Here is a 112,500-nt window from a genome sequence, read left to right as displayed (position 1 = left end):
TGCGTTACTTTATTTAGCTGACAAGGTTCAAAAATAAGCTTAAAACTATATCTAATACTTTTTTTTACAGAATGGTTTTAAATACGGAAAGAATTCACAACTCTTTTGGAGCAAGTTTCTCTGCGAGAGCTTAACAAATTCCTTCAAAAGTTTTATTTGTTGGCAAGAAAAGGCGACAGCCGCCGGTTTGGTCATTGTGTACCAAAATATTATTGTTCATTCATTCTTTTTATTCTTTATTTGCCATATATACAAAATTTTACAATTTGAGGTTGGAATAATGAGATTAAAGAAAAAGTAAATGGCGAGGAGACCTGAAAGAAACCACGAGGCTTATAATGAGTCAGGTCTCCTCAACTTAGGGTCAACTAGTCTTGATAATATAATTACAATATGGGCTTATGATGGCTAACTTTGACCGCAAACTCACACACACACATACACACACACACACCCACACACATGTTAAATTAATTAATCTAATAATCTCCTTAGTGCCATACTGAAGCTAATACGTACTAAGAAGAAATTCTTTAAGCTTTCTTTTAAAAGAAGCAGAGGAGGACGAACCAGTTATAGTAGAATTTAGCAAATTATAAAACTTTGGACCTTGGAAGTAAATTGAGAACTGTCTGGTGTTCGTTCTTCATAGTGGTAAGCGAAATAAGGGGGCATTCCTAGTATTATAATTATGGATTTGACTGTTTATTAGAAAGATGTTATTGAATTTGGAAGGGAGTGCAGAGTTCTTGAGCAATGGTAGAGTTGTTCACTATTCTTAACGCACGTTTCTGTAAGATTACAATTCTTTGAAGGTTCGCTTTATAGGTGCCACCCCAAGCTAGGTTGCAATAGTACAAGTATGGAAGTATCATTGAATTGTACAAGATACGGAGAGATTGAGTTGAGAGAAAAAACCTAGATTTATGAATGATTCCTATGAATTTTGATAATTTACTGGCTAATAGAGATATGTGAGGTTTCCAGGTCAGATTATCATCTAAAAAGACACCCAAGAACATGGTTTCAGAAACACAAAGGATAGGCTGCTCGTTTATAGAAACTTGAAATTCAAACAATTGCCTTTTTTTGCCAAGGCTTAAATACCATTAAATTAGTCTTGGATAAATTCAAGGAAAGCCGGTTTGCGGCAAACCAGGTTGACAATTTGTTTAATTCTCTATTTAATGTATTAATTAGGTAAACAGGATCATTGTGAGAGATAAATAGGTTTGTATCATCAGCAAACAAAATTGCATCAAGTATGGAAGCGTTGTTCAAATTATTAACGTACAGGATAAAAAATAAAGGACCAAGAATAGAGCCTTGAGGCACCTCACGGAAAATCCTCTGTGAGGAAGACCTTACATTGTTAAATTCGACAAATTGTTTCCTCTCAGAGAAATAACTTTTTACCCATTCTAGTGCCAGACCAATGCTCCCATAATGCTCCAGTTTGTCAAAAAGGATGACATGATATACCGTGTCAAATGCTTTCGAAAGATCTAAAAATACTCCAATAGCATGTTCTCTTCTATCAAAAGCAGAAGAAATTTTATCACACAAATCAATAAGTGCGAAGCAAGGTGAACGATTTTTCCTAAAGCCATATTGATTATCACAGAGTACATGGAAGTCATTGAGATAATTTATGATACGGTTGTAAATTATTCGCTCCAAAAACTTTGAAAAGCAAGGTAGAACTGAAATAGGTCTGTAATTACTGAAGAGAGCTTTGTCACCTGATTTAAAAAATCGGAACCACACAAGCAATTTTCAATTCATCTTGAACGATACCGTGGATAATAGAGAGATTTATAATGTGAGTTTAGTGGAGAAGAAATGCTGCCAATAGATCGTTTTATAATAGACATGGGAATGTTGTCATACCCTGCTGATTTTCCTGCTGGAAAATTACATGCAATATCCACAATCTCCTCCTGAGTTGCTAAATTTAGGAACATAGACTGAGGGAAATCGCCAGAAAGAAAATTTTTATGCGAATTGGCAGATTGAATCCGTTTGGCAAGGTTTGGTCCAATATTACTGAAGTAACAACAAAATCGATTTGCAATCTCCATTGGGTAAGAAATTTCTTGGTCATCAACCTTGAAAACAGAGTTGGGTTTGGGTCTCAATTTCTTGTTATTTAGAACCTCATTAAGCAGATGCCAGGTGGCTCTCATATTAGATTTTGACTCGTTTAACTTCTAATCATAATATAAGCGTTTTGCAATTCGTAAGGAGTGATTTAATTTGTTCTTATATGTTTTATATATCAGTTCCTTCTGAGGAGAAGGATTTGAAAGATACTACTTGTATAATTTATTTTTCTGCTTGATAGATTTAAGAGGGCCCTGAGATATCCATGGCCTCCTCAGATGAAGGCGACGTTTTAGTTTCTTCGAAGGGAAATGTTTTTCATAAGTTTTAGTGTATCGCTCGAGAAATTTACTATAGCAGATTTTAGGATCATTATACTCGTCGAGGTTAGACCATTCAATACAATCTAACTCCTCTAAGAAGCTGGATATATTTTGCTCGCTTTTGTCACGAACAAATAAACTTTCTTGGCTTTGATGGGTACGCAATTATGATCAAGGGAAATGGAAAATATTGGCAAATGGTCCGAAATGTCAGTCATTAATAGTCCAGACCTCAAATAACTATGCTCAACATGATTGGAAAAAATATTGTCTATCAGAGTAGCAGTGTGAGAAGGAAAATTGTAATCGTTGGCAACAGTAAATGAGTTAAAAATCATCATTTTTGTGCTCAATTATCTCACTGTTGTAGTATATTATAAAACAATTATTCACCTCAGTGTCGGTGGCTAGTAGTGGACATCCACCACTAGCCACCTAGATCTAGTGATTTTGTTGCGGTTCTCATTGCGGTCATTGTTTAGCATTTTATTTTTTTGTTTATAAGTTAACAAGAGCCTCCCTTCACTTTCAGCCGTGGCTAATTTATCTATATATTAGGAGGGGTTTTCTTTAGTGTTGCTGGTCTTCATTGTAGCTTTTTCCTACTTGTCTTCCTTACACCTCAACAAAAACAGAAGCAAGGCTTAATTGTTAGATGCTACAATTTTACCTTTGAAATTTCCCAAAATTTGATCTTGTCAAACCTTCACATAAAATGCCATTCCGACCACGGCTTTTCGCCCCACCAGGCTCCACCCTCTATTCTCAGGACTCCATACCGCTGATTAAAATAGTGCAGGCTCGTAAATGTGGAAGTAGCCAACAATCGCAATAATAATGATAATAATAATTATTATAATAATAACATGTTTAAACAGGAGGACCATTCCAGGTTCTGTAACATGGCGAACTTCAGCACCCAGAGAGAAGCATTGAAGGAAATGATGGAACTGCTCCTGGGAAGTGGAGGAGAATTAGAACTCGAGAGTCTAGAACGGCAACTCAGTTCACACAACCGTCGTTTGGTGTCAGATTTGGGAGAGCTGGATTTCGTGAAAAGCTTTAAGTCCAAATCGAAAGAAATGGTTAAGTTGGATATCCCGCTCAAGTTTTGTACTCAAGTTGAAGAGGAGGGCGGATGTGTTTCAAAAGGATGCATTGCTCTTCATTTATGCCCTTACTTTATCAAGGAGAAATGCAGTTTCAACTTAAAGTGCAAAAGATCTCACGACTATGGTGACCAACATACAGTTGGTGTTCTAAATCACTTCCGCCTCGGTTTCTTAACTAAGGATCCTTTCTCTTCTCTCTTGCAAAAGATTTTGCAAATGATTGTGGATAAAAGCGAACTACAACGAACTGCTGCCAAACGATCTGTTCCAGACATCTGTAGATACTATAACAACAAAGCAACCTGCCAGAAAGAGGACATTTGTCCCTACTTGCACGTGTGTAAACATTTCATTGATGATCATTGCAGTTTTAACAATCGCTGTATAAGGGATCATAATTTCTCTGCCCCGCACAACAGAAAAGTGCTTGAAGGATATGGCATGGATGGGATCAGTGATCTGGAAGTGCTTCAGCACTTGAAAGGCAGAGAAAGAAAGCATGCTCTCAGTGGAAGTTCTGATGTTGAAAATCCTGATAAAGTATTTCCCAAAGCAGTAACTCCTGTTGTCCCGGTTCCTACTTCCAAAGCAAAGGATGAAAAGGAAAAGGACAATGAAATTTGTGGATTTAATCTGCGTGGCAAGTGTAACTATGGCGACAGCTGTATCCATCGTCACACAGAGCTACCTTACTTGTGGGAATTTTCTGTACATGGTGAAAAATGGGAGAGCTTTTCAAGTGATCTTAATACAATGCTAGAGCAAACCTACTGTGATGTTAAGGAAGGCAGCTGTAGAGTAACGATCAGAGGAATTCTTCATCGTGTTAAATTTGATGGTATGACTGCTGAACCAGTTTTACCAGATGATGGTAAGTATCTCCTATTTGAAAGTTACAAACAATATTAGGTTTGACAGCTGAGAGGTACTGCCCTATATGGGCTTTACTGGCATTTGCAGCTGTTTTGTGGGGTATAGTTTTCTTAAATTAGTTTAGTCTGGGATATAGCAGGGCTTTCATTAAGAGGTGGCAATCGGGATTTCCCCAGGCTACTATTAACATGGCCCCCAGCTAGTTTCAAAGGAAAAAGTAGAACCATAAGAAATCCCTAGCTGACTGATTCCCTGCCTACTTGTTGTATTTTCCTGGCAACTTGAAATCTTGGTGACAACCCTGATATAGGGTATAGAAATCAGAGAGTTTGGGTCTAGAAAAGCGTATCAATATTCTGGAAAACTGATTATAGCAATAGTCTAGACTAATAAGAAAACTACAAATTGGTACTAAAACCTAAATTTACCCACAACTCGGTAAGCTTTGTTTTTACTGAACTGGGCTGGTGTCCTTAGTAGTGTCTGGAAGATAGTGACTTATGAAAGTTTGGTTTAGTACAGGGAAGCAAAATTAGCTAAACTGTTCCTAAAGTACCCCACACGGGGTTTGAAACATGTACATAGTGTGTTATTAAGACAAAATCTGACATGCAAACTGTGTTCAAAGAGTTTACATGCACTGAGAAATAGGGAAGAGGGACTTTTTAAACTACAGTATAGAACTAGGTAGTAGCAGTAGCAGCAGTAGAAGTAGTAGGGTCCAAAACTAGTAGTAATACGCCGGGGGGGGGGGGGGGTACTTTAGGAATTTTTGGGTGGGGATGTGCCGCTGGGACCTTGGACCCCTCAGCCTATACCAGAGCTCGTTCAAATGAATTTTGCTACCCTATACTAGACTAAACTCCCAAAATCCCTCCCCCCCATCCTAGAGTAGCTGTTTTTCCTGAAACTACTGAGGTTGCAAAAAACACAGTCCAGCCAAAACAAATCCAATTTGATTTTTTCGTATTTTTGAGTGGCAATTCCCGGTACGGTTTCCCTATTTTAGACTAAAATCTTCAACCAATTGATCAGTTTCCTGGAAAATGATACCCTATTCTAGACCTAAACTCTCTGATTTATATACCCTGTCCCAGAGTAAACTGCTTGAAAACCATACCCTTCACAGCAGCACATACCTATATAGCTTATATATGGCAGTACCCCTCGGGTAGTAATATTAGTAGCTATTAGTGAAAAAATATGTTTAAGCAGCTGCAACTTAAAAGGGAACGCTTATAAGATCTCTGAGAGAACCGAGGGTCGCCCTATGTATGGGAATCCAGGACAGTCTTGGATTTTGGATTCCACGCAAGTGGCAAATCCAGGGGGGGGGGGTCCACAGGGTCCAGACCCTCCTATAAGAAGCAAAATTTAACAGGATTCAGGATTTCCTTACATGAGGTGAAGAGGGATTTACAGAACAATAAATAGTGAAGATATATTCCTTTCTCTATCAGCTGTGAATTGGACATCTCCTAAGATTCAACGACTGTCTACTGTATCATCGGTGGTTGCAGCAGCAGGCCATGTTTTTAGCACTAGGTGGCATTGGTACTGGCAGGATGAAAACAACAAGTGGCAGTCATATGACACACAAACTGATGGACACGCAGCCAGCACCACCAACAGCCAATGTCTTGAGAGAGAATACATGGCAGGTAAGAAATCTGCCTCTCCTGTAATTTTACCCTAATCAGTTGCTTGTATGTCATGTAATATATCAAACATGAGATGCAGTGTTTCATCACCAGATGAAACACCGAGAAGAGAGTTGAAAATACGACGCGCAGCGGAGTATTTTTGACGAACTTCGAGGTGTTTCATCTGGTGATGAAACACTGTGTCGAATGTTTGATATTTCTTCTCAAACAAAATCATTTTTGAAGGAGAAATTAAGGATGCAAATACTAAGCAGTGTTTCATCCGATTTCCAAACACTCATTAAACAATAATTTCCTTTGTATTTTCTTAATGAATTATTAATGAGTTTGAGAAATAAATTTCAAACTTTTTGTCCTTTGGGGAATAATTTCAGCAGACCATCCCATGCATAATGGATGAATGTTTGATTTCAGATCCTACTCAAACACATCCACAGCTGAGATATAATAAAAAATGTATACCTTACCAACATTGTTTTTAAAATGTATACCTTACCAACATTGTTTTATTGTGGAAGTTCTGCACTACAGTAAAACCTGCATTTAAGAACCTAGAGGTTCAAGACGTTACAGGCAGAAATTTGGCATTTTCATACTCAAGTTTATAAGAACATGTTCAGCCTGCCGAGGAAAAGAGGTTCTTATACAAAAGATCACCCCAATTTCAATTGTCAAAATTCTGAATTTTAACTGTATGTGAAACCTCTGACAATATGTAATCGTGTATATGCTTTCTTTAATTATTTCAATTAACATCATGTGCACAATTATATAAATGGCCTATTTAATGTTTTGTTCAGCAGGTTATTGTTTAGTCAGCAAGCATTCTGACTATTCTTATTTAGCTTGGCATATGCTTGTTTAAACTAGTTCTAAACCATTATGTACTAGTACTGTAATATTTCTGTGAATGACTATGCTACGACAAACTTTGAAAAATTAAGAACCTATTAAGAACCTAATCAGCCTGATTTGTCAAAAAGTACCCTGAAATATAAGAACCAGCTGTAATTCAGCCTGATAACGAAAATTCTATGTTCCTTATATGAGGGTTTTTACTATATTATATTATTTAGTTAGAGAAATTACCGGTAATATTATTTTTCCTTTGTACCTTGATCTTTTCCTTCTGATTTTTTTGTTTTTTTATTCTATTATTTGTCATCCAATAAAAAGAAATTCAGTCTACATCCTACAGCATGCTATCAAATTTGTTCAGTGAGAGGAAAGAGGTGGCCCATGGGGAGAGGCCTGGAAGGTCCACATCACCCCCCTTTGAAAACAAACCCAAGACCACAGGACCAAAAACAAAATTCCTGTCCAGCCCTCTCCTCTCTAGGCTTGGTTTCAGGAGATTCCTGGGAGCATTAGGACAGCCATGGCTAGAAACTGATGAGCCTATCTTCACCCTCCCAACCCTCATGTCATGGTCTAGAATAATAAAAGGGCCCCTAGTTTGCTGTCATCTCAGTAGCGGATCCAGCGGGCGGGTCCGGGGAGTCCAGATCCCCCTATCAGACCTGACGCTTGTTTGCAACTGAATTTCTTACATCGACGGGATGGTATATCACTTTTTAACTGGCTGATTTTTTTAAAATGAAATGCGCGTTGCATTGTGTCACTAAACTAAATTCCAGGGATATTAAAAAATGTAATTGGTTTTGGATACCCTCCTATGGTCTGTTCGTCTCTGCTCACAAAGCTGTATTTCCCGAGCCAACGGCAACCGGCGTTCACTGATTGAGTAAGATGTGGTCGTCTCTGAAAAATTCGTGGATCTGCCCCTGCATCCGGCTCTAATTGGCAACAAAAAACATTTTCTTTCTTTCTTTTGTAATCTGTAATTTATGTTTTTCGTTCAGAAATGAAAAGATCAAAAGAACAATTTAATTCATTTCAGCTTTTCTTCTTCTTAGAGAAGGATTGTCACTCCTTCAGTGCCTCTCATCACCGTTACACTCTGTACTTCAAAGGATGGTACCAACAAAATGATGTTCATAAAACCAAAAGGCCTGTTAGAAGGAGGCCTGCTGACTTCGTGACCAAAAAGAATATGAAAGATATTGCTCAGCGGTACTGTACATTAAAGCTGTTAAATTAAAACTGTTTATATAAGTACGATCCTGTTTTAAGCTTGCGTCTGTGCAAGGTAATCCAAGGAAGTTTTGGATTCTTGATTCCACTGATTCTTTGTCGATGGAACTTGGATTCCGGAATGCAATCGTTGTGCAATCCGGAGTATCCCCCTGGGGCTGAATTCCGGATTCCAAATCCCAGGGGCTCGGATTCCCCAAAGAAAAATTTTGGATTCCAGATTTCAATCGTTAATCGGATTCTTGAATCGTAGAGCTGAATTCCGGATTCCACCAGCCTGCGAGCAAGATCTCCTTGGGCGAGCAAAGCAAGCCGCGCGAGAAGGCGCGAGCGAGTGGCCAAGCCCTCTCGGGTGCCTCTCGCGCGTCAGCTTTTCATGATAACCTCCAAATGGAAAGCTTGCTCGCAGGCTAGATTCCACAAGCAAAACTTGTGCGAGGACCCGGTATCTTGATCACCTCAGTGGCCTTACATGAGGCGTTAAGCATTCAAAAATAAAAAGATGACACAACCAATTAGGGAAGATCTGTCGAAACCACTGGAAAGGGCGCTAATTATGCCAAGTTGGAAAGTGATACGTCTTAAGCGAGCGAAAACTCTTAAAGTTGCGAAAATTTACACAAGCCATCATCCAAAGGCCTGTAAATTTAATTTGCGGAGCTATATCTTCCCACGCTTAAGACGTATCACCCTCAAACTTGGCAAGCTTACTAATTTTACGGCGCTCTTTCTTGTAGTGTCGACAGATTTTCCCTAACATGTCCATATCAATCATAGCACTCAGAGATCGCCGATGAAACGCCGCTGCGGTCATGTGCGATCGTGATTGTAACGCCCGGGTCGCAACCCGGATACTGAGATGACGGATTTGACTTTTAATTACTAAATCGCGTTTGCGATCACCGCTCTTCGATAAATAAAATGTCATTGCGATCGCATCTTTTTGCGCCGAGGTCGTAATACCCTGGGAGCAGAGGTTTCTCTTTTCCTATTTCATCCCCTTTTAGCTTTTTTCCCCACTGCGGAGCCTAGTCTCAGGCTAGTTTCTCTCTTGTATGGCTTTTAGTGTTTACGAAGTCATTTGCATGGCTTGTCTGTAGCGTATACAAGCCACGCGAAGACTTCGTAAACGCTAAAAGCCATTCAAGAGAGAAACCTATGCTCGCAGGGTACGGTCGTACTGGCATTATGGAAGTGTAAGCAAAAGAGTAGAACGACTTTGTTTTCACGCTTCGAACGTTGCTTAACTTTAGTATTCCTCTTGTCATTTATTTAATCAGGCGAAGAGCAACTGCCTTGGCCCGTCCACAATCAAGTCCATCGTCATCAGAATTTGATGGTTTGCCATCTCACTGGCATCATATCTCTGTTGGTGAAGAATTTTCATGTGTAGAACTCGGAACCACATCTGATGAATACAAGCGGACACAAAAGAAATTTCAGGACACCATGGATGTACATCACACGATTTCCAAGATAGAGCGAGTGCAGAACCCAGATTTATGGACACGATACAATCAGTATGTGATTTATGTCATTCCTTCTACTGAAAAATTTATTCAACCTTCCCCCAGTAGAGAAGGGTAGGGATGACGTCACAAAAACTAAATTTGGAAAATTATGAGATTGGTTGTTGTGGCAGTTGCTAAAAATCAGCCTCTTGGTGGACATATTAGCAATGTTGTTATATAGCTGGAAATTTCTTCTCAACAGCGCGCGGTCTCATTAGTTACATGACATCTAACTATGAAACCGTTTGGAGCGGAGAATTTAAAGGACGTCTTCCATTAGTTGGTGGATACTCTTAGCCTAAAATAATTCAGATTACTGACATATCTTGTATTATGATTCTGTATACGCGATGCTGGAGTCAGGACATCAAGGAAAATATCTGGAATGCTATCAGTCTCATTTCTCATTCTATGTATAAAGCAACATATTTTTAATTTATATATATATTATCTAATTTAAGGATTGTTAGGAGTTTGAAATAGGGAGCACACTCTCTCTGGTATGTACAAAGAAGATGGTGCGGAGACATTTGTTATGCTTAATACGAAGACAATCTAATCTGGTTTTGCTGGCACATCCCCAAGCAAGAATACCGTAACTCAAATAGGGATATATTAAAGCATAATAAATTTGTTTTAGTATATTCAGATCTATGTAATATCTTAGTTTTGAAAGGATTCCTAAATTTTTAGCTAATTTATTATTTACATGTTGTATCTGTGGTTGCCAGTTGACATGTTTATCTGTATAAACTCCCAAGTACTTTATGTAATCTTTCTGTTCAATACCAGTGATATTTATCTTTGGGTGGCACCTAGATGATGAGACTAACATGTAACTGGTCTTTGCGATGTTAATAGATAACTTATTGAGAGCACAGTAGTTATAAATTCGTTTAAGCTCTTGATTCATTACGGATTCAAGCTGTTTTAAGTTGTCGCTAGAGTAAAATAAATTGGTGTCATCAGCAAAGCTCCGCACCGAAAGTTTGTCGACACAGTTTGATAAGTCGTTCACATAGAGCAAAAATAAAAGAGGACCTAAAGTCGAGCCTTGGGGTATACCGCAGGTAATATTTTCATAGCTAGATTTAATAGAGTCAATTTTAACATATTGTCTTCGATTGAGGAAATAACTTTCAAACCAATCGTGTGGTGTACCCCGAATTCCATACAGATATAGTTTAGAGAGCAGTATTTTATGATTTGCTGTGTCAAATGCCTTTGATAGGTCGAGAAATAAACCACATGTTATTTGACCTTTGTCAGTAGCTAGCTTCAGATTGTCAGTAATTTCAAGAATAGTTTGTTCAGTGGAATCTCCTTTCCTAAATCTAGACTGATATTTGTACAAGATTTGATGTTTATCTATGAACGAATATAATTGATTATAGACTAGACGCTCGAGCACTTTACTAAAAGGTGAGAGAGAGTTGCTATGGGCCGATAGTTGCTAGGGTCTGTAGCATCACCACCCTTATACACTGGAGAAATTTATGAGACTTTTAAAATATCAGGAACAATGGCTGGGCAGCTATTTTAATTAATTTATTAGCAATATCTAAGGATGACTTATGATCATTTAAACCTTTAAATAGTGAACATACTTGGGTTTCAGTGACGCAGGACATAACAAAGCTACAATGCTACTGGAGTCCAACTTATAAATTGGGTCGGACTTCCATCACAATTTTCAACTCTTTTGGCCAGGTTTTGACCCACATTGACAAAATGTTTATTAAATTGATCAGCGATCTCAGCCTTATTAGTGTAAGCTCTATTGTTACGTTTAATTTTCGAGATGGGGGTTTGTCCCTTTGAGTTGCGCTTGACTAGCATACTAATCAATTTCCAAGATGCCTTCAGGTTGTTTTTACATAGGTCAAAGTTTTGTGAAAAGTAGTTCTTTTTGCAAATGTTCTTAAGCCAATTCAGTTTGTTAGCATACTTTTTATATTCCGTCACCTTAATTGGATTGTTAGAAAGAAAATGTGTTTTGTATAATTTATGCTTAGTTTTGATTGATTTCAGAATACCATTAGTTATCCACGGCTTAGTACATAATTTCTGTTTCTTCTGGGACTCCATATTCCTCTTAAACAGGCCTGGCTTGTTAACGCAAAGATTCAAACCAAATTTTAGAAGGATTTGCACGAAGTCATCAGAACAAACCGGTGCTTATATCTCCTCATCAATTTGCTCTGACGGACTGATTTTCGGCAAAGGGGCCTTTTTCATGTCTTCCATAATTTCACAAATTTGAATTTTTGTGACGTCACACTCCTATTCTCTATATTTGCTGTAATAACAGAGGCTGTGACTCCTATTAAGGCCATGCTTTGGAAAGTCAGTTGAAAGCAGGGGAAGATAATATTGAATTCAAAGCATTTGTGATAGGCGAATGGTCGACTATCCGAGTTGTTAATCAAAAAGGGAGTATGCTTGGATTGTGAAAAGGCTACAATTCCGTGGATGTGCCTTTTAACAGTCCTTTAAGGAGGAAAGTGGACAAAACGTTACTGCAATGGCCACTGCTGAATTGATACACAAAAAATCTATGGTTTTAGCCTGCGTAGCAAGCGTTTCCAATCGAGTTATTGCGCGAAAGTTAGAACGAGAGCCAAAAGAAAAAGATGGAAGGGGGAGGGGGAGGGGAGAATAAATTGGCTTTCACTAGTCTCCACTGCTCGATCTCCAATTATACTTTGAAAGAACTCTGATCTCATAAACCGTCACACAAATAAGTATTTAACGCTACCAGTACCGCACCAATCAGAAGCTGCGTTCGTGGGCGAACGCAGTTTTTCAAAATCGTGGGGTTTGCGGGCAAATTGCCAACTTTGAAACTTTGGCTAAAAAATTGCCCAAACTAGCAGGTTGTCATTAACAGTTTGCCTATATGTTTTCCCAATGAATTTTACGGTTATTTCCTCGTGCGCATATCATGTAATCCTCGAACGGCAACTTTCTCATGCTATGACAAGTGCGTCGACCTATTCGAGGTCGTCGTCAGAGAGAATGGGTATGGTATTGAGAGGTACCTTCAATCGACGACAAAATTGTTTTGGCATTCTCCTCAAATGGGACAACTTCGAAGAACAAATCAGTCCAGTCCACACCCGTCCCTCTCCTGTCCATTCAAATTTGGGGCATTTGTTGTTTTTGTACATGTAGCTCGAACAGCGGCACAACATTGTATGGAAGGGCTTAGGGGTATGGGGGAATGAAAGCTTTATTTCCCCCTTTTTTAAGTCGGCGAAACGTCAGAGAGGCCCTTTAGGACAAAGTGTCTCAACTAATTTTGTCGCCGATTGTAGCTCAGATTGTGACCCGGCTGGGTTGGGAGAAAATGCCCTGATCTCAAACCTAAATTTCGCTTTATGCTAGTTCAACGTTGCCTAGTCCCTGTGCGGCGTCTTCCCATGCCTTCTCGGTCAATGCATTTCGGTGACGTATCCGAGACGAACCGACTACGTGATCCGAAACGCATCGGCCGCGTGCAGTTATGAGGCCTAGGGACTAGGCAAAGTCAAACGTAAGACAAAACCCTTGTTTTCCTTTTTAGGGAAAAAGGTCGCATGGCCAAAAAGGCTGGGAAAGAACCTGAAGAAAGGCAGCTGTTCCACGGAACCAAATCCAACACCGTCGACGCCATCTGCCAGCAGGGTTTTGACTGGCGAATGTGTGGCAAGCATGGCACAAAGTATGGAAAGGGAAGTTATTTCGCTTCTAAGGCCAACTACTCACACCGCTTCACTGACAGTCAGTTAAGGGGTAAAAAACAAATGTTTTTGGCTAGAGTATTGGTAGGTTCTTACACCATTGGTAACAGCTTACTGGCTCGTCCACCACCCAAAGACCCTTCTACCCCTCACGTTTTGTTTGACTCCTGCTGTGATAACAAAACCAACCCCTCCGTGTTTGTTATCTTTGACAATGGCCAGTCGTACCCAGAGTTTTTAATCACTTATATGTAAGTTGCCATTGATATTTCGAAATCCCCTGGCAATACCCCCCTCCCCCCCGTCCCCCAAGCCCGAATCTTTTTCACTATTTCCCCTGCAATATCTTGACTATGAAAGTAGCGTTGTACCGTATAAAACACTAATACGGATTCTGACCAATAGTTTCCCCAATAAGTTTTTCGGGCTGCGGGATTTCCCTTATTTGAGGCTCTGGATTCGGGATTTTAAAGCAAAACCGGGGCGAAATTCGGGATTGAAAGTATTCACGGGAGGTGGGATACCACAAATAATACAGAAGAACATCGATAACTCGAACTCCCCGGGGCTCGAACCAACTCCCATTTCCCTTGGATTTCACCCCACTTTTCAGACCTTTATACTCGGTTAACTAGTACTCCTCGCTAACTCGAACTAAATTTCCTTTACCTTTACCCTGAATTTTACCCCGATAACTCGAATTCTGGGTCTTGTAACTCCACTCGGATGCCATTTCATTAGCTTTTCTTGTTTTATAATCAGTAAAACCACTAATACTAACACTATAGCAATTTGATTTTGATTGGTGCAACGAACAGATCACGTTTGATCACAAAAAGGATAATGATGTCACTGGTTGTGATAAAATAAGTTAAATTTGCAATGTACTTTACACTAAAGTGCTGAAATATCAGTGACTATTCATTTGGCGGTTGTCGATCAATGTTGATTATAAGTTTGCTGAGAGAACTGTAACAATTGGCATTTTTATTTGCTTATAGGTATAGGAGAAATTTTATAATAGATGCAAACAACAGCGCGCATTTTTCAATTTTTCTTTATAATTGTAGAGTTTCAGGACCCTTTTTGGGTTAAAAAGTTTGATAGTGTTATAAAAGAGATAAGTTTTTAAAAGAGGTTGAAAACCTCTCTAAATAATTTATTTCTCTCATTTTTAACAATGTCTTGAATTTTTCACTCATCTGTTATTTACGAAAATAGCCAGTCTTCACAGACACACACACAAAAAAAACAAACAGAACTGGAAAGATCTCATTGCGCTGAAATAACAAATAGAAAATGGGCGTAACTGATTTTTAAGTACGATGGAATGACTTATCTCCTCAGATCGTTGATGAGGCAGTGCGGGTACGTTCCAATGATTGGATTCCAGAATCATAGCAATATCATGAACAGATTTTTGTGCAAATCTCTTCGATCCAAATTTTTGGGCCATTGGTGTGATACATCCATCATGATTTTTAAATTCCACCAGATTTCTGGATTTTACCATGCAATGAATGCGAAAACAAGTTATTTAAGAGTTTAAGCCATTTAATGTTATTCTGGAATATGGTCAATCGAACGTGCTCTTTGACCTGAAGTTTCATTTGGCATATCCTTGTTGCTAGCTCCGGACGCCACTTTCCGGTTCTTGTTCACTAACACGAATCTGTACGAGTTCTCGAAGTATAGTTACGTCGATAACTCTTCGTTCTTGTATGCTACTAGGAACACAGCAATCTTGCTACCTTACTAGTTCTTCGAAAAGTCCACTGCGAAAGTGTCTTCCGGAATGCTATTTTTTCTCGTAAAGGTATGCCATCCAATACTTTTGATTTTCGTCCAGACTAAAAGCAAATATTAGTAGTATAGGGCGCACCGAATTGTCCATTTTTTGGGTTGGTCCATTTTTTGGTTGCTAGTGTCCTTTTCTTATTGCATTTATTATCCACTGAAAATGCAACTTAGTGTGGGTTTAAGCAAGCTATGTAATAAACAATTTTGTGACATCCGGAATAGTCAAGGTCAAGATAAGTGTTATCAGCCAAACCGAAGGCCGAGGCTGATAACACTCACCGAGATCTTGATTATTTAGGATATCACAGGAACCGAATCTAATGATTGTTTTATTATACATTGTTTGGAAGAAAATAACGACATACATACCTTCGCAAGGAACCTGAACTGATACTGTTATTGGAAATCACTCTCTGCGCGCGCAACTTACAGATTAGTCAGTTGCAATTGTCTGCTAGCAGATAATTAACTTATCTGCAGGCTGCGCTGATTTTCAAAATTAGCTGTAGGCTGATAGCCAATGAGAAGACAGATAGTGATTACAATGTATAATAACAAAATATTCACTGCTTAAGACTCCTATTTCAGAAAGAGATTAATCGGTGCGTCCTAAACTGCTATTGTTCTTACAAACACATGGAATAAAGCATGTGTTAAAATCAAAATAAAGGTAATTATCAGCCTTTATAAAAACAAAAACAAAAAAAACAAAGAAAAGGAAAATACAAGAAACGAAACAAAACCACATCGACATGGTAAAGCCAAGTGTATAAAACAGTAACTTTCCATTACAGTGGTCAAAAAAAACCTTAAGGGCATATTAAAATAAGAGCGTCATACACCGTATTCACAAATGGCGGACGCGCGGGAAAAAACTGGTACCTAATCATGAAAACGAGGCGTTGGAGGATAACAAACACAAATTTCTCACTGATAGCACAGTTTTAGTCAACTTACAGAGCGGTGATTTCTTCTTTTTACAACGTTTCGGCGGACTTTTTTTACTGTAACAGGTTTCTTAGGATGTGGTCAAGTTCTAAAGTTTACTGTTGTGTTCCCCTTTGCAACCAAACGGGCCGCGTAGATCCGCAAGGAAACAGAGTGGGATTTTTTACTTTTCCGAAGGATCCAAACATTCGCCAGCAATGGCTACAGAAAATCCGAAGAGATGTTGGCCCTAACTTTTCATTAACGAAAGATACCAAGATCTGCTCGTTACATTTTCGTGAAGAAGAAATAAAAACAGGCATTTCCGGCAAAAAAATGGAATTGGTGAAGGGCACAATTCCTTCGAGGTTTGCGTGGCGTACTTCTCCACGGAAAAGACATTCGCCATTAGACAGAAGTCAAATACCTGAAAAAAGGAAGCAAATGGAGGATTTATCTACATGCAACGAGAATGGATGTGCGGCTGAAGACCTACACAGTGTACCGGTAGCTAGCACGAGCACAGTAGACAGCAGCAGTCTTTCAGAGGATGATATGGTTTCAAACAACCTCGAAACTTCTGACCATGAAATTCAAGAAGAATCACTCGAATCATTGAAAATGCAGCTGCTACATGCCCAGAAAGAGATTGCTTGTTTAAATGAAGATTTATCAAATTTGAAATCACGCTTAGCTAAAACTGAAGCTGAACTGGTGAATTCAGAAAAGGAACTCAAACGTCTATCGCAGGAAAACAATGACCTAAAATCACGTACGTTTTGCATAAACAATCTGTCAGACAACGATTCTATTTCATTTTACACTGGTTTCCCAAACTTAGAGACGTTCAAAGCAACGCTTTCATATCTGAATCCAGGGGAAAATGGTGAAAATATTCGATACTGGCGTTCAATTGATGTGAAAGTAGACGACGAAAGGAAAAGTCAACAAAGGGATTGTAACAAACCTGGGCGAAGAAGAACTCTTCAGCCAGAGGAAGAGTTTTTTCTGGTGTTGTGTCGATTGAGACAGGGATTTAACGAGAAACATTTAGCATTTTTATTTGGCATTTCTCAGCCGACAGTTAGCAGAATTTTTATTTCCTGGATTAACTTTATGTTTCTTCGTTTTGGCAATATAAACATTTGGCCTAGCCGGGAGGAAATTAACAAAACTATGCCTGAAGATTTCAAAGTTAAATATCCAAACACGCGTGTCATCCTAGACTGTACAGAAATAAAATGTCAAATGCCAAGCAGCCTGCTTCTTAACAGCAGATTATTTAGTTCCTACAAGAACCACACTACACTCAAAGGGCTTATTGGGATTGCCCCTTCAGGAGCAATAACATTTACAAGCCAGCTGTATACCGGCAGCATTTCAGACCGAGAAATTGTAGAAAGAAGTGGTATCCTGGACTTACCCTTCAGCGAGGGTGATGATATAATGGCAGACAAAGGTTTTACAATCGAGGACTTGCTTCCTCTGGGTGTTACATTAAATATACCTCCATTTCTTGGCCAAGCAGCTCAGATGTCGCCAGAGGATGTGGTTAAAACACAAGTAATTGCAGCATTACGTATCCATGTGGAGAGAGCTATTAATAAGATCAAAAATTTCCACATTTGGGACAGAGTAACCCCCCTATCTTTATTTCCTGTGATTAATCAAATGTGGGCAGTCTGCACCTTTTTGTGCAATGTCCAGGACCCCATTATAACTGAGTAATACGTACCAATGCCATACCTACCTATGGAAACTGAATTGCCAAAAACAAAAAGAGTGCAAGAGGCCTCATAATAATTGACTTATTTAAGAGTACTGTAATAGATAATGTGAGATCTGGAAAGTTTACTGACTTGATATATTGCTTTTGTTTTGTGAGTGCACATGTGAGTTACATTTGACATTGAAATTTAAATGGGACTTGCTGCCAGGGTGTAACAGATTAAAATTAACCTGCTTTTATTTTATGTTTACATGTAGGTGCTGCTCTTAGTTCTTTTAAACGTTAATCATGTCTGACTCACCTACACTTGGCACTTGAAATCCGAAAGTCAATTAACCCTATACAGGGAATACATAATCAGGCAAAAAAACTGACATGGAAGGAATGCTGTAAGTAGTCTATAAGGCCTCAACTATGGCAAACTTAATGAAATGTTCATAATAATAGTAAAGGAGTTTTCTCTCAAGCTCTTGCCAGTACAGCGGGTCAAAGAGGACTCTCTCGATTGATATTCCCTTTTTGGTAAAAATCACAAAATCGCACCATTCAGCACCAGTTATCCCCATTTGCCCTTGGATTTGTGCATAATAGGGATGTGTTACTTTCAATTTACAATTCCCATCAATGTTCTCACAACAAAAACTGGCATCTGAACAAGCATCCAAAGGAGTTACTAGAAACTTCGTTTCTGGACATTTAACTTCTAGTAAGCCAAATGGCTTGCTGCAACCTGCATCAAAAACTTTTCCGTCAGGTGAGCAAGCCAGTACTGGTTCCTTTTTGTACACAACCAGACCGCTTTTGAAAACCTCAACCGGGATTGATCTCTCATTCATATACTTCATATAGGCATGAACTGCTTCGGGCTCGTATTTAATTCCATGTCTCGTATGTCTTGATGTAAAGGGTTTTGGGTTCATAAGCGTGTTAGCGAAAGTCTCGTGATTTCTTTGTCTGTGAGAAATCAAGTGAAAATTCGACGCTGTAAATCTGTATTTACGTTCTGACCTCCACAACTCGCTATTCGCTTGGTCTCTCGTCGCAGCCTCTAATGCGTTGATTTCATCCTCATCGAGGTTAAACTTCTTTACAAATTCATTTTCCTCATCAGGAAGTTCACGTCGCTCACCTTCCCCTTGCTTTCGTAAGGGGAAGGAAGGAAATTGCTCTATTTGTTGATTACGAGGCATGTTACGGGGAACAGCGTCTATGTTAATAGAGACATCAAAATTTGATTCCGTAAATGATAACTGATAACTTGCATAGGAACCAACTGGGCTATTACCAAATTTAGTTTCGGTTAACACATTGTGATTGGCTGCTACGTTCGCTAGCCCCATTTTTGGATTGATACTTCTTAATGTATCTTTGAATTTTGTTTCTTCTGCTTCCTGTACTCTGTCATTTGTTCTCGCTTCATAGAGAAGACACTTTAATCCCTCTTTTTGGGTTTCATTATTGTTCGCCAGCTTTGTTTTTTTCACAACCAGATCCATAACTGGTTGGGGCACAATAGTATCTCCCCTCCCTTTTCGGTGCCATGTTTGTAGTTTTGAAGTGCAAGCTTCTTTACTATTTTGGTCCGCGTCATCATGCAAGTCGAGCGTGCTTTTGCTTTCGTACAGAGAATATTTGCACATTTTAAGCATCAGGGCTAAAGCATGGTTACAATAACCTGTTTTCCCCGCCACGCAAGAACATGTTGACTGAACAACTTCACCTTTTATAATACACAATGCCAGCTGAATGTTATGTGGGGCATCGTTTTTTCTGAAGGAATGGTGACACTTGCAGCGAAAATAGAAATGTTTATCGTCACTGGTACATTCAATGTTTTTAAGGTATTCGTCTTCCAAAAATGTCTTTCCCTTTCTCCAGCTTGTCGGGACGGAATGATTAGTGCTTCCCAAGCGCTTTCCGCTGTTAGAGATGAAACGATCCATCTCAGCTTTCGTAAAAAGTGGCATTTTTTCTAAATTAATTCCCCAGCCATGCTGAGGAAAACTAAAATTATTAGCAGTCGAAAACGTGATAACAGAGCTTGTGGTAGTGTTTGTGGCGGTGTTTGTTGCAGCCGATTCATTTTGCTTTGCGAGTTTTCGTTTCGTGTAAATTAAATCCGGGTCTGGGTCGACAAGAAAACCATCCTTACCCTGATTAATGTATTCTTCAACTCTAAAAATGTAAGAAACATATAATATAAAAAGATAAGCTTTAATTTAGAGTGAAAAAGCGACAATTCAACAATCGAAAATGATGATGGTGGTTTCATACCGCTTTACGAGTTGAGCTTTTGTGCGAAGTCCTTTTGCTGGATCGTTTCTACATTTAAGCCAAAACCGTAATTCTTCATTTTTCAGCTGTGCTGGATTTCTTCCAGCTAAAGATGACCCGGGAATATCTTCTTCGTTAAGGAAAACGGACATGTTTACCTATAACTTCTTCTATGATCTGTAAGTGTTATCCTCCAACGCCTCGTTTCCACGTTTGGCCGATCACTCGTCCCAGGACAGCCGCCATTTGTGAATACGGTGTATTTTTTAGATTTTTAAACGATACAATATAACCTTGATTTGTAATTACTAAGGGGCTTTCCAGGTGTCCCAAAAACGTGGCAGTTATTGTAGTTTACAGGCAAACTCAGGGCGTTACGATCCGACAACGGCGATGCCAATAACACGTCGCATCTTTAAAACGTTTTCGCGATTATTCCATGTCACCCAGTTACACAAGAAGGAAAATTGGTTAGGTTGGAGCTTGAATAGCGAACCGCGCGCTCGTCCGAGTGCGGACAGGGACAGCAATCACGCTTTTTTGTACATTTCTCTACTGTCGTTTCGCGACTACAACGTCAGTGCTTATTTTCACGTTTTTGTCGAGGACGAGAACACAAGATAAGACAACAACTTTCTTTTTCTTTTCCTGAACGTTGATACAGTCCTTTAGAATTCAACTCCAAAAAAATTTGCCAACATTTGACGAATTAAACGAGATGGAATAAGTGCGATAAAGTTTGAAGCAGCGCAAATTCACTTTTTAAGGGCCTGTTTACATGAACGTGGGGGACCCCAGGTAGGTGAAGTAACATTTGGCGGGTCACCCCACCTAACATGTAAACGTGATCACATTAAAATGAGAGATTATATGGACAGGCGGGTTACCCCACCTGAGCGGGTTACCTCGCCTACCTGGGGTCCCCCACCTTCATGTAAACATGCCCAAAGTGTCGTTTTCGTAGCCGCTGCTGTCGTTGTTGCTTAAGAATTTTCAGATCAATATAAGATTGTAGGGATCTTTCCACTAACCCTTTCCTTCACTCAGAATTTTTTCCTTAAGGAGAAGTTGACTTAGTCGAAGGGTAGGTGGGCTGTTTCTCAGAATGTTACATTGATCCTGATTTTGTTAACCGCTTGCCTTAACTGAGTACATCTTTAGTTTATGTTCTAACATTTATCCTTCAAAATTATATTTATTTTGAAGAATAAACATTAGAGCATAAACTAAGGATGTGCGCACTGTCAAAACGTTGTTTCCAAAACTTTTTACTATAACTCTTTTTATGACTATAAGATCCATAATAGTTTTAGCAGTAGTCAGTCAGTACTCAGCCATTTGGTTAATGCTTTAGGATTTTTAGCTGTAAGTTAAAAAATAGCGTGGAATGAAATAAAATAATGATTTAGTCGTAAGACGTGTACTTAGTGGTCCTTAGTGGTTCTGCGTTCCCCGTATGATATGAGTGTGGAAATGCTTGTTTCCAGGCAGAGAGGCCACAGCTGAAGAACTGACCTTCGAACAAAAAACTTACACTTGTAAAGCAAGGAAGAACCAACCACAAGCTGGTTAATCGTCTTTGCCGAAAATATCGTGGTTTTAGATTTGTGGCGTTTGAGTAATGCTTCATGAAAAACTTGATGGTTGCATAATATTTTTTCTTTTTAGGACTTGTCCAGGCAATGCATCTGAGCCCCGCGGGCTCTCTGCAAATGTGTGAAGAATCGGATTCTTGGCACATTTCCTGGCAAATGCTGTTGGGTTAGCATTGGACGGTTCATCCTTCAGTAACTGCCATTTTTGTTCAGGAGATGGCCTTCTACTCGCCATTTAAGAAGCAAAAAGTAGACTGGACCTTGTAATCTTTTGCAAAAACCTTTTGGCCTCACACCTTCCGGCTTCCTTCTCGTTTTCTTCTCGGCGTCCGCTATTTGTGGGCCTGCGAGAGTAGCCTGCATAGCAAGCGTTTTGAGGTTTCGGAGCAATGAAATCCCGCGAGAAAAATGAGGCAATCAAAAGAGGCGAAGGGGAAGGCTCAACAAAATAGATTAATGTAAGAAAGCGCAAGCTCGTTCCCAACTGCCCTAATCAAAAAGCAACAGCATGGCTAAAGATAAGCAAGAACGCAAAGCAATCTTATTCCGCCCTACAAGTCACTGCGATTCACAGTGAAAACTTGTGGTTAGGGTGGATTAGTGTAATATTCGCGCAAGCTCGTTCCCAAGTGCCCTAATCAAACAGCAACAGCATGACAAAGCAAGAAAGCAAAGAAAGCCCTTTCCGTTCTACAAGTCACTACGATTCACAGTGAAAACTTGTGAAAGTCCTTTTCACGCGAACAGACTAGTTGCGCGAGCTGTTACTTGTCTGTGACGTAATTTTTTTCTAATAAGCATTTGAAACGAAAACCAAATGAAGAGGCCCTTTTTTCCTCCCACCTTTAAACGAATTTTATAATATTTAGAAAAATGAAAATGAAGGAAAAGTTGCGAAAGTGAAAAAAAGTAAAACTGTAGTACCAGGTGACACGTGACAGGAAACGCGGTTGTCATGCAGTTTTTGGCGGGAAACTTTGATAAAGAAATGAGAAATGGCGGCCACCTCTCCATCATTTTGCGAGACTTCGGCGTTTAACAAGAGCTCAAAAGGTGAGAGACGCGAATTTCTGTTCAAATTATATCTTAAAAAGATAGATTTTAATTATTAAAAACATTTCTTGTAGTTGTCCTCATGTTCAGCTGTCAAAAGTCATAAAAAATTCAGGATTTTCATCAAATGCAGTTTCGGCGCCGGCGTCAAGCGACTTATAGCTTTTTCTACGAGATTTCTGCTTTGCATAAGCCTACGCTCTATTCATTTATCCTTGGGGCTGAATTCTCTGGAAACCAGTACAACTTAGCAGTGTTTCAACAGTGTTAGTACGTTGACTCTCACTTGTTGCTACATTCATATTATAACCTTACGCAATTTACAATGCGAATGCAACTCGCCATTAAACATTTGCTTTGAGAATATGCCGATTGAAAATTCGTGTTATTTATTTACGCGAAACCAACGGTGTACTGATTTTCTAGAAAACAAAGATATCCTCTCGAAACATTTTTAACGGCTTCTCTAATGTTTCTGCAAGTAGTTCAGACTGAGTTTATCTTTATAACGAAAGACTAGCCATCGATCAACGCTTTATTCTAGTTTAACTTAAGAGTTGTTTACAAGTATTTTTTTCATTTTTAACTGGCTCATATGGCTTCAGTTCATAGGTCTTGAGGCTCTTTTATTATTGCAATATTTGAAATTTCTCATAGCCCCTACAAATGTGATCAACTGCCTCATTAACCTTATTGTCAAGCAGCACCAAGTATCGACTGTTTAAAACTTCTATTAGGCCTATTTGTGTTTTCTGGTGCAGGTTTCATGCATTAAGTGTTTTTATCCACATTTTGGCTGCCTTTTTTTTTTCAGTAAAACGTACAAACAAAGGTTCCAAAGCCAAAGAAGAGATCTTGAAATCGAAGAGTAAATCAAAAAGCAAAGTTTTCAAGGTCTGCAAGGTAAGGAAAGATTGTTAAACATGGCTTTCTTTCTAAAGCCATCCAATAAAAGGGTTTCACATGAGGGAATACGTAGAAGGTGGACAACATTATGTTACTGAGTATTAGTTCCATGAATTTGTTTTTATTTTTTTGTTACAGCATTAAGTTAGTGTTAGGTGGTATTGAATATATTAATATATAACTTAATTGTAATTGGTTATTGTTACAATTTAACTAAATATGCTACATGAATATTTGGACCATTTTTGGCAGGAAAGCAGTTCTTCAGAGGCCTTGTGAATATTTTTCCTGTTTGTTTTGTGAAACAGTTGTACATATGCATTATTGACCAAGCTTGAAGTCATGATGGCATTTTATTAGCCAAATATTTTTTTTCTTTTTGGCCAATAAAGACACACAAAGGATCAAGGTCAATACACAACCACCTTGCTTCGTTATTAAAGGATTTGTTATTTAGCCAAAAAAAACTTTTTTCTTGTGTGATCAACACTGCCGTGCGGCTAAGGTGGGTAGCCAATCAGAATGCATGTTTCACTTCATTTTGCCTACTTGTGAATTTGGCCTTATCATAAATTGGCCTTACAGTACACAGTGAAAAATCAGTTATTGTCAATATTAACTTAACTGAATTTTCTAATTTTTGTACATCTTTTTTACATTTCATATGATAGAACAGTTCTACAGAGCTTCTTTTCTCCAAGGCCTTGGCAACCAGTACACAAGAGCCAGTGTGGGATACTGAGTACAGTGAGGAACTGAATGTACCAGTGCCAGATCTCTATCCTGAGTTGTCAGAATCCTTACAAAACATGCAAGAGAGTGATACAGAGCAAGTAGAGATTGCAAAAGGTGTAATTAATATGTTTTATTGTTCAATTATCTGTTCTTATATTTTTGACTATGTGCAGACATCTCCTATTTTTTAGGTTCATGTGGAAAAGGGGAAAAGAAGGGAAATAAAAGACATATGCGATAATAACAGACAATTTCATGCTTATAGTTTACTCAGATTGAAAAAAATTGAGTGATTTGTTTGTGTGTGCTTATTAGGTTGTTCATCATTTTGTTATTGAGATCTTTTTTGATTGTTTTTTTTTTTCCTGCAATTTTCTTCTTTCTTCCTTCCTTCTGTCCTTTCCTCATCCATTTGGCCATTCAATCATCCTGATTCATTTTTTTATTAATTTTATTCAGTTACCATTCAGTCATTTTAACTCTTTCCTCTTCAATAATTCATTGGGTTTTATTTTCTAACAGCTGTAGAAATGTTTGTTAGTGCAATCTAGCTTCAGTTTTTTCCCTGTTGCCTTGGTCTATTCACTCCTTTAAATTACCAGTGTGTTAATTTCAAGAAAACTAATTTTGCATGAAAAAGACAAGGCTCACTCTGCAATTCCTGTAATGTTCGTGTATTATTGCAGTATTGTACTGTTTTTTTTTTTTATCCTGACCTTGCCTTAAAAACTGGACTATCTGTAACCATCAACATAACAAGACAACTATTGATTAAGAGCATTCTCCTCTGTAAATTCAATTTTGGCTCCTTTGCAGTAAGGGAGCCTAGATGCGACAATGAGGATATGCAGTGTGTTCCAACTAGCTGTAATGACAGTCAGGATGACCCTGTGGTGAGTCAGGTAAAAACTCTAATTATATCATCATAGTCTATGAAAAGCGTGGCAAAGTTGAAAACTATAGAAAGTAAAATATGGAAATTGATTGGTTTCTTTTTAAATTTTATTTTCCTGTAAACCTTTAGAGTCAAGATGATTCTCAACTATCAAATACAGGAAGCCAAGCAAAGCAAAAGAGAAAGTTAGCAAAGCCCAGAAAGGTCAGAAAACGAAAAGGGACTGACCAAGGACAAAATACCATTACACTGAAAGAGGTAGGTTTGGTTTATGTTGTTCAACCTGTATATCGAAACCGGAATATCATTACTTTTGTTGAAAAATTATTAGAATGGAAGGGTGAAGGGAGCTATGCGAATGCAGGATATTGTGAAATCTTTACAAAACGTGAATAACCAATAGAGACTGCTTGGTTTGGTTACAGTTTGCTTGCGATAATGGCTTTGAATCCAGTGAGGTAGGGAAAATGTGGAAAGGAACTTGATAACAATGCTTAACTCAATTAAGATAAGCCTTAGAAATAAGACTTTTCGTAATATTTTTTTGTTAATATTACAGAACTCTGAACTCCTTACTGACCTCCAGGGTACAGACAAACAGGGAACTTGGGCTCAGTGCAGCATTCCAAGTTGTGGTAAATGGAGATTTCTTCAGAGCAATGTTGACCCAAACGAGCTGCCCGAAAGATGGGTGTGTGCGATGAACGAAAGTAGGTCACTCTTGGCTTGCTTATTTTTTGAAAGTACTTCTTGTTTGACTATTAAACTTGCTTCAAACCTTCTGTCGATGAACTATTTCCTGGCATAATTATTTTCTCTTAGAGGGAAGGCCTCTCCGACTTTTCTTGATAGTCTGCTGGTCAACTATGATTGTTAAAATTAATTCAAACTTGTTTTCTGATTGGGCGAGAGTTTCACGTGCTATACCATAGAGCATAACTCCCTAGAGCAAACAAAACTCACTTACATGTGATCAGGTCATGTACACTAAAGTTGTGAAAAATCTATGCACTTAGTCGTGTAAATGACATAATTTTTTGGCAGTCACGGCGAAAAAAAAGAATCTCTTATTTGGTTTAATTTGGATTTGGGAGTTATAACAACACATCTGATGACTGTTCTAAATCCTCTGTTTCCCTCTGCCTCACCTTAAGAACAATTGTTTAGAATATAGGGTCTGTTCTAAATCTAAAAAGCAACCGCGTGGTCTCAATTTCTTCCCTTTAGATGAAAAATATAATGAGTGTAGTGCATCGGAAGAAACATTCGACAGCCAAGAAGGCAACTTGGACGTGATGTACACACCTTACCCGAGTGGTGCAATCGTGTGGGCCAAGATGGTTGGTTATCCCTGGTAATACTGCTCTCCTTTTTCTCGTAATACACTATTCAGAAAGGCACCGTCTTAAATTAACAATTCAGACTTTTTACGTACAGATTTTGGCAACTACTTCAAAAATCAAATAGGACAGAAGAAGGCTTTTGTGTAGGATCAAACTTGTTTGTTTTTGCATTCAAAGAAATCTAGTCAATGAAAAAAGACAAATACTTTGTGGCTCAATGAAAAACCCATAAAAACGTCTCGTTACGTTCATCAGTCAGGGCACTCAGTCTTCAGACAAATTTATACTTACAGACAATCCAGAGGATGTTTACTTAATGAAACAGGGACAAGTTTTGCAAAACACTGAGATTTCTCCTCCCTCATACTCACCGTGCTTTTAACAAAGTGAGACCTCCCTGGGATTACTAAGAGTGGCCTTAATTTACAATTGGTCCCTCACTACAATCTATTATCGTAAGCGGCCACTCAAATACAATTGAACACTATATTCATCATAGGTAGACATATAAAAGGGATTACGTATTCCATTATGTATATGCTATGAGTTACATTATGTATAGTCGGCGTTTGCGGAAACGGGAACAAAACGAACGCTTTTGGGTAAGTGGGGCGTTTTCAAACCCTTCTGATTAGACTGCTGTTGGAAGAAGAGCAAGTCTGTAATAACCAATAAGTTGTCAGCAAACCTGAACTGATCTTCACCCGTACTTAGAAACAGGTAAAACAAAAAATTTACTTGGTAATTCCTAAGCATTTGTCTGTGGGAGATTTCTGTTGTGATTGCAAATTTAAATTAAGGGTGGCAATAACAGTCTCAATATAACAGTGATTGAAATTCTCTTTCATTGCCAGGTGGCCAGCAATGATGGAGGACGACCCTGATTATGGTTACTACTGTGAAACTGGTGAAGACAATGTCACACCGGTAAATGCCAAACGTCGGGAATTAATAGCAAGCAATATCTGTTACCCTAACTCAGTAGATATAGAAGAGCCCTTACTGAATTGAATAGCATTCACCTAAAATACATTATTATCATCCATCATAATTCTACTGACATTGTACTCACAATCCGCCTTCTCACTGGTTAAGAGCCCACACTTAATTTTGGAAATCAGCGCAACTTACAAACAACAAAATTTTGTCGCGAATAAGTGAATGATCTCTAGGTTGAGTTAAGTGCATGATTTCCAACAGCCATGTCAAGTTATATTATTTCTACTCTTTAATTTGTTTTGGAAGATATTAAACTCTGTTCCTTGTGACAGTACTACGTCATTATTTCCTTTAATAAAGATATATAATAAAACAGCTATCAGGCAACGTTTTTGAGATTTTCTAAATAATCCGGATACAGTGTATTTTGAAGACGTCATCTAATAATTGTGAATTATCTGATTTCAGGAGATGTACCACGTGGTATTTTTCGATAAAGAAGTTTCGAGAACTTGGGTGAATGCCGTTTGTATCCGAAACTTTTCCTGTGATGACGACCCAGAGGACATGGGGAAGGTCAGTTTAGCCACTACACTACGGGTGTTCTCTTGTAATGTTGTTTGATTAGTGTTTTGGAGAAATCCGCTCGTGAAATTGTATTATATGAGGGCTGAAATACCGTAAGTAGTGGACAGAAAATTGTGATATATGCAATTCTATAATGTGCCCTTCTCCATTCTAATTTTCTTCTTTTATTATGACTATTATGTACACGTAGTTTAAGCAACTTTGTATTAATTGGTAATGTACAGCTAATGTATTATCTATAGCATGGAGTAAAAATAAAATACAATACAATACAATATATGCAATTCTGTTGTCAAATTTATATTATGCTAGCAACATTTTTCAGCAAACAAAGCATTTTCTCAAAGACGCCGTAGAGGTCTGTAAGTTTCGCCCTGATTTGCAAGCTAGAACAAATTAATTATTAACATAGAAACATATTCCCCCCTCCACCGATTAGAAGGAAGTTAGGGGGTAGCTCTGAACTTAAATTAAGGCGCCCCAAAGCACCTCTTTCAGGTTGGTGTGGGATTCAGTTGCTCTCGCAAGGAATGTATCTTTGAGGAGGTCGGATTTGCGACTTATTTCGTACGTTCTCTAAATACTTTGAAATCCAGGTTACATTTAAAGGGAAGAATTACAGAAGGCAGCTCACTGCAGCTACCCTGGCAGCACGGAGGGCAGCACAGTTATCTATTCAGGTACCATGCTATTCAAATACCTAATTCTAATGAAGCTCGTGTGTCTCACCGAACAGTGACTTTGTCATAGATTGTTACCAGGTAATGCTGCATAGCTTTCATCAGGTGATGCAGAGTCACTGTATCAAAACTACTACTAGTGAGCAGGAGTTAATTTAACAGTGCTCGAAGCTGTGACCGTTTTGGACGAGTAGAAAAAAAAAATGGCGACTAAAATTGCAGTGAAAGTCGCCATTTTGGCGGCCTGTGTTCAGCGATCATGTGCCAAATTCCCGAGATTTTGCGAGACGCGTTTTTCTAGTAGTTAGTGTTTATGGTCTTTTTAAGTTAGAGTGAGATAGACATTTGAATTAAATATCATTTATGCTCTGTTTTCTTTATAATTTGCATAATTTCACCCTTGTTCTGTGGGTATTAAGCCTTGAGTTGCCGCGTGTACCTTTGCCCAAATTCGATTGCGATGGTTCGGCCGCCATTTTGATCCTTTAAAACTTCTATGTAGTGTTGCACAAAATATATTTTATGCCTGGCGACCATTTTATAATTTAAGGTTGCGAAGAGGCGACTCTGAAAAAAGCTGGGCTTGGAGCACTGTCATACATTTGCCAAATGGTGCATGTGCTTCTCAGTTGTTAAAAATTATTTTAGTATGTCCTTTTTAATAGCCACAACATGACGTAACTCCTAGAAGAGGTGCGTCAAAGAAAATTTCGTTCCCGGGCTTAGCAAAATTGATTCTTCTCATTATATATACCAACTCTTTGGTGCTGCCCTGATTGGCAGATACCACCCTGACATAAGGTCCCTAATTTTTATGGATAACTAACAAGTACTTCTTTTTTTCTCTTTAAATGAAAAAAGTTATTTTCATTTACAGCGTCGGCTTGCAGAATATGGCTTTGCAGCACGCTACAAAGGACCTATTGGTAGAAAAGCGGTTGAAGAGAGTAAACGATCGATCAGCCTAGAGACAGGAGAACTTAGTGATTCGGGTAGGAAAAGGAAATGGGTGGAATTAAATTTTAATTATTAAAAAAGTTTCCGTTGGTCTATGCATTCGAATTAAATGTTAGACATTTCCAATGATCTGATAGTACTTTCCTGGCGTTGTTCACCTCTTTCTAGAGACAGGAATAGGGCAGACAACATCGTGGGGCAGTAAAATTGGTTTCCACGCATTACCCTGAAAGATAAAGTTTGACACCTTATGCCTTTTGTTCATGTGGACTTGTTTTGTAAAGATTCTCATGATCACGAGAGGATAAAAGACCTCTATCTTCACTTGTGACTATAAATGCTAAGTAATAATGTTTCGTTTTTTAAGGGGTATAGAACAAAAAAACTACTACAAATGTTTGCAGAAAATTGTTTGAATTTTGGGTTTTCATGACTAACGAAGTTGAATGTTTTATTTTACAGTTACAGATTCATCAAGTCAGGACTTCAGTAGCAGCGGAAACAGTTTCATTAGTGAAAACAGTTATAGCAGTCCAGATGAACCTAAAAGATTGAAACCAAAAACCCCACTCAAGTCCAAAACACGCAAAGAAAAGACAGCTAAAACACCGATCAAGAGTGAGAAAAAGAAAATGCAACAAACTAAACAAGCCGATTCTGCTGGCAGAAAGGAAAAGGCAGGGAAGAAGGAAGCGAAGAAAGCCACCGCGGACGCCTCTAGAACAACTGATGGAAGTAAAGGTACATTAACTTTTATTTACGAATTTAAGGAAATTGTTGGAAATTATGGTTAGATCGTGTCACATGTAATAAAAAAAACCAAGAAACGATTTAACAATTAAAATACCCTCGACCGACAATGCTGGACTGCAAGGCTTCTTTACACCATGAAAATTATATCTAGTAACTTGATTTCTACGAAGATAAGGTATGTGTAACACTGTAATGCTGAAAGTATGTGCTCTTTCAGAACTGAATTTTTATTTAAGGAATTTTGACCCTGTCACGAGTTCTCAGTTATTCTAGGATTCCCCCTGCCCACCAACACAGAAAAACATAGGCACGTTAAACGTGCATGAGCTATTTTGAATGCTTCAGTGTAACTATAATACTTCGGTGTAACCTTACCAAGAGTGATGAATCTACCTTTTTCATCCTAAATGTAGATTTGGTTTTTGTGCGAAATTGGGTATTGCGCTACATAAATGAAAACGCGAAACGCTCAGTTGAGTCGATCCTCAACCTATATATTCACTTTCCTCTGTCTTTCCCTGTTACATCTGGTGCAAGTTAAACAAATTGTTGAAGTAAAATAAATTTCTACCCACCAAACGTTGATTAGAAGGAAAACTCTAAGGTTTCCTCGGAGTTTCTTAAGCCAAAATGTGACTCATCGAATACTGAATAGTTACGAAATACCAGGATTTTTATCATTGAGGTAGATGGTTACAACATAATAATTCACGAGGTTTTCACGTGCGATTCTACTCAGTGAAAGAGTCTCCGACAACTTATTTCTTCATGTTTTAAAAGCTATTGCTTCTTAAAAGACAAGAGCCTTTTTTAAGGCATTGGTTACAAAACGAAACAGGTCTTCATACGTCCAAGTTACTATTTATCATTGTGAAAAGCCAATCTGCATGAGATGTACAGTCACACAGCTGGCACGTGAAAGTGTTGGACCTTGCCCCCTTTCGTGGTTCGTACGTGAGGGAATTCGAGTTATCACGCAGTAAGCTAGTAAACAGAATTATAAAAATAACTCTTGCACACAATTTGCACGTGAAGATGTTGGTCTTTGGCCCTTTTACAATTCGTTCGTAAAAAAAAAAGGCAAATTGTTTACTACAAAATTTTCTCAATCGATTTAAAGAAATCACCTCGGCTTCATTATACAACATCTGCAATTAAATTATGTTTTATGCAACGTCAAGGTTGATAACCTTACATTTCTTAACATTTGTGAGACAGTCTTTAACTCCGACAACTTATGTCTTCATGTTTAAAAAGCTATTACTTCTGAAAAGACAAGAGCCTTTTTTAGGGCATTGGTTACTAAACAAAACAGGTCTTCATACGTCCAAGTTACTATTATTAATGTGAAAAGCCAATCTGCATGAGATGTACAGTCACACAGCTGGCACGTGAAAGTGCTGGACTTTGCCCCCGTTCGTGGTTCGTACGTGAGGGAATTCGAGTTATCACACAGTAATCAGGTAGGTACAAAAGTCGGACCGGATCAACTCGGATCGACTCGGACCAACTCGGATCGAATGAAAAAATAAAAATAAAATAAAATTGGACTCGGATCAACTCGGATCATAAAAAAAAACATCTCGGATTATAAAAAGAAAAATAAAATCAGTCGGTGTCACTTAAGTTTCACCCGCCATTTTGTTTTTTTCTCACGAACTCGTGGTTGCGTAAATTAATTTTATTTTTATTTTTATTAATTTTAATGATAAACTAGTGAGCAGCACACATACACTTCCAGTGAACATTTTCAACTTGGAAGAAGGAGAAATCATACTCGGACAACGAAAATTCTCGTACCCGAGGCGAGAATTGAACTCACGACCCTACGAATACTACATGTTTATCGGACGTTCCAACCACTGAACCGGAGGGTCGCGAGTTCGGTTCTTGCCTTGGGCATGGAAATTTCCTTTGTCCTGGGCGAGCATGGTTTCTCCTCCTTCCATGTTGAAAATGTTCACTGGAAATGTATGTGTGCTGCTCACTAGTGTATCATTAAAATTAAGTTTGAGAAGTCCTGCAGAAGCAAAAAAACAAACAGGAACAAACAAACAAACACTCTTCGGTAACTACCTAAATGCGATCAACAGACCAGGCTTTTGACGCTTTTCTCATAAATAATTCAGTAGTCTAATAAATAAGCAAATATATACATTCTAGGCGACTGAAACTACCATTTCTTTACTGTTCAACCACAACCACGAGTTTATAACATGATCGGAGAGGAACTGGCACTAGTAAAACAAAATGGCGCCTGAAAGCCAGGGAGAAAAAAAGGATGATCTGGCCTTTTTTACCCTCCAAATGGGTTAAACTTTCAGTTTTGCTGATTTAATTTAATTTTTTTGATTGCTCCGAGTTGATCCGAGTCCAATTTTATTTTATTTTTATTTTTTTATTCGATCCGAGTTGGTCCGAGTCGATCCGAGCTGATCCGACCCGGACTGGCGGTCCGAGTTGATCCGGTCCGACTTTTGTACCTGCCTCACAGTAATGTAGTAAACAGAATTATAAAAGTAACTCACGCACACAATTTGCATGTGAAGATGTTGGTCTTTGGCCCTTTTACAATTCGTAGGTAAAAAAAAAGGCGAACTGTTTTACTACAAAATTTTCTCAAGCGATTTTAAGAAATCACCTCGGCTTTATTACAACATCTGCAATTAAATTATGTTTCATGCAACGTCAAGGTTAATAGCCTAACATTTATTAACTTCCAAGAAAATTATCAAACTGCCGAAATATATTTCTACTTGTGTCATGTTACTCAATACAAAAGTACCTAATTATTGTGTCAACTAGCTTCTTCCAATTTTATTCCCTAACGCTACTGTTTCTACTTAAGTTACGCATCTTTACTAAATAGAATACGTTTCAGAAACTATAATACTTAGTATGCAGGAAGGATGTATCATGTTGTTCACTTTTTATTCTTTTTTGTTTTGTTTTGCCAGAACGAAAAAGGTCTGTTGAACTTTGTAAGCAAGAGAATAATATTTTTAAAGCTTGTTTACAGGATTAACAATACTCGGTACAGCTTTCACAAAAATAAGCTGCCTTTTTAAACTTCTAAAACCACATTTTATAGGGCGCATACTTTCGAATTAAAGTCTTTATCTAAATATCAATTATTACTTCATTGGAAGAGCTTTGAAAATATATGATCTTTTATACTCTACCCAGTTGTAGCAGGTGAAACAGAACTCATACTGACGTGCGTTGTACCGATAGCCGAATTAGTTCAGAAATGCCTTGAAGCAGCATCCATACTAAAATATGAACCCTTAAACAGCTGCATCACTGTACACAGCGTTTGAATAATGAAGATATTTAATGTAATTCTTCCAAACACCTGTAGCCGTAATAAAAGACGAAAAAATTGTGAAGAATCAAGATGGCGGTCTCAAAGTGCCCTTGTTCGACCTTTACCAATGTCATGTTTAAGTAGATGCTAAGATCTCATTGGTTCCTAAGCATCAGCTAATAGTACCTTCAACCTTATTGGCTCTTGCAACAAACATCCGAACAAACAAAGTTAGAAAGCCACAAAGATACATACGCTCACACCACTGACATATGAGCTATTTTTTCAAAATAGCTCAAAAAACAAAGTGTGACCTAGCCTTACATTCACTTGAAAAGTCAGAGTTAGTAACTTCTCCAGCACTGTACTAAAGAGTAGCATAGATACACGTTAGTACGTTCACTAATATTTGCGTCGCTTATTTTTTATTTCTCGAAGAATTAGCACCTCAAAGTAGTAGTACAAGTACGAATATCGAGATGCAAACGGATATTGAACAACCTACGGAGGGAGATGAAGGCAAGAATAAAAACACAGAAATGGTGCTCAGTAATCACTGTGAGGCCCCTGTTCCCAACACTTTGAACAGTAAGATATATTCTGAGGACACCATATCTGAGAATGAAAGGAGTACGACTACATCAAGTGCCAAGAAGTTGGTTGAATCAGACAGCTTAGAAGTAAAACTTGTTAAAAAGAGGAAGAAGTCTGATGAAGTGCGAGGTAGAAAGAATGCTAAGAAAAGCAAGGAGGATAACTCTAATATCAGCCTTTTGGAAAATTCTGCTAAAATCAAACAACATGAAAAGGCAGATGCCAACGTCATGACTTTAAACACTTTACTGAAAACACAAAAGAAGCGAACAGCGTGCGAGGAAAGTAATCAGAAGAAGAAAAAAGTTGCTGCGAAGATAAAAAAAGATCGTCCTGACACTGCTGTGCGGGAGGAGGTGAAATGGGATAATTCCGTGTCACCTAGCACGTCTAATCTTGCCGATTCCATAGAAAACCAACGAGAGGGAGTCGTTAGTAAAACCAAAGAACGGGATAGGCCTACTGGAGGTAGCACCAAAGCTGAAGGTCCATGTCCTGAAAGCGGGGGAAATAAAGTAGATAAGGAAAAAGATTCTGGAAGTCACAAGAATAGGACAAATAAAAATGAAAAGAAGAAAACAGCGGGAAGTTCCAAAAAAGGGAACGAAGGACTGGAGTCAGGAAAAGGTAGTGAAGAATTAACCTCGAGTTCAGAAGGGTCTGGTCAAAAAGAACCATCTGGAGACGGTTTGCACCCAGAAAGCCATCCACAACCCCAGAAATCAGGCTTTACTCTTAAAAGATCTTCTGCCAATACAGATGTGCGAGTATCCTTGACGGAAAAAGTTACTCAAAAGAAGTCTTTACCGAAGTTAGTTAAAGCTTTTAAGCCTCCTATAGCGAAGGAAGGCAAAGGACTTAAAATGCCTAAACTTTTGAAACCCCAGTTTGTTAGCCCAGCGCTTGCCATAAAGAAAGGAGATAAAAAAGATCCTCGTAAGGAGGAAAGTGAAACAAAAGCAGAGTCAAACGCTGAAACGAAACCACTTGGAACCACAAAAGGAATGAAATTAAAGAGCAATTCCCCACAAACAATGGTTCATTCTCAGAGTGAAAAGTCAAAGGAATCTGAACGTCATCAAGCTACAGACATCTTACCAGGTTAGAATGTCATTTTCCGACCATAGCTCTTAGATTTCTCCAAAATGAACCCTTTGGTAGCATGTAAATATATACCTAGTGTCCTACTTTATTTTTTTATTTCTCTTTCTTGAAAGTACTTGTAAAGACAGAACATACACTGAAAATTAAAATGTCTGTTTCAGCCCCAAAGTACCAATTCAGCGCCGCAGGTTAAAGTCTGATTCAGTCCCTCCTGGCCATTTGAGCACCATTTAAGACAAGAAAGCCCCATCAAAAGGCCCTTTTAGTCCTCGCTGGGTCCCCTTCAGCCCCTGGGTCGAAATCAGCATCAGCCCTAGGTAATTGGGTTGTATTGGCCCTGATCAGGATGCCCTGATTTAAAGGAGCCAAATTAGACTCAAAAACAGGACTGCATTTTACTTTCCAACACGGCCCCATTTTTCAGGCTAAAACGGATCTTTCTGATTTACAGAGTATAATTTGAAGAAAATAACCCATCGTTTCACTGTTGAAATAGAACTTGAGAACGGTATGCTCTACGTCGAGCGATGAACGTACTTCGACCAAACTGTAAGTGATGGGCGGTTAGGGTGAAAATAAATGTAACTTGATTATTTTATAATTTTCCTTTTGTTTTAGAGGACCTCGAGGCCGAAATAGAGGAAATTGACAATGATATCGCAAGCATGCAGAAAGAGCTCAGGCTATCTGACATCAGTGACACAAGTATCTCCGAGGAGAAGGTGGTCTCTCCAACTGCCAGCCCGCATCAATTCTTGTCTGATTCGCCGGAATTTTAAAACCCTTGTTATCATAGTCTAAACTCTAGTATGCAAGACAGCCTACATTATGCTCTAACCTGTTTGCTTAAGAAAACTTTCAGAATGACTAGATAAACTTTGGCACAAGATAACTTAATATCATGAAACGCTTGATGTCAGTTCTCATTCTGGTAAAGGATATACCAGAAGGGTAAAGTATGTTAAAAGGCTGTGGGCTTTAAAGGAGCTGCTTGAAAAGTATACCGGATTTTTAGGGAGTTTACCATAAAGAGGTAAGGCTTTAAGATAAGATGCCAAATTTAGATCTCGTTGTAGCTCTCTTACAGTGAGCCCTACTTATTTTTATCGCTTAAATTAAACATGTTGAGAGATATTACGCTGGTCGGAAATATTTTAAACGCTTTTAAGATCTATCTAAGGCCATGGGACAGTAAAAGTGGTTGGAATATTACTGCAAGATATAAAGTTTCATTTAGCTTTTTCATTTAGTTTAAAGAATCAGTGGTGTTTGGAAACATTCTAGACAAATCTTTGCCAAATTCTGGTGGTTTGAATAACTTCATATGCAAACCACCACACAGCAACATGTTGTCTTATTTTGATCTTCATCAGTGGCCATTTGAGGTTGTTTGTGAGACTGGGTCAGTTTTGTGTCGAATTGCACAGTGAGATTGTTTTTGGGGAAGTAACGGCGCTTTTTTATTGGCTATTTCGAGACTTTGCTGGAAACTGTGTCATAATTCGTCCTCCTAAACAATTGCGTAGAGCAACTGTCTTATAAATAAATAAATGTATGTATCATCAAGTCATTATTGTTTGAGAAAAAAAAAAGACTTATTACCCTATCTTATTGCGAGAATTAAGAGTTATTATTTTTTTTTAAATCAAACTTTTTAACAGATTTAATTGCATTTTCCCCATAATTTTTCCGCTCATTGGGAATTTACAAATAAAAATTTGCACAAAAAGGATGTGTATGGAAAGTATTTCAAATAAAGTGTTTGATGAATGCTGTTGTCCTTATCCGCTTGACGTAGTGAAAAATAACCACAATCATAGTTAGTAGATTGAAATGGTTATGACACCCAACAGACTCCTTTGTGATATGATTTTTGTGGACCTGACGGTGCACAACGTTCAATAGCATTCCCGTCATTTTGATCTTGCTGACCCATACTGACCAATAAAATTCATCCCGTCGCAATTTGCCAACACAGAAAACAAAGGATTGTGCACCTTCAGGGAGCTTCTAACATAAACTGCAGTAATGTGGTTTTTATATTTGATGTTTTTTCGCTTAAGGTGGTTCGTACCAAAAAAGCAAGCCAAAGCCATAACAGTCATTTGTAGAGTTGGATTTTACAATGAGTATTTGAACCAAAATAGTTGTTATCTGTCCGTTTTACTTTGGTTATCGTGGCAACACATTCCTTTTGAATGCCTAAAATGGTACTTGTTATTTCAACTTGGCGTTTGTCATATTTCAATACTTGTACTTTCCTAATATATACCTCCACAGGAACCCATATAACAGATATATACCTCCTCAGGACCAACCCATAATATATGCGTTGCTCTAGCTCTCAGTTATGTGTTCCTACTTTAGCCAGACGTTCGGGAGAATCCCCGTTAAGTCCATCATAGCAGCTCCTGATCATAGTCATCGCAGGGAGTACCTGTGCAGGTCTGGAAATTTAGTAGCCTGTTCCAGGCGCTCAGATAGTGGGGAGCGGGGCGAAGTAAAAAGGAGCGCGAAGAAATAAAAGCGAGGGAGGAGGAGAGGTGAGAGAGTTTCCGCACCTCTCTCCCCAGTCCCCCTCTACTTTTCATTGCTTTCTTTACTTCGCACCGCTCTCCACTATCTGAACGCTCGGAACATGCTAGAAATTTAGAAGCTATTTTCTCGTCGCGTTTACAGCAAACGTGAGTTTGTACCACGTGACCAAGTTTCCCATCTACTTTATATCGTTTACTGTTAATTTCATTACTTTTCACAGTAAGACTACACGAAAATCGGTAGATTCACGCCAATTCTATCCATAACAATTGTTTTAAGCTGTTTTTATCTCCTCATTTTTCGTTTTTAAAATTTCTCGACTTGAATCTCACGTTTGCCGTTTGCCGTAAGCGCGATGCTTAATCTCTCTAACATCACAAAGCGCCTACACCATATGTACCATACCATATACCCTGGGTGCCAGGGACTTTTCATGCGCGGTGTCCGTCTTCGGCCAAGTCTTTGTGATCCGCCTTTGGCCGAAGATCTGTCAGCCATTTAAACGCGAGAAAAAAAAGACGACCGATCGATACATACCCGGGGTGGTGCACTCACAAAAAACGTGCTTAGCTACCCCCAATAATCAATTTTAGGCGGGAAACGATTGCGGTGCATTATGGGGTGCAATCTGTATATCGTCCCCAGTCTTTTTTGCGCTTTTACCGCATCTTGTCTCCCGTGATGTTGAATGTGCACTCAGTTGTGCATTTGTTGACATTTGTTACAAAGTTTTATGTTCACTATAGAGTAGAATCCAGTGATATAGCGTCCCTTTAATGGATAGATCTCGAGACTGGCTATCTGAGTTTGAAGTGGCAATGTAGGATAACAATCGATAGCATCCCGCGGCTAATATGTCAAGCCTCATAATATTGGAGTCGGTAAGCTAATGAACTGCTCTTATAAGCTTCACATTCCTTTCTCGTTTGTTATTTTTGTTCATGCTGTGTAAGACATAGTAACTCATCATTTTTAAAGGTAAACTGTTAATACCTTGAATTATCGACAGTTGTACAGGTTCTTTGCAGCCACTTAGTAGTTTATTAAATACTGAATAATTTAAAACGCCGCGACGCTTTGGAAGCCTTCTGGCTGTCGTGGAGTGATGAAGGAAGCTCATAAAAAGTGACGTATCGCGAGTATGATGCGGTTACATTTCTCGCCGGGTCGCCAATATTCAGATGTTTTACCTTCAAATAAAGTGGTGGATATTGATATTATCGCTTGATTGTGCGAGTGTAGTGTTGCAACTGAATGTCGAAAACAAACAAACAGATTAATAAACGTCAATTCAACTAGTGAATTAAAATACATAACTTTATATTTTCAGCTCCGTAGTTCTTTTTTCATCAAATGCTACATTTCTCATAAAAATTCTCATTTCCTGTCAACTCGCCTCATGAAAAGGATCTAACTGTTCAGCTGTAATATTCTTCTCCAGATGTGTTTTCCACTGTAGGCTTGTGTCTTAATTTTCTCATAATCTGATTGTCACATCAGGAGAATAAAGAGATTATTCAAATATAGCGACTGCAACTTTCAAGAATAGACAGAATAATAAATATACGTAAATCGTTCCCACTAAACAGTCAGCAGTAAAGTGGTGATGGTAAAAAAGACAACTACGAACAAGGACATGGCTTCCCCCAAACATTTTGTGATTGGTTTTGAATTTCAGAATAGTCAGAAATATATATATACATTTACCAACTTGCCTTTCCGAAAGAAAATTAAAGAGAGAATTGGTAATCCAGAAGTTTACATTGTACACTGTACCTCACAAATGAGAACAGAAAGGAATAGTTGAAATAAACTGAACAAGTAGGAATCCCAACTGGTCAAGGGCACTAAATTGTTTATTTACACTTCCGTTGCTGTTGAGTTGAACTTTTGTACTACCAAAAACTAATCCAGCAAGTTAGAGAGGGGCTAAAAGGTCTTATTAAATATCATTTGGTTGTGCAAAAAGCAGAGGAATTAATTTCTTTTCCCAGTGTAAGCAGTTGCCAATGGTGGGATAGACAGCTATGACCTGGAAAGAGACCATTATCAATCTTAGGGAAAGTTCATTTAATATGACAAGGGGGGGGGGGGGGGGGATGAAGATATTGAAACTCAAAGCTTGAAATTTTAGCAGCCCCCCTCGCTAGCGGTTCAATTTTTTAGGAGCCCCCTCCTTGGTAGTCGAAAAAATTTCAGAGCCCCCCCCCTCCTCCTTCATTTCTTAACATTTCTTGTTACAGAGTCATCGTTTTTATAGTTCCTGTTAGCAGATTTTGAAATCTTGTTGAATCAGTGTGGTTTTATTATAAAAAGTTTGAGCATTTCTAATTTTTGAAATTTTCTAAAGCATTTTTGGGATGAACTAGAGTGTAATAATTACTGAGACTACATTTGTTATATCTGTAAACCACTTGATATAGCTGAGTTGCACAGGTCATTAAATTGTTGAGTTGAAAACCATCCAATCTGTATGATGATGTCATGTGTTGGTTTTGAAGTATACAAATTTTCGGAGCCCCCCCTCCTAGCGCAACAATTTTTTCAGAGCCCCCCCTTCGGGTGTCTAAAAATTTTCGGAGCCCCCCCTCAATATCTTCATCCCCCCCCCTTGTCATATTAAATGAACTTTCCCTTAGAAACAAAAGTTTTAATAAGTGGTAAGAGGTCCTCTATGGGTTGTGGTTGACCCGTGGTAACTGGTTCTTTTGAAACCCTTGAAAAAGGTCTTGAAAATCATGAAAACAGTCCTTTCAAAATTGTATTATTTGAAAATAATATGTGAGGCCATGTTAGAATAAGAATGAAGAAGGGGTAGTGTAACATTAGAGTATGACATGTTACATGTATGTTATGAGTAGACCTAGGAGCACAGACATACACACTCTGCTTCAGGACACTGGGTTCACCACTGTCAGAGAACTCAGAATGGTAATGCCAGACTAAAGTGACTTGGGCGAGAGAATCCATGTTGTCCTAGTAAGCACTTGACCAAACTAAACTAACCTACTATGACATGTTCAATTTTTTCCCATTTTTAGGATGCAGGGGAACTTGAAGACATTGATGACAGGCTTCAAAAAGATGGTTATAGAACTAACATCCCAGTTGAACACAAACTTCGTTACTTTTGGAGGCAGTTTACGAGATCCGAAGCCAGTCTCAAGTCCTCTCTTGAGAGTGTTGAACAGCTCCGCAAGCAACATGGTGAGGAAATGATTGAAGTGGAAAACTATGTTGCACACATCCGGCAGCTTTCAGATGAGAGAGAGGCTTTAACACAAGACTTGGAGGCTGAAAATGAACAGCTGAAAGCAGAGCTTGAACAAATGAAGGTGGAGAAAGAAGCTGGAGCTTATATTTCAGAAGACATCTGTGACATGCTCATAGAGTCTGGTTTGACACAAATTGGAAGAGATACCAACCCTGTAAAGGAACAAGTGAATTATTTGATTAAAGAAAGAACATCTCTCTCGGAAAAAGTACGTAGACTAGAAATTGACAATGAAAATCTCAAAAAGAATTCAGATACTGAACAGTCCAACCAGCGGATGATGAAAATTATGGAAGAGGAGAGGAAAGACATGGAAGATGAGATGAACAGGATGCGTGAAATGATGAAGCAAGTTAAACAGGAGGAGCGGAAGATTCATGAACAGGAAATGAAGAAGGTTACAGAGGAAAATGATGGTCTGAGATCAGAGCTGGAGAAAGCACAGAAACAACATAATGCAGATATGACAGAACTTATTAACAGACACCAAGGTATGTTTTTATTTATATTTTGTAAGGGCTACTCAACAAAGTTAAATAGAAGCTAGGGGAGGCTTCCGGTTGTAGCTCCAAGGTCTAACCCCTTACCTGTTGCTGTACTACTTTTGATGGAGAATGTTCCCTTTCTGTGTACCTTAATTTAAAAGTGGTACCCCTTCCCCCATACCTTAAGCAAGAAGTCTCCTTGACAATGTACAGTGTTAAACAAATTAATAATTATAAATGATGCACCAATAAAGTGCATCTGTTTAAAATATTTTGGTGAAAAGTCCTTATGATTTTACATGCCAGTACTTCAGCTCATGAAACCCCCACCCTTTAATATCCCTGAGTTCCCTTTGAGTGGAGCTCTGGAATGAACACTGTACTTACATGTATGTGGGATCATTTATTGAGTGCAGAGCAAAATAATATTACTTTCCACTTCTTTAATTTACTGCACTTTTCAAAAACATGCGAACTCTGAAGTTCAAAGGCCAAGTGACAATATTCAAAAGGTCATGGTAACTTTGTGATCTGTGATTGGTGGATTTCTATCTGTTTTGTGTGTTTCCATGTTTCAAGGTTCGTTGCTTGTGAATGTAAATATGATTGAGGGCAGTGAGAAACGCAATTGGGAAGGGTACTTTTAAATTTTAAAGTTTGCGTATTTGTGAAAAGCACAGTAATGTAAAAAAAAAATGCATGACTCACCTTTTACCCTCTCCACAGGAGAAAAACTTAAGTTGCTAGAAGAGAGAGAACAAGAGAAAGAAAAATCTGCTGTCCATGGAAGTAAAGCTGACAAGGTTATGGCTGAAGTGGAGGAGTTAAAGAGCAAAATGAGATCTATTGAATTGGAAAAAACATCTTTACAGACCACTGTAAGTTCTTTTTGCAACATTGTCATTATTTTTCATTCCTGTACTAAAGAGTCTTTTTAATGGATCATGCATTGAAATTACATTTGGACAATTCACAAGACACAAGGAAGTTTGTCCTCGTTTTTTTCCCCAGTGCAGGCTAAAATTCAGTCTGCGTGTCAAAATACCAGTTTGCATAGAGTGTACATGTATGTTTACAGTGTTAACGTCTGTTGTCCCTTGATGTACAGGTGCAGTCACTAGAGGAAGAAATTGAGAAAGAAAAAGAAGAGTTAAATAAGAGTAAAATCAGCCAAGAAGCATCCATCAGGAAGTTCAAAACTGAACTATCAGGAACAAAGCAAAAGCTTCAAGAGACAGAGGTTAGTTGCTGCATATGCTCACAGTAGCTGATAATATTGTGCATTACAATAATGCATCTCCCAATAATAATTAATTGTTGCCCATTTGCAAAAATGTTGTTTTGTGTGTTTTGCTCTGCACATGCATCATCATTAGGTTACACTGAAAACCCAAGAAGAAGAGAGGAAGACCATTGAAAGCCGGCTTCAAATAGCACAGAAGGATCTTACTACAATAAGGGATAGAGAAGCTCAACTTACTTCTGAAAAGGTGCTTTGTAATTTCCATATTCCTCTTGACTATAAACATTTGGGTTTTTTGGAAGGGTTAATTTTTTCTTGTGTACTATAAACATGGCCTGCGTCACAGACGTAATTTAACCCCGGTTAGTAATATCTGCAAAGCAGCACCAAAACTATTAACTTGTGGGCCCCCAGCGGACTCAATGAATTACTGGAAGTGCATTTCGAATTTCCTTGCATCCTGATTGGCAAATCGACAGTGGCTTTTTTAACAGGCCAATCATGGCGCGTACTCAAATTCTGGTACCCAGGTGGAGTCCTAGAACAAGAATTTTGGGGCTCTTTTGCAGACTGACTTTAAGCCAGGGTTTAGTTTCGTCTGTGGCACAGGCTATATAAACATTGTTATTTATCACTTTGTTTGTCTCAAATGATAATGACATACCGTAAAATCCTGAATATAAGCCCCTCCATGTGAAAGCCCCTCCAAATATAAGCCCCTGGGGGGCTTGTACTTGGAAAATTACCCTCAAATACAAAGTAAAACAAAGCAAAAATGGTAAATTTAATTCCAACTATAATAAGGCTAGCCCAATTGGTTTTTAGATGCAAATTTCCCTCCGTAGATAAGCCCCTCCGAATATTAGCCCCTCCAAAAATAAGCCTCTCAAAAAGGGCCTTTGAAAAATATAAGACCAGGGGCTTATTTTTGGAATTTTACGGTATCTTTCCCATGACTCAGAAATTATTATTAATGAAGGTCATACATGTATCTGCCATGCATGTTTACCAGGTTGAGATCACTTTACATTTTCTTCCGTGTTGGCCCCCCTTGAACGGATCTTTGATAAACGGGCAAAGCTAATGCAGTTTTTGGTCTAATATTGCACTAAACCTGTTTTAATCTCATACACACAGAACAGTGTTTTGAGTGAAGCCAAATCATCAACTCAGAAGTAAGTTACAGATAAATTAATTTGCGTTATGTACTTCTACAATAATTCATTATAACAAGTTACTAACAACAATAATTGTTGAAAAACAACAATTAATAACTTAGTAGTTGTTTTTTTTAGTGAATTTTTTGTGGTTAGTGATCAGAGATTTTGATTATCTATGCACATTTAAGTACTGTTTAAGTAGTCAATTGCATGTATCTCTGAGAATATTGTAAATCTACTAGACAGGAAATAAGGATACAACAGCTAACTGATGAAAAAAACAGTCTCCAAGAACGTCTCAAAACAGCAGATGATACAGTTGAACGGCACATTAAGCAGATTGAGAATTTAACGTTACAGCTAGGAGAGGCAGAGAGAACACTCGCAGAGAAAGAAGAGGATATGGAATTAAAGGACAAGTCTTCGAAAGATGAGGTTAGCAGTCATTCTAAATTCTAACTGAAAAATTTAAAACAGGCACGCAATATTTTTTTAAAAAGAACATCGTCTGTCCAGATCACCATATTAACTGGACAAAGCAAATAATTTGTTGAACATAGGGGGGTACATTGTACTTCTAGGCAGAGCGTGAGGTATACAATGATAAGCATAAGAAGCAAACAAACAAAGAAACACAATTGTTTATGCAAGAGAGATTTTGGGTTAAAACCTTATAAGTTTATGCTAATGGTATGCAGGTTTCCAAGTAATTATATTTTAAGTTTTGGATTAATTTTTCCCAGATCTGTACTGACTTTTTCTTATATGATAATTTTACGAAAATAATAGTAAAAAACTGGATATTCATCTTTTTTTGCTTCCTTATCTTCATGTTTTGGAGTTCATAAACTAAAACTGATAGAACACTTTGTACTTTTAAGTCCAGCAACCCCTTTGGCTGCAATGACAGGAAGTTGAAAGTTGCTATACTTGATCCAACTTATGTTAATATTGTGTTGCTCTTTACCAGCTTAATACACTGAAGGCAAAGTTTGCAAGGGCCACAGATGAAGCAACAAAATTAAGAGAAGAGCTGTCAGAAACAAAACTCAAACTTAATAAGGTGAGATATAGGTAGAAAACCCCTTCAAATAACAGTGCATTGCCTCCCCCATCCCCCTCCCCTGGCGGGGTGTGTAATGTAGTTTTGTATGGACAGCAGAGTATTGGCCTTAACTAATATCAGTAATTGTTCACTTGATTATTCCTGTATCCTTGAGCTCTGTGATTATTTATTGAAAGCTATAGCCTTTTTTGTACGTGTAGTACTTAACTGATTTTTGTTGAAATGCAATACCTTTATTAGGTGATGTATGCCAAAATGGCCTGAAAAAACTACTTGTGGATATTGAGAACAAGTTTGTATACAATATTTGCACTCAACTCATTTTTGGCAACAGAAATGCTTTTTTAAAACTGAAATTTGAGGCAACACTTCTCTATCATCTAAAAAAAACTGTAAAGCAAAGCTAAGTTAAAAGATTTCCTCCTGTTATTAGATTTAAGACTGCTAATTCATACTGAATGTTGAAAGGAGCAGGAGAGAATGAAGAATCAATAATTGTCCCGTTTAATTCCATTCATCTACCTTAGCTTGTGATATTGTCAAGTCTGATCAATATTATTTGAAATATTTGAATGGGATTATGCAAAATCAATTGCACAGACCGTGTCCATGTCCCTCTTGTCAATTTTGTACTTTGAAAAGTTACGAAACTTGATTCCTATCATTTTACAAACTGTTTATAGGCTATGTCTGATCACCAAGCTAATGAGACAAATTATCAGGAAAAGTTGAATGCTCAGTTTGGCCGCAGCAAGAGTGCAGAGGAAGAGAAAGAACTGCTACGGGAACAGATTGTCGACTTGAGAAAGGTTAATTTACAACTTAATGTTCAACAACCTTTAGAAAACTCATTTGTACTGAATTTCAGCCAATTTTCAGAACTAACATGAGCATTACTTTTATGTATTTATTTTGTTAGCCTTGTGTGTGTTAATGACACATTAAACCCATGAAATTAAAATACAGTGTACAGTGTATGTAGTATAATTTGCCTCAGTTTTCATTGCTGCTTTCATTTCTCTTGGTTTATTTTGGTATGAAATCTTTTGTTAAAAAGTCTCAGATATCTAGATATGTAATTTAATATGAAGTAAAAAAAGAATTTCCATGTATGCTAAACATATTAATCACTGAAACTAACATGATGCCATCTATCAAAAGTAATATTAATTTTATCATCTCTTTTGAAGCTGATCACTTACTGTGTGCAAATTAATTTGGGTGATCTGATTGTAACATACAAAACTATTTTATCTTATAGCCTGTAGTTTGTAGGGTTCTTTGAACTCTTTGTGGTATAAAATTAATTAACAAAATTTTATTGCCATGCATTGACCCACAGTTGTAAATGTTGTGACCAAAAAAGCATGTTATCAGTCTCAAAAATGCAAATATATTTTAAATAAATTCTTGATATTGGTTCTTAAGCTATTAATTTTGTTTTAACGGCTTTGATCATCATGAATAACACTAAAAGTGATTGAGATTTATGCAAATAACCTAGAGTTTGTTTTGTAAAGCCAGTATAAGGTTAACTATAGATTTTGCTATTTAGTTAATTTGCAATGGCTTAACATTAACTGACATTTAGATACTTGAATTAGCAAAATTACAGGATTTTGTAGTGGGCCTTTTGTTGATAATGAAATGACTGCACTGAATTCTAAAGCTTAGCTCGATTCCTATTTCAATAAGCTTTGTTTACCCTTGTTTGAGGCAAAGTGGATCACAAAATGACAACAGTCCATTAAAGCCATTACTTTGTCAACAAAACAAAAAATTCTTAAAGAGTTTTTCACCTCATTATCACTGATACCCCCTGCTGAGCTTAAGCATAATTTGGGGAGATTGTGTGGAGCCATTTTATATCACAATGTTACAAGCTAGAAGATGCAAAAGTTGAAGAAACATCTAAGAAAAAAACTCAGGTACTTGCTCTCTAATTTACTTAAGGATTTTGGTATCAGCTTAGTGAAACAGGAATTTATTAAATCAAGATCTGTTTATATTGGATGTTGAGCACTGTTGTAGGGAATCCATTTAACTATATACAGTATAATTGCTGCAGTTGTTTGACTTTTATGCTTATTTGACTTCTTGTCCTTTGTCGATCAAAAAGTGTGGTATATAAACTTGTCATAGTTAAAAAGGCATTCACCCATCAAACCTCTTTAGCCACAAATGACTGTAAGCTGACCACAAGTGTTATAGACTGAGTTATTTATTCAAGCTCATAAAATGTCCTTTTCCTCAAGTAAAGAAAGCTCATAAACTTCATTAAAACAGAGCTGACTATCATAAAATGACCTAGTGTATTTTAGCATATTTTTTCTTTAACAGCTACAATTTATAGAAAACTTAAAATTTAAGCCAACTTTTTGCATGTAAATAAACTTCACTAGACAATGCCACGGCATTCCTAAGAGCTTCCATGTGGTTGCGGATAATCAAGAGCCATTGACAAAACCGGATCAATGAGTTCATCTGATCCCATTTAATTCAGGTCTTGCTGATGCTTCTTAGTCATGTGTTGTTCAGTAGCTAAGCTTCAGTGTTAATCTCTGGAGAAAGCCACTTTGTAGAGATCATACTTGAGCTCAAGCGTTGGAGCTACCTAATATAATGCTATGGACAAATTAATACCGGCCTGTAGCAGTTTATATCCACATACTCGTGCAATTAACAGTTTGTAGAATGGATGAGCATGTATGTTGTTACATTTGAGTGTGAACTGAGCAATGATTCTGTAAAAAGGTTTTTGCAAATAATTTTTAACATGATAGTTGTTTGTGTCAATCATGTGTGATAGGATCTTGAAGCATCACTGGCGGCAAGTATGAGCAGAGAGAAGGAGACAATGGAGCAGACAGCTACTTTAGAGAAAGAAAAGGAGAATCTGGCCAGGGAGCTTGCTTCATATATTAATAAAGAGAAAGACAAGGTTTGTTATGATCACACTTTCTTGGCAAGGGTGGGATGGGTAGGTGGTAATTTCTCAGGGGTAGTCCCACAGGTAATGATGCCATCTGATCAGTGCATGTGTTGACTTTCTCTGGCCAGAGAGCTTGCTTCATATATCAACAAACCACAAAGAAAAAGAGAAGGGTTGTTATGATCACAATTTCCTGGCAAGGGTGGGATGGGTAGGTGGTAATTTCTCAGGTGAGTACCACAGGTAATTATGCCAGCCTCTCATAAGTTCTCAGTCAAGAACAGTCTTTTTAAAAGTAAACAGCTTTAATGATTTTTCACAGGGACCAATCAAGTCGCAAGGTTGTCCTTTAAAATGGCCCAACCAAATCAGAAAAAATTAATTTTAATCTCCCGTGAGCGAACACCCAGAATGCAAAGGCTTGGTGATCGCTTTCGAGAGGTTCCAGTGAAAGGCTTTGACTGAGAACATTTTAGGTGTTTTGGAAAGGTGGTCACTTATGGCCAGTGGTCACTAACAGGAGGTGGTCACATGTGGAGGTTCGACTACAGGAAGTCAACAGTGTGCACCTGGTACCTGTTCTGGTGTCCATGTCCTTTTTGGTTCTCCTTTTACATCGTTCTGCCATAATATGTTAGACTGAGTGTAACAAGAACACCTTATTTTCCAACATTACAGAGAGTTCACTTTCTTCTATGAAGAAAAACAACAACAGGCTTACATGCACCTTTTTCGTTTTATTCTTCAATCATTTTATTTTGTTTCATTGATTTTTTAATTGTTGTTGTTGTATTTTAGTCAAAAAAGAGTGAAGAACTTACCCTGCAGCTTCAGTCCGTAGAGAATGAAAAAACCTCGCTTCATGCCATTGTATCAACTCAAGAAAGACAGATCAGTGATCTTAACACCAAGGTAAATAATTGTTCATGAACTTTAAGAGGGTGTCAATGTGAATTGAAAGTTACCGGGGGAACCAATATTTGGGTAAAGGTCAGCCACTGAGGGTTTGGAACCCTAACCCTCTTAAGGACAAAAAATGTCTAAAATACGTATCTTGTTTAGGTCAACTGCCTCAATTTTATTACCCTGTTCAGGGCAAAGGACAAAATGCACACAGTCTCGTTTTAAAGCCATTTATTGGCAATTGCAATAGAGCCAATTCAAGTTATAGTTATTGCTTTTGTATACTTGGAGTAAATCAAATCTGAATCGTGCAGGCAATATTCTGTTGACGGGCTCGCACAAAATATATACCCTGTTAAGGACAGGGAGGCCAAAAACCATACCCTGTCCAGTGGCACATCCTGTAATAGGCCATGAAAGGGAGTCCTGGGTGTAACTTATGGTAACCTGAGATCAGGTTCAATTTTCCTTTCGCTTTGTAAATAACATTCCGTGGGTAAGCGGTGGCCATTAGAGAGAATGTATGAGAACCGCTAACATTGGGCCTGATCTCAGGTTAAACTTATGGTTCCTTAGTAACTTGTCATATGTATTTGTTCTTCCTAGCTAGGGAAGTTAGATGAGAAGTGTGCTGAACTTGAAGACCAACTACAAAGAGAGCAAAGCAGGAGTTTAGGTTGGTAAAATCCAACAGAGTTAGTGAGTAACGTTTGAATTGTGCCTATGGGAGAGTGCCCACATACCTATGATAAACCACTTGAAAGCGCTTTTCTTGGCGTAATGAGTACAAAACGAACCTCATTGTGATCTTCATATTATGATGGTACTGTAGCATCGACACTAAAGTTAATAGCCTAAGTTTAGGCTCTCAGATAGTAGGGACATTGTGAAAATATGATGCGCGCAAGATAGGAAAGGAGGTGGTGGTCGGCGGGAGAGAGCGCCTCCTCTTTCCTCAGCCCCCGGCAAGTTTTTTACATCAGTTTTCACTACTATCTTGGAGCCTGGAAAAGGATAGGACACAAAGTCTGGTTTTCTTATCAATTTCTTTCCTGAGAGTCTCGGGATGTTAAAAGCTCTTAGTTAGAAAATAACGATGAGCTTCCGAATGTTCGTGATCCGAGTACTGGGCCCAGCTGTTAAGTCTTCAAGTAGAGTGAGACAATTTTCTCCTTGTTTTCTGACGTCATCTGACGTGGAGGGCTTATTATTCTAAGAAGCTGTCCAGTATATCAAAGAGCCAGGGTGGAGTGCTTGTTTAATTTCTTTAAAACAGCAGTCACTTCATGAACATAGGGGCGTCTACCATTTACACAAACCAACCAGGTGGAAATCTCGTGCATAAACATAAAACAAAAAATTGGACGTGGTGAGACTGCAAAACAGTCGTTTTTTTCTCAAAATCAGTAAAGAAATCGGTGAAACGTGGCGTAAGAGTCTTACGCGCGCGAAGCGCGCGAGCCTCACACGCCCGTAGGGTCTGTGAGGCGAGAGAAAAAAATCGTCTCTTGCTCTCTGTTTTCAGCCTCGTTCCAGACCTTTTGTTTGACTGCTCGCTCGTACTTGAATACGCAAGAATACGGACTGTTTTGCAGTCTAGACGTGGTGGGCGAACGACCCGTTACAAAGTATATCCAAACCAGCTGAACAAACCAAAAAGAGAAGAAAATTTCGCCACCTCAAAACGCAACCCTCATTTTCTGAAGCTTTCATTGCGGGACGGCGCAAACCATTTGATTTTCCAACCGGAATGTCCGGTTTTCCCATGTAAATGGTAAGTACCCCTGGACACTAACCTTGTACTGTTTCCTATGTTTTTATTGTGAACAGAGCTGAGTACAAGATATGAATTTACTCAAGAGAGTAGTAGCTCTGCTAAGCAGGAAGTGGATCAGCTAAAGGAAGAAGTTAAAGTCATGTCTGCACAGCTTATGAGACAGCATAATGCTTCAGTTGATAGTCAGGTGAGTGTTCAATGTGGTCTTGTCGTCTTGCATTCACCAACTTCAGTGATTTTGTTACAAATAGTTATGGTGTGTCCTGGGACTCATTTTGTGAAAAATCATGGGTCCCAATCTAGAACCGATGATGTTGCGCGTTTTCCCGGCCTAAGGCAAACTTTGTTCTAGCATGTGACGTAATCCCCGTTTATGGCGTGAATCCTGCGTAATTTTATCCAATCAGAAATCAGTATACCGAAAACTGCAACAACCTGATTTAATACAATACGTTCTTCAACTCCTTTTGCAGCAACTTGCAAGGTAACTGTCAGGTTTTTGTCGCCCTTGGCGTTTTACCGTAGCGTTAAAGGATGATCTACAATTCATTAACTTGGATATGCCTAGCTTCGTTTGCGCTTATGTCAAGTTTGCGCGGCAGCGTCCAGTGAATAAATGCCATATACCTCAAGTGTCACTCAACTTTACTCCGCGCTTAATTACTGCTTGTTTGTTTGGATACTCTAAACGGAACGGTGACAACAAAGAGCTAATTTATTCCATTCTAGGCTAAATATGAAAGGCTGATTGTTGACATGCGTAATGAGATAGAAAGAGAAAGAGAGAAATCGTCTGCTGAGCGCCACTCCCTGGCGAGTCAGATGGAACAGGCTATGAGAGAAAGCAAAGATTTAAGCTCCCTTCTAAGAGAAAGAGATGAGGTAATGTTCTCCTTGTTTTAATGTTCTGCCAACTTGCATTTAGCAAGCTTCACATCGGAAACACACCCCTTCATACAACGAGAGTGGTAGCCTGCATCGCAGACGCAAAAGGCCATTTGCAATGACATCATTTTACCACTACGACCAGAATCCTTCAGCGTTTTTGCTTTCTTGTGCAAATTAAGGCTTTTGTTATTCAAACCTCGCTGGGATTACAAAATTTAAATGTGAAAGAAAAAACGAAAAGGATTCTGGTCGTAGTAGTAAAATGACGCCATTGTGCACATGGCCTATTTAACCTCGGTTAGTAACGTCTGCGAAGTAGCGCCGAGATCCTTGTTCTGGGCACCCAATGGACTCAACAAAAAACAGGAAGTGCGTTTTGTATTTCCCTTCAACCTGATTGGCAAATCGACAATGGTATTTTTAACAGACCAATCATGTTAAATCTTGGTACACAGGTGGGGACCCAGAACAAGGATTTCGGCGCTGTTTTGCAGACGGACTTAACTAGAGTTTAGTTTCGTTAGTAGAACAGCCTACCAGGAGGGCGAGGGGAGAAAGAGTACCATCGACACACAAAGCATGCTAACTATGGTAACCTTACAGCAGCTGACAGAAAAAAAGAACAAAAGCTAACGGAATGACTTTAACCCTATTTTCTATCCCGTTAACCTGTATTAAGATGTAGGCCATTCTTACACATTCAAAAGAAGCTTGCGTTTTCCCTCACCGGTTTGTCTGACCAGCTGATTCAGGGTTCGTACAGGTCATGGAAAACCTGGAAAGTCATGGGATTTAAAAAATTCAATTTCCAGGCCTGAAAAGTTATGAAGTTTAATTGTCCATCTTTGAAAGTCATGGAAAATGAAAGTTTTGTTTGGTAGATTAATTACTGCAGATAACAAAGCAAGGACAATGTAAGATAAAGAGGAGTAATTAGACAGCGCGAATAGGACGCGTTAGGACACCAGAGTTGGTGTCTGTAAAATACCTTAGAACACGGACGATTTTGAAAATTCTCGAAAGTAACAGCTAAACCTAAGGTCATGGAAGACTTGAAAAGGTCATCGCAAGTCATGGAATTCAAGAACTTAAAAGAGTAGGAACTCTGGAAATGAACCTCAGCGTACTGCATAGGAGGCTATATTGAAGGCCGAGTAAAAATATTTCTGTATTTTAAGAGGGAAAGAGCCTTTCCACAGAAAAATTGTACTTAACATGCATAGCCCCTTTGCACAACATTTTTTCTGAATAACTTGCATGCTGTCCTTTTGCAGGAATTAATTGCCCTACGCGCAGAGCTCACCAATGCCAGTCACACTGGAACCAAAGCCTCAACAGCTCTTGAGTTTGAGAGCAAAATGCGAGGGAGCCTGGAGAACAGGACAGCGCAGCTTGAGTCTGAGCTGAGTAGAGCCTGGGAACAAATTAAGGATTTGTCTGAGAAAGCATCCATGCTCGAGACGACAAAGAGACATTTGGAAATCGAACTGGATAAGGTACATAAATCTTATTGTGCAGCTTTGGCTCAGGGAAGGGGTTGACGGAGGATTTTGTGTTACAGGGAGCCTAGAGATGTAGTATACAGTGGCAATATGGGCGCGATAGCGCCCATCAGGACTGCGAACGGCGCACTTTTCAAGGGAGATTCGGGCACATGCACCTCCGGAAAAATTTTTGAGATTGAAGTTTTCTGAGATGCAATCTGGTGCATTCTGGACGCTGAAATTTAGCAAATGCCTGGATTTCCTATTGAACATGTAATGCTGAAATGTTTAAGAAAAAAATTCCTGGACAAAAGGGGGGGCCGGGGCCTTCTGGGCCCACCCCTGAATCCGCCCTTGCAATGTTGTTTCGGAGAATGTGTATGGCAACGGATTGGGTTCATGTGATCTAGCTTGCGAGCAAACGCTTGGGAGGGACTTTTTCTACAGCTAAAGGTGATTGAGTCGTTCTTTCCTGGCGGTTTCCTGGCTAACTCCTCGGCATTCAGTTGTAGTTGGGAATTAGAGTGAAATGCGATATTTTTTTATCAACTTAGCCGTCAATGAAGCCTTTCTGGCGGCCATTTCGAATAAAGTTGTCGGATTTTAAGGCCTCAAGCCTTAAAAACCAGTATTGCTATGGTCTCTTCGCCTCGGCTTTCCATCGACGTTAATTGCCAGATAGCTGTATAGCAGAAAACATTCATGAGTGATCTGCGTTTTGAAAGCATAAATCTACTTGGTGTTGAAGCTAAAAGGGTATAAGAGAGATTTGGAGTCTCGTTTACGGCAATTTGTACCACGTGACCAAGTTAAAAATAAATAAAATAAAAACGCAGAAATTAAGTAGTTTCACGTAATTTTTATCCATAAGAACTATGTTAGAGTGTTTTTATGTGGATATTTTCTATTTTGAGATATTCTTAACTTGGATTTGCCGTTTGCCTAAACGGGACTCTAAATCTCTCCATCCTTGATTGTCTGCGGTAGAAAATCCAACAGCTGCGTCAAACAGAGAGTACACTGCACAGAAGACAAGCAGAACATACAGCGGTTATGGTTGCTAAGGATACCGCCCAACAACAGGCCGAGGAGGCTGAAGCCAAGGTATGCATGTCTGAAATGCTTAATACCTTCATACCCCTCCCTCTAACCCAACATTTCCCCCCTCTTTTACTGAGCCGTTAGTGTTAGCGTTAGGTTAGGAGAGGACAGGGCGGTGGAAAGAGGGTAAGATTCTCTTAAACATTCCTGTTACCTCTCCCCTAACCCAACATTTTGCCCCTCTTCTACTTAATCGTTAGTGTTAGTGTTGGGTTAGGGGAGGACAGGGCGGTGGACAGAGGGTAAGATTCTCTTAAACAGCCCTCTTACGCCTCCCCTAACCGAACATTTCCCCCTCTTTTACTGAGCCGTTAGTGTTAGCGTTGGGCTAGGGGAGGACTAGGCTGTGGACAGACGGTAAGATTCTCTTAAACAGCCCTCTTACCCCTCCCCTAACCCAACGTTTCCCCCCTCTTTTACTGAGCCGTTAGTGTTTGTGTTGTGCTGGGGAGGACAGGACGGTGGGCAGTTTTTTTGAAACACCAAAGGCCATAAAGGCATAAAATACAAACTAGATATAAAAAGGGGGCTAAACATTGGTCAGAGTAAGAATTCAGATTTCTGAAATGCCTTTGATAGTCGCAGTTCTCTCCCTGCTATCCTTATATTCTTGAACACTGAAGTAAGAAACGGGAAATTTCGATTTTCTTCCACCTCACCTGGAAAATCGTTTATACTCCAACATTTACCCTTCAAAAATGTTGGAGACCAACGGTCCCCACAAAACGTCTTAAGTGTGAAAAAGTGTGGAAGCTCTCAATTAGCCTGGGGGTTTAGTCGATTAGAGCGCTGAAATATCTATCCTAGAGGTTGTGTGTTTAATACTGGTTCTTCTCACTTTCCTTTATAAAACTTGCAGTTCAAAAGGATTTGTAGAGTTTCTCTCCACTTCTCAACATTCAAAATTAAGTTCATTTTACATTTAAAGGTTTTCTTTGTTGAATTAGTTGGCAGGATTAAGAAAGGAGTTTGAAGGAGTAAGCGAACAACTGGAGCTCACACAAATGGAACTAAAAAATGCTAATGAACAGCTGGCTGAAATGAAGCTGACATGTGAAGAAAATGACACTCTGAGAGTTCACCTACAAGAGGAGGAAGTCAACAAGTGAGTTTAGTTGATTTACAAAGCTGATTTCACCAGTATGTCACTCCGAAGTTCTTTTTGACCTCATGATAGGTTTTTTGACTTAGAGACTTGCCTAAGTTGACTACCTATAAGGGGTCCCTAAGCCAACATTTTTCGCTAGTTAGTGTTGGCTTAGGGGAGGGGTAGGTGGGCAGTTTCCCAGAAACGTATTATGATCCATCCTGGATCTTTTAGGCCAAGGTGATCCCCAGATTAGGTGGTTGGTCCTTTAGCTCCACGTTTTTTCGTTATTGAGTTATAGTCAACATAAATCGTTCTTCTGGGACTACCGATCTTTCAAGCCCCTAAAGTCATGTTTAGATTCTTATTCTTCTTGTTTAGCAGAAACTCTTACCAGTAAACTGAGGGCTAGAGGCTTTGCATTTAGTTTTCAGTTTCACTTTCGCTAAGCAAAGTTTCTTTCCTACATTGAGACTAGTTATAGTGGCCACTACGCTCAGTTAACCTCCTTTTAGCATTGCCTAGTCCCCGGACCTCATTATTTCGCGGTCAATGCGTTTCGGGTCACGTGGTCCGAGCGAAGAAGTGCCGCGGATACGTCACCGAAGTGGATTGACTGAGAAGGGCTGGGAAAACGCCGAACAGGGACTAGCTAACTTTTAGCATTGATTACACTCTAAAGGTTATTACTGGTCGCTTAGAAATATTTTTCTGAAACTAATCAACAGTTACTTGTTATAAGATGATACAGTGAGTGGTTTTTTTTTCTTCAAGCTTATTCTTGCTTTTTTTTTACAATAATGACAACAGATGTGTTTACAATATACTGTGCGTTTATTCACTGCATGCAGATATTAATTTTGTCATTTTGTGGGATTTGTGTGTCTTCTTTGTATGTTCGTTTATCATCCCATCTTTATAACCAATAAAAAAACCTAAACTTATATTTTTCGTGAAAAATATATTCTTATTTACGTTATAAGCAGCTTGAATTAATGGAAATGACGTTAAACCTGAAAAGGAAGATAAATAAATAAAGACGTTAAGGACTTAATTTTCTCCGTTATAAAAACTATTTATAAATCTTTCAGCACCTATTTTTTTAATGCTTCTTGAATAAACTTAAATGAAATTGAACATGTTAAATCTCTCTGATAAACTACCTTTCAATTGGTTATAAGCTTGAATTAATGGAAATGACGTTAAACCTGAAAAGGAAGATAAATACATAAAGACGTTAAGGACTTAATTTTCTCGGTTATAAAAACTATTTATAAATCTTTCAGCACCGTTTTTTTTTTATGCTTCTTGAATAAACTTAAATGACATTGAACATGTTAAATCGCTCTGATAAACTACCTTTCAATTGGTAAACTAAATTTTTGTTGCAACCTCTGATGTCTTAATCATAAAATAACAATTAAACCGTGTTAATAATCTAATATTAAAACATCAACTCATCAATGATAAACCAACTAATACTTGAAAAGAGCCAGGACTGCAAACAATTTTGTTACTAACTAATGTACCTAAATCTTATCAGACTTGCTTGTGATGTTATTGAAATCGAGGAGATACTGAGGTAAATATAACTAAGTTTTAATTTTTAATACTTAATAAACTGACGCATGATACTGATTTTCCATTTCTTATAACTTGTTTCTAAAGTTTTTTACTTTTAACGAAATGGTTTTGCCCTTTTAACTATGTGAAAAATGAAATCGCAGCAGAGGTTGAATTTTGCCGGTTCATAAATGAAAATCTAAAAGATAATCTAAACGATAAACTGATGAAAGACTCCCTTTTTTTGTCAACATAAAATTTAGAAGAAAAAATATTTTAATAAGATAGAATGGCTCTTTGCGCTTTTGAATGAAGCGAAGGCAAATCAAGCAATGTCGCTGAATATTGTTAAGCTCATTGTTTAGCACTTTTCAGGCCGCACACGGCAGGACAGGATGTAACTAATTTGAAGCGCGCAAAAGGACGCTTAGCTCTAAATGAGTTCATCGTGATTTTTGCGTCTTTGTTGCAATCGTTTCCGTTGAGCATCGTTTTTCATTTGCCTCACCCTGCAGAATATAGGCGTAACTCTTTCCCGTTTATCAAATGAGCGAAGGCAAGCGCGGAGCGGGCGTGGAGCGTGAGACACGCGCGACGGGGACCTTCCCCCGTCATGCGTCTCGCCTTCTACGCACGCCTCTCGCTTGGCTTAGCACGCTTGATAAACGCAAAAAAGAAACTTCTGTTCCGCAGGCTATATTGGCCTTTTCTCTAAAGAGAGTTAGCCTTCATAAAAGCTTCACGAATACAAATAACGTCAAATTCAAGGTGAAAATTTCTCAAAATAGAAAACGAGCAGATAAAGTTGGTTCAAAACAATTATTATAGATTAAAAATTGCTTGAAACTACTAATTTATGCGAAGAAACAATGGACAGTAAGCGACAAGTTAAAGGGAAACTTGGTCACGTGGTACAAATTCGCGTTTGCCGTTTGACGTAAGCGTGAAGCTTAAATTCTCTTTAACTCTGTTAACTCTTAATCCGTGTGGTTGTTCGCAGGGGTATTCAACATCAAACAGTGCAAGAACTGGAGAGGCAGGTGGGACTGCTTCGTGAGCGAGATGGCCAGCTACAGTACACAGTTAAGGAACAAGAAGCTAAGATAGAAGCCTTGAAACTCAAGCTAAAAAACACTGGAGATAAGGTGACACTAAACCTCAACTTATAGCTATTTCTCATTATTCACTATTTTCTATAATGCACTTTATTGTCTTCGATTTCTCATGGGACGACCGTTATACTCAGGAGAAATTGGAAACAATGGTTATGCAAATTTTTTTTTGTTTCTTTTTTGGGGGGCGGGGGGGGGGGGTTAAACAAGGTGCATTATGGTCTGTGCGAGAATGGTGAATTGCCTTTAATGACTTTGCAGGCGAAGGGTTCAACCATTTGATAACGAAAAGCAACGCTTGGCAACAATGTTGACCAATCAGAGCGCCCCATTCACACAAGCGCGATTTCAAAACAAAAACAAACGACCGCGTTGCATCAAGGTTGGCAATGGGCCTTTGAGCCTTTTCAGTACAGTGGACAAATTTACTCAAGGGAGTAGTCTCTAGCTCTTTTCGAAAGTACACATATTCGTGTTTGCGTACACTATTTATTTACACCACGGACAAAGGGGATATTCAGTCAACAATTCTTCCATGAGCCCGTCTTGGATACGAGGAGGTAAATAGTCAATGAGGTGCGGAGTATAGAACTGGCTGTAACCAGTTAATTTCGTATCCAACGATTCCCATGCACTCTTAGTCTGCTACACAGCCACGCTCCTCGTTGCGTGACGACACTACAAACGGCTGTGTAGCAGACTAATGCACTCTTCGCTTTGGCCATTTTTTTTGTCAATTTTAGGGAATTAAATAATGTGGGGCCTTAAAATCAAAGTGAAGATTTCCTTTCTATTGTCATACAGTGGGGCAAATGAAAAAGAATTCTTACTTCTAGGGTAATATAGGGTAACATACGAACCTCCCGTAAACGACCACCCAAAATAAAAAGACTTAGTGGTCGCACATGGAGGTTCCACTGCACGAGTGTACGTCACAGTCAAGTAAAAACATATCATTTCAACTTTCCGAAAGAAAGCCGTTATTGTACCCCCGGTATACAGTTCAAGCAATTCAGTGCATTTTAACATTGTGATGGTAACAGGGTCATAAATAGTGCACTGCCTTTCTTTTGTAACAGCATAAACGAAAGGAGGACGATGCAAAGTCTCTGACAGAGAGAGTCAATGAGCTGCAACAGGAGGTAGAGTACCTACAAGGAGAACTAGTTAATGCCGCGGAGAGAATTGATCAACTACAGAGAAAAAATGATGAAAGGAAAACCAAGGCTCACGTTACCATCAGAACTCTCAAGTAAGTGTAATTATAAATCGGAATTTCGACCCTGCTCCCAATAGAACCTCTAGTAGCTCAGTGGTTAAATCGTCCGATTTGGGATTCGAAAGGTCGTAATTTCGAATCTAATCTGGAACTCGGAAATTTTTCTGACCTTTCCAATGTTAGCTTTCTCTTTTCAGCTTATGAGCGTGCCGCAACCCTTCTTTCTATTGCCTGGCTGCACACAGCCTTGACTGTTTCTGAAACAAATGAAAACTGAACAACGTACGACTCAAAACAAGAAATCATAATCCTATTATGATGCTGCCACTTAAAAGCTGTTGCGGCACAGCTTTGTGGAAAATAAGAATTAACTTTTGAGTCTGAGGGCAAAATCCTATGATGTGGCTATTCAAAGTAACCTTTTAGTACATTATTGAGCGTCATTTTAGTTCATTATAGAAGAAAAACGCAACTGAAAATACAACACCTAGGAAATCGTTTTTGTAGAGGGATATGACAATGTCTTTAATCAGTTCTTATCTGTTCGTTTATCAATTTCAGAGACAGATTTGCACGTGAAAAGAGAAACCTGGAGTCGACAGTACTGTCCCTTCAGAGCAGCCTGGAACTGACACAAGAGAGAGTGAACAAAGAAGAGGAATACAAGGGTACAACTCAAGCCGCACAAAAACAACTCATGGGAGAAAAACGAGAACTGCTTGCCAAGTGAGTTGAGTTGCTCAAAGGACTAAGCAGTTTCAGCTAGTGTACACGCTAATTCGGTCCTGTTCGGTCTAAAGGTGGATAACGCTATTCGTCCGTCATTGAAATTAACTCAACTGATTATCCTTATTATATTTATCAACTGGATAGCTCTATCCTACTTTTAAACAGCCTGTACTTGGCTTGAAATAGGGACCTTACGACCGAACCACAATGTCAACGGGAGTAGAGTTAATAAGCAAAACAACAGTTCTGCACGTGCATCACGCTTTTTTGTCAAGTGTTTTGCCCTCCCTGCACGACTACGACGCGAAATGGCCGATTTTATTTTTACTTGAGGAAGGAACGGCAAAGCGATCAATTTTATTTTCTTTGTGTGAACTCCGACGTGGTTCCCTCTCTTCAGCTCCAACCTAATTTCCCTTCTTAAGGAGCTGGTTGACTTGCAAGAATGGCGAAAAAGTTTCAAAGGATGAAAAGGCTATATTTCAGCAGCGATGTTTTCATTGGCGTCGCCGTTGTCGGATCCCGAGGTCCCTACTAAGGGCCTGTTTACATGGAGGTGGGTGACCCCGGGCAGGTGAGGTATCATGTGGCTGGACACCCCAGTTATCATGTTAACGTGATCAGATTAAAGTGAGAGATTATATGGACAGGTGGGTTACCCCACCTAAGCGGGTTACCTCACCTACCTGGGGTCCCCCACCTCCATCTAAACAGGCCCTAAGACTTCGGACGTTCATGTGTTAGGTTCTTTCAATAAACAGATTGGAGTATCGAGCGGGTACTTTAGATCCCCACCATAAAAACTCGTCTGGTTAATGATTGGTTAATCGTTTAATGTATTCAGATTAACAGACAGCGAAGAGGTCATCCGGGAACATCTGAGAAGTTTACGTCAGAGAGAGGCTGCCCTAAATGCAATGGAGAAAGAGAACACAGAACTTCACGACAAAGTTAACTTGCTTGTACAAGAAAAGGCTACCATTACAAGAGAGCTTGAGAAAGCTAAGGTCAGTATAACTTCCGAAATATGTTATGGGCCAATCAGGTGAATAACCAACGGTTGATACCATCACCTCAGTATAAGCAACTCATTTTGACGGTGAAGATGACTACCGCACAGGTTGTCGAAACGCCACTGAATTTCAATGTGTCAGTACAGTATATTAATATAGCCAAATTTTAAAGAAGTGCGCTCTTATTAGGTCTGGAATTTACAAAATCTTAATTTAAATCATAAACATTAGCATGTCGATGATGATGGTATAATCCCTATTAGACTTGCTACAAGTCGACCTCTTGGCGAGCGGAGCGAGCCTTTTTTGGCCGCAAAGCGGCCGACGAAGGACTTTTTTGCCCATATGAAATCCGACGAAGGACTTTTTTGAAAGTCTAAATCCCTATTTGCGATTGTAAACTCTTAAAACTCATTTGGAGTGGATACAAAAATCTTACATCAAGCTAACAATATTTTTGATAATTTTACTACTGTCGAACCACTGCTGGCGGCCACCTGTATCAGTACAACGGCCACCCCTCTATAACGGCCACTTTTATTTGTCCCGGCGGACAAAAAATCCATACATTGACTCTTGTTTAAAAACTCTCTACAACGGCCACTTTCTTCTGTCCTCACGGTGGCCGTTGTAGAGAGTTTCAACCGTACACCTGAATATAACCCTAGGGTACAATTTACCCAAACCAGTTACTGTATTTTATTCTAGGCTCTCCTGTCAAGCCCCTACACGAGCCCTAAAGCATCAGGACCCATCGACTCTCAAGTTCTAAAGAACGCTCTTGCGCGATTGAATCAAATGGATTCGCTAGAGAGGTCCTTCTCATCACCCTCTCCTGATCTGTATTCTCCAGAATACAGGTCCCCTGAAAGGACTCTGGCCAGTAATGCACTGAATGGTTCACTAAATGGAACATATCGGCCTGGGCTAATGAGCAGTACGGTACACTAATTGCATGGTCCTTATCACTAAAGTACAGTACAATTACAGTAATACAGTGAAACCAGCATTGAGAGAACGCCCACTTAACATGAAATCAGAGTCAGAGACGAGGACGAGATTTAACTATCAGTTTTTTTTTTCGCTTGTTCTGAAAAAATAAACACTCCGGAAAGTTTCAGAAATGTTACGGTTATGTTTTTTGAAGGAGGTACGCCCTCTCCCGGTCGCAAAGTGATAAAACTTCTAAACTTCACTACGACATTTTGCTAGAAGTCTTGGTACAATGACATTTGCGTACACCTTATTATTGAGAACATCACGTTCTCGTAGTCACGTTCTCTTCACGTAACGCTTCTTCGTGAACACACAAAAAACACGTAATAATGGAGACTATTAATGTGAGTTCTCTTAATACAGGTTTCACTGTAGTATTTATCGATGAATTCTTATTTAACTGCAGAAAACTATAAAACTTAGCGGGCCGTACAATAGAAAACGGCCCGCAAATTGACCAATCGCAGCGCGCGTACCTTCTACAAATGAAATGGTAGTTTTGTCAACTACCCAGAGTACATGATGACCGTCGACAACGTTTCTAACAAATGACATAGCTGTTCTTAGCGACAATGAAAACAGTTACAAATCATTCCTTGTATAATATTTTACTTGACCTAAAAACTATCAGAGAAATCAATACGCCATTTATACTTTCAGAAGACCAATTTAATATATGATGTACAGTCTAGAGCTATTTTTAGGTGAATTAAAAAAATAAACTTATTTGAACAATCTGCTTTTTAGAATGACATTCGAACCGGTTTCTGGTGTGTGGATTTTTAAGGCAGGAATCCATTTGTGTGTGTATTTGCTCTCTTTTCTTGCTTACTCGTTCAAGGCCAATTTAATATATTATGTATAGACTAAAGCTATTTTTAGGTGAATTCAAAGCATAAACTTAAATGAACAGTCTACTTCTCAGAATTACATTGGAATCAGTTTCTGTTGTGTGAATTTTTAAGGCAGGAATCCATTTGTGTGTATATTTGCTCCCTTTTGTTGCTTACTCGCTCGAACATATCGTTTTCGGCCTGCAGAGAAATTTGGCACTGTTGATGACTTTAGAGATGCTTTCTTGTTTGCGGTTGGTGTAAGGCAAGTTTGTTGAACGGAAAGCATGATAAATTGCTGAATAAATTGCTTAAACTGGTAGAAAAAAAATACTTCTTAAAGTGACTTGTAAACCTTTACTCGCTTTTTGCGCAGTTTTTTGAAGTTAAAAAAATCTTTTGAGCGCCAAACCTGGGAGCTGTTTAGTACGTTTTTGTAATCTTTTTTGGTATTTAGGACGGTGTTTTTATAGTGAATTTCATCATCACTTAGCAATCGAACGGACTTTTCCAGTTTAAATTCATCGCTCGAGCCCTTTTATCGCTTGACTTTTATTGAAATGTCTCGGAGGTTCTTTTGGAATGGACAATCAAAAATGTAATGCTTTGCCTGAACGTTTCTGCCAATTTATTATATTTACCGCTCTGTTATGGTTTCGTTTTAATTTAACAGAAACCTAGTCGAAGTATTTTCTTTGAAAACGCTTAATATACTGCTCTAGATTCCAGTCATAAACTGAACGAGAGTCCACTGGAGTTACCTGAAGTCAATCGGGAAATACTTCACCCTTTAACCCCCTACAAGACATGATCGATATTTTTTTCAAGTCTCCCGCGAATAGAATTGAAGAAATCCAGTGGAATCTATTTCTGTTTCCAATAAAATCTAGTTGTGTGTCTTGAACAACCGTCATTATCTTTAGTTTCTTTTGAAGAGTAAAAAAATACCCAAAGTGGTGTAAGCTTATGAGGGTTTTAACAAGACGCGGCAAAGCGTTTTTTAACTTTATTTAACAAGAGTGGCGAGAAGTTTGTACATGTAAGACCAAACGTAACATTATTAATATATATTTCTAATGAAAGGTTGTATCTATTTATTAGTGAATGTATCTTTTTTACTTTGGTATTATCGCCAAATAAAACAAAGATTTCATAACTTTTGCGTCTGTAATATTGCGCACTTGGAGAAATAAATGGATAAATTTAATGACAAACTGCAAGTTAAGCTACTTTTCCAGACTTGTCACTAGTGGATAAAGGCTGGGCTACGTATTTAATACAGGCGATAAAATATCGTCAATTCATGTTCTTTGTTTCATTCTCTCACCAGTAAGGGCACATTAGGATGGAATTTCCTACAAGTGACAGTCTTTAAAAAAGCGACATGTAAAGCCGGGTGAAATAGCGACAAACGACACAAAAATGGATTGTAACGGGGACAGTGAGGAAGAAAAGCGCAAATACGACAGTAAAATGCCGACAGGCACATGGCGAGTCAAGGATTATGACATTCATATTAGGGATATACGTAACCCAGACCCACCTAGCCTGCGTGGCAGGCGCAAATAGGGAAGGAGAGATGGAGAAAAGCGGGAAAAGGAAAAAAAAAGGCAAATAAAAAATAAGATCGACCTGAGGGAGGTTTGTGAGCCCGCGAGACTGAGCAACCCCCACAAACCTTTCTTTTCACTAAAACCGCCGGACACAAAACTTCCCCCTGGGTCGATATGTTACATTGTCATAACCCCCCTTTCTTTTTTCTTTCTCCTAATCCCCTTCCCTCTATGACGCGTGCTAGGCTAGACCCAACCAACCCCTCCCCTCCCTTCCCCCAACGAGAGCCTCACCGATGCAGCACCTCTGTTCCATCAGAATGTACGGGCCTTTTTCACCAGAAAACGTTATTGCTCACCAAGACAGAATTTGAGTGACTTGCGTGTTTTCAAGTTCAACCGCACCGGTTAAACCGCTGAGGAGAAAAATTTTGCTTCCTGGATGGAAGAAGTCGCGCGGCAATCAAGACAAATAAATATCAAGGCACCCTGAAGAGGAAACGTAGTGCCCCTCGAATGGGCAGTTATATTCCTCGCTGTAAAATCAGCCTTGCTTCCTTTTCGTTGTGTCAAGTCTAAAACGTTTTCGTTTTTGCTTCCCGCTTGCGTGAAAGCTCTCTCTCGCTCTCTTTCGGCCCTTATCCCTTCCACGTCCCTGGCCTCCCTTGACTAGCCTCAGGCCAAGATGTCACCAAGAGATCTTTCGCGGGCTATTGTCGCTATTGCTTCAGTCTACAAAATTTTTCTTTCGCCTGTTTTAATAGTTAAAACTCATTAGAAGGAAACAATGCTTCTGCAGCAATGTTTTAGGTGTGTAGAATAATGCTCCTGTAACCTGATTAGATAGAACGGACGTGCTCCTTTTCCTTGGTGTATGCAGCCTCGGAAAAAAAAAAGCCTTATGTTAGAAGAATATATATGAATGGATTTACCTTCCGACCTATTTCCAGCTATTTCGGGGTAAGCCGTCATTTTCTTTTTTGTCCATGAACGTGAAAGCCATCTGAGACGCACTAAAGAACTTTGCTTTGCACAAAACAAAGTGAAAAGCCGTTATTTTGTCGTAACCGAGCAACCTTTGTTTACGTCAGTTGGCAGATTCCTACCCGCGCGCATGGAATCTTTTCAGTTGGCAGTTAGTTGGGTTATAACAACTCCGTAGAACTTTGCCACGCAAGTAACTTGGGTGGCTTTTGGTATTTTTGTAGTAGTTTTTTACGCAGATTCACTGCCTTCGCTCGCTCTGCGTTCTCGCTTGACGTTTGTCTTTGTCTTTGTCTATTTGTTTTGTCTTTTTTTTTACAGACTTTACAAACTTACTCACTAGGGAAACAAAATATTTCTGAATTAAAGAAAAACTGAAAAACAAAGAAAAACCTAAACTCCCGTCAGTGACTTTAACTAAAAGCCAAAGCCGGGGGCTTACACGGCCTGTGGTCAGAAAGACAGAAATTATTTTATATAGAAATGAAGACTGTAGGCCAAATAACAAAACTAAAACAAGATACAAAACTGACTGAAATTAAGTAAGTTTACATGCATGCAGCCCTATAACAGAGACAAAACTAGTGACAAATAAACTAACAATAAACTATGAGAATCTTGCCCTAATTCAATTCAGGCTTAAAAATCTTAAAAAGTAAAGTTTTGGTTTCTTGTCAAAGTAAGTGCTAGTATTAAAGGCTGTTACGGATAGTCAAGGGGATATCGTTCCAAATAATCGGGGCTTGAGAACTAATAGAAAATTGATACCTGAGAGACATTTTATGCAAGTTGAAACGAGAACGAGTTAGATAATCGTGAAAATCACGATTAAAGTGGAGGAGCGAGGAAAGAGAGGCAACCGTCGGGCATCCAGCCGTTCGAGGACTTTGAGACTTGTCTGCTAGTCACGCAACGCTCCTCCCTTTTTGGAGGAGCTTTGCGTGACGACACAAAAAACGGCGCTGTAGCAGACTTAAGAAAATTTTACCCTATGAACTCAGGCCCTGGACAATTCACTGATATAAAACCAATAAATTAATATCAACATTTTCTCCTTGAGGTTGGCTTATATTTCGCCCTCGTTTCCCCGCGCAATCGGGGCTGGAGTACTCAGGGGGACCTAGTAAGTCTTACTCTTGTCCTTCTCATTGACGTCAATCGAGACAAACATGGCGACCGAAAATTCCTTTCTCTCCACGATTTGATTTTCATTTCAAGGTTGTGAACTTTTAACTGGCAGCCATGTTGATTTACGTTGAAAGCAAAGCTTTTCCGGTAAGTGGAATGTATGAAATGCTTACGCAGCTCAAGAAGGAGATATCTGCATGGAAAAAAAATCCATGTTTTGGTTTGTGACCTGTTCAGCTGTTTGTACGTTTCTTAGTGACAGGGGAGCGTGCGAAGTGATCTTTGCTTCAATCTTACATTTAATATATCTAAGTGGTTAACTTAAGCTTACTTTTGGATAAATATCATAGCCGGTTGCAGAGGTCAGACTTTTTCTGGCATGAAATAGTTCCTGCAATCTTGCTTGAAACCTGAAAACGTCCTCGTATAAAAACATATGACATGAATTGCTAGATGCTCGCAAAAGCATTGTTTGATGCACAAAATATGCGTGGAGATTTTGTAGTTATAAGCATAATAAAACGGAGGAGTAGGCACATTATGGAAGAGGGAAAATATTGAATGGTGTTGCACGGGAAGGTACATGGTCACCTCGCCACCAAACATCTCTCCACCAACGAAATCGCCACCAATAATAGAACTTAGCTTTATTGTATTTATAAGTCCTTAGCATGGGCAACAAAATAATGAAAAAACTTTCATGAACAGAAATTTTCTCTTAACCGTTACTGTATTATTATTATTATTGTAATCATTATTTCAAAGAAATTTGGTGATTATAAAACTTCTCTATTTCTCAAATGTCAAAGTTTACATTCACTGAACCTGCATGTATTACCCAGTATCAGGAGTATTAGTAATGGTAACAGGACTGAGTGGAGTCCAATTCGGTCTGTAATCATACGAGTGATTAACAAAATTGGACGACCGAAGTTCAACGCAAAGAACTTCAATAAGGATCGATAGGTTTGTAACTGAATCGACTTCAAATTAGAATAAGCTTGACAATAAAGTAATTCTTAGGTAAGTAATCCTAGGCATTAAACTGTGTCAATTATATTTCCAAGTTATTCATTCTTGGCAAGTTGACTTCTTGGTGGCAATTTTGTTAGTGGCGAGATAACCGTAAACTGTCGTTACGCGAAGAAAGACGTCACCAGTTTGGCACCAAGAAAAATTCTACAGTTCCCAAACGATTACTAGTATTTATAAAGCATGTGGCCTATCATGCAGTTCTTTTTAGGTCTGGTACATGTACACTGTACCTTCCAGACAAGTTCAAGGGGGAAGAGTGCCTGAATCATGAATATGACAATGGGGTTGTTTTATGAATAAGTTTTAGTATCCAAATCCCTCCCTCCTTTCCCAAACAAACAAAAAGGCCACCATTAACCCCTTGCCTACCAGAGCCAAATACAACCAGCAACTGGTAACCTTTTTCAATGACTGGAGTTCGTTTATTCAAGGCAACTTGAATTACCAGACTTTTGGTGATTTCATTAATTTTGTCTGAGGACGTACATATACGTCCTGGGTTGCTGCTTGACCTCACACAGGACGTATATATACATCCTTGGTGGCCAAGGGATTAAATCTCAGGAAAATAACAAATTCTTCCCACCTGCTAAAAGAGCATTCCTACACTATAATAAATTATTTGTCTCCTCAGAAAATGTGTCCAATACAAGTACATTTACGGTAATGTCTAATAAGTCTTCAGAAAATGGTTATTGCATTTCTCATTCATCCTCAATCTCATGACCTCATTCCAATTTTCTTTGTTATACCTCCTCAGAAAAACCTGGGCACCAGGGCTGGACTTTAATAAATTATTGGAATGGCACTTTGATTATTTTTTTTTTGAACAGTTCCAATAAGCCATTTATAAGGGTTGTCACTAAGATTTCAAGTTGCCAGGTAAATACAACAAGTAGCTAGGTTGAAAATCAAACAGCAAGGGATTTCTTTTGCTTTCTATGAAAGTAGCCGGGGGCCATGTTCATAGTAGCGGGGATTCCCTGACCCTTTGCTCTTAATGACAGCCCTGCATTCGTCAGATCTTTCTTTGACTCTCTATAAGGGAGACATCGATCTCCTTAAGAATGGATGTCCCAAAGATGTCCACCTACAGACAGACTTGACTGTACATACCAGCAAAAGCTTTCAACTATGTTATGTTTCTTTTTGTGCAGAGTAAGACCTTTACTCTGGTGTGTAACCCACATGAGACCATCGCAAGAGCAAGAGCACAGATGCTGCACATTTTGTATGAACTGGGAAGAGCTGAGCATCAGTTTCGCTTCCGATTCAAGGGAGAATATCTCAGAGATGGTTACACTTTTGAAGTAAGTAATCAGGAATAATAAGTAATTGGATGAGGCTGAGTATGATCAAGGTTGTGAAGAAAGTTATTTACAAAAGTTTGACAGTTCTTCAGTAGACTGCAATAGCAGATGCCTTTTTTGGCTCTTGTTTCACCTGGCGAGAAAAGAGCCAAAAAAGGTATCTGCTCTTGAAGGATAGCCCTTTAGGCAAGCTGTAGCTCATAATCATGTTCTAGCCCAAGAATCATTTTTACTAGGTCGCAAAAAAAATTTGATGGGCGGACATGATTGCGGTTCTTCTGTAATATTTGAATACCCCCAAAACCCTCACTTGTTGGTCGGACAAATGGAAATCAAAGAGGGTGAATAACAACACCACATGAGATCTTCATAATTCTTCAGATCATATGAAAGCCGAATCCATTGTTATTCTCTAGAACGTTACTTTTACAGTACATGTGTTGTATTGAAAGGTTTTATTGACTTGTTTGAAATTCACAACAGTGAGGTTCTGAGAGACTAGCTATAGTGTTGTTCTCTTGAATATTGCAAATAAGTTAATTTTATCAACAATAGAAATCTGAATGTGGTGATCTTATTAAAAATTATTACCCACGTATATCATCCATTTTTCAAAAATGCAAGTGGCTTTCTCTGTCAAGAAAGATTGTTAAGATCAGAAATTTTGCTACCATGGTAACGTGCATTCACACAACTGACTTCTTCTCTATATTATTCTCTTTGTCCTAATTTCAGGATTATAGGATTCTGGATAATTCTGTTATCAAAATGGTTCCAATGAGTAAGAGAAAAAGAGGGGTAAGCTATGTTGTAGTATTTTTCTTATTTTTTTATGTATTGGTTTCAGATGCATGTTGTGGTTAATGTGAAATTCTGAAAAAAATGGTTTCAACCGACAATATCTAGTCAATTTTTAATTTCCTAACTCTTATCATGTCATTCATAGTTACAAATGGTTATTAGGAGATAAAGGAAATTGAAAATGCCATGGAAATATGATTCATTTGGTGTGTTTAATCACCTCTTTTGTTACATAATAGTGAACTTAAGAAACAGGACGGGAGAGGAAAGAAGATGGCAAATCTTGTGTGACAAGCATGACAATAATTTTGTTTGAAGTAACTTTACTTGCCTTTAAACAGATATTTTTTATCAAAGACCAGAAAACATTAATGTTAAGTGAAGATCAAGACTTGATCTTCACTACTTAGTAGTAGCCCTGTCACGTTTGTCACACACAAGCGTTTTTCCATCCTTTTCTTCCTGTCGTCCTGTTGCATAAACTCACCAATGTATGATTACAACTTTGCAACTTTCCAAACAGTTACCACGACAATGTCTTTCAAAAAATACAGACATCTGAATCCTTGGGGTCTGTTTCCCCATTATTTTGTTAAACTAAACTCATCTTTAGAATTATTGTGACTGGTGAAATTGTTTGGTGTGAAATATCATCCATTCTCTCTTACAGTCCTACAGTACTGTTTATGGTAATGAAGCACTTTATCAAGACGGAGCTGCTTCAGATGTACATGACTTCAGTTCAAGAGCTCATCTCTTGGGTCAAGAAGAGCTAGATGATGTTCAAAAGGCTTTGAGGAAGGAAGTTTCTATTTTTGAACGGAGAGAATCTTTGCTAGGCTCATTCAAGGTATAAAAATGAATCTTTTTCTGCCTAAAGTGCCTGAGGTAGTGATGCGGCAAAATTTTGTGACTTAAATGTTCCATTACCTGATCGAAATGTCTTTGTTGTGGTATATAACAAATCACTTTATCAGTTACATGTATGCTTGTCCCTCATGGAACCAGTCGATATGTCTTTCAAGTCTTAAATTATTTTTTGGATTGCTTAACTTGTTAAAGAAAGAGTAACTGCTCCCCAGAAGAACTACTCGTGTGTTACATGTTGCTTTATTACTAAAACTTGACACTGCCACAAAAAAATGTGTTTACTGTGATACATACCACCTTGTGGTGTGCCTTATTCTACTCCTAAAAGTTTAAACTCTAAATATTAAACATTGTCATTGTAATTACTATCTGTCTTTACATTGGCTAAGAGGCTACAGTTAATTTTGGAAATCAGTATAACCTACAGATTAGCTTTTTGTTGCTGGTCATTCACATGGTACAAAACTAATCTGGTAATTTCCTTTGCGGTTTGTCTTGTCCAAGTGCTTTATTTGCTCTCCAACATGAGATTTTTGTCCCATATGACTGACCAACTGAAAATGTTCCTTTAGTGTGTTAGGAGACTGTGATAATTTTTTTTCCCTTTTTTATAAGGTTCATTTTTTATGTGTTTATAGGTTTTGTTATGGATCCATTTCTTGGCTACGGTTTTATCATTCACTACTATTTACTGGTTCTCTGCATTGTGGACAGGTGAAAAATAGTCTTTAGCATATTATAACATTTTTTTTAAAGATTTGATCTTTAATTAAGCATTTATGACAATCTAAAAAGTATAATTACCTATTAATGAACTCAGCTTTCGTAGGATATGAAGAATTAAAATGTAGATCGAGGGGGGTGTTATCCACCGAGGCTGAAAACACCCTCATCTGCACAATTCTTCACATCCTACAAAAGCCGAATTCATTAATTGCTTTATTATTCATTCAAAATAATTCCTGGTTTAAAAACAAGCTAAAACATGCTTACGTTTGTCCATGTTTAAAGTTCATCTTGATAGTGCATGTTTAGAAGTTAAAGGGCTTTTCAGGTCTGCAAATATGCTCCAAAAAGCAGATGTTTTCAAGCGAGTTGTCTTCTTGCTATGTTTTTAGACAACAGTTCATCGTGAAACGAGTAAAATGTTCCGCTGACTGTTCGGCCATTTTCTTTTCACAACAATTACATTAATTTTGATTCATTTTGTCTACAAATTATTTGATGATTGGACACTATTTAAAAAATGCAGAAAATTATCCTGCAAAATGCTTTTGAACAAAAGAAAAAACAAATGCGGATTAAAATCTCACCCCTTCAAACAACTGGGCACTGGGACTTGGGGGCTTATTAGAGCATGGGAACTTAATTATTCAGGGAAATATGGTACATTTAAGTTTAAGATGTAATCTCTGATGTTTTTTTTAAACTGTGTATTGGTTTGCTAAAATTTGTGCAGGAGCTCTGATGTTATTTGGTTTCTTGTACTGTCCTAACTATACCAGACTTGGAGGATTTGTGGGAAAATATGGAATGAAGTAAGTTCATTGTCATTATTTCACTTACTCTGTTTGTTTTTTTTATTTTTAGAATGTCACAGTACAGTACAGCTGTAACAATCATGTAGGGGTACATAAGGTCATAGCCATGTGCTTTTACATTAACGATATTGTTAAGATAGGGTGGTTACCAGTAAGACAGCAAAGAGATTTCCACGTTTCTCAAACTCGTTCACCAGGCTTTGTACTCTCCCAGCTGGCCGTCTCACGTACCACTAGGTACAGTTAAACCTCTGTGATCTTTGCGGTCAGGAGCAGCAACAAGATTAACTATACCAATGGAGAGGGGCACTTTTCAAGACTCTGCTGCCAAGTTATTTAATGTCCTTCTGGCAAATATTAGAAACTGTAGCGATTTCAAAGTGTACTGTAGGGAAGTTAATACCTATCTATTAAATAAAACATTTGTAAATAGTTTGTAAATTGCATATAGGGTTGTATTACTATTACTAATCTTTATAACATTTTTATTTTTTATACAATATCTTTTTATAGTCCGATATTTTTGCTTTTTATATTGTAGATTTCAATTCAATTTTTTTTGTAGTATATTATAGTTTTTCATTTTTTATATAATTTGTAGTTTTTAACAGGTGAAGAGCCACTAGGTGGATGCACTGTTAATAAACCATTATTATTATTATTATGATTATTATTATTATTATGATTATTATTATTATGATTATTATGATTATTATGATTATGATTATGATTATTATGATTATGATTATTATTATTATGTGCTCAATAGTCTAGGCAAGTATTATGGTAGGCATCCTTAAGCATCTGTCCTCGTATTTGATTTGTGTTGCAGCAAAAACACCTTCGTGATTGCATTTTCTGTTGGAGCCGTTATGAATGTCACTGCTTCACTGCTGATGGGAATTTATGTTTTATTGGAATTACTGGTGAGTACAGGATGTAGCATTAATTAGCCACACTTTCTTTAGCAAATTACAAGTTAAACATTAAATCAAAACATTAAAGATAAAGCATATGATCGTAACATTTTACTGGCCCAAACCAAATGTCTATTGATCCAAGACTTGGGAACTTATACTTGAGTTAACTGTTTCTGGACCTGAAGTAAAGAATGGATTAGCTAATCAACTTCTTTTACAGGCTTATGAGTGTGACACCGAAGAACAAACCTGCTTGCGACAGAAGGAACTGATGTACTGGTCAAGTAAGTTGGTCTACTTCAATAAAATACCACAAAATGTCGCTTATACGTTATTTTTTGTAACGCACTTTAGGAGGGCTTTTAACAGAGGGGCTTACATGTGTATATCCAAAGGGGTAGATAACCAAAATAGAAAAAGCACTTTGAAAGGAGCTTTGCATCGCTAATCAAAACACCCCTCTCACACACAACTCGGAGCCATGCCAAGCCGACAATGCCGCTTGACCTTTATTATATCAACAGACAAATCATTAGCGTTACAGTACAAAGAGAGCCATTAACAAAACGACTGATACTGAGCCTAGATACAAGGCTAACATACAAGAAAAACCAGATTTAAGGCACTACTTGAAATCCCACAACAACCCGAAAAAAAATCAAGGGAGGGTCGGCGGGGCATGTCAGGGAATGGGGGAAGACATGAAACAAATACAACTGAAATTTGAAATGCCATGTGACCTGAACCCCCCGCCCCTGTCACTGCTATCTAATTTTCATTTGTAAATCACTCTAGGTTGTCCACTTCAGTTTTAAAAAAAATATGCCTAGCAAAAGACCCAAAGAGAATGTAGTTGCAATTTATTGTATTTCTTATTTGCAGTTGTCTTGTATTGTGGACAAACTGTTTGTTTGGTCATCAGTGTGTTGATTTGTGCCATTCTTTACCACAACTTCAAGACAGAGGTTAGAGTTGTGAATGTGTTGTATTTTGTCTGTTCAAGTTTAAGTTCTCACACACTGAATGCCATATGTCTGCCACACAACAATACAACAGCACTTCAATCATTTTATTTTATTTTCACTTATTCAAAAGTACATGAATACAACAGAAATAGGAACAAAAAGAAAAGAAAATCAGAGCTGGTTTACCATGTTATTATATGTATTACTATGGAAAAGTCATAGTGGCCAAAGAAGCAAAGCTTTTGAGTTTGCCACTACCACAACTTACAGTTTCTAATGGGAGATGGTTTCATTTGCAGTTATTTTGTTAGCTCTGTGTCCTGCCTCCCTAATGCCTCCCTAAATTAATTTCTGTGGGAGTTATTATGGCTGTTTTTGAATGATGCATACATGTATTTCTTTTAGCCATTGTTTTGCTTCAAAATAGAAGGACTATATTTTAATTTCAGTGTACTGTAATACAGAGTTTTGGAGTTTGTCTTTAGATTAACTGTCTGGTTACATAAAGGTCAAAGCATTAACAATTGCAGACTATTTTTTTTTTTTAACTGGAACTCATTGGTTCTGAACTTATAAAGGACTCATGATTTTTCACAAGATGAGTCCCAGGACTTGACATAACTATTTGTAACAAAATCACTGATTTGCAAAACTAGTTACAGAGCTCATACAATTTACTAATCTATTATCAAAGGTGGAGAGGATACAAAGATATTAATTAATTGAGTAATTAACAAAGCTAGATGGTAGATGGATGGTATTCACTGACTGTCAAGTAGTGAGAGTTTATTATGTCAGGTGAACTGTTTTAGACTGGCATTCTTAGAAGCAATATTAATGGAAATGTACTTTGTCTGTGTGGCCTACCAACAGGTTGGCGACTTGATTGAGACGTACCTGGTCCAGATCAGAGACATTGACAAAGTGATGAAGAGCGCCAAAACTGGAAGTGTAAAGGAAAGAAGAAATGCTGCATTTGAATTGGCCAGCTTAGCTGCCACAGGAGATGATACAAAATTTAGAATTGTACAGGAAGGAGGGTAGGCTAGCTATTAACATTTTTATTTAAATTGCAAAAGCGAGTTTCTAAACTAATTGCACACAAAGTGCATAGACTATGCATGGTCTTAGCGGAGTGCAAACCGTAGTAACAAATTATGTATATGTTTTTAGCCTTTCTATCCCAGTTCTTCAAAACACTTGCATTATTAATATACTGTTACTAAAATAATGATAATTATTTTTATTATTTTCCCTGGTTTTAATTTTATTTTCCTTTGTTTTTGGGTATGTTAATGATGATAATGAGTTTTTAACACAGTAACAGTTACAATAATAAATATTTAGTTAGTATTTATAATTCATAATGCATAGTAATTTATTTATGCACAATGCATAGCATTTCTTTGGACTGATTAATATACTGTGCTCAACCCTCCATGTATATTAATTATGACTGTGGTAGGAAAAGGGACAAACGGGGACAATTTGTGATCAAGGACATGGTATTTTAATATTTGTAAACATATGAAGTCAATATACCATCGTATTGAGACCTTAAGAGTAATTATTATCCAGAATGTCTTAATATGTTGGCACATTGAATGCTCTTAACCACTGATCACTTAGATCTCAAAAAATAATCTAACAAAAAAGGTTCCTGGTAATGAATATTCTAAAAATGTGGAGCTACTGTTGTTAAATACTGTAAAATTCCGAAAATAAGCCCCGGGGCTTATATTTTCCAAAGACCTTTTTTGAGGGGCTTATTTTTGGAGGGGCTCATATTCGGGGGGGCTTATCTATGGAGGAAATTTTGCATTTTAAAATCGATTGAGCTAGTTTGTGGTGGGAAGGAAATTTACCATTTTTGCTTTGTTTTACTTTGTATTTGAAGGCAAATTCCAATTACAAGCCCCTGGGGGGGCTTATATTCGGAGGGGCGATTTAACGGAGGGTTTTTTGTGTTACGATTTTGAGGGGCTTATATTTGGAGGGGCTTATTTTCAGAATTTTACGGTAGTTTCATTTTATCCTGTTCTCATAGTTACAAATTAAAGCATTAAGACATTTTCTTTCTCTTCCTCTGCCTAGGATTGAAGCTTTGATGAATTTATGTTTGTCACAAGACCAGGTACTGGTTATATCAGATCGTTATTTTCTTTGTTCTTTAAACAAGTTAATTTTAAAATGACTATTTTTCCAGACACCTATTCAGTTGTCCTGCAGGTTAATATTTTAATATTAAAATTAAAATTTTCTGATGAAGGTGGAGTATGATCTTCTGGGTGAGTGTAGTCCTGAATAGGACTATTGTTTACGGTCACTGATCTTTCAAATATCTGTGCAGTAGTCATTTTCAGAGTATACTATGAGTAGTGCCCATTTTTCCTTTAGGATAGCAGAGTGAACCAAACGCAAGCGTGCATGAAAATCACCCCCACGTCTCGCCTTTCTCGTGTGGGGTCATTTTCACGCGCGCTTGCGTTTCACTCGCGCTGCTGCCCCTGAGGAAAAATTGGTACTGCTCATAGTCTATCTTCAGAGTTAAAGTCTGCACCGCTCTCTAGGTTGTTGCAACCTGTCACTATCAGAAACAGTGCTATTCAAGATCTACACTCACATATAGGCAATCATTTAATTATTCCACTTACTTTCTGCCTTTCCCTTAAAATATTCTCCCTTTTAATTATTTTCTCATCATTTTTCAAATTAGATGAGTCCGTATCATAAAAAAATATTTTTTGTAGTGAGCCAACGATTAAAAATCTGAATTTAAGCCCCTTTATATATAATATATGGATTTAGCCAGGGCTAAAACCGAAGCTCTCGATAATATTTATAGTTTGTTGAAACAAAATATAAAATCGTGTAATGCTAAGCGGCGAAGGCAACGCCGGAGATCGGTGAAAAACAAAAATAGGTCTAATCAGCAAAAAAAGCAGCTTTGCACGTGCAGCACACTTTTTTTGTACATTTCTTTGCCGTTGTTTTGCAAGACTACAACGTGAAACTTCCAGAAACTTCTTAGGGGCTGTTTACACTGAGTGAGTGAAGGGAGGAAGATTCTAGAAGGTGGAATAACTTTACGTTGGGTTTACGTGGAGAACACGGATACAGAAACAATTTCCGCTTTGAGGTTGTTGTTGTTTTTTTCTTTGCCAATTGGCGATTTTAAAAAGAGCATCATTGAAATGATTTTCTTTTCTTCTTCCAGGCTACTCAAGAATATGCCATCGAGGCCATATCAGAGCTGTTAACTGTCCCTGTTATTCAGGTTGGTGTTTATTTTCTTAATTCGAACTGAAAACTTACTCTGTTGCTCTAGACTGTATAGGAACAGCAGCCAATGTTTAATCTTTAAATGTTGGATTACATGTCAATGTTCCCAGCTTTGCTTGCACTCATACAGGCAATGGGGGGCTGCTTACTTAAATATTTTTTTTTATTGTGGCAATACCCCTCCTCCCCTTTGGGTACTCCATATATACGGAAGGGTCCGCTTAAAGACGGTATCTTTTTCAGGCTTCAGGTGGATAAAAGGGTAAGGATTTCATGAATTGATACAGGAGCCCATAACTGGAAGTGAAAAATTCTATACTAGGCCTATGTCACGGCGTTTTTAATGAACTGGCTTATTTTTAGATAAGTTATAGAAGACTTATAATTTCTCACGAAAATGGGAGCTCCGCTCCGTTCATGAGCGCATTATAAATAAAAGATATGACAAAAGAAAGCTAAACATCATTAAAAGGTCAAAATGCCACTTTCAGGGGTTTTGGTTTGCTGAGTGGTTTGTGGGACCTGTAAGATATTCTAAATTCGCGCCAAAATCGTTGTAAAAATAAACTGGTCAGTAAAAAAGCCGTGCCACGAGGTGATGGAAGTTGCTATTTCCGAGTTATGGGCTCCTGGTATATAAAAGGACAGAAAAATCTTTCATTTAGGTACTTGAAAGAACCTTTAATAGAATTATCTCTGATGCAGACGTACCTTTATATTCTACGTATAATGAAATGAAGACTTACTGTTTCTAGGTTTGTGAAAGCGGCACTATTTTTTCTGAGTCATAGAAGTTATATGCGAGGGGTACCTATGTAGTCAGAAGTGGTCTATAAAAGGACATCACGGTGGAGCCTTACTGTATAAAATGTTGTTGATTAACCCTCCATGCAATGGCCACTTCTTAAACCATTGTCCTTCAGAGGGTATTGGCATTGTGTTGTGATGTGGTTATTATTCAAAATATTTCCCCAATTCTGATTGGCTAAAAACACACGCATAATTCACCATAACCAGTTACTGATGACCAAATTTAACGAGGAAATGATGTCAAAATTCTTCATAAGATATTCAGCGTCATTCATTAATTGTTAACTATCTTTTCAATCTTTTGTATTATCTCATCTGGTGACTGCCTTGTGATGCCAAGAAAGTAGTAGTACCCTTCAGATCATCAGAAAAATCCTTGTAATACTAAGATATTTGATATTTACAGGTCATCATTGTGACATGTTGTGTTGTATGTGTTTATTATCAGGATCAGTTTGTAGAGTTAGGTGGGGTTCGTACCATGTGTGCTCTGCTACACTCCAAGGAGAATCGTGTGGTCAATGAAGCTGTTACAGCTCTCTCTTACATTGTGTCTGACAGTGAAGAAAACAGAGAAGTGGTCATTGCAGAAAATGGGTAAAAACTTGTAGTCTGATAATCCATCCTCTAGTTTTTTGTTCTTCTTTTTCATGCATTGATATCGTGAACTAAATAATAAAAGTTAGCGACTTGATTTGGTAAGTGACTTGTGAACATAACATACATACGCAGGTGCCAGGGAAGTTAGTTACTTGCAATTCGGGTAAGCTGTAGCTAGCATGAAGTAGCCCAAAAGTCATTTTAAATAGCTACAATCATGGACAAAAGTCTTGGGACAATTTTAAATTTCTGGGGCGTTTTCTGATTCACATAGGTCCAACCCCTCCCCTCACCCCACAAACAATGTTGGACGCGTGTATCCAGAATTTTTTCCGAGTTTCAACTTTGTATAGGGTGGGGGGAGAAAGAACTGCAAGAAAATTTCGAAAAGGATGCACTGTTTTAATACGGAACCGAGAAATGACCGAATGAATATGAATATTGCAGTACTGTCCCAAGGACTTTTGTCCAGGATTGCAGCTCTAAAAGTGTTTTGATGAACAGTGTCGATTACAGTTCTTCTGTTATTTGAATTCCCCCAAAACATCACTTGCACGTGAGACAAGTTAAAAGAGAATTCAACAGCCTGATAGCAGCTAGTCCCGGGCTATCGGACATGACTTTCTTTACATACTGGCGTTATAAAAATAGATCTCCCTAGTTCGTATGTTTTGTTTTCCTAGTGTAGGTCATGTGATATTCTCAAGGGAATTCCCCCTTCGTCCTATGTCTGCCTATAACATTCAAATAACTAAATAAATAAATTGCAATGGTGTGCCATATCCCTCAACAAACCATGAGCAGAAGTGATATTTCATTGTAAAAACTTTTCTATTGATTTGCAGACTGGATGACCTCTGTTATGTAGCGGAACGAGGTAAGATATAATATTGTTATCAATGAAATCAGCTACAGCAGAGTGTACAAACAATCGGATTGATCAAGTTATCTTTTTCCTTTTCCAGTGCAAATTCCAGCTTCTCGTATTGTTGCTGCAATTTTCCTTGAACTTGCATTCACTGCGGAGATAAGAGTTATGCTGTCGCGCCAAAGTGCTCCAGGTAAAAGAGCCCATTACTTTTGCGTTACTAGTCTACAGTGAGAGTATAGTTGCTTTGAACCCTGTAGCTCATGGCAGTTACATCTCGATAGAAGTTTTTCCAGTAATTACGTCTTCCCTGCGTTTTACTAACAGTGAAAGTAAATCCTGTATTCACTCCTGCCGCTTGCTTAACGTTGAAATTTGGCGAGCTACAGTGACGTACTCTCCCCAGGTCTCTGCATCCACGACCGCGAAGTAGAGGACGCCGCAGCGATTTGCTTAAGGTCCCCAATATGAACGTGACTCTGATTGTGTGTAGCCCTTAATAGGATCATCGGTGACCTAGGTCATTCCCAGTTACTTTCTCTCTGTGTGTAAATTTTGGCTCAAAGGACGTTGGGACGGCCCGCCTTTCGCTTTGCTTGTTTCCAGTCATTTTGCCTTGTCTTGCGCGATCTCTCAGTGCGCCTGTGTACATGTAAGCCACTGGTTGGTGACACTGACTTAACAGGGAAGCAAAAACACCACGCTCTGTCCAATGGCACATCCCCGTATGCATGCCATGTAATTGTATGGAAGTGTCCTCCATCCCCAGGGCTGTGGTCTTTCTCTAAAAGGTTTTGTTTTATCTTTAGCCACGTCACTTGTACATTTGTGCAGACTTCGAGATCCAGAAACACAGCGACTGTCACTTCAAACACTGGAGCTGTTGGCGATCGAGAATTCAGATGTCATCATACAGCATGTATGTTGTTATGTTTGTTTATGTTTGTTTGCATTATGTATTTATTAGAGCTTTACATCTGAGGACGAGAACAAGCTAGTACGGGTACGAGATTTAACTTAAACTTTTCGCGAGTGTTCCGAAAAAGAAAACACCCCCCCAAAAGCTTCATTTTACTTTTTTTTTCACCAAAGAAGTTAGCACGGTTATTTATACTGAAGGAGGTTAACCCCTCTCCTGATGGCAAAATGATGAAACTTCATACATTTGATAACTTGTTCCCGCAACCAACAAACGACATTCGCGCTAAAACTCGTAGTAGAATGACGGCGGCTATCACGTTTTCCCGCCAAAATGACGCTGGTTCACGCGTGAGCAATACTCAGTATTGAGAAAATTTCGTACTCGTAGTCGTCCTCGTCTCAGTATCTTAAAACTCTCTATTCACTGTAAAGGTCAAACACTAGGATTGTTGCATGGTTTTGTGTATATCTCTTTAGACTCTCTCTCTGCGTTTTTACATGTGGGATGGTTGTTGCTCAGGTGTTGGGTGGGTGTATTCGTACTTGCATGTGGCTGTTGGGTGGGTGTGTTCGTGTGCGTGCGTGCGTGTTTGAGGGGAACGTTGTTTGGTGAAGATGACACAATAATTTTCCATGTTTTTACAGGAATCCCTTCTTGAATTGCTGTTGACTCTTCCTAAACTGACTGATGATGAACAGTTGTTCCTGCTGGCAGGGAAAATTATCTTATATTACGCTGAAAATGAACAGGTTGGTAAAAGGTTAAAATCTGTTTGGGAAGGTGGATGAGGACGCTCTAACGTGATGGAAAGTTGCCATCAAACAAATTAGGCGACAAGTCTGGGAGCAAGAGACTGGGATATGCGGTGTCATCTAACATCACCGCTCATTTGCCATTTCTCGTCGTCGTCATCTGTTAGCTGATTTAGCAACAGAACAGGAACGTCAGCTGACGACGGCGCGCGCAAATCAAGCAACTGGCTTGACCAATGGCAGAGCCCAAATTGGGCACCGGAAGTAGCGTTTAGTCCTTTCCGCGCGCTTTCCCGTCGTCAACTGACGTTCCCGTTCTGTTGTTAAATCAGCCTCCAAGTTTCAGTAATGAGCTTTTTGGTACCAAATTTATAGCCTAGGTATCAAGTTAAGCTTAAACCTTTATGTGAGATCACCCGTCACAAGCAACCCCTTATCCAAAGCACCATGGTTTCATAGTTTCATAGTTGAAACCTTTTTAAGACGACGTTGTATTATTGACATGAGCTGTATACTAAGAGTTCCTCTGTGTTAAGAGACACCACGATGTTCTCGAAAAAGGGAACATAGAGATCAGAGAATGCGTCAAGTGGTCGCTTACAACAATTTAAAAACAATGGAAAATCATTAAACTTTCAGGCCCAAAAAGTGGTCGCGGTCGCTTAGGTGAGGTGGTCGTTTACTAGAAGTTCCAACTGTAAGGCTTTGACTGGGAAAATTTTGGTGTTTTGGATGAGTGGTCGCTTGTGTGAGGTGGTCGCTTACGAGAGGTGGTCGCACATGGAGTTTTGACTGTATTTCAAATGAAATGTAATAAAAGTCGCGGGGAATGCTGGGAAGGACATAACTGCACTTTCTTCGTCTGGAGTTCCCTTGATGCCATGCGTTCGGGAAAACACGCGCGGGACTAGTCAGCGCAATGAGCCTGTCCACGAATCAAGTGCGCTGCGCCCTTTCATGCTTTGCAGACGGGGTTCAGACATCCATACAAGCGGTAAGGAAACTACCTTAATGAACTCTATATTTTTTGTTTTAGGCTTGTCAGAAGTTGGTCGAGTCTGAGGAATTAAAGCCCTGTTTGATGGAGTTTTCTTACAGCTTAGATCCGTTGCTGCAGAATGTTGTAGCGAAGATTGTTTTGGCGATGATTGAGTCTCATGAAAACAAGTAAGTGAATGAATTCATCAGAGCTGGTTTGAATCGAGCGTTGAACGCTTAAATCCAAAATTAAGGGTGTCTTAAAAGGTTATGTTGTTGCTATAGTAACCTATACATTATGGAGAATAAACGAGAAATTCAAATACTGCAGAAGCCGTAGCCTAGTCCAGTATGAAAAATTCAACAATCAATTTGTTCAACAATAACGTTAAACGTTTTCCAAAACGCGTTATCATATCACGTAATATAGCTATTGACCAATGAGCAAATTTCCGCAGTTATTGTCAGTAGTGGTAATTGCGAGTGACAAGAGGTGCCCCCGATCCTAATCTTCAGGTTGCTATTACGCATGCTCCGCAAGTATGTAGCCAGTTTGGACTTTCACTAAGAATGAATGGAATCACGTGAAACTTCAAGTTTTACGTGAAAGATGGTCGAAATGCGAAGGCTTTGGTTATTATTTTTTTAATGATTATTTTTGTTCTTTACCCTCAGGGATGAAATCGTCGAGCTTGGTCTGGATGAGGTGTTGATACAAATCAAGAACGAATCATCGGACAGAGATGCGTGGCGCATGGCAGATCACGGCCTCATGAAGTTACATAACGTTAAACCTGTGGGAAAACAATCTTCCCTATCAAGTAACAAGTCCAAAACTAGCTCCGGTGGAGTGGTCGCAAGTCTACCTGTCAAGAAAGCTCTTTGAGAGCTTTGTTTGCTTGGAGTGGCGTTATCTCGTCTCAATTTTCCCTTGAGATTTTAGGTTTACAGAACCATATTTTTGGTGTTTGACTCCCACATCTATACAATACAGTTTCTCGTACTGTTCCCTCCGGTGTTTTGTCGTACCCTTCAAATCAAAGTATAAAAACAAATTGTCATTTTTCTGCCATGACCACTTCGACTAGAGCTTAGTTTTCCCGCGTTTTCAAGGTACACGACCCGATCACGTGAGTTGTTCCCACTACCAGATAAGGGAGTTTTTTTAGGTTTTGACACATGGCACGTGACAGTTTCTCCTCCAATCGCCAAACGAGCTTAATCTGATTTAAGAGGTATAGGAGTTTCTAATATTCTTTTGATGCGCAATCACTTTCCACAACTGTAAATATTTTGTACTAACATCATTGTGTATGATACTTGAAGTCTAATTTTTTTAAGAAAGGAAAGCGTAGCTGCATTTGATTACCTTGATTTGTTTACAGTGTTTGTTTTTAAGACGATTTGAGACAAATTACTACTAAAACTGACGTATAGGAACCGTCAACAGAAAGATTATTTCTAAAGAAACCGTTTAAATCCTTGAACCAAAAAAGGAAACATTAGCAACTTTTATGTCAGTTTTTTTTTTTGTAACAAAGAACAGTCAGAACAGTTTAGTTATTTATCTTTTATCTCTCAGTATTATTTATTTATCTCTTCAACATTTTGCCGGCTCTGACTGTTAATTAACGGACTGTAAGTTTAGTTACAACTGGGTTGTCTTATAGTGTTGTCGAATACTTGACGCATCGCCTTGTAGTATAAAGCCTCACTATACAGTAATGTATTTTACGGCATTGCAATGACCTATTTTTGCTAATAAAATAATAGTTCTTGTTGGCATGTTGCACTTTGTTGAAATGCGTATTCCAAATATCCGCAACGTTGAGGCAAGAAGAACAAATTTCTTTCACAAAATTCATACATCAATGTTTCTTTGGTTTAAGTTAACTGAGCGAAAAAACGAAGCTTCGAGAAACGAGCTTCGCAGCACGACGGGATATAAAAATAGACAAATTTCAGCGAATATTAGATTTCTAGGTCCTCGCGTGAATCATATATGGGCCAATATCCATTAATGGTTCCATACATTTGTTGCCAAGGTAAGTGTTTGCCACCTTTTTGGTTTCCAAGTTGTGCGTGGTTGGGTTTTTGAGGGGGGCTGTTCTTTTTTTTTTGTTTGGTTGGTTTTATGCATCAGTCAATTCCACCTGCGCCCAGCCCTCCCCCCCCCCCCCGGGCGTTAGCACTTTTTTTTTTTGCCTTGGATGGCAAATTCCCGGGGGTGGGGACTCTTGAGCTGTCAAATCCCCCGGGGTGGGGGCGAAAAAAGAAGGGCAAATGCCCCGTCCTCCGTCAACACTGCAACATTTTTCATTGATCGCACAGTCAGATAGTGCCATAGCATTTTAATGGGCCATTTTTTGTTTCAATTAACGTCTTCCTTTGTAATTAAGATTTCACGCCGCGACGACATGCACTAGTTTATGGTGTTAGTATTGGTATGAAATTATAGACATAAAAATTAATAGAGTGCTGTAAAGTTATATGTCATAAATAGTTTTATAGATATGAAAGGATGTTCTTCAAATAATATCAACAGAAATTTGATTCAATAACCAGAAAACGTTGATTCACATCGATAGCTCCAATTTCGCTACGTAATTCTGGCTTAATATTAGCAATGAAGAAATGCGTACATACATGTGAAATCGAGAACATGCCTTTACAACCCTCTTCAATTTATTCCTGTCCTTGACAGATGAGTCAATCTGCTTTTTTCCAGTGCAACCTTCTGTGTAGTTATATTTTGAAACCGCGTGCGTGTCAAAAGCTCGGGAATGACCCGGGGTTGGCAAATGCCCTGCCCCCGGACAGTGCAAAATTTGCAAATTCCCCACCCCCGGGACTGACAAGGCGGGCAAATGCCCCGCAGTAGCCCGGGGGGGGAGCTGGGCGCATGTGGAATTGAATGATGCATTAGACAGGCGTTTCAGTATAGTGCTCAATTTCGATTTCAGAATGAGCTAAAGACAAAACGAAATGATCGCCAATATATGACTGATAGCTGTCTATTTAACATCAGATCAGCCGTTACTTTTATTTATTTTTTGCTTCTTTAATTTACTTCTTAGGGTCGAGAAGGAAAAAAAGCAGATTACGGAGATAAAGGGAGAGTGCATGATAGCAGGTCACTACGTCTATTTAACGTTAAGTTCATGTGACGTGTAATCAGGCTTTTGTCTTCATCTGGAATTGAAGGTTCGAAGAGTTTTAACATTAACATTCTTATTTTGAGAGCGTTCTCCCTCCCAACGCACTTCAAAGTAATGTTTCCGCCACCGAATATAATGAAAATCAGAAATAATGAAAATGTTTTTTTTAAAACTTTCTCAAGTCATATGCTTTGTCGATCTGTGTAAGAGGAAGAGGCGAGTTTGGGTGTGTTTGTTGATCGCAAATGGTCCAAGTTTAAAAAATGAAAAGATTGTATCAGTAGGGGCTTGCCTTCAATAAACACACCCACGCTGAAATTCCATATCAGCCCTTTGGCTGACTTCATTTCAGAGTAGGAGGATGGCGGTGATTTCTCAGCAAGTCCTTTGCCCTGGTACAAATCTACTGACTTTTAAAAATTGAAGCTGAACTCGGACATACTGACATGTTTTTGGAATCAGATGTATCGAATGAAACTAAGCATCTAGCCATGTGTCAGGGGTGCCAGGAGGTACTTGACTTCTTATTATGGAATTATCGTCGTTTTCTAAGGAGCTCTAATGCTACCACGTGTCGGTAGAGGCCGCAGTACTCCTCGTCAATAGACAGTTCCACTTTTTTGCTGGGACTAGTTAGCGCCGAAAATCCGTCAACACTTACGGCCAAAAAGAATGTCTCAAAATTGTAGGGATGTCAAGTTTGAACGTGATTTGTTAAAAACTAACGAAGATATAGTCCCGCAAAGCCGCTTTATTTTAGAGAGGTTTGCATGGTGCATAGAAACGTCTGTAAATTTAGCGATTATTTGCTTTGCTCCCCGGGGGGGTACTATAGGAATTTCTGGGTGGGGATGTGCCGCTGGGACCCTGGAACCCTTAACCTATACCAGAGCTAGTTCAGCTGAATTTTGCTACCCTATACTAGAGTAAACTCCCCAAATCCCCACTATCCTAGAGTAGCTGTTTCCCTTGTCTAGATAAAATCTTCAACCAACTGATCAGTTTCCTGAAAAATGATACCCTATTCTAGACCCAAACTCTCTGATTTATATACCCTATCCTGGAGTAAACTGCTTGAAAACCATACCCTAGTACCCTTCACAGCGGCACATACCTATATAGCCCATATATGGCAGTACCCCCCCGGGCTTTGCTCGCTTTTAGCCTATCACCTTGAAACATGCTACTAACTAGTTCGGTAATTTTAAGGCGCTCTCAGTTCCAGCAGCGTCAATGAAACTGGTCTTTATGAAGTGGGTGTCCAAGCAAGACATAGTGGCCACATGAATAAACGTTTTTGAAAAGTCTTTACACTGAGTGTCGAGATTTCTTCATGGTAGAAAACGATGATGGGGTCAGAGCCCCCCCTGGATGGGGTACATCTTTAAAGCATCCATGAGGTCAAAATAACGCGTCACACGGTCGAACAGTTTATTTATTTTTTGTCCGTAATCCGTAAAGCATTTCCCTAGCCTCACTTTAAATAAATCGCCCACACCACTGTTCCACTTCATGTTCTCTTCTCCTCATACGTGACCCTCCACACCCAGGGAACATCCGAATTCCAAAAATTCCTACGTCATCTGTCTGCGACAAACAAGGCAAGGTAACAAAGCGATCCACTGTCCACTTTGCATTACAGCTCAATCGAAGCACAATACCGAATTTAGCGCTTCATTGATCCTCTGTTGGTTGTAAACAATGGCTGCTCGCACTGCTGTACGCTTAGATCCAGTAACAGGCAAAAAAATTCCACCGCCTGTTTCACCGAAGCCCGTGAGAATGACAGCGACTAGGCTAACCAAGTCCGACATTAAACCACCTCCTGCCCCACCACCTTCCTCAGGCACAAAAAGCACTGAAGAGGAACTCGATGCCCTAACTGATCTTCTGGTAAAGAATTTGGAGAACACAGGTGATCCAGATTTTTTCGGTAAGTTGACATGTATTAAAGCTCTCTGTTGATGCTTCCCCGCTGTTTATGCTGTTTACGTGTTGATTGAGCGTGTAAAACTTCAAAGTCGACTTTCGCTTTTGTAGCACGTCGTGGGGGAATTTGGCACACAGCTGTTGTTAGAACTTCTCTTGTCGCGATATTTTGTCTTAAAAGTTAAACAATTTTTGGTTCTAATACGCCTGCAGAACAAACAGATTTTGGTTAATTTTGTGTACCATTACTGTTCGTGCATGCAAGCATATCGCAAGACTGCCAGACAAGCTTCAACCTTTTTAAGCTGAATTTCATAAAGTGTGTTCTTTAGAAAATCTGTTGAAATTTCAACTTGAAAAACGGCGAACGTAAGTTTAACAGTCTCGGTATACACGCAGAAATCTATAATGACTATAATGGAAGACCACATACAAAAAGTTTGACATTAAACTTACATGCCGTGTGTGCATTGATTGGCTTAATTTCTCTAACTTGTTAATTGCATCTCAAGCTTCACTCATGCTTCATGTTTTACTGCTATTAAAAAGAGTTATAAATAAGGTAATTTAAATTTCAGCTGTTGGCAAAATTTAAAAGTAATTTAAAGATTACTTGTGATTGATTTATAAATAACCTTGAGAAAGAATTAGAATGTTAAATATCTCTAAATGGATTCCTTTGACGGGTGTTGGATCCGGACAGTTCCCCTTGGCAACTTAAAATTCCCTCAAGTCTCTCTTAAGTACTTCATTGAGAAGTCTCAGGCTTAGCTTTGCTTTTATTTTATTCTGTGAATTGCAAGATTTTTAGAAAGAGTACATCTTTCTATACGTGATGTGGTTAAGTGTACTGTTATCACTGGGTTTATTAAATCCCATTTTATAATTTTACTATAATAAATTATATACTCATTACTTACTAAACAATCATTAAATTATTGGAACCACAACATTATGATATTTACTTTCTCTCATTTTTTATGAATTACTTTTTACTAAATTATTATTGTCTATGTTGGTCTTTTTCGGCTGTCAACCCCCCACGTCTTCAAATATTGAGAATTGATGGGGAGTGGGTGATAGATGACATCATAATGCAGGGCACCTGACGTCATTTTTGGGGAAAAAAACATGCAGAAAAGATGTTGTTTTAATTGTAACATTTGACCTAATTGGTTTACTTCCTACCAATCACATTATTGCTTATATTACAATGGTACACTGCAGTTTGTGAGGAAACGTTCAATATTAACAGAAAAATAGCTCAAACAACACAAAATATATGAAATTTCATTGTCAGAGAGTAGAATATACAAAAAATGGCAACTTCACCAATTATCCGATAGATTTCAGACTCTAATTTGGAGACCGGGAGAAACAGTCTAAAATCTGGAGTCTCCCGGATTATCCGGGAGCTAGAGTTGACAGTCCTGCTATCCATCCTATGTTTAACAATTTTTCCACAAGTGTGCATTGGATATAACATTGTAGATAGCTAACGAGGAGTGTAGCACCGAGTTGGCTATGATCAGCGCATATCCAACAAGCCTGAGTGGAATAACTGTTTGATTCAAAACACCCTCAAAATATTCAGAATTCTTCCTGCCTTCGTTAATGTAAAAAAAAAAAAATTCAGCTTGTTTTTCATTTTGAGCCGACGTGTACAGTTACCATATTAAATTTTGGTGAGCATGGTGTAATGGCTCATATTACCTTGATGGCTAAGCCAATCAGATCTCTAGAATTGCATTATCCAATGATTCAGTTTTTAATTGTTACTGTCAAACTCGGAAAACCGTGAACACCTGAAAAATTTCAGTAATGTTGATTCTGTACTGGCCAATCAGAATAAAGTTCATGATACGCAAGCATACCTCAAAACTGCAAACTAATTACCATTGCTGTTTGCGGTTAAGGTATCTTGCACCTTATTGGCTTATTTCTCGCAACACAATAACATTCCGCTGCCAATTTTTACACATTTGCAGTAATGATAATGATTATTATTTTTTACAGGAATGTGCAGCAAATGTGGTCAGAAGGTTTCTGGTGAAGGAACTGGTTGTAATGCAATGGATAAACTTTTCCATATCAAATGTTTCGTTTGTAATATATGTGGTGAGTAACATGTCAGTACTAATACTGGTAAGTCATCCATTGGGTTCGTCGATCTCTTGCCAATCTTCCAACCTTTTAGTTGTGCAGCATGTTTGGTCGACATTAACTGTCTCTGTAGGGTGTGTTTGTACTATGGATTATATGCGTCAGATTGAATTTTTAAGCAGTTGTTTTGTATGACTTTTCTGGTTGCCGTGGTAACAAGACACAACTGTGTGTGGCTATGGTGTAGCAAGATCATGTGTCCACATGACTCAGGCAGCCAAGACCCTGTGCCACATCGCACTGGTTCCTGAAGCCTGACTGGCTGCCGATGTCATTCACCTTCCCTTTCTTCTGGGATAGCTGGTCCTTTCAAGTACTCAGTGCAGTGCTAACTGCAGGCTATGATAGGAATCAGTGGATTCCTTGAAAGAGGTCCGAATGTGAGTTTGAGTTAGAGCTGACAGAATGTAGACATGTACTGAAGAGACAACTGAAACTTATTCTCTGATGATGTAACAGTCTACCCACAGGTCTGTTGTATAGTCAACTGGCCTGGGTGCATAATATTAGATTTTTAGCCACCCTGCAAGCTATAGAGGGCAGATGTCATTAAACATGTAGACAACTACTGAAGGGACTATTCCATATGATCCTCTGATGATGTAACACTGTCTACATGATAATGTAGAGTCATCTGAGTACTTGAAATTCTTAGCCACCCCAAGAGCTAGGGTGGGCGCATGCCATCAGATATCCATTCAGATGCCTCTTTGACTAATGCGATGATCATGAAGGTCCCGGCACCCGATCCAAGTGTCCACTTTGTCTTGCTTGGACACCCGCTTCATTTGTGGGGGATTGCAATCTTTAGCTTGGAATCCAGTGCTCTCACGCCCGTCATGCAGTTCTTGTCAGCCATTTTGTTGTGTCTCCTGAAGGACTTGGTTGATCGCATAAGACTTCAGATCCTCTGGATTTCTTTCTTTGTGGGTCTTTCATTTTCTCACTCAGCTCTTGGAGCTGAGTTTGTTTTGTTTTGGTGTTTTTAAGGTTGTCAGTTAACTGGAAAAGTGTTTTACAAGGTGGAAGACCAAGCTCTGTGTGAAGCTGATTATATGGTAAGAAGGTTAACTGAGAGGAGGAAGGATTGGGACAGTTGGTTAGCAAGGCTGTACTCTAGCAACACCCTGGGAACCCCTGGCCTGTAACTTTTGCTCCATTTTGGAATTCTGCTTATATATTTGTGTCGCCCATAAAATCATGGGCCCCATGACTTTTTGTGCGCTCGCAAAGGATGCGGACGCATGCCACGTCCTTTGACTCAAGACTGAAGTTCTAGCGTATTGTTTTTTTTTATTTTGACTATCAAAATATTTTTAAGCTGACCCTCAGACTTTTCATTTCTACGTTTTTATGTGGGAAAGTTATGAGAAATGCTGTAACTGATTAAAGTCACGCAACAGGCTTTAAGACCGCATAACTTGATCTTTCTGATATCTTTTGTTTTTCTACTGTCTCCAAGACAATCAAGATGTTTCACCAATTTCCACCTACAAATAATAAGAGACATTTGATTGACAGAAAAAATTTGCATTTACTAGTACTGGCGACATGTCTCTATAGGCACGATTCCATAAATCTTAGTTTCTTCATAGAAATCATAATGCACCCTGGTTAAGAGCACTAGGGTGGGGTCCCTTCAATAATTCTTCTTAGAGCACATTCAGCCTGGGTTAGTATGCGACCTTCCATGAGTCTGGTCCCAAGTTCAATAATATTAATTGTCAGTTTTGACCTCAAATCCTTGTTTCAACTTTTTTCTTTCTGTGTAGCTTTAAGAAGCATTACATGTAATTAAAATGCACTTGAATCAGGGCACTGGTGGAGGGATGAGGGTCAAGTGAGTGCATCATGTGAACCTCAGGCCATGGGTTGTGTAAGAGCTGGGTGGTGCTATCCACTGTATAAATCACTATCCAGTGGATAAGTAATTGGGAAACCAATTGCATTATCCACTGAAAAAAGATCGCTTTCCACTTTTTGAACAACTAGGCAAGGGCCAGGTTTGTTAGTCTAAAGACAACTGCACATGTTTTTCGAACTACAGATGTAAAATAAGGGCTCTTTACCATTGCCATTTGCATTATAACAAACCATGCACACAGGGCAGGAGTTGTGACTGATACAGCCAAAGTTGAACTTGAAATCCCTAACTAACATCACAAATTTTATTTCTTCACACCTCTTAGAAGCCCTTATAATTTCAGGCGTCAAGAAGTCAGTCCGCAATCGTAATCTCCAGGTTGTTATTACACATGCGTCGCGTGTATGTAGCCAGCATTCATTTGGACTTCACTGAGAATGTATGAAGTGCATTGAACGCACTTTGATCATGCATGCTTTGACCATCTGTCATCTGTCACTGCAAAGCACAGCATTGGAGCAAAAATGTTTTGACCTCAAATCGTTGTTGCCCGTGCTCCCCAACCTTTGGTTATTACTAGTTTTAATGTTAATTAAGGTAATGGATGCTGTAGAAATATAGTAGAATCAGTTATCTGTATGTGTTCTGTTTATATTCACATTTATTTAATTTATTGTAGGCAACCCTGGAGAAATGTTGGGTTTGTGTTAAGGTTATTACTGACCGGGTAAGTGCTTTGTGTATGTTAACATTTTAAGTTATTTGATTAAAGGGACAGGTTCACGGTTCAGCGCATGCTCATCTATCAAAATGCTGTTTTTCTGTCGGGACATGCCGTATCATCTATGCAAGCAATATGATCACGTCATAACGTTGTTAAAGAACCAATCGGCACACTCCCCTGGCAGTCACTTGCACTTGATCAACTTAAATATTTGAAATAGCTGTAAATTAATCAACCATGGAATAAAACCGTTGGGTCGATCAATAACAAATTCAATGTTTGTAGTGTTGGCATATATAATTCACTATTTTTTTCTGCGATTTTAGTACTCCTCCATCCTACTTCAGGTTACTCTGAAGTACACTTCTACTTTGAAATAACACTGAGATCACTGAGATACATGTAAGTGGGATTATTAACGGATAGAATTAATAATAAAATGAAAGAAAGTAATTTAATTAATGAACATGCACTTAACCGTGAACCTGTCCCTTTAATAAGTGAAAGGAGCAGATGTGAGCATCCTAGATCTAGATCCAAGCATGAGTGCTGAAGACATAAACCTTTTAGTAGGGGAGGGAATGAGGTCTAAAGAACTTTCCCCTTCTGGAAAGTTGTTAAAATTGGACTCTCTGAACTGCTTGTGTCCATCCCAGTGAACCACTTAGTTGTTAACCCTTTAAGCCCCAGTATCCACATACAAATTCTCCAAATTGGTCTCCATACATTTCCTAAAGAATTAGTTGAGAGAATTTGATTATAGATCAGTGCATGTCCTCTTGCGTGATCATTTTATTAATTCTCATAACCTAATATCTTGACAGTGTATGGATATTATTAGGAGAAAATTGATGTTGGTCACTATTGGGACTCAAAGGGTTAACTGGAAAGGACTTTTGAGGCATTTAAGTCAAAGTCAAAACCTAGGGCCAGTTTTTATTGCTCAAAAGTTTGGGGGAGAAAAATGATGAATGATTATTTCATATTTGTTATGAAAGATCATTTATTTCTAATTGTATGAGTTACATTACATGTATTATGCGAGAAAAAAAAGGCTCTTAACTCATAGTTACAAACACTTTTATTGAGTAACACTTCAGAATTTAAAAAGTAATATATAATAATAACAAGACACCTAGAGTTGTTCCGAGCCTTTTTTACTCCTTTTAGTTGACTCTCAATAAGACAGACATACATATTGCCTGTCCTAAAGGTGTCGTCTCTCTTAGAGAGCATATATTGTCTGTAATGTTGTTGAAAACGTCAACGTCACACTGTATGTCAACATTAAGTCTATCCCAGCAATTTTGTTACCTCTGCTTCCTGCGTCCCTGACAGATAAAAATCCCCACAGGTGGAAAATAATAATAATGGCATGCGTCCCGTATTTAGGTTAAAAAAACTATCAATTGATGTGAAGATTTTTTGGTAGAATGTGTAGTCCAAAAAGGACACGAAGGGCATTTTGCTTTAGACCCCCACCCCCCTGGAATTTCCATTCCAGGGGGGGGGGAGAGTAGGGATATTTTGTGGAACTACACAATATCCTGTTTGTGTGATTTATTTTGTTTTTTTTTTTGTGCTTTAAATATATAGAACGACTATATTTTAATTTCAGTAAATTGTAATAAAGAGTTCTGATGTCTGTATCAAGATTAACTGTCTGGTTACATAAAGGCCAAAGCATTTTCAATTTGGGACTCCTTGGTTTTATTTTAACTGGGACTCACTGGTTCTGGACAGGGACTCATGATTTTTCACAAGATGAGTTCCACGATGCACCATAACTATTTGTAGTTCAAAATCACTGTTATTCAGGAATACAATCACCCAGAAGGTCATGCTCCACCTACTTATGTAATGTTACTATTTTTTGCGAGAGTACTGGGCTTAACATTTCAAACTTAAACCTCAATGTTATATGCAGTCTTCAGTCCTCGATCAAAACCCATATTACTCTTAGTTTTCTTTTTTGACTTTAAAAAAAGATATCATATTTGCTGCACCATCGTGTAGTACGAAACTGTATAGTAATAAAATGCCGAGTCAAACCTTCAGTTGATAAAACATTGTCCTTTTGGTAAAAAAGTAACGTATGTATAAATATCAATTTTTATTTAGATTTTGAGAGCAACAGGAAAATGTTTCCACCCCGACTGTTTTCAGTGTGAAGTTTGTCACAAGAAGCTTGATGGAGTGCAGTTTACTGTGGACAATTTTAATAAAATTCACTGCATTGAGGACTACTATAGGTATTTGGTCATTTTTTTTTTTATTACAGTGGAGCCCCACCTTACGGCCACTTCAGTAATCAGCCACTTAGTTATTACGGCCACTTTTTTTGGCCGCCCGGCAAACAACCATACATTTACTTGTTAAAACCCTCGATAATACGGTCATGACTGTATTATCGAGTGCACTTATCAATACGGCCAATTTTTTTTGGCCAATTGGTGACCATATTAATGGGGTTCCTCTGTGATGAGTTAACTTTTTCTAGCCACTCAGGGCTCAAAGGGCTCAAATAACAGCCAGTCAATGGACAATGTTCGGCCAAGATGACCATTTGTCCGGACAAACTTTCAGTTGGCCTGCAGTCATTTTGACTCAGGTCAAGTGTATGGTTTTCAAATAAATGACTGGGAAAAAAGATCTATTCAAAAAATGACAGGTAAATCATAAAACATGTTAGCCACTTGCAGTTATAAATTTGGAACCGTCTGATGGACTTGTTCTGTGGGGTTGTGAATTTGACCCGTCAGAAAAGAGCCAATGGCCGAGCTAAAACCTGTTATGATAGTCAATATGACCGGCCACTGTCAAAAATTATTGTGAGCCCTGGTTGTAACAGAATTTTTGTAAAGCATTTATTGTGTAGTTCCAGAAAATATACAGACCCTAGCTACCACAGAAGGAATTTCACTTTGGACCCCCCCCCCCACCTCCCTGGATTTTCCATTTTTGCCGGGAACTGATGACCCCCCCATCCCTCTGGAATTACCACAAGTGACTGGCAATTAAGACCCCCCAACTCCTCTGGAAAAGTTCATTTTCACGAAGAAAGACTATTAAAGTAAAAGAATTAAGCCATTTGTGGTCAGTACCCAACGGTTTCCATTTATTAAGCAATCTCGCAACATTAAAACACACTACACTACCACAAAGTAACCTAATCTGCAAATTTTTCTCATCCCTTACTTTAAATGAAACAGATCAAGTTAAAAAGTCGGTTGTATTTGTGAATTTACCATTATGTACAAGCTTACGATTTGTTTTTCGTCTTTATGGGCATATTAATGTTACAATGAATAGCTTGTGCTTCCTTGAGGCAAAATTGCCACAAAACCGTTCTTCCATCGACTGACGCACCATGTTGGGTAGTTGAAAATGATCATATTTTTAAATGTTGGTGGAATTTTGTAGTGCCAATGCGATCGCAAACATGTTATGCTTTCAAACAGAAGTCGGAGAAAAATAACTCTAGATTATGAGATCGTCATATTTCACCTCCTGCTTTTTGAAGCGAAACTTTCTCGGTTTTTCAATTGACTGGCGCAATGTGATTTGTTGCAAAATGCGTTGATGTCTTAGGGAGACTGGTAGCAAGTAATGGTGGCCGAATCTATGAGCATGTGATAAAACAAAAACATAGTCGGTCTAATTCCTTTGAAATTGTGTCCAAAATGCTTTTGGAACAAAGAAAACCTGGTTAAAATAAAAAAGAACAATCGATCAATGATTTAATTCAAGTTATTTATGTCTTAAGTATGATCTACCAGGTCGGTAAGAAGCAATGTTTGAACTCAAGTCGAAAATGAATTGATATTAACCCCCAGGGAAATGATTTAATTGTCCAACCCCGCTTCCCTCTGGAATTTCCTGGGCCTCTGACCCCCCCCCCCCCACCCCCCTGGAATTTCCAATTCCCTCCGTGGTGGGGGTCTGGATATTTTCTGGAACCAAACATTCTTCAAACTTGTTGGACACCTCACTGTTGACTTTAAAAAAAGAAAATTAAAGTCTAAGGACTCTTAAGGGTGTTTGTCATGATTCCTTTATAATGTCATTTTATTATTGTACTATCTGATTCCTTTGTTAGCTGTAATTATGTTATGTATGTTTTCCTTTTGGAATTTAATTTACCATTGCAGAGTTGTTGTCTTAATCAGACGTAAAAGGCATGCATCGTAATCTGTCTGCAGGTTATAAATTTGTTGTGTTTTCCAGGAAATATTCCCCAAGATGTGCTGCTTGTAGCCAACTGATAGTTCCAGATGAGGTAGTGATAACTTGTTCCATATAGGATTTGTTAAAATCTACTGGAGGGCCATCATTAAGAGCTGGGGGACGGGGATCTCCCTGGCTACTAATGTGGCTCCCAGCTATTTCCATTGGAAAATAGAAGAGACATATAACTTAAATAAATCCATAGCTGTTTGAATCCCCACCTACTTGTTATATTTACCCATCAACGTGAAATCTTAGTAACAACCCTATCTACAGGGAGCCAGCATTAATATAGAGCCAGAAGCCCCATAACCCAGAGCATAGTTGTAAAAAAAAAATTGTAAAAAAATTGTAAAAAATTGTAAATTGTAATTTGTTTACCCACGGATCACTAAGGAGTTCATAAGAACTCGTTGAAACGTGTCCATGCGTTCCAGATCGAATTGGAATTTGAAAGTGTTGGTTTTTAAGGAGAGGGGAAAACCGGAGTACCTGGAGAAAAACCTCTCGGAGCAAGGGAGAGATCCAACAACAAACTCAACCCACATATGGCGTCAACACCAGGATTCGAACCCGAGCCACATTGGTGGGAGGAAAGCGCTCTCACCACTGCGCCACCCTTGCTCCCCCAAGTAGAGGGGACTAGCTATGAAAGCTGGCCAATATCAAAGGATGAAAACAGCGGTGCTGTAGTTTATGTTGGAAGCTCACTGACCATGCACAATTCTTTGTTTTTTGTTCACAAATTGTGACTGAATAAATTAATGCAATGTCTCTATTGGTCAGTAAGTTCAAAATGATAGGAATGCTATTGAACGTTGTGCACGGTCAGGTCCAAAAAGCTAACAAAAACATATAATGAAAGAATCTAATGGGTTTCATAATCATTCCACTTTAGTAACTATGCCCAGAGTGAGCAACTTGAAACTAGAGCTGTGTCATAGTGTTTTTTTTATGGGCAGGTTTACTGTAAATCCTCTATTAATCCCCCCTTTTCAGGGGAAGAAAGTTAATAAGCCCCCCCTCTCCATTAAGCACTCCTCCCCTCTCCTAAGTATTCTTCACTATGATAGACTGAATATTAATCAATCACGACTGTAAACTTCATGTGGACTGATCTGGGATGGTTTATGAAGTTCGGATTTGATTCTGATCCTCAGCTGCATGACCTCCAACCTTCTTGTACTTGAGCTTTTCCACTTTGTATTCCAGTTCTTTATGGAGAACTGATACCATCGTCTTTTCTAAATTAAATAAGCTCCCTGTCTCTATAAAGCCCTCCCCGCTCCCCCTCAAAAGGGCTTGAAATAAATAAGCCTCCTGGGGGCGTAATAGAGGATTTATGGTATTTTTGCAATCATTTTAGAGCACCTTTTCATGCCCAATGGAAACTCTGCTCCATCTATTAATTTGCACAGTCAATACCATTTTTTTAATCTCATACTCGAATCTCTTGTTGAGGAAGTTGAAGGCAAGGTCTGGTCATAAATATTGTGTATTCATCGGAATTTGTTCTTATTGTTAGGGTCAGGAGGAAACCATTCGTATAGTTTCCATGAACAAGGATTTCCATGTCAAGTGTTACATTTGCGAGGTAAACAATGGTAAAGAATAGGTTAATAAACTCAGCCAAATTATTAAAAATACATTAATCATTACATTAATCTCAAAGGAAATATCAAACTTGCTTTCAGATTGTCAAGTGCCTAACTGGCCATATGTACACACTTTCCCCTTAACTTCTCACACAATTTCCACAGTTATGACAACAAATGACTGGTCCTGAGGGAAACAGTTCATTTTGTTTTCCAAGAATCTCAGTGTTTCCTGAGGTGGAAATTTTGAAGCTGGAAATTCATTAAACCTCACTGTAACGGCAGTTGTTGGTCAACATTTGTGGGTAACACTGCACTGTTACCCTCTGACATCATAGATTTTGCCATATTGCCCGCTCAGAGATTTTGGTGGGAACAGTTTCATTGTTAGATATCATGTGACCGTGAAATAACCAATGAAAGCATGTGCTGTTGGGAAAGAATTTCCAGCTAAAAAAAGGACGGAATTAAGATCCTCTTTGTCTAGCCATTGCAGCCAGTGCTTAATATCAAAGTTTGTCTTGTAACAGGACAAGCAGGGCTAAGGTTAGGAATGAATTACCTATAACATCCCTGAAATTTACAAATGGTTGTTTCTGGCAAGGCCGCCTTTAGCCAGTAAAATGTATTTTAGTGACCAGTACAAGGTGAATGTTATTAATGAATTTAGTAATCTAAACATTAATTTCTTAATATTTTAATTAGTAATAATTATAGATTCAAGCATACAGTCTGCTATTTTAACAAACCAGCATAAGCTAAATTGGATTTGCTTGAATAAGCATAATTATTGCTCTTAATAACAGAAATGATTAAAGTAATTTTAAACACATAATTTGATAAATTTATTCAATACAGACAGAGCAAGAATGCCATAATTTGCCAAACATGTATAGACGGATACTGGGTTACAGACTAATAAATAGTACCCTTTAAAAACCTTAACTACTTTAATCAAAAATCCTGCATGCCCTTTATGTTAAAATGAGTAGTGAAAGTTAAAATATAATTCATAATATATAATAGATAAAATTGCACTAATGCATGTACATAAACGGTGGCTTCACTTTCAGTCTTTCATAATTAAATTATTTTCAAAACCCAGTATCCAAGACATATGCTTTGTATGCATTGCATGCCTATGTCATGTGATTTATTTACCGTCAAATCAGAGTTCTGTTCAACATGGAATCCAGTTGATGGCACAGAACCTTTAGTCATGACCTGATGAAAAGGTAATATTAAATAACGGAGAGTGCTAGCATGAAAGGGGCAGTGTCATCACCCAGAACATTTAATGTTAATCCTTCATCTGCTTGGAATCTAGCACAGGTGTTTATGTCACTGAGGATATATCAGCAGTTCCGTGGTAGTACAAAAAGTTTTCATGATACAGTTGAAGCTCCTAGCTGCTAGACTATGAGAAGTCCCTCATTTTCCCTCAGATCAGGGATAGTAGAGCGAGCGAAATGCTCTCTCTCCCCGCTGTGTCTCGCCTTTCTTGAGTGGGGTGATTTTCATGGGCACTCATATTTCAAAGGTGTAGTAACAGTGTGGTTGTTGTTTGTTATGCTGCCCACCTCTTATGTCGTTATAAACAGACCTGAAACTGTGTCAAAGTCAATTCACTGAGTAAGGCACTGGTGTACGTAAAATAATCCAATTTAATTGGATTTCATATCATGTTATGTTTCATTTCAAAAGGCTCAGAATTATTGTCTAGTAGAATACTTCTTAAATAAAAACTGCAAGATAGGACTAGTTTAAGAAATTAAGCTTTGATTTACAGTCAAACCTACAATAATGTAAACACCAGAAATATTTCTGAGAAGTTGATTGCAAGGAAAAAGCCATTCAGGCATGAGAAAACTAAACTACAAGCACCAACATCAATTAGTTTGTGGTTTTGTGGCTAGTTCATGTGTCCTGATCTTTGCTGTGATTGGTTGAAACACCATAAATATTCCCTTAGCTGATCTTTCAAGTGTTGACGGATTTGTCAGTTTTAGTGTAAGTTCACAATAAAATTTATATTTTGCTAGATCAGTGATTATAAGTCACTATATTTTAATAATTATAGAAAAACTAAGTTATGAAGTATCTGCGAAGAGGTTGTTTAAAAGAATTGTTTTACTGAATGTGTTCTCAAGGTGAACATGTTAAGCAGAGCTAAGTAATTATATTTGAGACTCAATTCATGTAAACAGGGTACTGGTATATTTTGGATAAATAGTGGTGCATAAATTATTATACAAGTGGTATGGTATGCTTTGCTATATTAGTCCTTCATGGATACAAGACTGTGCAATCTATTAACATCAGGTAGACAAGTACTTAGTCAGCTAGATGTTAGTTATGATTGAGCTTTCTTCTGGAAAAAAACTAGTGCGGGTAGTCTGAATCTACCTTTGGTAAACCTCAGTGAAATAGTTATTTGTGTATGTGTAATAAGCATGTGATCAATAATCAATGATGTAGGAACTGCTCGTAAGGAGTTTTGATCCGTATTGGTTGCAAAAAACAATAACACATCATTGTTTATCATTATTTCCCATTGTGTCACGGTTAGGGTATTGAACCAATCGGCTTTTAGGGTTAGAAGAGCTGCTACGTGACCACTAAAGAATTCTCGAGCCTGATAAGAGAATTATGATCATGTTATCGGAAATTTATTTTGTCACAATTTACATTGTCTCCATTGAAATATTGAATAGTAGTAACAACTGGCTTTAATTTTTGGATTAGGATAACTTAGAATTCTTTTGAAACCTTTTAATTTCATTAGACAAAAGGTTCGCTGTCTTGTTCCAAAGCATCCATATTTCCCCTTTAGGGGTTATTGGTTTGTACCTTACTCCCCCCCCCCCCCCCCCCCACTCCCCCTGGAAATTCCATTTGAGTTTGTCAATTTCCTAGCCCCCTCCCCCTGAGGAATTTCCAATGACTGTCTGTTGGGTGAGTATGGATATTTCCTGGAGTCACACTGTTCCAGGTACAGGGTCTATTGCAGGTGACAAGAGAAACCTGCAATCCTAATCTCCACACATGCGTCGCATATATGTACCCAGCGTTCGTTTGGACTTCCACTAAGAATGAATGGATGCTCAGAAAGCAATTTGATGTTGCGTGTTTGGACCTTCTATCATTCATTATGTGATGACGCATGTTTTGACCATCTGTCACTTGAAACTAACACAAAGCACAGCGTTACAGTAAAAGCATTTTGACTTTTGATTGTGTCGCCCGCACTCTGTAACCTTTGGTTATAACTAGTTTGCATGCCGGTATTTTTAAGCTTTTCCACACAAGAAACATACTTTGTGGCTTTTTTGGTGGTCCACTACTTTACTCTGTATGTTTTCAGTCATTTTTTTTTCTGAGTATCTAATGAGGAGACACTTACTGTTTGCTTTCCTTTTTGTCTTACTTTTAGGACTGTGAAGCCCCATTGTCTTCGGAAAAAGGTGGATCTGGGTGCTACCCACTTGATGGACACCTTCTGTGTCAAGATTGTAATACCAAAAGGGTTCAGAAGATGACAGCAGAGTTAGATGCTAAACCAGCCCGCCCCTTGACTACTGAATTATAAAATGTCAAAACCTGGCACTAGACATTATTGTATAGAGGAGCAATGTGACGTAGCAAATTAATTCAAGTTTCATACAGTAGTTGTATTGCTACAGGACACCTTTAGAATATTAGTTTATTATGATCCTTATTTTTTAGAAACTAGTAACAAAATAAATATTTCATATTAAACTTCTCTCAAGCAGCGACAAATACAATTGTTGTTTTGATGGTGTGTTGTTTTTTGTGTTATTTTCTGCTGTAATTGTCAACACAGACAACTAGCAGTTACAGCTGCATCAAGAATATTAAGATTTGATTGTTAATTTTAGATTCATAGTTTGTTATATTAGAAGCTGCAAGTCTGATTTTTCTCAACATAATTTCTCTGGCAGCAAGAGATGTAAATGTGGTGATTTTTATAATGTTGTTCTTTGTAAATTGTTTTGTTTTCCTTTTTTTTTGCTAGCCATCTGACATTTTGCAGTTCAAAATGAAACAGTTAATCAAATAGTTATAGGTCAAGTTGTTTTTGGTGGTGAAAAGTCTTTGCTCTAATTGATTTCTGTATCCTCTTGCTTTTCCAACCCTTCCGATCCCCCACTCCCCTAGAATGTGTAACCTCAAATTGCCAAGTTAATTGTGCAAAATATCTTTAAAAAAACAATACAATGTGCAGGAACAGGTCTAGGATTTTCACTGGGTTGGGTTAGCCTTAAGGTACAGTAAACCCAGCAACAAAAAACTGGCAAATTGTTTTGGGACGTGCCTGCAATTGAGTTGAATGGTGATGTTGCGCGTGCCATACAGGTTCAAATGTGGGTGCTAAAATACACAGCATAGCTATTTAACTCGTTTTACAGCAATGTTGCAAAATAAGTTGCACGTTTGCTGTTGCCCATTTTGCTGTACTTTTAGAAAAAAGTTGTTTCAGAAGTGATGAACATGTATTGGGGAAGAAGAGGAGTGAAGCTGGGGAAATGATGAAGTGGGTGCATATGCACCCAAGATTTTCGCACCGTTGCATGTGAAAAAAAATGCTAAATAGGTTTTGTTTGAATTACCACAGGATTTTCCTGATTAATTCTGGGAGTGAAAGGCTTGTCAAGAATTTTTTGATTTGCTGTTTCTTTTACTCGATAAAATAGGGGCTTAGGCAAGTATCTCTTAAAAGAAGGAGAAGGAAGTTATCAAAACAGTTGTGTATGTAATGTCTGTTTTTTAAATCTCCTTGCCATTCTACCCTACAAGGACAAGAAACGTAGACAAGGAATATTACTCCACTTTGTCTCTCTTCACCCAGGTGTATAAATGGGTACCAGCAATATACTGCTGGGGGGTAACCCTGCTATGGACTAGCATCCCGTCCAGGGGGGAGTAGCGATACTCCTAGGCATGCTTCATGTTAAGGAAACAAGGATTAAGCTCCAGTCATTTTTGGCCTTTGGCCCATGTGCGCCTTTACCTTTTTACATTACCCTTCTGCACCACAAAGTGTAACCTCCCCTCCCCTTGGCGATACTTTTGTGTTTTCCTGCTTTTTCACTTGAATCTCTGTCGTTCGAGGTCTTTTGTTTCAGAAAAAAGTTTTTTGGTGGAGTGTTTATCAAGGATTAAGACTGTCTGCATTGCAGGTCAATTATTATAACTGGCTGACAAGAAAAATGTCATCATGGTACTTTCCAACTTTACACTTTATTATTTTGGTTCAATGATTTTTATTTTCAACTATTTGGTCTGGCACCTGTAGAAGGAAGTACATAATTGCAGTCTAGCTGTTCCAAATGCACTGCTAACACTAACCTGAAATCAGGTGTTTTTTTTGTCTCCCAAATAAAAAAGGAAAGAGGGATCGCCTGATCACAGGTTATGCTATTACTTGCTGAAAATTCCAATCATTTTCCCAGCCATACTTGATAACAGTAGCATAAGATTTATCTCTTCACCAAAAGGCCAGTTTTAATTCTTCCAATTAGTTACTGCAAATTGGTTATTTTCCTTGTACCATTTACATGTTGAAGTATTCCCAGAACATGCATAGAAACCATGCAGGAGTACATGCACCTGCTTGAAACTTGCTAGCAAAGCCATATTGATCTAGCAGAAGTTTACTGGCAATCTTGCCTGGCAACCAAAGTAAAGGCTGATAATTTGCAGTTTAAAGCGAGTTAATCGGAACAACAAGTTCACAATCACTTCCACTGTAAATGAGCCATCTGACAACAGTATTGTGGAACACTTCCACATTAAAACCATCAAGGTTATTTTTCTTTATCTGATGCATGTTTGTTTCCATGATAAGCTTTGTTTAAGTCATTCTTCATCTATTTCAATGGACATAATGTGTTTTCCTGGTACCATGGCCAGCCCAAGTATTCTTGGTTCCTCTTTTTCATCTGCCACCAAAAAAAGAAAGAAAATAGATGATGGAGCCATAAGAGGAATCAAACACTGTTTTCACTTCAACATCATAATGCTCTGTACTTCTGATTGACCCAAACTTCACCGCAAACCATAAGCAGCCTTATGAGAGTTTATGCATCACATTTCATGTATACAACAAACTTTTGTTGCAAAAATAAACTTCACATTTCTTTAAGAATTATTACTCATTTGAGAAATTGACACATACTAGACTCAGTGTTTCATCACATATCCAGACACTTCCCAAAATTTCAATGAAAATACCGGAAAACTGCATTTCATTCTTAACAAATGACTGCTGACACCTACAAGATAGTCTAAGAGACACGCCCCTTGCTCTTTGAAATAACCTGGAACTTTGTGTGCAGTTATCAGATGAAACAACCCTTCATGTCTTGGATTTTTCACCCCAAGTAGCCAGTGCAACTCAAGCAGTCACTGGCTTGTTTTGAAACCCCTGTCAGTAAGTCTATCATATTGCTTCTTTCTAAGCAGCCTACACCACTGACCAAACTAAACTCTTGTTAAGGTCATCTGTAAAAAAGCACCCAAATCCTTATTCTAGGGCTCCACCTATGTACCAAGTTTTGAGTATGCATCATGATTGGCCTGTTAAAAAAGGCATTGTCTATTTGCCAATCAGGTTGAAAGGAAATTGGAAATGCACTTCCAGTAATGGTCGATTCTGTTAGGGGCCGAGAACAAGGATATCAGCACTGCTTCACAGACATTACTAACTGGGGTTAAGATTACGTCTGCAAAGCAGGGTACTTTCTATGATTCACAGAAAATCATCCCGTTATCTAGCCTGTGTAGCTAGTGGTTTGTTTCATGAGAGGGGGAAAAGCTACAAAAACCTGTGAACCTCCTTCTCCTCAGCTCCTTCTCGCAGCTTCACCCCTCATCTGCATACTTGACAATCAAAACAGCCAGCTCTGCAGGTTACCCCTTAACTGACTCATTGCTCATTGTCGCATTTGTCAGAATGCATCCTAATCTTGGTGTTCCTATAGTACAAAGCCACACATTTTCAAGGTATAGTGGGCGACTACCCCACTGATTTTTTCAGGGGTATCTTGGCTGGGAACCTGGACTCCTTTTGACTCAATTAAATTTCCGTAAGTGGTACATGCAGATCCGTAATCAACGATCACTTCTAGTTTTATCACTACTCTATTTTATCACTTACCTGCTGAGCCTACAAACTCTTGACATGATCCAAGAATAATATTCCTATCACGGTCAGTACAAAGAAATGAACCAATTAATGTTCTTCCATCAGAAATCTTTATTCTCATTATTTTGTTCAGCCATGACTCTAAGAGTTGCCTCTTTTCACTTTTTTCAGAAATGTCACTGTTGCAGTCAATCTGAATCAGAGAGAAATACAAAAAATATATATATTTATATCAGTTGGCTTATTGCAATCAATATAAAATGGATTCACATTTTGTATTTACAAAAAATGTTCCATAAGACTAATAAGATCCGTCATCAGAAACGCAAACAAATTCTCCTAGCCTGCGAAAACAGCCGTTTCACCTTGATCCTCGCCTACATCGTAAATTTGGTAGTCATGGGGTTCCAAATGTAAATTTGTTAAATTTTGCATTCCTTCTGGTCGATTTTGGTAAAGTGTTGTGTTCGTCCACGAAGGAGCTCCAGCAAAACTCAAATGCTGCTTCTAGAGAGGAATTCCACAATATTATTAATATTGACTATTTTGTGTTAGAATCATCAAGCTTACATTTGACCTTTGTAGCCTTCTGTCTGTCAGTCAATCGTAAACAACAGCTAAAACAATGTAACTAGTCCGTCGCCCAATCAGACAGATTTTACATCATCAGTATGGAATTTCTGTCACTGAATTGCAAACGTTCCTCCTCATGAAATGTCCCCAGCGGCGAGGAGCGAGGAAAAATGGTTGTTTTCGCAAGCTAAAATTTCCAGACTGATCATCTGATCATGCATTTCTTTAAAATTACCTTTTCCCAAAAGTGACTAAGATGAGGTCTATATTTGGCCACAGAATAGACTACAATGCAATGGGGTGGGAGTTTATTTCACTCAGCTCCGTTTACATGTGATTCAGATAGATAAAGAAAAAGAGACAAATAAATACAATCATACATAAGCGAATAATAAAACTGTAGTCACTATATAAGGAGCGAGTTGGGGTTATCCAAATAGCAAAGGCTAATCTAGTGGATTAGCCCCAAAATACAATTACACACAACTTACCACATTAAACTGCGAGCAGTCTCTTATTTTTCTTTGCAAAGTTACTACACGCAAAACCTAAGCACGCGAGCGGCAAAGCAGAGAGCCGCGAGAAACGAGGGCGTAAGTCTGGTATCAATACCTTATTGTAATAATAACGTCGTGGTTTGAAATAGCGCTGGATAAGATAAGAACTAGACGCATTTTCAGAGAAAAGGCGGACTGCAAGCAGTCTACTTACCACATTAGCTGAAACAACAGGCTCATCACTTTCGTCAAGGGGCTGTAAATGACAGTAATAGTTCATGTAGTTGTTAAAAATACATGTCCAAAAAAGAAACAATACAAGTGAAAACAAAAATTACCAGTCCGTCCGCCATCTTTACTTGTAACAGACTGGAAGGGACTAGGTACGACACTCCCGGATGTCACTGCAATTACCCGGATATAAAACCAAATATAGAACTGACCAATCCTCTCATTATGACGTCAGACTTATTGCGTTGCAGTTTTCTCGAGGCGTCCATCTTTGTTGGTCGGTCAGAATTTTTTGTGTGGAAAAATCCCATTCCATCCATCACTGTGAACCATCTTTCCCTATTAGTATAGATACATTCCTTTCATCGTTGCCTTAGGTTTTCGCAAATCGTATATTCCCTTGTCTTTAATGCCTCTGAATCTGCAAAATATGGTTCTAAAGTTAAGAATCGCCGTCGTTTGTTCCAGCAATCAAAACCGAAGTATGGAAGCACATAATTTCCTAAGGTAAAGGGTTAGCCGACCGAAACGCACCGGGAATATTCCTTTTATGTTGCAGTGTAATAGCTGCCAACTATTTTGGCAGGTGAAGTTGTGTCAAGGGTAAAGATGGGAATGTTTTTTGCGTTTCTTTTGTTTAATTTCAGCAAGCGAGGATTCAACGTCAAATCCTTTGGATCTGGAGTACAAGTGAAGTTGCCTGGCCCAGCCCCGGACAAACCTAACATATATTCGTTTGAAACTACCTACGATGAAATGTACCGAGATTTACTGAAAAAAGACCCTCAACTGTATCCAGTCGATTTTCGAAGTTGAAAAAAGCGTTGCTATTCGAGGATAGCACGCAATCAAAGGGCGGTAATCCGGTAAAAATTGTTCAGATTCTGTTTGCATTCCAGCACGTACGACACGCAAAAACAGTCTCCCTTCCACTACAGGTTTTATATCTTGTGTGTTTTTACTTAGAAAATAGGAAATTACGGGATTTTTTTTTTCTTGGGGGTTTTTCTAGATCACCAGGCTTTGTTTGTCAGTGGATGGTCTACTTTATCAAGTGGATAAATTCTTAACCAGCAGTTAAAATACACATAGTAAGATACATTTTAACTGCTTGTTATGGATTTCCACAGGACTTTAAGGTTTTCCCTTCACTGATTTTGAACAAACCTACACAAGGCCAGTTGGTCGATCATTACATTGGGTAACAGGAGTGGACAGGCCTTTTATTTGTCCAGGGAGTCTGAATGTTCTTTCTTTGCAGCATACTAGGAAGATTTTTCAAGAAGAGAAAGTCCCACGTAAGAGTGTAAAGCCTGTGCAATCACTACAAAAACAAAATGAACTTTCATTGAGTGCTCAAGCACTAGGTTAAGTAATAAAATATTAAGGTAGTTGAAGGGCACAGTGCTTTACATTATTGTGGCCAACTCGGACAAAGTAAGACGACGGAGCCAGAATGGATCTGATTGGCAAAGGTAAAGCTTTTTCATCAGACACGTTTAGTGTAAGATGTTGAAATAAGCAGTAAGTGTTTGACATTAATAAATTTTGTTATGAATCACTGTGTTTCAGTGAAGTAACCTTCTCAAAATCATCTTATTCACCTGTCCACTGAACATTCTTAAAAACCCCTTACCCTGAATGATTGTCTTGTCTGCCCCGGAATGGCCCTGGCAAAAGAGTCCATGAGACACTGTTAGTGGATTTTACCCAGGCCTTCCTATGAATTGATAGGACAAAAGAAATGAAAGGTAAAATTTACTGAATGCTGAAAAATTATGCCATGAGAATTGAAATCCAATCTGTTAAGAGTCAGTGCACCAATCAACATTGACAAAACTGCTGATAATCCCAGTCAGTCAAACAAAACCATTGCCCAAAAAGGCCAGTAGTAAGCAGTCAAAGCATTTTATTTGAAAGCAACTATCTTGGCTCGATAAAACAAGACCCGTGTTATGGCATCTTTTTGGAAGATCATTGCTATACCTGGATGACTGAGGTCACAGATTACGCCTAAGAGGTTCTCCCTTCCACTGTCACTTCCCTGCGCTTTAACAAAATAAAAAATCAAATATTCTGAAGCCAAGTTGTCAACTTGGGAGGTTTATTGATTGCCTCCATTTTTGAGTTTCCAAAAAAGAGTGCCAGTTTTGCCCTTAAAGAATATAGTGTCTCTTGCATGTGCAGTCAGCCTTGAATGAAATCACATTTAAAGAGACACTTGAAAAACAGACCAGAGCTTACAAAGCAGTTAAGTGTGCAGAATTTTCAACAGGAGGATTGGGAATTACATTTGCTACTTTTCAGTTTTGAGTGACCAATGAGTACAAAACTCTTGAGGTCTAAGAAGCAGTTGCTGCACACAAGCTGCACAGGTGTGAACCAGTTTTCCAATTCAGCAGCCCCGAAGTGGTGAAAGGCTAACAAGCATCGAGTTCTGTACTTTGGTTGTTGATGAAAAACGTATGCTTTCAACTCTTGCTCATTGCAAGAAGTGGACCTGGTTACCAATACTTCTCTTACATTGAGACCTTTCTGATACCACATCAGCTCACTGTGGGGAATATCTGCTGGTGCTTTTTATGAAATTTTTTTTAATCCTGTAATCCAGCGACTTAAATGATTGAAGCTCATCTCTGCGGAGCTTTCCTGTTCTCTTTTGTTTGTTTGGTTTTTTTTGCTAATTTTTGCCAAAAAATGATCTATGTATAAAGCTGTGTAAATGCCACGATAAAATGTGCATCAAGTTGTCGTGAAGAATTCAACATAACCAATGAGTTGCATCACAAATATGTTGCACTAAATCAAGGAATTTTTCAAAGTGACCCTCCTCAAAATCACGATGCTTGTGGCTTGTTTTTTAATTTTCAATGCACGTACACAGTTAACTAAAAAAAAGCACGATTATCTTGTAATTAATCGCAATTTGATATGCAACTGCTTCTGTCCAGCTGTTCACAGAGATCTTTCAGGCACTTTTTATAGGTAATGAATTAATGTCATTGTACTTAAGTCTGTTCAGAAAACAAAAAACTAGAGTGGGAATCCTGTGTTGACCCCTACTAGAGGAAGTTTATTGTGCACATGTACATGTCTCCTCTCTTGGTGAGACTTGTTGAAAACCAGTAAATACATTATTCGAGTTAAAATATTTACAGTTGCATTGTTTGGTAGTTGGAAATTTGCATAATGATGACAGAGACCATCAAACTGCCTCCTGCAGTGTTGGTTTCATTTCTGGTCCTAGGCATTCTACTGGTTCTCTGACTTCGTGGTTTTCACGTTTCTGGAATTAAATTGCTACCTTGGAAAAAAAATGTCAACCTTAAAACGTTTTCTTGTCACATGTTAAATCCACCACATATTGATGACTGTTTAACTTGAGTAGGGGAGCAAAAGGTATTTTATGTTTTCAAATTTGGCTATTTTTGGGCTTTGTCCTGGCAAGCTTTATCTATTTATTTTTCTAGATATCACACTTTCTTTTTTTAATGTTTTGTTTTGGACCAACATCAATGCAGTTATTCAGACATTCAGACATTCAGATTCTGCTGTTCTCTAGTTCAACTTTATAGACAAAATTCCCAGAAAGAATTTGTTTGGGTTGCAGTTTTCACCAATATTTATAAACATTTGCAGTTTTGGGCAATTTTTTTTGTGGTTGAGCAGTTTCTGAAATTTATTCTGAAGGGCTTCAATGCCCCCTTCTTTAGGATCCATGGACAGATTTCTTTCTTCTTTTCCAATTGAAGCAAATAATATTATTGTATTAGGCATGTTTATTTGAGAAATAAAGTGAAGGTTTCTAAATGTGATCAGTAGGAAATGGTTCCTCAGTGAATGTTGCAATCCTAAGCTCCAAGTCTGTCTTATTTGAGGCCTCAATGAATTCTTTGCAAGTGCAAGTTATTTCTAGTACCTGCTGTTATGTCAAAATTTATTCAATTCGAATTCTGTTTTCTTTGTTTTTACTGGAACTTTTAAATGACATTATTGACTTTGGCTCGTGGGCTTGATTATCTGTAACAACTGTGTGAAGTGGCAGGCTTACTCATGCATGTGCCTGTGAAATATTAGATTGTTGAATCAGTTTGTTCTACGAAGTAATGACAACCATAGCCTAGAGTCCCAAAAAATTATTGCCGGGCTTGTGGCATTATATTATACTCAGTCTCAGTCGAGTGACAGGTGTCTTGATGCACCCACAGTTATTAGCAGTGCCTAAGACTCCTTTAACCAATCAAAAACAAGCTAGTCAAAATTTGTAGGGCATGAATTGGTAGAATTTAAGCAATGCTGTTCATACTTTGTTCTTTTTGTCATGGTAGTACTGTATTTGAAATTGGCCATTTGCAATTAGCAGTAAATTATATTTGAAAAATATCAAAAGCATCTTATCATTTTTTGTTTAGTTATGACATCACAGACAAGCAGCACAACCCTTGCCGGCAGCCATGGGGTGGGGTGAGTCACTGGTGTGGTGACCTTCACAGGGAGGAGCGCCTCCTAGTCTCAAAATTATTTTCGGTCAGTGTGTCAGCAACCACAGGTGGAGATCAGCCATCTGTGTCTTAAGTTATGTCATCAAAATGGCATTTTTCCTTCTAACAATGCCTTTGATTGCTGTACCTTGCTCATCAGTTGCCACATTTGTTACCAAAGCCAGCATAGCTTGTGTGTGAAAAGCGCGAACCTGCTATAGCCTTCCCGTCTTTTAATGTACTTAATAAAATAATATTATTTTACTTGCCACACAGTTCATGTATCACTTCATCAGTTCTGTGCACTTGTGTATTTAAATTCTGGATATTTCTTATAAAATAGTTATGTTTTTTTGTGCTGAGTGGTGGTGATCAGCAAGTCAGAGTTATTACTTTATTAAGGTGCAAAATACCCATCACAAACCATGTGCTATCCATTGAGCAGAACAGATTAGCAGAGGAATTGCAAGTTGTGCAAGTCTAAATTGAACTCCTTGCCACTTGCTCAAGAAATTCACCAGAATCAAAAATGCTGCAGAGTCTTCTGCGCCTGCATTGGATTGATCAGCCACAGCCAAACGCACTGCACTGCTATGACAAACAACTACATCCATTTAAAGAAATCAAGTTATGAAGGACTTATTATTGTAACTATTACCCAGAAAGTTTTGGATTGTAGACAAACATGAAGAATTTGCATTTTTACGACATCACACATTTTGTCTGTATCACCAAAACTTTTGCCATATAATGACAGTGGTGTGCCATTTTCCTAATGTCAACCATGGCTATATGGGAAAAAAATGACCTTACCAAGTGTCAACTATTAAAGGACCTACAGTTGTTTCAAAGTTTAATGAAATCGCAGTGAAAGCTAGTGCAAAGCTCCTCCCATTTATTTGTCCAAAGAAAAACAACAAGGCGGTGGTTTCTGGAGGGGAGCATTGCGTGACAACACAAAAAACAGCTGTGGAGCAAACTAGTGGTGAAGATGTCTTGATCCTCCATGGGGTACCAATAGCTTCACTGGCAATCTGACTTGTTTCGGGATAATTCTGAGAAAACAACTGTACACAGAGCTCTAGACTGACAAGAGCAAAGAATTTCCAATTCCAAGGGAAAGAATGATGTCAACTTAGTGAAGGAATTGCCTTGCGTCAAACAAAAGAAGAAAGAGCTGTTAAGTGGTCGTGGAGAAAGTACTTCTGAGAGCAATTAAATCAGCCCTTTAGATCAGTAACTTACAAGTGTCGCTTCAGAGTCCAGACAGACCTGGAAGTTAAAAGAGATCTTAATGAGGAAATGACAGAATAATGCATCCTGATGAACTGAGGTACCCTCCAAAGGTAGAAGTACAGTCAAGTGATGCATACTTCAATAATTTTGCTTCTGGATGGAATGTTTGGCTGAGGATCTAATGCAGTAAAGTTCTGTTGCGACAGATTATGTGGTGATGAAATCCCAGACTGCCTTCTTTACATCCTTGATTGACACAGCCAGTTCCCAAAGATTGTGCAGCTGGTGGAAGAAAAAGTGGTTCGCCTCGTAACTCCCCCCGCCCCTAAAGACAGAAGTGACAGGACATTT

The 112,500-nt window shown here is 38.5% G+C and overlaps 9 protein-coding genes across 12 annotated transcripts in view; 7 read left to right on the top strand and 2 right to left on the bottom strand.

Annotated features, from left to right (window-relative positions):
- Positions 1-3,328: 3,328 nt before the first annotated feature.
- Positions 3,329-13,657, top strand: LOC140927669 (protein mono-ADP-ribosyltransferase PARP12-like). The gene is made up of 5 exons (XM_073377350.1): positions 3,329-4,409; positions 5,872-6,072; positions 7,938-8,148; positions 9,450-9,752; positions 13,246-13,657. Exons 1-5 carry the CDS (start codon positions 3,329-3,331, stop codon positions 13,655-13,657), a joined length of 2,208 nt encoding a protein of 735 aa, XP_073233451.1.
- A 2,405-nt stretch (positions 13,658-16,062) lies between these two features.
- Positions 16,063-18,731, top strand: LOC140947927 (uncharacterized). The gene has a single exon (XM_073397157.1). It carries the CDS (start codon positions 16,226-16,228, stop codon positions 17,855-17,857), a length of 1,632 nt encoding a protein of 543 aa, XP_073253258.1. The 5' UTR covers positions 16,063-16,225; the 3' UTR covers positions 17,858-18,731.
- On the bottom strand, positions 18,236-20,371 carry LOC140947937 (uncharacterized). The gene is made up of 2 exons (XM_073397167.1): positions 20,133-20,371; positions 18,236-20,033 (listed from the first exon to the last, which is right to left on the bottom strand). Exons 1-2 carry the CDS (start codon positions 20,282-20,284, stop codon positions 18,257-18,259), a joined length of 1,929 nt encoding a protein of 642 aa, XP_073253268.1. The 5' UTR covers positions 20,285-20,371; the 3' UTR covers positions 18,236-18,256.
- Positions 20,372-22,722: 2,351 nt separating this feature from the next.
- On the top strand, positions 22,723-37,351 carry LOC140927660 (uncharacterized). Its single transcript, XM_073377339.1, has 14 exons — positions 22,723-22,780; positions 23,595-23,683; positions 24,358-24,535; positions 25,238-25,323; positions 25,446-25,574; positions 25,876-26,026; positions 26,544-26,670; positions 27,514-27,586; positions 28,067-28,174; positions 28,783-28,866; positions 29,744-29,858; positions 30,286-30,564; positions 34,322-35,578; positions 36,200-37,351. Exons 1-14 carry the CDS (start codon positions 22,723-22,725, stop codon positions 36,358-36,360), a joined length of 2,895 nt encoding a protein of 964 aa, XP_073233440.1. The 3' UTR covers positions 36,361-37,351.
- A 1,452-nt stretch (positions 37,352-38,803) lies between these two features.
- LOC140947916 (uncharacterized) lies at positions 38,804-62,171 on the top strand. Its single transcript, XM_073397145.1, has 22 exons — positions 38,804-39,000; positions 41,161-41,884; positions 42,605-42,756; positions 42,987-43,118; positions 43,255-43,368; positions 44,259-44,296; positions 44,524-44,716; positions 45,252-45,344; positions 46,031-46,156; positions 48,157-48,288; positions 49,078-49,191; positions 49,789-49,858; positions 51,013-51,146; positions 51,689-51,841; positions 53,122-53,343; positions 54,319-54,435; positions 55,380-55,537; positions 58,083-58,227; positions 59,274-59,446; positions 59,975-60,139; positions 60,987-61,149; positions 61,864-62,171. Exons 1-22 carry the CDS (start codon positions 38,974-38,976, stop codon positions 62,104-62,106), a joined length of 3,588 nt encoding a protein of 1,195 aa, XP_073253246.1. The 5' UTR covers positions 38,804-38,973; the 3' UTR covers positions 62,107-62,171.
- A 4,502-nt stretch (positions 62,172-66,673) lies between these two features.
- On the top strand, positions 66,674-83,839 carry LOC140947900 (uncharacterized). The gene is made up of 19 exons (XM_073397120.1): positions 66,674-66,796; positions 68,842-68,994; positions 69,730-69,792; positions 70,466-70,645; positions 71,304-71,379; positions 72,125-72,203; positions 73,039-73,132; positions 73,347-73,410; positions 74,009-74,091; positions 74,965-75,131; positions 76,186-76,225; positions 77,309-77,368; positions 78,632-78,780; positions 79,629-79,660; positions 79,749-79,844; positions 80,461-80,570; positions 81,218-81,322; positions 82,362-82,492; positions 82,979-83,839. Exons 1-19 carry the CDS (start codon positions 66,764-66,766, stop codon positions 83,187-83,189), a joined length of 1,926 nt encoding a protein of 641 aa, XP_073253221.1. The 5' UTR covers positions 66,674-66,763; the 3' UTR covers positions 83,190-83,839.
- Positions 83,840-87,039: 3,200 nt separating this feature from the next.
- On the top strand, positions 87,040-101,748 carry LOC140947857 (lipoma-preferred partner homolog). 3 transcript variants are annotated; one of them, XM_073397079.1, is made up of 9 exons: positions 87,040-87,394; positions 89,407-89,508; positions 90,544-90,611; positions 92,097-92,144; positions 94,263-94,393; positions 96,369-96,420; positions 97,894-97,962; positions 99,136-99,198; positions 101,397-101,628. In XM_073397079.1, exons 1-8 carry the CDS (start codon positions 87,163-87,165, stop codon positions 99,178-99,180), a joined length of 747 nt encoding a protein of 248 aa, XP_073253180.1. In that variant the 5' UTR covers positions 87,040-87,162; the 3' UTR covers positions 99,181-99,198; positions 101,397-101,628. The 3 variants fall into 3 exon arrangements, with proteins under 3 accessions (XP_073253180.1, XP_073253173.1, XP_073253164.1); XM_073397063.1 differs by lacking the exon at positions 99,136-99,198 and having other exon boundaries at positions 87,043-87,394; positions 101,397-101,748; XM_073397072.1 differs by lacking the exons at positions 92,097-92,144; positions 99,136-99,198 and having other exon boundaries at positions 87,042-87,394; positions 101,397-101,748.
- A 1,448-nt stretch (positions 101,749-103,196) lies between these two features.
- LOC140947884 (N-alpha-acetyltransferase 38, NatC auxiliary subunit-like) lies at positions 103,197-106,616 on the bottom strand. Of its 2 annotated transcripts, XM_073397109.1 has the most exons (4): positions 106,540-106,616; positions 106,416-106,457; positions 105,144-105,324; positions 103,197-103,926 (listed from the first exon to the last, which is right to left on the bottom strand). In XM_073397109.1, exons 1-4 carry the CDS (start codon positions 106,552-106,554, stop codon positions 103,844-103,846), a joined length of 321 nt encoding a protein of 106 aa, XP_073253210.1. In that variant the 5' UTR covers positions 106,555-106,616; the 3' UTR covers positions 103,197-103,843. The 2 variants fall into 2 exon arrangements, with proteins under 2 accessions (XP_073253210.1, XP_073253201.1); XM_073397100.1 differs by having other exon boundaries at positions 106,416-106,556.
- Positions 106,617-106,686: 70 nt separating this feature from the next.
- Positions 106,687-112,500, top strand: part of LOC140947875 (RNA polymerase II subunit A C-terminal domain phosphatase SSU72-like) — a 14,362-nt gene continuing 8,548 nt past the window's right edge. Inside the window, exons 1-2 of the mRNA XM_073397090.1 lie at positions 106,687-106,939; positions 107,080-107,223. Coding sequence (XP_073253191.1) covers positions 106,842-106,939; positions 107,080-107,223 — 242 coding nt within the window. The 5' untranslated portion in view covers positions 106,687-106,841. The remainder of the gene's footprint in view (positions 106,940-107,079; positions 107,224-112,500) is intronic.

The sequence above is a fragment of the Porites lutea genome, chromosome 1, assembly GCF_958299795.1.
Source record: "Porites lutea chromosome 1, jaPorLute2.1, whole genome shotgun sequence".
NCBI lineage: Eukaryota > Metazoa > Cnidaria > Anthozoa > Scleractinia > Poritidae > Porites > Porites lutea.
Note: the sequence above shows the minus strand (reverse complement) of the source record. Positions and strands in the feature narration are given on the sequence as shown.

Bases quoted from the DNA above. Each gene is read 5' to 3' on its own strand.
- LOC140947937 (XM_073397167.1), bottom strand. From the start codon at position 20,284: ATGTCCGTTTTCCTTAACGAAGAAGATATTCCCGGGTCATCTTTAGCT. The intron at 20,034-20,132 runs GTATGAAACCAC...TTACATTTTTAG, and splicing joins AAAGCTCAACTCGTAAAGCG to AGTTGAAGAATACATTAATC.
- LOC140927669 (XM_073377350.1), top strand. From the start codon at position 3,329: ATGGCGAACTTCAGCACCCAGAGAGAAGCATTGAAGGAAATGATGGAA. The intron at 6,073-7,937 runs GTAAGAAATCTG...TTTTTCGTTCAG, and splicing joins TGAGAGAGAATACATGGCAG to AAATGAAAAGATCAAAAGAA. The intron at 9,753-13,245 runs GTAGGGATGACG...TTTCCTTTTTAG, and splicing joins CCTTCCCCCAGTAGAGAAGG to GGAAAAAGGTCGCATGGCCA.
- LOC140947927 (XM_073397157.1), top strand. From the start codon at position 16,226: ATGTGGTCAAGTTCTAAAGTTTACTGTTGTGTTCCCCTTTGCAACCAA.
- LOC140947857 (XM_073397063.1), top strand. From the start codon at position 87,163: ATGGCTGCTCGCACTGCTGTACGCTTAGATCCAGTAACAGGCAAAAAA. The intron at 89,509-90,543 runs GTGAGTAACATG...GGTGTTTTTAAG, and splicing joins TTTCGTTTGTAATATATGTG to GTTGTCAGTTAACTGGAAAA. The intron at 90,612-92,096 runs GTAAGAAGGTTA...AATTTATTGTAG, and splicing joins TGTGTGAAGCTGATTATATG to GCAACCCTGGAGAAATGTTG.
- LOC140927660 (XM_073377339.1), top strand. From the start codon at position 22,723: ATGGCGGCCACCTCTCCATCATTTTGCGAGACTTCGGCGTTTAACAAG. The intron at 26,671-27,513 runs GTAATACTGCTC...TTTCATTGCCAG, and splicing joins AAGATGGTTGGTTATCCCTG to GTGGCCAGCAATGATGGAGG. The intron at 35,579-36,199 runs GTTAGAATGTCA...CTTTTGTTTTAG, and splicing joins AGCTACAGACATCTTACCAG to AGGACCTCGAGGCCGAAATA.
- LOC140947884 (XM_073397100.1), bottom strand. From the start codon at position 106,481: ATGAACTATTACTGTCATTTACAGCCCCTTGACGAAAGTGATGAGCCT. The intron at 105,325-106,415 runs GTAAGTAGACTG...TCTCTGATTCAG, and splicing joins CTGTTGTTTCAGCTAATGTG to ATTGACTGCAACAGTGACAT. The intron at 103,927-105,143 runs GTAAGTGATAAA...TTTTGGTGGCAG, and splicing joins AGAGTTTGTAGGCTCAGCAG to ATGAAAAAGAGGAACCAAGA.
- LOC140947916 (XM_073397145.1), top strand. From the start codon at position 38,974: ATGTCAAGCCTCATAATATTGGAGTCG. The intron at 55,538-58,082 runs GTGAGTTTAGTT...GGTTGTTCGCAG, and splicing joins CAAGAGGAGGAAGTCAACAA to GGGTATTCAACATCAAACAG. The intron at 58,228-59,273 runs GTGACACTAAAC...CTTTTGTAACAG, and splicing joins TAAAAAACACTGGAGATAAG to CATAAACGAAAGGAGGACGA.
- LOC140947900 (XM_073397120.1), top strand. From the start codon at position 66,764: ATGTTGATTTACGTTGAAAGCAAAGCTTTTCCG. The intron at 69,793-70,465 runs GTAAGCTATGTT...TCTCTCTTACAG, and splicing joins TGAGTAAGAGAAAAAGAGGG to TCCTACAGTACTGTTTATGG. The intron at 70,646-71,303 runs GTATAAAAATGA...ATGTGTTTATAG, and splicing joins CTTTGCTAGGCTCATTCAAG to GTTTTGTTATGGATCCATTT.